Genomic DNA, 144,179 nt, shown 5'->3' with positions numbered 1-144,179 from the left:
CCAACTAGCAAAAATCTTCCCCCCAAATATTTTTGTATGTAATTTTCTGTCCATTACCACAGAAGCCATTATACCTTAAAAAGAAGCTAAAGAAAAGTATTTCACCTTTCCTTTAAAACACGATTTCTTAGCCCTTAGGAAGGAAAACCTTAAATTTGGTGTGGGGGTAGTCTTTCATAACTAAAAACACCACATGTCAGTTGTACCAAATGTCTTATTTAGGAAAGTGGATACTTTGATTTCAAACGATTCTAAAATATTTTATCATTACAAGAAAAGTGTGTTCCCCCCCACCCCCCCCCACCCCCGAGGTGCTGGGGACAATGGTGGGCTGCGAGGTGGAGCTTCCAGATCCAAAGGGTACCACCTTCCTTTGCCCCTTTGGACTACTTTTTCGCGCCCCCTAACAGGATTCCAGCGGGGGTGCCACGCAGCCGCAGGAGGGCGCCCGACCAGCGGAGGGACCCCAGGTGAGGCGCTCCGAGCAGTCAGAGGGTAGGAGCTCTCTCGCTCGCTGGCTCTGCACGCTGTTAGCACAGAACTGGAACCAGAACCATTCGTGTGCCGGCAATTGTCGCCGCCTCCCCCACCGCCCCCCCCAACCCCGACTGCCACTCGCTGGAGGGCCCAGGACCGGTGAGCCAGTCTTGTCACAGCCACTGCAGACCTCCGGGACAGAAAAGTGTACTTTAAAGCTAAAACACTGTTAACAGATCGAACTAATAAAATTATCTATTAGCATATGCTATTGTTTTTCACAAAATCCATTGTTCAATAGGTTAGGTAACATCTTTTTTCCCAACATTTGGTCATTTTAGCTAAGAAGCCACGGGCAAACCACACACCCCGAGTCTCAGGATCATCTTCTGTCAAATCAGGGCTCTAGACGAATTGCCCTCCTCCCTTCCAAGTTTCAAATGTATGTATTTGTTCAGCTCATATAATCCTTTTGAAAAGGAGGTGTTTCAATGCGATGTATTTTCCAGATAAAGCTCCCCCATTTAAGTAGTAAAGCTGTTCTTTAAACATTTAAAATCTTACTCCTAAAACTTATTTTCAGTGTATTTCCCTGGTACTGTAGAAGAAGATGAGGTGTAACTCAACACAGTCTCCTAACCTCGTGGCGTCCCAGCCTTGGCGGCTGACGAGTTACTCACAGAGGCAGCCTGGGTCGCGGCTCCTCGCGCCAATCCACGCAACTTCAGGCCACACTCTGCGTCCCCACACGGGTGATACCACCTGCTCTGTATCTCTGTTGTAAGGCCCAATAGTTACCATAATATACCAAAGTATCTGTAGATGACAAATCACCACACAAATTCAATACTGCTGTGAAGAGCCCAAACTGACTTTTTTCTGGTTACCAAGTCTAGATATTTCTTATAAAACATTTGCTCTTTGTCAAGACGTGCATTTACGGTTCTGATCCTTCTGTTATGTTCTGTTCTCCAGCAGTTATTTTGTCTCCTCCTTCAAATGATGCTTCTAATTGCACCAGGCTTGAGATTCAGTTCGTCTCTCCTAGAACCTAGAATGACCGGTGGATAGGTGAAAACCAAAACCGAAAGATCTCTGCTACTTAAGTAAACGTGGTATCATCATTACTCACTTTAAAAGAAAGGTTCCTGCCTTGGCCAGATCTCCATTGATTGGAGCTCATCAGTACACCAAAAGGTGTGATGCCTGGTCAGGGCTCATTCCTAGGTTGCAGGTTCCATTCCCCAGTTGCAGTGTGTGCAGGAGGCAACCAATGGATGTTTCTCTCTCACATCCATGTTACTGTCTGTCTCTGTCTCTGTCTCTCTCTTGCTCCGTCCCACCCCCCATCCCCCACTCTAAAAATCAGTTATCATATCCTTGGGTGAGGATTAAAAAAATATATAGAGAGTGGTTCCCTAAGTAAGTAATGCATCAGACTCAGTCAGGGAGCATTTTAAGAGTCTAATTCAGCATGTCTGGAGTAGGACCCAGAAAAGCTGTTTCTCAAAAGCTCTCCCATGTAACCTCAACAATCAATAGTTCAGTTCTGGGGACTCACTGCTTTGCCCACCAATTTCTTCTCTAGAATGTTGGCAGCTGCTAGTTTGTTTTTAGTATAAAAATTTTTCCTTGTGTTAATTGCAAGCACAAAGTAGACTGCCCATGACCTAGGCTTAGATCCATGGGGAACTAGTCATTACAATCCTTTGTAATACAATTTTTAAATGACAAGTTAATCTCAGCTAAGACAATGCATGGAGATGCTTTAAGGTGGCTGGTTCCATATCACAGGACAACTGTTTCTGCTTTACTTATAGTTAGTCACTGGTAAAACTGAACACTGTCTCACTATAGTAGCCACTACTAAGTAAAGGATGGCAGAACTCTGCCAAATAACAGAAAAACAGTCAACTAGCTAATCAGTATTATTAAGAAAATGTTTCCAGCAGACATAAATGAAAAGTATTTTACAAAACCACAAAGCTTCCTGTAGAAACCCAAAGACTTACAATCTTCCAAAGTGTACCATAAAGGGGAAAGCTGACCAAAACTACAGTTGTTTAAAAATATGTTCAATGAATGGTGAAAATATAAGTGTCAAATAGGTACAATTTCATTCTTTTGGAGGCTTAATTGGCATAACACCAAATTCACTTTCCATTTACTCTAGCCAAATAGTTGTGAAAAGGACACATGAAGTATTTGGTATAATGTAGTTTTCAACACCATCCCTTCCAAATTTAATACAAAAGCCGCGTTTGGATTTCCTAGAGGTCCCAAGTGTATTTAGGCACTGCGAAACGTTGTCATGTCTTTTGGTTCTCTGCTGGGGACACACCAGTCATCAGCCTCGTGGTTGGTGTTATAATGCTTCCAGGCAGCTTTGTTATACACTGGAAGTCTTTCGATGGATTCTGTTGACAGAGCCTGAAAGAAAAGCAGGACCTAAGTCTGGCATGTTTTTAGAAGCCATTATTTAAGAAAACATACAGTGGCAAAGGTTACTACAAATTAAACAACACTTTACTGGATCAGTATTTTATTAATCATAACATCATCTCCATACATTTTTAAATAGTGTACATACTTGAAACATATTATTGACTAAGTCTATGGCATTGCCTGGTGTGCATGTTGATTGAATGTGTTGCTTGTAGTAATTCTCCAGCCAGCCTGGGAGCCACTGGACTGAAATATTACGCAAGTGTAATACATGCCTCTTATAAAACATGACCCAGAAGAGAAGTTGATTAATTTAAAGTCATGTAAGTATAAAAGCATAAAAAGTTGACGTATGTATCTTAATATATGTAATGCTACAATCATTTAATGAACTCTTAACTATTTATTAGAATAAATACTATTTTTCAGTATAGTCACTGTACTTTTAAAAGTTCAATACAATATTATTATTAATAAAAATAAAACTATGTCTAAGGCACCTTGGCTTTTGCATGAACCATTTCTGGTCTTGGGTTTGATTTTGTGTCTTTTCCTCCTGACATCAAAGGCACCAATTTCAATTACAGGATGTGTTTCTGCATCATGCATATCATGTTTCCAACATATCATTACTATTAATTCTCTATTCTATTTTACTCTCCTGTAAATCATTGGAACTTGAAATAAACTCATTATCTTCTTCAAGTTGGGATATTTAAGTAGAATTTCAACCTTAAGTTATAGGTATTCCCCAAGATGTAGAAAATATTGGACTATAAATTTCATTCTGATAATGCTAAGGAAGGTATTTGATGTTGATGATTTTAATGATTCTGTAAGACTTCCTGTCATCTATTTTTTCCAAAATGGAACTAAAAACCTTTCACCTATATGTTCTCTTTAAATATGCCAGAACTGTCAGCACCACTTGATCTATAGACAGGATCAAAGATGTTACATTTAGTGATAAAAAATATTGCCTTCATGTTGCCCTTTTTAAGTTCTTTACGATTGAGATGGTTAAAAAAAGAAAGAAGAAAAAGAACTATGATCTTGAAAGAATTTAACCTTTTCAGATAAATTTATTTCTCCAATAGAAAGTCTTCAGCATCTCCTGTAAAATGGGTGCCATCTAGTGGCCAGAACAAGAAACTAGCGTCACTAAATAATTAGGTATCAACACTTCAAAGGATTGATGGGGCTCAGTGCTCTCCATCCCTGTAAAGCATACTGATTTCTGCATAAACACATGGGACATCCAAGGCCAGTAGGCTCAGTGCTTCTGCTCCCACCTGGTGAGCTACAGGCTTACCAAGAGTCACCTGTGCTTGTTCCCAAATCTGTTTATGCAATTACACCTGTCATTGTAAATACATAATATAATAGAACTTAAACAAGTGCTGAAAACAAAGGGGAGGATTCTTTGAAAACTAAGATGAATATTATGGAAAAACTATGAAGAAAAGTCACATAAAAATTGATGTGAGATCAGAGTCAGAATACATTTGTAAAGGACTGCATAAAAATAAAAAAGGATTATGCACTTGGTTGTTTCTTTGTTTAAAGAAACAAACAAACAAAAAAAATGCATTTAAGTACAACTTCTGCAAGGAAAATAACTGAAACTTCAATCCGTAGACCCAAAGAAAAGGCCTGGGCAGAGCATCAAAACACTGGTGGATCAATGTTCGTTCGTGTGCTTTACATTAAAATTAAATTTGTAAGACAACACCTTTTATGGTTCCCCACTTTAACCCAACTTTTTTTCTATTAACAACCATACTCCTGATCATTATAGATAAGAACATTTCTTTTCCCAGAGTCAAGGAGATAATTTGTCAAAAAATGAGGTCCTATGTAAAAAAAATACATTTCTATTTTTAATAGCATGAGGTAGAGGACATTTTCATTACAGTTAAATACGGGCATCTTTTCTTCTTACCAAAAGAAGTCTCATTCACTCAAGAAAACTATAGTTACTACCTTAATGTAGATCACTGCATCTGTTCCATAGCCCTCCAGCGAATACAGCTTCAGGTCTCCTTGGAAGTACTGTGCATACAGACGGGAGATGGGCAATCCATAGCCAAAACCAGCCTGTTGTGTGAGAAAAATGAAATTCTATTCAGAAAGCCACAAACTGAAATACTTATCTAATGAAAATAAATGCTATTGAGTACCCCAGGGCTATCAGAGCCTGTATCTTAAGAGACCTGCTAATACCTAAGTATTTCTAGTGATCAAGCTGGGCCCTAGCTGAGTACATTAGACGACTCCCCTCCGGTCAGTTAGAAGTCTTCCTTTTTCTTTCTACTATAAAATGACTTGAGGGGTCTGGAAAAGCACATTTCTTTGCTTCATTGGCCTGCTCTAGAGTATCCCAAAACAGCTTTGGGCAACCTCACAGAAAACATGTTCTATCTTTTAGGAGCAAGAGTAGGAAAAGCCTTTTTGCAGCCTAACAGACATCTTGTGACTTCATACCCCAAATCTCCAACCTGTGTTCTGAACCTCACCCCTGGCTGGTTTGGCTCAGTGGATTGAGCGTCGGCCTGCGAGCTAAGTGTCGCTGGTTCGATCTTCCAGTCAGGGTACATCAGAGAAGGAAAACTCTGACTCCAAAAAACCTCCGCTGCCTTGCGGCATACCTCTTCAGGGGAAAGGCTAAGGGAGTAAACCCCGACAGAAAATCCGGAGCCGGAGTCCCTAAGGCGGTTTGACGTTGTAGTCAACACCGGCAACTCCTGCGGCGCACCTGAAGCCAAGCTGTATTGACTCCGTCTTTCCCTTGGATCCTTCAGCTGCGAAGAGAGGGGGGGTCTGCTGCATGGGCAACAGCAGACCCTCCATATTACCCTGCCCAGGCTCTGTAGCTTCAGCGTCATCGCAAGATGTCGATTCAACACGGGAGGAGACAGATACTACCATGTCACTCCCGAGTCGGACTGCACAGCCATTCTCGGCGGTGCAGATAGACTCTTGAGAAGCTACACCATCGTCTCTCGAGACGGACGGCTGCCGACGACGACGACGTTCTGAACCTGGAGAGATCCATAACAGCTCTCCTTTCTTAATTCTCACAGGTCACTCCCCTGCTTAAAAATCTTCAAAGCACAGCCCCATCCCCCAGCCACTGGCTTGAAATAAAAACCCAAGCTTCTAAAACAAGCTTTCAAGGCCAGATAAGATCAGGTCTCTGCCTTCCACTTTCCAGTCCAGCTGAATGAAAATTCCTGCTCTTAAGTTCTTCAAACATACGCTGTTTTTTACTTCTCTGTCTTTGTTCATCCTGTTCCCAGTGTCTGGAATGACCTTCTTTACCTGAACAAATTCTACCAATCCTTTAATGCAAAGCAAAAAGTAGATAAATGTAAAAACGGTTTTTTATCACCAAATGAGTGTTCAGTGACATTCCGTATAACACTTTAGTTAAGAGTTAATGTGGATTCAGGAATCGGAGTGCTAGCAACAAATCCAGGCTCTGGCTTTACCAATTTCCACCACTTATTTCTTGATTTTTCTAACCAGAGTTTCTGTTCATCCCTCCAACTCGACTATCCATTTTTCCATATCTCTCCTTGCCCTGGGAGCCTGAGCTGAATGGACGATGTCAATGGATTCCAATGCCCTCTGCTTCCAGGGGTTCCAGCCAATGGGGAACCCGTAGGAGTTCAGAGGGAGTCAAGTCAGGGTATTCACTCCCCTTCAGGCTGAGGTTGCTTCCCTTGGGCAGGATGGGCCCCTTGTTACTAAGCAGCTGCTCTGCAACCTTCCCATTTGGTAGGTTCTGCTAACTTCTCCCTTTGATTCTGGGCGGTGGCAGCTCCACTGCTGCTGGCCCTGGGTGCCTGCACTATCCCTGCTCATAGCTCTGTAATTTGTCTCTTTGTAAATCAGCTTTCTTTCATTATCATAATTCGAATGCACTATCTCTTTTTTCTTGGGACCCCGACTGATACATTAATTAGTTCCAGAAATGGACCCAAGGAAACTGCATAAGCAGGTGGCTCAGGGTGCCACAGCCTGATGTGCCTCATCATGGCCTCTCCCTCAACCACACGTGTGGACTCATGGGGCTTCCTCTACAGTAATTCAGAGAAGAAAAACGACCTGGTCCCCAATGGATGTACACAGGATGCCAGCATCAGCCAGAACTGGTCTGCCCTGTCACTACAGCCTCTCTCAGGACAGGAGTAAGTCCACCACGAGGGCAGAACCTGAGGTGCAGCACCTGCATGGACTCACAGGGGACACACCAGCTGGCTGGCTGGTCAGGGGCTTGGAGAAAATGAAATTGGGTAGCAGACGAGGAGGTCTGGAAGACAGAAATGCGGGTGGTCTTTTCTGAGTGGGCTTACAGTGTGAAGATGTTCCACCCACATGCATGCAGCAGAAGGCATCCACATGGAGGAAGCCCTCAGCAGTCAGGCAGACACGACGACCATGCCTGTGGATGGCAGGCAGTCTCTCTCCAGCTGCCCCAGTGTTCCCTTACTGGGTCCACTCACACAGTGGCCATGAAGTCCGGAGGGAGGCTCTGAAAGAGCTCAACAGCAGCCTTCCCCTCAGTGAGGCTCTGTATATGCCCTGGGAAGCCTGGGCCATGTCTAGCCTCCTGTTTTCTTAAAAATTCACATAAATTCTAGCCCTGGCTGGTGTGGCTCAGTGGATTGAGTACCAGCCTGTAAACCAAAAGGTCGTTAGTTCAATTCCCAGTCAGGGTATGTGCCTGAGTTGCAGGCCAGGTCCCCAGCTGGGGGCCTCCGAGAGGCACTCGATTGATTTATCTCCTGTACATTGCTGTTTGTCTCCCTATCTTTTCCCCTCCCTTCCCCTCTCACTAAAAGTAAATAAATAAAACCTTTCTAAAAAATTCACATAAATTCTGCTGCCAAAACAACAAACAGTTACATGGCATTGACTTTGTGCCAGGCATTAGGAAAGGTATTTTTACATAAAGTAAAAGTCATCTCTTACAATAATTCGATTTTTAAAGTTGGAGAAACTGGGGTATTAAAAGGTCTGTAATTTTCCCAAAGCTACACAGCTAAAATGTGGTGAAGTCAGGAATGGAACCAGGCAATCTGGATCGAGTCTGGACTAGTATGCTACGTGCTCTCCACAAAAATTCTACGGTATTTATTTACTACAAAAGCAGTATGTCCCTTCTCTCCCCTTACTTCTAGAGCAAATTTAGAATCTAAAAGATGTTTCTGTTTATTATTTTACCTTGTCTGCCCCTTAGTACATGGATGCCTATCCCAGGGACCACATATCTCCATCTGAGAAACTCATTATTACATTAATCATTTTTAAAGTTTTGTAAGACATGAACCATATTACAGTTGTAGCTACAGAATTTGTGCTGTGTAACAGGTAAAACTGTTACAATGAAGTCAGTCTAGTAACTCCCTAGAGTCTAAAATAGATACATCTTACACTGTGCTCATCATGTTACAACATAACTCCAGTGTATATGCCAGAGAAGATTCCAAACCTGGAAAAACAGTTCTTCCAAAATTACAGGCCAGAGATTTGGCAAAATGCTTCTCTGGGGGATGGAAAACAAGGATGGAGTCAATTCAAAAGCTATCTTACTAAACCTGAAAATAGGTAACTATTAAGAGAAATAAAAAAATATCAGCCAAACAATTATAATTGGAGCCATTTCCAGGTTGGTGATTAAATTGATCAGATCTCTAGTCTTACTTCTGAGTCTGGAATATGAGATATTTCTCTTATAAGTACTTGAGGGAAAAAAATCAACACAGAAGATTAAATCAGTGTTGATCAGATACCAATAAGACTGCTAACTTAGTCTTTTCATTAGAAACAGTAGATCAAAATGCAGTTTAACACTTGCAGAAAACTACTGACATATGATTATCAAGCTTGGCAACAAGACCTCTAAAACAATACTCTTTGTCTTGTGCTATTCAATCAAAAGAAAAAATAACCAAATTCTGTTTAAATTAAGAGGAAATTATTTTTTCCTAATAGCTTACCTTCTGCCGTGTGGTGTACCCTACACAATGGCTTAACTGATTTATTTGGTAACCAATTTGTTGGGTTTTTTAAGGCAATTCACACAAACACACTTCATTATTACTTCATCACATACCAGGGGCGCTGCTCGGGACGTCTCGACACGAGGCCGGGGTGCAGTTGAGTACATGTAGTTGAAGAGTCTGTCAATTTTCCTCAAAGGAACACCACCTCCTCGGTCACATATCTAAGATGAGAAGGATCAGGCACTATGACCAAGTCTCACAAACAGCAAAATACCAGAACATACTTCATGTCATGGTTTTAACTACTGGCTGGAGAGTAAGGCTTTTCAAAATGAATATCACACAATTGAAGTGGCAACTGTAAACGCCTCCCTCACTGCTGGACTTAACTCACGTAACACATAATATATCATAAACTCCATCATGATACAAATCCAATGGGGTGGCTGTGTATTTACTGAAGTTGCGCTTAACACTGCAGTATTACACAGAATGCAGCATCAATTAAGCCTATCTTGGATGTAAGAATAAATGTATTATTCCTTTATGGTGGGCAGTGTGACAGCCAGATGAAAAATGCATAAACCCTCTGACCCAACAGTGTTTATCCTAAAAAAAATCAGAAAAGCATGCAAAGAATATATAACATCCACCACAGTAGTATGGAAAATAGCTAAAACTGGATTACAAACGAAATAGAGGACTATTTGAGTAAACCAATGAACATTCTAAAATAGAATATTACTTAGCCATTAAATATTATCTAGACCTGCATGTACTGGCAAGAGAAATGTTCACAAAATCTTGTCAAATAGAAAAAAAGTTATTATATTCTAATTTTCTAAAAGTTAAATTATAAAAAGTCTGTAATGATATGAAATATTTTGGTCTACAGAATTATGAGTGATTTTCTTCTTTTGGATTTTTAGTTTCTGAATTTTTTTTTCACAATTACTTCTATTATGGCGAACAACAGTATAATTTAAACCTCCAGGGAGGAAAGAGTAGAACCACTTCGCTGTGTTGTAGAATCTCACCCACCAGCCATTTCACAGCACAGAGTCCTAGACAACTTTCTGGTGACTTTATAAAGTGCACAGGTTTTTATATTGTGCTCATGCCATTTCCCAACTCAAATCATATGGTAGACTGGATTTAATAATTTATTTACAGATTATCTTCAGCTTATTTTCCTTCACAGTTAACATGGATTTATTTTCCCAGCTGTTGTATATCTTCAATCCAAATCTACCACAACCATTTTTCTTTGTTACAAAATCTAAATTGATTCTATCTATAATATTATAGCAGTTGTCATATACAAACAAATCTGCTTGTAACATGGGTATATTAGTTATGCATAGATCTAAAAAAAGTACTGAATGCTATGTATTAAAATGTCAATAGGCTAGATGGCTTCAAGTTAAGTTTTTACACACTCTTGAAAAATCTTTACAGTATGTTTATACAGTAAGTCCTCACTTAACATCATCGATGGGTTCTTGAAACTGTGGTACGAGGAAACCAATTTTACTATAGGCTAATTGATATAAACAAGAGATAAGTCCCTAGGGCATCTCATCTAGGTTGTAACTAAACAATGTTAAATAAGTAATGTGATTTTCAAGGACCCGCTGTATATTTCTTACATAATTAAAATCACATAGCTATTTTAACTTATAAAACAAAAATACACTTTGAAATACCATTTGAAGACTTGCCTCATAGATCTACAATTAGATAATTGCAGTATAAAAATATACAAGGACTTTATTAAGAACTTGTCTGTTGCATTATGTTTGAAATTGTTCTTGGCCATGAATTTAAAGCCCTGTGAAGAGATTTATTTTAGTCAGATGAATAAAAAGGCCTGGGTATTTTTAGAGATCCACCAATTTGTTAATTATTCATCCTTTAAATTAATGCTCTGATGTGCATTTGCTGATAACATGGTAAGAAGTATGAGGGTTCCGAGACTTCCAGCCAAGATGGAGGCGTAGACAGACACGCTGCATCTCCCTCCACAACTAAGAAGGAATACAACTACCTCAAAACTAGAAACAACCAGAAGTTCCAGAAAACCAAACTGCATGGAAGCCCAGCAAACAAAGATATAAAGAAGAAATACTCATCCAGACAGGTAGGAGGGGCAGAGCCATGGCAAAGAGGACGCGTTGTGGTGGCGGCAGCAGCAGGGGCAGGTCGGCAGAAAGCGCAGTCACACATTTTAAAAAGTTAGGAAGGTCATCTGGGGAGCGTTCCCAGCTCTTCACCGGACCTCACAGCTCATAGTCACAGTACCAGGGAAAATCAAGCCTCATTGCTTCTGACTGTGCAGACCAGTGGAGGTTGGGGTGGAGGCAGAAACTGCCAGTCTCAGCAGAGTCCGCTTGTTTAAAGGGCCCCCACGGTCCTAGAACAATCGTAGACCCGCCCACTCTGCGAACGACGGCCAGGGCAGCAGCTAGAGGGACGCCAGTCTGGTGTGGAAGTGGGAAAGGTGTCTGGAAAAGGGGCGAGTGCTGGGCAGGCGGCATTGTTCCCTCTCAGACCCCTCCCCCACATACAGCGCCACAACGTGGTGAAACAGGTCGCCCTATACTGACGAATCCCTAAGGCTCCACCCATTACAACATAACGGGAGCGACAGCTCTACCTGAGACTCGAAGGTAAACACAGGAGCCTGTCAGAATGAGTAGACTGAGAAGTATGGCCCAAAAGGGGGAACGGATCAAGGTTCCAGTGGGAGAACTAAGTGACAAGGAGATAGCCAACCTAACAGACGCAGAATTAAAAACACTAGTGATAAAGATACTCACAGGCTTGACAGATATGCTTGAGTATGGCAAATGCATAAGGGAAGAAGTGAAAGCTATACTAAGTGAAACAAAGGAAAATCCACACAAAACCAATGGTGAAGGGAAGGAACCATGGTTCAAATCAATGGTTTGGAACATAAGGAAGAAAAAAACAGTCAACCAGTGCAGAATGAGGAAGCAAGAATTGAAAAAAATGAGGAAAACTTCCCAAATTTTGCGAAGGAGATGGACATACAGGTCCTGGAAGCATGGCGGGTCCCGGGTGAGCTGGACCCAAAGGGGACCACACCAGGACGCATCATGATTGAGATGCCAAAGGTGAAAAATAAAGAGGGAGTCCTGTGGGCAGCAAGAGAGAGGCAGAGAGTTGCCTACAGGGGGGTGCCTATAGGACTATCAGTCGATTTCTCAGAGGATACTTTGCAGGCAGGAAGGGACTGGCAAGCAGTATTCAATGTGATGAAAAGCAACCGACAACCAAGATTACTCTATCCAGCAAAGCTATCATTTGGAATGGAAGGGCAGATGAAGTGCTTCCCAGACCAGGTGAAGCTAAAGGAGTTCATCATCACCAAGCCATTATTATATGAAATGTCAAAGGGACTTACTTAAGAAAAAGATCAAAACTACAAACATTAAAATGACAACAAACTCACAACTATCAACAACTGAATCTAAAAAAATAAAAACAAAATCCAACTAAGCAAACCAGAATAGGAACAGGATCATAGGTATGGGGATCATTTGGAGGGTTACCAGCTGGAAGGGAGGAGGGAGAGAACTGTGGAAATGGTGCAGGGACTAAGAAGCATAATCAGTTGGTACAAAATAGACAGGGGGATGTTAAGAATAATATAGGAAAGGGTGAAGCCAAAGAATTTATATGCACGACCCATGGACATGAACTAAGGGGGGGGGGATTGCTGGAGGGGAGCAAAGGGGAAAAAAATTGGAACTACTATAACAACATAATCAATAAAATATACTTAAAAAAAAAGGATGAGGGTTCCATAAATATTAACTATGTAAATAACAAACTAAAATAGATGTAAAGATAAAAGTAGAACTCAATAAATATTTCCTAGTTTTTCTTAACCTTCTGGCACTCAGCAGTTATAAAACAAGAAGTGACTTCTAGCCATAGCGGAATGTGAGAAAAGCAGGGAGCAGAGTAGAAAGGAGAGAGGTGACTTTGAAAAGTATCTTCTTACTGGAGGTGAAGGGGATAAACTAAGCCATAGGAATATAGTTAAAAACTGATAAAGGTAAATAAAGCCAGCCTCCTTTGTTTTGCAGCCAAAAACACAATAAACTGAAGCCAGTAGCTTTTTTTAAGTGGTCAAAATAGTTTCCAAGAGAGTTTTAAGAGATGATAGTATACCTGAGGATCTGAGTTCTTTGGGGAAAGGGATGGAGGAAATAATGGTGGGGAGAAAAAGACAGAAGTTTGGTCTGTATATATTTAAGACAAGAAGAATGACACTCTGATGACAAATATACTGAGAAAGAGATGTGAAAAATTAAACAAAAAAATATCTAATTTCCGGCCAAGATGGAGGCCTACACTGACACGCTCCATCTCCCTCCACAACTAAGAAGGAATAGAACTACCACAAAACCAGAAATAACCAGAAATTCCAGAAAATAAAGCTACATGGAAGTCCAATGTATGAAGTTATAAAGAAGTGGTGCTCGTCTGGACGGGTAGAAGGGGAGAAGCCAAGGCAGAGAGGTCAAGCTATGCTGGCAGCGGCAGCTGCGGCGCCAGCAGCGGGACAGTGGTAAGCACACACACCTGTATTCAAGAGGAAGCGAGAAGCGCCTGGGGAGTACCCCTAGCTGCAGACCAAACCCATCAGCTCGTGATTCCAACACCAGGGAAGGCAGACCCCCATTGCCTTGGACTGTGAGGGCCAGAGGATGTGGGGATGGAGGAGGAGGCTCCCGGTCTCTCAGAGGAGAGTGAATGGCAGGAATCCATCTTGGACCCCTGCCCCCACACAAAGCGCCACAGTATGGTGAGAAGGGTCCCCCAGTAGTGACAAGTACATGGGGCTCCACCCCTTATAGCATAGGAAATGTGACAGTCCCACCCAGGAAGCAAAGGTAAACACAAAACTGTCAGGATGGCAGGGATCGTGATTCCAATCACGCAGCTGACCAGCCAGCAAATATCTAATCTAACAGCTCAGCAGACAGGAAATCTTTCTGAGGCACAGTGCAGAGCTCTGGTTATAAAAATGCTTACAGAGCTAACAGCAGACCTTAAACAAGACAGGGAAGGAATGAAGGCCAGTCCTGCTGAAGTGAATGAAAACACATACGAAACTAGTGGTGAGAGAAAGAAAACCAGGATCAAATCAACAAATCAGAACATAGGGAAGGAGCAGTCAACCAGTGCAGAAAGAGGAAACAGGAAGTGAGAAAAATGAGGAGAGACTCAGAAATCTATGGGACAGCTATAAGTGGGCCAACATCCGAATCAGGGTTGCCAGAAGGTGAAGAAGAAGAACTAGAAATTGAAAAATGATGTGGAAAAATAATGAAGCAGAACTTCCCTAACTTGGGGAAGGAAACAGACTTACAGGTCCAGGAAGCACAAAGAGTTCCAGGAAAACTGGGCCCAGGGAGAACCACACCAAGACACATTACAATCAAAATGTCAAAAATTAAGGATAGAGAGAGAATCTTAAAAGCAGAAACAGAGAAGAAGAGAATTATGTACAAAGGGTCCCAATAAGACTATCAGCTGATTTCTCAAAAGAAACTCTGCAGGCAAGAAGGGACTGGCAAGAAATATTCAAAGTAATGAAAAGCAAAAACTTATAACTACGATTACACTATCCAGTGAAGCTGTCATTCAGAATAGAAGGGCAGAGAAAGTGCTTCCAGGACAAAGTAAAACTGAAGGAGTTCATCAGATTCAAACCACTGTTATATGAAATGTTAAAGGGACTTGTTTAGGAGAAAAAGGATCAAAACTATGAACATTAAAATGAAAACTGTATCACAACAACCAACAACAGAAGCTAGGGAACCGAAACAAAGGCAAACTAAATAGGAAATGAGAGTGGGAAAATAATTATAGGTATGGGGAACATTTTGGGGGGAGGTCAGCAAGGAGGGGGAAGGGGGAAAGGGAGGAAAATGGTACAGGAATTACGGAGCATAGTAGGAGGGGAACAAAGGGGAAAAGAAATTGGGACAACTGTAACAGCATAATCAATAAAGCATATTTTTTTTTAAATCTCTGATGAAGATAATTTGAAAAAAAATCGACTTATGAGAACATCAGCCTATGCCAAGGAAAAGGCAAGACATACATGACTGAGAGTAGTGTCAACAGCAAGGCTGAGGAAGAGAAGTGTGTCAGTTTTTTCTTTCTTTTTTTATTGTTTTTCTGTTACAGTTGTCCCAATTTTTCCCCCCATTGCTCTCCACTGCCCCGCACACCTCACGCCCCACCCCCACTCCCACAGTCAATCCCCACCCACCCTTGTCAATTATTTTTAAAGTTTTCTATTCAGTGCATGAAATGACCCCTTCTCAACATCATCTAACCAAGAGCTGCCATCCTTAACTTCCTGTTCCCATAACATGGGTTAGTTCATGTGAATTTCAGGTCCAAGGGAAATGAATCACTGCTAACTTGATGACAGCTCTGAAGGCAGGAAATTTACTAACCCTGAACTCTCACCTAGAGCTCCTGAAGTCTCTTACTCAACATCTTTTTAAATGTCAAGTTTATAAAATCACCAACAGTGAATGAAACAAAACGTTTACATTTTAATTTAAAGATATGTGGCTATAACACTTACATTATTTACTGAATATAGACCAAACACAAAATCTGAAAGAGGAGCAAGAGTTCTGAGACAGAACAAAACAATGCTTTCATAGGATTTTCTGCAGAGGGATAAAAGGTGGAAAATGTCAATAATTTGAATAAACTAAAAGAATGGAGGGGAAAAAAAAACCCATACTTGATCCTGAAAGTCTAGGGTAAGTGATGGGCATGAAATCTCTACTGAAGAAAATTAGAGCCAGCATTTAACACATGAAGACATAACAAGAGTAGATGCAGTCATGTAACCTTGGATGTGATGAGGGTGGAGGCAGAGCCCAATATACAGGTACGGCTTTTATAAAGGGCTTCTAGAACAATCTCTTCAAGACCATTATGAACATTTTTAAAAGCTTTATTGAAATATAATTAACACACCATAAATTCACCCATTTAAAGTGTCAACTTAATGGTTTTTAATATATTCACAGATATGTGCAATCATCAACACAGGCAATTTCAGAATATTTTCATTACCTCAAAAAGGAATGCTGACCACTTTACTGACTATATTCTTAAGCAATTATTAGTCTACATCTTGTTCCTTTATATTTGCCTATTCTGGATATTTCATATGAATAAAATATGAGATATGACCTTTTGTGATTGGTTTCTTTCACTTAGCATAATGTTTTCAATGTTGCAGCAACCATGTTGTAGCATGTCTCAATGCTTCATTCTTTTTATGGCCAAAAAATATTCCATTAGATAGATATATATCACATTTAAATGACCCATTCATCAGCTGATGGACATTTGGGCTGTTTCCATTTTTTGGCTATTGTGAACAATGCTGCTACAATGTAGGGTTTTGCTTGAATATCTGTTTTTAACCCTTCAGACTATATGCAAACCTAGAATGCTGGGTCATTATAAATCTTTCTTTATACCAAACAGACAGATTCCCTAAGCAAAGCCTATCTGTCCACCAGCACAGAATGCGTCTCTGCTGCGTGCCTAGGTGATTCGTGTGGTGATGGATGATCACAAGTAGTAATGGAAAGCACCTGCAGACCAGTATGCTAAAGCACACAAACAGGAAGCAGGAAATGCTATAAGAAAGATCATGCTGTATCGTAACTGAAGCTCCAAAGCAGAAGACATATGGAACTTATTTTGAATCAAGTAAACCTTAGTGAGCAAGTAGCTGACACATAACTAACCAAAAAATAGACACACATTAGCATCTGGGCTGGAAAAAAAAGTGATGCATTCACATTACATTTTCAGCAAACAGATGGTACAGCCATATATTTATTTGTGCCTCACTCTTTTAAACGAACAGCCGAGAGAGATAAGCAGAAAAAAAGAAATTCAGAGATAACAATGTAAAACGGCAGAGACAAATTCATTTTTGAAAAAAGGCTACCATTAATATCCTCAGAGTGATAAAAGATAAATCCAAAATGGAATACTATAAGAAAGAATAGTAAAAAAGAAGTTTATAATAAGATAATGAAACTATAAAGTCAATAGAAGGGCTGGGAATTTAAAGTCAAGAAAATCTGATAGTAAAGTAAAAAGTTAAACAGATTTAAAAAAAAAAACTGGAGAAAAAGGATACAAAAAAGAGAGGATCATTTCACAATCCCAACAGCTCCAAATATGACTATTGGAAAGCAAACAGGAGGGTAAAGTATCAAGGAAACAAGCAGCAGAAATTCTAAATTCTAAAGGGTCCAGCCCAATGAGTAAGAAAAGGCCCACAGCAAATCACATCATTATGAAATTTCAGAACACAGCTGAAAAAAAATCTTAAAATCTCCAGCTAAGCAAAACCTCTCAGCTGAAACTAGTCACATACAAAGGTATGGGAACTGAAATAGGAACTATTCCTTCTTCTCAAAAGGAATAGCAGGAATGATGTCAGCAAAAACAGTGGAGAAAGGAGCTCCAAAAAGCCTCTCCTCCATCAAAGCACCAGGAAAAAAGGCAAAAATTGTCAGAATCAACTTCGTTTAGCTCTAGAAATTAACCAAAGTCTTACAGCAATCTTGGCGGCAAGTAGTAAAGAAAAAACAACAGCAAGGTTAGTGGTGTTTTAACTTGCCTTATTCCCACTCCCCATCAATAATATGCAATCAGAATGAAATCAGCAGCCTGGCAGTGATTGCATTTTTCTGACCCAATTCTAAGCTCCCAATGCAAAATGTATTGCATGCACCCACTCCCCATCATCAGAAACACTTGTCAAAAACAATAAGAGGTAATTAATTAATTTGAGGGCCACCTGAGGCAGTATACAACAGTTAAGTCAAACAATAAGCTAACTAAAAAGCTTAAAAAGTTAGGCAATGAGATGTCTATAGGGGCTTAGAAAAGCTTAGAGATGTCCTGAGAATCCAGAAGGTCATATTCATGCCTAGGGCTATGCTCATGTTCAGGAAAAACTTGAGGGATCCTAAGCTTTCACCTCTGACTGAACTTGAAATTCTGTACAAGCAGGACCTAAAGGTTAAGTAGGGTTAACATATTCAAAGTGCTGAAAGAAAAAGACTAACAACCAAGAAGTCGATATAAAGCAAAATTATCCTTCAAAAATGAAGGAAAAATTAAGACATTCTCACATAAACAATAACTGAAAGAGTTCATCATTGGTAGACCTGCCCTATCAAGAAATATTAAAGGGATCCTTCAGCCTGAAATGAAAGAACACTAAACAGTATATTGAATCCACATGAAAAAATAAAGGCCACCAGGAAAAGTAACTATATAATTAAAAATAAAGAATTGTATCTAAGTGTATTTTTGTTTATAAAATTTTTCTCCTATCATATTTAAAGATAATTGCATAGAGCAATAATTATAAATCTGTACAGATGGACACTGTATAAAGATGTATGTTTTTTAAAAGAAATTACTTAATTATTTTTTAGGGGAAGGGAGGGAAAAAGACAGGGAGAGAAACATCTATATGTGTGATAGATACATTAATTGGTTGCCTCTCACATGCCCCCAACTGGGGACCTGGCCCGCATCCCAGGTGTGTGCCCTGACCAGAAATCAAATCAGCGACCTTTTAGTTCCCATGCCAGCACTCAATCAATCCACTGAGTCACACCAGCCAGGGCAAGGTGTATTTTATGACAATAATTACACAAAAGATGGGGAGGGAAAGGGAACGAACCCAAATAAGAACAAGGTATATACACAGGTTGGGCAAAAGTAGGCTTACAGTTGTGATTATACGAAAGTTTATTCTTCTTATTTATTATTGTATTATTTTCCATATGAACAACTATAAACATTTTCCCCCACCTATTACCATTGAAATTAAGTCAGTATTAGTCTGAACTAGATCTGTATAAATAAAGATGTAATTTATAATCCTAGGACAAAACTAAGAAAATAACTCAAAGAAACTATAATGATAGAAACAAGAAGAAAATTAAAATGGTACATTAGAAAATATTATTTTTTAAAAAAGGCACTTGTAATGGAGAAATAAAAAATCAAGAGACATAACATATATACACTACATATGAAAAAATGGCAAGCAAATCTTACACTAACAGTTATTACATTAAATGTAATTCCAATTAAAAAGTGGACATTGACAGGATGGATTCAGAAAACATCATCTAACCATATGCTGTCTACACAAAACACGCTTTAGATTCAAAGACAAAAACAGGTTGAAAATAAAAGCTTGAAAAAAGACACACCACAAAACAGAAACCAAAAGAGAGCTGGGATGGTTATATTAATATCAGACAAAATACATATTAAGACAAAAATTATAATTAAAAACAAAGAAGGACATTTTACAATAATAAAAGGCCAATACACCAAGAAGATACAAAATAACAAAGATATATACATTTAACAATAGAAATCCAAAATACACAAAGCAAAAACTGACAGAATTGAAGGGAGAAATAGACAAAATAACAGTTGGAGATTTCAGTGCTCCACTTTCAATAATGTCTACATTATTGGATTTAAACAAGACTACCAACCAACAAGACCTAAGAGCTATACATAAAACATTCTCTACAACAACAGCAGAACACACATTTTTCTCAACGATACATGGAATATTCTCCAGGATAGACCAAATGCTGGGCCATAAAATGAGTCTCAATAAATGTAAAAGGATTAAAATCATACAAACTATACTTCTGGCTACAATGGAATGAAATTAGAAATCAATAACAGAACAAAATGTGGGAAATTACAGGTATATACAAATAAAACAACCTACTCCTAAATAACCAATGGGTCAGAGAAGAAATCACAAAGGAAATTAGAAAATACTTTCAGATGAATAAAAATGAAAACACAACATAAAAACTTATGGAACACAGAGAAAGTAGTGCCAAAAGGAAAATTTTTAGCTATAAAATGTCTCAAATCAATAACCTAATCTTCCAACCTAAGAAACTAAAAAAAGAACAGACTAACTCCAAAGTAGGCAAAAGAAAAGAAATTGAGATTAGAGTGGAAACTAATGAAATAAAGAATTGAAAACAATGGAGAAAAGTCATCAAAACAAAAAATTGATTTTTTGAGAAGATTAACAAAATTGATAACTTTCAGTTAGATTGACTCCCCCCCACCCAGAAAAGGGAGAAAACTCAAATTAATAAAATCAGGAATAAATTAAGGATATTACTACCACTCTTACAAAAATAAAAAGAATTACAAGGGAATACTATGAACAATTGTAAGCCAACAAATTAGATAACCTACGTGAAACAGACAAATTCTTAAACTACAGAAACTGTCTCACTAAAAAACAGAAAATTTGAATAGACTTACAACAAATGAAGAGACTGAACTAATAATCAAAACTCTTCTCACGACAACTCAGGCTCAGGTGGATTCCACCAAATATTTTTTAAAAAATCAACACCAATCCTTCTCAAACTTCTAAAATACAGAAAAGGAGGAAACACTTCCCAACGTATTCTAGAAGGCTAGTATTACCCTGACAACAAAACCAGACAAAAACATCACAAGAAAACTACAAACCAATAAACATCCCTTATGAATATCAATGCAAAATCCTCCATAAACAACAACAAAAAAACCTCTAAAAAGTAGACATCCCAAGAATGCATGGTTGATTCAACACACAAAAATCAATCAATACACTAAGAGATAGAATAAAGAATAAAAACCACATGATTATCCCAATCTATACAGAAAGGGTCATCTGACATGATCCAAATCCCTTCATGATAAAAACACTCAAAAAACTAGGTATAAAAGTGAAATTTTTCAGCCTAATAAATATTTGTGAAAAAAACCACAGCTAACATCATAATTAATTGTGAAAGACTGAAAACTTTTCCCAAATCAGGACAAAGACAAGTCTGTCTCCTGTCACTACATCTATTCAGCCCTGTACTGGAAGTTCTGGGTATACCAGTTAAGCAAGGGGGAAAAACTCTACACTGGAAAAGAAGAATTAAAATTATTCCTATTTGTAGATAACATGATCTTGTATATAGAAAATCCTAAGGAATCCACAAAAAATTATTAGAACTCATAAAGGAGTTCAGTAAGGTTGCAAAATACAAGAGCAGAACACAAAAATCAGTTATATTTCTATGCACTGGCAATGAACCATCCAAAAATGAAATTAAAAAACAGCCCCCAAAAGATTAACATACTTAAGAAAAAATTTAACAAAAGAAGTGTAAGATTTATACCTGAAAATCACAAAATGTTAAAAGAACTTAAAGAAGACTAAATAAGTGAGAAAAGCCTGGGTCCATGAATTAGAAGCCTTAACTGATTTATACACTGAACACAATCCCTGTCAAAACTAAAGTTAGTGTTTTTTGCATAAACTGAGATGTTAATATTAAAAATTTTATATAAATACATGGAACCCACAATAGCCAAAATGATCTTGAAGTGGAAAAAAAAAAAAAGGTTGGAGGACTCACACCTGCCTATTTCAAAACTTAAAACAGAGCTGTAATAATCAACACAAGCATAAGGAGAGACATCGTCGTCGTCATCGTCGGCAGCCGTCCGTCTCGAGAGACGATGGTGTAGCTTCTTAAGAGTCTATCTGCACCGCCGAGAATGGTTGTGCAGTCCAACTCGGGAGTGACACGGTATCTGTCTCCTCCCGTGTTGAATCGACATCTTGCGATGACGCTGGAGTGTCCTCTCCAGTGAAGCTGAAGCTACAGAGCCTGGGCAGGGTGATATGGAGGGTCTGCTGTTGCCCATGAAGCAGACCCCCCCTCTCTTCGCAGCTGAAGGGTCCAAGGGAAAGACGGAGTCAATACAGCTTGGCTTCAGGTGCGCCGCAGGAGTTGCCGGTGTTGACTACAACGTCAAACCGCCTTAGGGACTCCGGCTCCGGATTTTCTGTCGGGGTTTACTCCCTTAGCCTTTCCCCTGAAGAGGTATGCCGCAAGGCAGCGGAGGTTTTTTGGAGTCAGAGTTTTCCTTCTCTGATGTGCCCTGACTGGAAGATCGAACCAGCGACACTTAGCTCGCAGGCCGACGCTCAATCCACTGAGCCAAACCAGCCAGGGGAAGGAGAGACATATATGTAGACTAATGGAAGAGAACTGAGAAGTCAGAAATAAACCCATACACTTATGAGCAATTGATTTTTGGTAAGAGTGACAAGAAAATTCAATGAAGAAGCCCTGGCTGCTGTGGCTCAGTGGACTGAGCATCGGTCTGATAGCCAAGTGTCGCTGGTTCGATTCCCAGTCAGGGCACATGACTAGGTTGCACGTCAGGTCCCCAGTTGGGGCCCTAGTGAGAGGCAAGCACACAGTGACGATGTTTCTCTCCCTCTCTTTCTCCTTTCCCCTCTCTCTAAAAATAAATAAACAAACAAATAAGTAAGTTACTTTAAAATAAAAAGAAAAAGAAAAAAGAAAAATTCAATGAAGAAAGACCAGTGTTTTCACAAATGATACTGGGACAACTGCATATCTATTTGCGAAAGAAAGAAATTAGTTCCCTACCTCAAACCATTTATAAAAATTAACTAAAAATGGATCAAAGAGCTAAATATAAGAACCTAAATCTATAAAACTCTTAGAAAGAAACACAGGAGTAAATGCTGGTGACACTGGGTTAGGCAATGATTTCTTAGACGTGACACTGAAAGCACGAGCAATACAAGGAAGAGAGAAAAACTGAGATTCCTCAAAACGAAAAACTTTTGTGTTTCAAAGGATACTATCAAGAAAGTGAAAAGCCACAGAAAAAAGAGAACGTTTGTAAATCATATAGCTCATCAGGGACTAGTGTTTACATTAGAAAACATATAGAAAGAGTGAATTCTTATAACTCAACAATAAAGACAAACCATTTAAAAACTGAGTAAAGGATCTTAATTGATATTTCTTTATAGAAGATATACAAATGGACAGGTAGCACATGAAAAAAAGCTAGATATCATTAATCATTAGGGAAATGCAAATCAAAATCACAATGAGATACCATTCACACCCCTTAGAATGGCTATAATCACTGACAGCAACAAGTGTAGGCAAGGATGTGGAAAAACTGGAACCTTCATTCATTGTTGGTGGGAATGTAAAATGATAGTTATTTCGGAAAACAGTTTGGCAGCTCCTCAAAAGTTAAACACAGAGTCACCTAAAAGCAATTCAAGTCCTAGGTATGAAGTAAGAGAATTGAAAACCCATGTTCACACAAAGACTTCTACATGAGTGGCAGTATTCATAATAACCAAAAAATGAAAACAATCCAGATGTCCATCAGCTTCATGAATGGATAAACAAAATGTGCTATATCTACACAATAGAGTATTATTCATCCATAAAAAGAAAATGACGCTTTAGTTAGGAGCGCAGGTAAATTTATTCTCAATTTTGCAGATAACAAATGAAGACAGTGATTAGGTCGTGATTACACAGTGAATAGATGACACAGGACTTAAAACCAGGTCCTCTGATCCCAGTGCCAGGCCCTTTCCATTACATTGTTCATGTAGCCCCGTTTCTTAGAGTGTGATGATGTTTCTCTTTTTAAGTAATCATTTTGAGAAGCCAATTAAATAAAGTAGATAGCAAAGCACTGTTTAAAAATGAAAAATTATGTACTATCTATATAACACTGAAAATACCCAAATATGTTAGTTTTTATGTATCAAAGTGAGTCGTCGTCGGCAGCCGTCCGTCTCGAGAGACGATGGTTAGCTTCTTAAGAGTCTATCTGCACCGCTGAGAATGGCTGTGCAGTCCAACTCGGGAGTGACACGGTATCTGTCTCCTCCCGTGTTGAATCGACATCTTGCGATGACGCTGGAGTGTCCTCTCCAGTGAAGCTGAAGCTACAGAGCCTGGGCAGGGTGATATGGAGGGTCTGCTGTTGCCCATGCAGCAGACCCCACCCCTCTCTTCGCAGCTGAAGGATCCAAGGGAAAGACGGAGTCAATACAGCTTGGCTTCAGGTGCGCCGCAGGAGTTGCCGGTGTTGACTACAACGTCAAACCGCCTTAGGGACTCCGGCTCCGGATTTTCTGTCGGGGTTTACTCCCTTAGCCTTTCCCCTGAAGAGGTATGCCGCAAGGCAGCGGAGGTTTTTTGGAGTCAGAGTTTTCCTTCTCTGATGTGCCCTGACTGGAAGATCGAACCAGCGACACTTAGCTCGCAGGCCGACGCTCAATCCACTGAGCCAAACCAGCCAGGGGAAGGAGAGACATATATGTAGACTAATGGAAGAGAACTGAGAAGTCAGAAATAAACCCATACACTTATGAGCAATTGATTTTTGGTAAGAGTGACAAGAAAATTCAATGAAGAAGCCCTGGCTGCTGTGGCTCAGTGGACTGAGCATCGGTCTGATAGCCAAGTGTCGCTGGTTCGATTCCCAGTCAGGGCACATGACTAGGTTGCACGTCAGGTCCCCAGTTGGGGCCCTAGTGAGAGGCAAGCACACAGTGACGATGTTTCTCTCCCTCTCTTTCTCCTTTCCCCTCTCTCTAAAAATAAATAAACAAACAAATAAGTAAGTTACTTTAAAATAAAAAGAAAAAGAAAAAAGAAAAATTCAATGAAGAAAGACCAGTGTTTTCACAAATGATACTGGGACAACTGCATATCTATTTGCGAAAGAAAGAAATTAGTTCCCTACCTCAAACCATTTATAAAAATTAACTAAAAATGGATCAAAGAGCTAAATATAAGAACCTAAATCTATAAAACTCTTAGAAAGAAACACAGGAGTAAATGCTGGTGACACTGGGTTAGGCAATGATTTCTTAGACGTGACACTGAAAGCACGAGCAATACAAGGAAGAGAGAAAAACTGAGATTCCTCAAAACGAAAAACTTTTGTGTTTCAAAGGATACTATCAAGAAAGTGAAAAGCCACAGAAAAAAGAGAACGTTTGTAAATCATATAGCTCATCAGGGACTAGTGTTTACATTAGAAAACATATAGAAAGAGTGAATTCTTATAACTCAACAATAAAGACAAACCATTTAAAAACTGAGTAAAGGATCTTAATTGATATTTCTTTATAGAAGATATACAAATGGACAGGTAGCACATGAAAAAAAGCTAGATATCATTAATCATTAGGGAAATGCAAATCAAAATCACAATGAGATACCATTCACACCCCTTAGAATGGCTATAATCACTGACAGCAACAAGTGTAGGCAAGGATGTGGAAAAACTGGAACCTTCATTCATTGTTGGTGGGAATGTAAAATGATAGTTATTTCGGAAAACAGTTTGGCAGCTCCTCAAAAGTTAAACACAGAGTCACCTAAAAGCAATTCAAGTCCTAGGTATGAAGTAAGAGAATTGAAAACCCATGTTCACACAAAGACTTCTACATGAGTGGCAGTATTCATAATAACCAAAAAATGAAAACAATCCAGATGTCCATCAGCTTCATGAATGGATAAACAAAATGTGCTATATCTACACAATAGAGTATTATTCATCCATAAAAAGAAAATGACGCTTTAGTTAGGAGCGCAGGTAAATTTATTCTCAATTTTGCAGATAACAAATGAAGACAGTGATTAGGTCGTGATTACACAGTGAATAGATGACACAGGACTTAAAACCAGGTCCTCTGATCCCAGTGCCAGGCCCTTTCCATTACATTGTTCATGTAGCCCCGTTTCTTAGAGTGTGATGATGTTTCTCTTTTTAAGTAATCATTTTGAGAAGCCAATTAAATAAAGTAGATAGCAAAGCACTGTTTAAAAATGAAAAATTATGTACTATCTATATAACACTGAAAATACCCAAATATGTTAGTTTTTATGTATCAAAGTGAGTCGTCGTCGGCAGCCGTCCGTCTCGAGAGACGATGGTTAGCTTCTTAAGAGTCTATCTGCACCGCTGAGAATGGCTGTGCAGTCCAACTCGGGAGTGACACGGTATCTGTCTCCTCCCGTGTTGAATCGACATCTTGCGATGACGCTGGAGTGTCCTCTCCAGTGAAGCTGAAGCTACAGAGCCTGGGCAGGGTGATATGGAGGGTCTGCTGTTGCCCATGCAGCAGACCCCACCCCTCTCTTCGCAGCTGAAGGATCCAAGGGAAAGACGGAGTCAATACAGCTTGGCTTCAGGTGCGCCGCAGGAGTTGCCGGTGTTGACTACAACGTCAAACCGCCTTAGGAACTCCGGCTCCGGATTTTCTGTCGGGGTTTACTCCCTTAGCCTTTCCCCTGAAGAGGTATGCCGCAAGGCAGCGGAGGTTTTTTGGAGTCAGAGTTTTCCTTCTCTGATGTGCCCTGACTGGAAGATCGAACCAGCGACACTTAGCTCGCAGGTCGACGCTCAATCCACTGAGCCAAACCAGCCAGGGTTCAAAGTGAGTACCAATGTGGATATTCATAATCCTGCTAAATCCCTAGGATTTACTTTAACTTGAATCATCTAAATAAGGCACCAGAATAGAAACAGATTCAAGGGATAACTCCATAATCCACCAGATAAATGAAGTAAAGTGCTTATTAGCTATTAGGGGGTAGGATTTCTTTCTCCCAAGAAAAAAAATATATCTTGTAGGAATTATGTGAATGCCTGTACATCAATTAAAAAAAAAGAAGCAGCATTTACCTTCACAGTCAAATCCTCATTACCCAGTGCGACGTGGACTTGAATAGGTGGATAAACACCTTTGTCAGCATGGTATTCCATGGTTGCTCTCATTGCATTCTGAAATACATTAGGTTTACATTAAAAATACAACTTAAAAAAGAGAGAGAAACTAATTATAATTTTCAACTATACAGATTCTACTTGAAATTTAAAAAGTTCAAATGTTTGATGGAAATATGCCAAAGAATCATAATTCTTCTAATCATATTTAAAGAATTGCCTTTTTTAAAAATCATCAGTTTTAGAGGACTTGTGAGATATTTTGATTTAAAGATTCCAACTAAATTCTGCATATTTGCAAAACCAGATGTCTCAACACTTTTAATTAGTTTACATTAAAGCAGAAGATTCTATCCAAATGCTTTTATAATTTAACAGATAACAGACAAACCTTATTTTTGAAAAGTTTCACCTCTTTAAGAACCATTGTCATAAATTGCTTTATGAAAAAATATTTGTTCATATAGTATTAACAGAAATGATCCTATTATGATGTAGAAACGAATTCAATTTACCACTAGTTCGAAACTAAGGATATTGACATTGCAATATTGTTTGATCAATTTCTAAAGGATACAGGGTATATCTTGCCAACATAATCGTAAGCACTAAATGATAACATGACATGTAGCATTGGAGTAGAAGTTGATAAGACTAAAGTAAAAAAGGCAAATGATGGGACTGAATTTGCAAATAAGTATGACCCTGGCACACCAACCAGGACTAGGATCCCTGAGGAGAAGGTTCTATCATCTCTACCAAAGGCCATTTCAGATTAAGTTCCATACGAAAGCCATTATTACTGACATTACATAAAATCTCATCTATAATATGGTAGCATTTCTTTTATTGAGCATCACGGGGAACAAGGTCTTTATGTGACTAAAATTTCAAGGAAAAATTAGTTTTAATCCTTTAAGTGCCAACCATTTATTTAATCACTTAGAAAGATTTTTGGAAGGATTAGATTTTTTTTTTTTTTTTTTTTTTTGCTTGGAACGAAAGAGCATTCTTGAACCCTTGCTATTCTAAGACATTATTTAGTCGGTTTTTCTCTGTTTCAGAATATTTTTCTTTTTCATTATCAGGCTGCAAGCCACCTCCTCTCTTCTGTCTACTGCTGGCTGAAAGTCAGGTAACTAAAGTAAGAGAGAGAGACTACAGGCTTGACTTAAGGTGTCATTTTTAGTCACAGGGACCCATACCACTTATCACCTACTTTCCTGTCTACCAACAAGTGTTACTGGAGAAAAAAGTATTCTCAACATTACTAGCATAAATTTTATTTAGTTTTCAAAATTTTCTATAAAGAGCAAATATAACAGCAAAAGCCCTGTGAGCTAATATAAATGACTTCCTAAAATAAAAAATTTTTAAAAGCATACAACAGTAGGACTGCTTCTTTAGGGGTGGAAGATTAAGAATCACAGAATCATTCTTCTAAATATTTTGTTTTGTAAAAATATAACTTCATTGAGCAGCTTTAATGTGCTGACATTGTATTGGACATTTAGTATGTTATCCCCAATCTTCATAATAACCTGGGTAGTATTACCCTTGTTTTCCAGAAGAGGAAATTGAGCGACTTGGTGGAGGTCACATACAAAATTAAGTGGCAGAACTGGAATTCAAACCCAGATCTTTCTGACTCCCAAGTCTGAGTTTATCACCACACTGAGGTGCCCATCGGTGTTGACAAAAGGCTCATTCTCCGGAATGTGACATGACACTGAACATGAAAGGACATCTTTTAATGAAACCGAGGTAAACCCGGTAGAGTATTTAACATTCAGAACAGATTCCTAACCTCAGGAAAGGACTGATAAAGGTTATGTAATACTATTTTACAAACCTTGAAAAGTTCAAACACCATGTGATAGAGATGGGATGGTACATAAACCACTTGTATTGGCTGTCCTGGTGATTTGGCTACAGAGCAGAAGAAAAAAATATAAAAGTACAGAGAGATGGGCTTAAAGCATTTTAAAGAATATATTGTGTAGTGATGAAAAGAAAACATTTACTGTGGAGAACAGTATCATTTGGGGGAGAAGTGCCACACCAGTTCTTTACTGTACTACTGTTTGAACCCCATGCTCACCTAGATTAGCACCTGACAGTGACAACGTGAGTCCTTCATAACAATTGACCCAACCCATCTTCCCATTCTTCTTGCTGACATTGAGTCTTTTTAAAGGACACTCAACCTTAAGGTCAGAATTTTACTCTCCAAAAAGAGGTGTTACCAATTGGGACAACTGTAATAGCATAATCAATAAAATATAATTAAAAAAAATAAAATAAACACAAAGCTTAAGAAATTTTTTTAAAAAGAAAAAAAGAAGTGTTACAGTCTGTATATTCTATGGTCCAACTCACATAAATACATTCTTTTTTTTTAAGCCATTTTAAAAAAAAATGTTTCACCCAGGTGAAGGTATTCTGTTTTATTTCAGACACTTCCATAGATATAGATCTGAAGAAAAAAATTAAGCTAGCATCAGTTTATCAAGGGATGCTAATTTTATATACAACCATTTAATAGGTGCCCTGGTGGGCAGATAGTATGTACTACAGAACCTTTGGCAAAGCAAAGAAATAAGACTCACCATACCCCAGGATTCTCATGCAGCTAACAAACTGGATTCTCCTCTGAATAAAATACTTCTTAGAAACATGGATGGGACTTCAAGAAACTGCCCACAGTAGTTCAGGTTCCCAAACTATCACTTGTATATTGTGATTCTTATTTACTGAATGGTACAATTATGGACCAAATGCATTAATATAGCTTTAGGAAAACAACAATCAATTCTATTTTTAATTGGGAAGCTTCTTCCACTGCTGTCCAGAATACAACTTAGCCTGCTTAATTTTATTCTTCTTAAAGGGTCATGTTAACTTAGAAAATGTTTTTCTCTCTTTTAAACTACCCTACCTCTAGTAAAAACAGAGACTCATAAATCTCCTTCCAAGGCACCTAAACCTTTTTTTGTCCAAAAGTCATGAAATCAGAAAAAAAGACCATCAGAGACAAACAGATTCTCAAATAAATGAGTATCCTTCTTTCCTCCTTCACACGTCTAGTCTTTTTACTTCCTCAACAATAAAAAATGATTTATAACTCAGGAAGTAAAAATCTTTAAGGGTAAACCTTAAATTATTGAAGTGTATATAAAAGGCAAATGTAATTTTCTTGGCATCATTTTTTCTATTTTTTTTTTTCTAATCAGAAAACCAAAGATAAGCAAAGAATCATCATTACCAATTAATTTTTTTTTAAAAAATGAGGACGAAAAGGCCAAAATGTCTTTCAGAAAGAATCCAACTACATTAACTACACACACACACACACACACACACACACAAATATTAACATGATTGCTCTCCCTCAGCTTTCACGGCCAATGAAGAAATCCTTCTATATTAAAACAAATCTAAATTATTCTTATCATTCCTTCTTAGGTAATCATAACACTGATCATTGAAAAAAGACAACATCAGGCTTACCGTTTAGTTCTTCAAGCTCTAGTTCAGGAGAGTTAATATAATACAAATCACAAAGACGCCTAGCATTTTCATAGCCATCTAGTGTGAATCAAAACAAATAAAAACATTAAGTAAAATTACATCTGTTTTATGCATTAAGATAGCAATAGATTTTTTGACAAATGAAATTGTAAAGCTTTCTACAGAAGAAAATATACATTAATAATCTTGGTTTGGGGAAGGTCTTTTTAAAATGACATGACAAAGCCTATTAGCCATAAAGGGAAAATGACAGATACAATACAAAAAAAAACCCAAAAAACCCATAAACAAAGTAAAGAAAAACAGTAGACTGAAGAAATTATTTACAATACACATAACAAACATTTAGAGTGGGTGAAGGTTTAAGATATAGACACTCCCATTCATTGTTTTGTGCCTTATGGGGGTATCAAAATTTTAAATGCACTTTATTTTTTTAAATTATTTATTTGTCTGTTTTGTTTTGTTTTATTTTATTTATATTTTTATTTTTTATTTTTAGAGAGAGGGGAAAGTAGAAAGAGAGGGAGAGAAACTTCACTGTGTGGTTGCCTCTCACTCGCACCCCCAACTGGGGACCTGACGTACAACCTAGTAATGTGCCCTGACTGGGAATCGAACCAGTGACACTTGGCTTGCAAGCCGTTGCTCAATCCACTGAGCCATAGCAGCCAGGGCTCTAAATGCACTTTAAATATTTATAATTCTAGGATTCTTCCTTTCTAAAATACTAGCAAAAGTCAGTACATATCTAAAGATGTTCACTGCAGTATTGTTGGTAATAGAAATAAACTATATGGGCATCAAAAGGAGAATGGACTAATATAGTCTAATACATCTATACAGCTACTTAAAAACCCAGGGTATAGCTATATGTACTGAACATGGTACAATGTCTGTAAACGTGTAGAAAATATACATAGAGAACCCCATTTTCTAAAAACAACAACGTCAGACCAACAATCATGTAAGTGTGTATGTGGTATAAACAGAAAAAAAGTATGGGAAGGTGCAAACCAAACTATTACAAATTATAGCTCCTAGTATAGAGCATTAGAAAGGGGTGAGGGGGCTTAAAATTTTTGAAGTGAAACAGATACCCTCATAGATCCACTCTGCCTAACAAAGAACTGTATCAAGAAATATTCATCCTGTGCATAAGGCACAATTAACATTGTCAAGTTATTTGCAAACCCAAATATTTACTCCTAACATTTTTATCTCATGATATAGTTGTTTTAATAGCAAGAACTATTACTCAACGATTTTGATTTCTGCATCCTTTCTGAAAGGAGAAATCTAAGCATTTACCTTGAATAACTTCAACTACATTGCAGTTTGGGTTTATGCTTCCAATGTGTTTTCGATGAGATGGGCTTCCTTTGTCTTTCCCACCAAACAATAAAGCTATCAAGAAATAAAATATCAAAGACAAACCAAATAAGCTAAAATATCCAATGCCCTTTTCCAGATTTAAAAACTATTTCTCTAAATGGTACCAAACAACAGAACATTCTTTTAAAATATAAACACAATATTTTACATTCTATAAAAATATCTACTTTGTATAGCAATCTATTTACTTTTCTTAATATGCAAAAAAAAAAGTAAAGTTAAACATTCTTCTTAAAGGGAAGTTTTCTAAATAAATTTAAAATGTACCAACACACTTTATTTAGCTTCTCTTCTTGCCTTTCCAGACACTTACAGTGCTGATTGAGTAACATTCTAATTGAAATTCGACTCATGAAGAAGCGATCCAGAAAGTACTGAACATTCTGGCTGGTGACAGGATCCACCCCGAAGCTCTCCTTGTATTCAATCACACCCTGAGCCATCGTGGGGATAACGTCATTGTGTCGGTTCCTGATCCGTATCACGGCATCTGTAAAGCTAAACAAACCTGTCTCTCAAAACAGACCAATATTTTGACAAGTCCATCGAATACTCAAATGTAACTTTAACCAACTACACTGGGCAAGAAATCCCTAATTCAGCAAAAGGAGCCTCAGTGCACATTTTCCTACACTTATGTAGGTATATTTCAGATCATAAAATAATACTGAATTTGTGAAGGTGTAAGAACTTCCAAAATAAAGCTTTTGAAATTCACTTTCTTGGAAGTCTTAAAAGTAAGGCTGCAACAAATCATAACCCTAAAAATATTCTGGTTTTCTTTAACCCTTATCAACCAAGATCATCTGCGCATTCACTATGAGGATGGTGTTGCTGGGGACGTTCAGCCTAAGAGAAGATAGAGCACTTGCTTCTAGGGAACACATGCTCTATAAGGAATGAAGATGAATGAGCCAATAAAGACTGTCTGCTTCAGAACTATTCCCTTAGGTTCAAAGAGAGAAAGAACCATTTAGAACAGAAAAGTAGGAAAGAATCCTAATTTCATTCATCCTACAAGTTTAAAAATGGGAGAACAAAAGTCAACTGTTGTGTGTAAAGAAAAATTTTCAAATCATCTGGCCTTCTCATTTCTTTCATTTAGGAGGCATTTCTTGCATGGGTAATTTAAAGAACTAAGTAGAAGAGAAAAGGAGTCACAATTATAAAGCAACAAAATCCATTTTGTAACATACCCACCAGAATTGACACTTTCGAAAGAGTGCTTTCCCATTCAACATCATCACCTTGAGTACTATTAACTTATTCCAATGATGCTCTCACTGCACAAAACATTTTTGAAATTCCTAGTTTGAGATTAGCTTCAAAACCAAGCTGTTAATCCAAAATACAAACAATAAAACTCCTCAAAAACGACAAACATCTCGTCATTTCTAGCCACCCCTTTTTAAGTTTATTTCACCTTTCTCTCTTTCTTAAAAAACACAAAACAGTATTTTTCTGCTTGACTGCACTGAATGACTGTCTCCAGAAGGTTGGATAGCATAATCCATACAACATGAAAGTAACGTAATGGTTCCTTTTAAGACTACCTGTGTCCAAATCCTGGTCCTACCACTTGCCAGCTGTATGACTTTATGCTACCTTAAGTTATTTAACCTCTTTGTGCAGATAGCTTTATGTCAATTTCATTGTTCTAAAGATTAAATGACATCATTCACCTAAAATGCACTGCATACGTAGGCACTGAGTAAATCTTGATGTTATTGTTAGACCAAAATCATGTTTAAAAAGTGAAGCGTTGCCATCACCTCTAAAGACAGTGAAAATATATATAAAAAACTGAGGACAACAAAAGAGATGGTCTTCAACTTTTGAGCAACATTCACTGGAGTAAGCAGGTAACTGCCTGAGGGGACTACTTGGGTGTATGAGTTCTGTGATATTTTGGTTATTAAAATGGTCACATTACTCACATTATCTTACAGGCCACAGATCATAAATGAGAGATCCATAGCCATGTTTTTGCTGGCCTTCAGTATTTTTTAACATTTTTAATTAGTTGCCAAATTATTCAAAATGGGAAGGCTTTACCTTAAAAATCTAGACTTGTGGCTTTTCTTTAAACACACAAAAAACTTAGATGCCCTGGGCAGCGTTTTGGTAACTCAATGATTAGCTTCAGCTGGTGGTGGCTGCCTTTAGATGCTTGTACTCTCCGGGCAAAGTGTCTTCACGTTGTACCCAAGTGGCATCAGGGCAACATCTAGACAACTGTTGATCATCACACTTGAACTGTGGCTTTTCTTACACTGGAGTTCAGAGGAACATGAAGTATTTTTTAATTTCCAGCACAATTTACTGATTTATGCTACTTGTCTTGCCTGTGTGGGCTACTTTAGACAAATATACTACCCTGTGTTCTAGAGTAGAGGGAAACTAAAAGTGAATCAATTTCCCTAAAGTGATCCAATAGCGGGTTTAAGCTGAACACATTTATATTTTTGTATGACTCTTAAAGGTACAAAAATTATGTACAGAATAAGGTCAAAATAGTATACTTACTCATAAATGGTTTTAGCATCTTCAGCACTTTTGTCCTTAAAATCAAGAAGCTCCTGAAGACTCTGGATATACCTAAAATACAAATGAATAGGGTAAATTTGTTTTTTTACATTCTGAAAGTTCAATATTGTGAAAATGCTCAAAAGGTATTTTTAACATCTTGTGATTTTTAATTTAGAATAGTGCTATAAATTAAATTATCGTTAAAGTAAAATTTTTTTAAAATCATCACCCAGGGATATGCTTTTATTGATGTTAGAGAAAGAGGGAGGGAGGGAGGGAGAGAGAAACATCGATATAATCGGTTGCCTCCTGTACGTGTCCCAACCACCTAGTATATGACCTGACCAGGAATCGAACCTGCAAGTGTTTGGTATATGAAACAATGCTCTAACCAACTGAGCCACCTGGCCAGGGCAAATTAGGATTTTTATACCCAATCACATTTTAGAAAAGTTCCTGGCACAAACTAGTAGAAAGTGTAAGTTTTCTTGAAAAAGCACAGGTTAAATTTCACTGAAGGATTGTAAACTTTTGTACCTCTTTTATTTTTTAAACTTCTATAGCCTAAAATAACTTTTAAGTTGCTTAAATTTACCACTGCACATTACAGTACAAATAATGATTGTTGTGAGAACTGTGTCTATCACCAATAAGTATGTGGTCATGAGCAAATGGCTTAACTTGTCTTAGTCTCAGTAAAATGTAGAGCCCAGCCTACCCTGGCCTAAGAGTCTAACTTAAATGTCTGCTATAAACCTTAACTTTAGATGTTTATGTCCAATCAAATATTTGTTGAAAGCCTGCAATCTACAGCAAAGAGTTCTTTTAAACAGAAGTGAACAAAAACACAAAAGTCATAAAAATGCAGGTTTTAATTTATCTAACAATTCAAGGCAGCAGATCACCTGTCGAGGAAGAAGGAAAATAAAGAAAGCCAAATTACTTTCTCAAGGTCATGCCACCAAGCACAACGGCAGTGCAGGGTGAGAGCTAAAAACACCTCACTCCCATTCAATGACCTTCAAGTGTAAGGTCTGGCCCTGGTCGGGTGGCTCAGTTAGTTGGAGCATCATCCCATACACCAAAGGTTGTGGGTTCCATGCCCCATCAGGGCACATACCTAGGTTGCAAGTTCAATCCCTGGGGCAGGGCACATGTGGGAGGCAACAAATCAGTGTTTCTATTTCGTCTCTGTCTCTCTGTCTCCCCCACTTCTTCTCTCCCTAAATTTAATAAATATATCCTCAGTGAGGATTAAAAAAAAAAAAAAAAGAATGTAAGGTCAGCAGGCATCTGGGGGCAATGAAAGTATTTTTTAAAATCTGTAAATCCATATGTTGGTTTGGAAAGCTGGTGCTGACAACCAATTTACCTCTCTCCATTCCAAAATCAAGTGATTCTGATATCTACTGTTTTGCTTTAACCATTAACTTTCTCTTCACTAGCAAGAAAAATTGTGTTCTTTATTCAAGGGAGATTTGGAAAAAAAAAAACAAGAATAAGCTTCCAGAGAAAATTCTGTTCTCCCTTATATTCCATCACAGTTTCTAAACAAATATCTCTTTCTTAAACATTTATAATTGTTCCACATTTGGACTATATGGTATTTATCATCATACATAGTTTGCCCTTGAACAATTAGGGAGTTAGGGTGCCACCTCCTGACTCTTGCACCCCAGTCGCAAATCCATGTGTAACTTCTGACTGCCCCAAAACTTATCTACTAATAGCCTACTGTTGACCAGAGCCTTACCAATAACATAGTCAACAAACACACATTTTGTATGTTATATGTATTATATACTGTATTCTTACAATAAAGTAAGCTAGAGAAAAGAAAATTTTTTTAAAGAAAAGAATAAGGAAAATACATTTACTGTATTTATTGAAAAGAATCCACATGCAAGTGGACCCCCACACTTTAAACCCATGTTGTTGAAGGGTCAACAGTATATAGTAGTTATACTTCTTTCACTTATTTAAAATTGATGTTAGATCAGCTTCTTGCACAAACTATAATGCCCACTAAAGGAAAGCAAGGATTTCCATGAATCATAATTGGGAAATATCTTGTAGCTAAATTTTTTCCATTAAGACTAAACTCTATTGTCCTGATACATCCCAATACACTAACGTTGTGAGTTTGATCTCTGGTCAGGGCACACACAAGAATCAAGCAATGAATGCATAAACAAGCAGAACAACAAGTTGATGTCTCTCCCCACCCCTTTCCTCTCTCTCTAAAATCAAGAAATCAATCAATAAAAAAGACTGAACTCTGGCAGACTATTTTGTTTGAAATGTAATATAGTGATTAAGAGAATAACACTATTAAATTAATAACGTTAACAAGAAAGCCTACATTTAAGTAGCCATACGTTACACCTCTTCATACCTCTGCTGTCATTTTTTAGAAGAATCAGTTTCTACAGTATTCTAATAACTTCTAATTGTTTTAAAATGATAAAGATTTAACCTTTTGTGACTTACAAAGATATACTTAAATAAAATAAATTTAGTTTATTAAAAATATGCACCCTTCCATACATTTCACCTTTCTGATTGCAGCATGGTATCGTAGAAACAAAAAAAAATCTGGGTTTGAATCCCAGCTCTGATCTGAGTGGTACTGACTGGCAAAAAACTTAACCTGTTGGAGCCTGTTTCCTCATCAGTAAAATGAGATAATAATGCCTACTGGGAAGGATTGTGGAAAGGATTAAAGGTACTGTTCATAAACCCCTCACTTCAACAAATGATAGATATTATTATTATTATAACAAACATCCCTGCAGACTTAATAACACAAATCTTAAATTTAGTTTCTGCATTTCTGTTCAGTTGATTGTTTTTCTCAAAACCAAGGAGTGGGAGAATCAAGGATTCAGCAGATAAGCCCAGACGCACCCCAAAAAAGGAGGATTGGAATTCTACTATCTTAAAATTCCACTAAAGTGTAACAATGGATTTGCTTTAACCTTGAGTTTAGTACACAGCCCCATTAAAACGTAAACATGGGAATCTTACCAGCTTTGTACCAATTGAACCGATGGCGTCCTGAGAAGATTATCTGGAAGAAGACTTATTTCTTTCATTATATTTGCCAATCTAACAGGCAACTCTTGTCGCAGAAACATAAACGAGGTCTTTTCACAAGCATTCACAGATCCTGAAACCAGACACGGTGGGAACAAGTAGTAAGTAGCAGCCATAAGACAGCAGAATCCAAGAGGCAGTGAGACACACAGGGTGAGTTATTCAGCCAGAACCATCGGAAAAGTAGCATCACCAAAATTACAGGGTAAGTAAAGAAGAGAAGACGAGGATGACATAGCCCAGTCTCTAGGGCACCCTGAATAACTTTCCAATTTTTGACATTCCAATCACTTTCTAGAGCAATGAAGACACTTTCCTCTCTCCATTACTTGCATCCTTACTGTGATCTCCTGTCTTAGAACTAAGGCACTCTGAGCAAGTCTGAGTAACAGGACCTGCAAAGCACACCCTATATAAACTGTTGCTGCCATTTAGAACACGTTTCCTAAGTCTAGGTTTATAAGAAGTGAATACCTGTCTAAGAAACAGAAATTTTGTCATGGGAACTACTATACTGATTATCATAACCAAAGTGTAAATGTAGAGAAGGACTTCAGGCAACAAAAAGCAAAAAAATACAGATGCCTGTTCGGCAACCATCTTCCAGTGTCTCCCCCAGCAAGTCCTATTCAACTGTCAATTCCTGGAAAGCAGCCTGCTCATTTCTCCACTCCTATAACAGGATGCTAAGCAGAATAGTTGTAGAACGTCCTCTGGCAAGCTCCATTTAAAGTTAAACTAAAAAATGCGATTATTTCAGCAATGCATTATAAACTCACTAATTTAATCTTGCCGTTTCAGCAAGAGATAACCTTAGCAAAAATTAGGTTGTCAACAGCAAGAATTACAATATTAAAGGAAAACATTTGAAGGTGAATGGCATACTTGAGAACAAGGCCAAATTCACCCCTTAATCACACTAGAGTTATTTTAAAGTAAAAACAAAAATCGAGGACCTGAGTATAAAAAAAAAATACCCTACCACTGTAAACCACAATTTTAAGATACAGTTGCCAGCCATGATGGTATCTTTCAAGTCCACCAGTGATCTGTTAGTGACCTCACAGCACTCACAATGCAGAAGAGAACTTTTTCTAGTTAAATTTTATGACTTCATTAGAGTATATAAGCTTTCCCTTTTCCCCTCAGCGCCCCCATATAAGAAATCAAAGTTAAAAGCCTAACTTTGCAATTCTTCTGTCATTCGTTACATTCTTTGGGGGGGGGGACAACACCCATCAGAGAAAGAAGGAAGTGGATAGTCGCTTCTACGAGTGTGAAATGTGGTAAACCCCGGTTATTTTATACTCATGCACTTTGCACGTGCTCAAGACTTATTTTGCTTATGATGAAATGAACGTGCTATTGGTGGAAACACTGAAGCCAGTGACAAGGAAAACATTCTATGAAACCCTGGGCCAGTTATAACCTGCTTCTCCTATCGTCAGGCCAATTTGATGCAATCAGCATACAAAACTGGGCATTTCTCATCAGTCTGCAGAAACCGCACACGACTCCGGGAGGTGTCCTCACACTGCCTCTCCCAGGAGCGCGGGTCTCGGGAAGGGGCCTGGCCACCGGGGCGGACCTGCACACGTGCCCTGCGAGGCGGATGGCCGTTCTCCCAGCTGCCCTTCAGGTTTTTCAACAACACCCAGTAAGGAGGCACACGCCCCCAGTTATGCACCTGAGCATCGGGATCAGCCTACAAGGCAAGGAGGAAGCACCTAAGGCGCAGAGGCGGGGGGAAGGGGGCCGGACGTCGAGGAGGATGGGGGCGCAGAGGCAACAGAAGCCGCGCACAAAGGCCCTAGGCCCGGGCCGCACTCACCGAAGTCCAGGAACTGCTTCATGGAGAGCGGCGACGGCGAGAAGCGCGCGTAGAAGTCCACTTGGCCCGGAACGCCACGTTTGGGAGCCGGGCCGGCGCCCGAGTCCGAAGTGAGGCTGCGGCTGGCGCTGCATCGGGCGGAGCACGGCCCCGGGCCCGGGCCGGCCGAGGCGGCTCCGCGCAGCAGCCGCGCCAGCCTCATGCCGAGCTCCGCGGGAGGAGCCGGAGCTCCGCGCGCCAGGTGGCCGCTCTGCTCGGCGGCCGAGCCGTACGTGAGGGACGTGGCGAGCCGCGGGGGCGTGGAATCTGTCAGCGACTGTCACCACCGCGGCTGCCGCCCCCTTCGCCGGAGCCCGCCCCCCAGCGCCGCGGGGCGGGATCCAGGGAGGGACGAAGGGAGGCGGGGAGCGCGCGGGAGCCGCAGCGGAGCGAATGCGCCGCCAGTCTAACGCCGGTCGAGCGCCCGGAAGCTGCTGGGCGCGCGTGGAGGCCAGGCCACGGGGTCGCCTCCCCAGTTCGGGCCCGTCGCAGCCTGCGGCCGAAAGCCTGCGAGCGCCAGGGCCGCTAAGTCGCACTGTTGGTGAGGTGCACCCCGTTCCCACGCCCTTTTGGAACAGATCCCACCTTTCTGCTTCACTGCCTCAGCTAGAAGGCTCAAGGCAGGCCTGCGCTCCTCTTCCAAACACCGTGGTGTCCTGCGTGCGCGTTTCAGAAATTCCTTTGTAATGCAAGCCCCCCGTTTACAGATGAAGAAACTGAAACCCAGAGAGTTTCAAGAAACTCCAGCGGCGTTGGAGTTTCAAGAGACGACCCTTGCCAAGCTGCAGTACATAAACACAAATGGTGAACACTGGGAAGGGTGGCCCTTAATAATATCAGGGACAGCAGTCCCAAGAGGAGATGTTTGGCAGGCAACTGGAAGCATTATCTGCCGGCATTCTTGTCATAGACAGCAATGTATTTAAAGGGTGCCTGCACTCCGACTGCCCATCTCTGTAACTGTCATTCTAGCGTCACAGTTTGGCTGCTCCACCCTTTCCAGATCTCTAAATAGTGAATGTAAGACGAGACAATTTCCCAATATTGATTTTAATTGCATAAACAGAGCTGCAATATAGTCCACAGTGAAAAACACTTCTGTCCCTTCTCTCCACTACTACTTCCCCATGTATTTTCCTCCAGGGCTTTATAGTATCTTTTAGATGCAACGAAATTACTTTTCCACGGGTGTGAAATTTATCAATTTATATTTACATATGTATTTTTTTAACCTGAAAATAAAAATCCAAACTAAGAGGAAACAAGCATTTATTTGAGATACAAAAATATAAATATTCTGGAAGCATCGGGCAGAAATCAAAATAGCGTTCTGATTATGAGATGAAGGCAAGGGGTTTTAATGAGAAGAAGAAGGGGAAGGACATGAATAGAAGGAATTCCTATTGGTACTAGTAAGCTAAGTCATTTTTCAGTTGTATATGGATGTTTACTAATTCTAAAGAATGTCTTTAATTATCAATCCTCGTAGTCAGGAAGCCTGTTCTGTTAGTTTTACAAACAGTTGTTTGGAAAACAGTGCTGCTCTGGCCCAGTTTAAGCGTTGGGGGTGGGGTGGGGCAAAGGGGGAGAATTTGGATGGCTGTAACAGCATAAACAATATAAATAAATAAATGTTATTTTGCCAGGTTCAAACATTCCCACGTTTCAAGAAGTGAGACAAACAATGCATAGTGGTGAGATCTTGAATTGTATAAAAATATATCAATAAATAATGAGATGAGAATCTCTTTTTAGGGTGAATTAGTTCCACAAGTTTAGCTTGAAGAACATTGACCACCTAGAAACAAGGGTGGGTGGTTGGGTGGATAGCGTGGAAGAAGAACTTAACACATTCTCTAAAAGTGGTGCCTCTGATTTTTTCAGGTATCTGTTAATATGGTGGCTGTTAAGACTGATAAAAATATATTAGAAGCAGTATGAACATGAGACCATAAGATGTAGAGAAAGTAATTGAAGGGGGAGGGTTATCTCATTTATATGTTTACTGCCCTACCAACCATACTCTGTCCTTTCCAAGCCTTCATCCATTCTATGAATATTTGTTGAATGCCTACTAATGTACTACTTACTAAGTAATGTTCTACATGGCTGGGAATAAAGCCACATGCAATTCAGATAGGATCCCTTTCAGATATGTCTGCTCTTACAAAACATATACTGTAGGGTCCAACATGGTAGAATTTTATATCTTATCTTCTAATATTGAAAGCCTGCCCTGTGAAAGAATAATTAGGTTCATTCTTAGTGGCTCAGACAGCAGATGGAGGACCTGTGAGTAGAAACTAGGAAGATAGACCTGAATCACATGTGGAAAAACTTTCAATGGTTATAGCCATTGGACTGTGAAATGGGCAACCTTAGAGGAGGTAGGGGTTCTTGTCAATTATCATTAAGAGTCTAGACAACCGCTTTAGAAGGACGGTGCAGAGAGGGTTATGGGGAAGCAACGTAGTGTAATGAAAAGCACCTGGGTTCTGATTTCAAATCCTGGTTCTGTGATGTACTGGCTTTGTGGCCTTGAGTGAGTTCCTTAACCTCTTTGAGCTTCAATCTCCTTACCTAAGAAAGGGAGAATAGTTATCTGTCTCACTGTGTGACTGTGACCTAGATATTATAGCTGTATGTGTTAGCACAATGCCCAGGAACTACTAGAGCTAATCAATAAATAGCATCCACTTATTATTATTACTGTTTTAAAAAATTATTTTCCTGTTAGGATTTTGTCTGAACCACTCATACATATTTGGCCTGAAGCTAACTTTACCAAAGGATTGGGAAGAAAACAATTTGAAATTGAATAGCAGACCTCCTTAAGTTTGTCCCTCAACCATTTTCACAACTCCGTTCTAGCCTTCCTTCCTGTTCCCTTTCTCCTTTCTTATCTTCTTCCTTCCAGACCACTCCCTGAGCCCCAGATTCTTCTCACACCATGATGCACAGTATTATTCAGCTCCCCCAACCTCTGTTTACAACTCTGAGTGACCTTATTTGCCTTCCACCTGAGTGTGTCCAGGTGCTCAGCTAAATATTAACTTGGTAGAAGCACAAAGACCCTGCAGAAGCCTTGAGATGTATTTTAGCAAGGTTATTCTCCTAGAAACCAGTCCAGCTGTTCTAGAGCATATACTTCCTCTTCTCCAAAGTGTATTCACAAGCTTCCATCCAGTATACAGAGAATGAGGAGATGAGATCACATACAAAATGGCATAACTTTTTGCTTCTTGATCAAAGCCTTAGGGCCCAGAAGCTTGAGAGTACATTAGATTTTTTTCAGATATCTTTTAATGTGGTGGTTGTTAAGACTTTTGCAAAAATAGTATCTTACAGGGAGCAGTATGGAAATAAGACCATAGATATGTAGAGAAGTTAATCAAAGGGCAGTATCTCTTTTGGTGCCGAGTAATCTCTTACATAAACATAACTAAAGAGCTAATAGTCAACATTTAACTATGCAGATATAAAGAATAATGATATGACAATAAAAATCTTTATATGTAGCATACTTGGGCCAGAGCCTCCAAATTCACAGGGAATTTATGATTCATGTTGGGCTGAGTTGACTGGCGGGTCAAAAAGCAATGAAAAACAAGCTAGACTGTGTCACCCTGTCTCCATTACCTTCTGGCTTCATGGGGCTCAGAGTGAAACCAAGGGTCCTTATGACTTTGGTTACATTTAGTTTTAAATCCTAGCTCTAGAAATTATATCTCTCTCTTTATATACCCCTCAGAGACCTAGCCTTTACGCAGGATGCTCAGTAACTTCCAAGGCAGCAGCAGACAGTATCCTGGTCCTGACTAATGGTCACCAGGTCTGGACCTCTGGCAGGCTAAATATAACATCTTGACCTAAGTTATGTTTCAGTTCCTGAGCACTAAGCTGGACTGAACCCCCGGCTACTTTCCCCTGAGACCTGACAGAGGGAGGCCAGAAAAGACCTCAGAACTGTCCTCAAGACCTGAAGATGATTCATTACCCTTATTTCACCTCTGACCAATCAGCTCCCAGTACAACCCTGAACCCCTAACCCACCTTGTCATCTTGCCCTATGTAATCTATAACCTACACGCCATTGGGGAGGTCAGGCTTTTGAGCCTTAGCTTCCCGTTCTCTTGGATGGCACCATTCATAATAAAATAACCCATACATGTCCACTGCTATTCTATGTTTAGTGTTTGGCTCTATTAGTGCCAGATGGACAAACTCTTTCTGTTCCATAACTAGAAGACAAGAGGAGAAGAAAGCCATGATATTTATTCCCCTGCCCCTTCTTGCCAGGACATGATTGTGTTCCTCTTAAATGTGGCCACTGCTCCAACCAGTGAGCCCTAGAGGTGGTACCAGTTTCCCTTTGTTGTTAATTGGGGTGCTTCACCATCCCTAGCTGCTTACCTCTGCCCACAACTCTGTAAGTAGTCCCTTCATCCTTCAGTGTCCCCTTTGAGTGTGCTGTTAACTCCTCTCCCAGAATCCTGATACATTAGAAATATAGTTTTCAAAAAAAGTAAAGTCATGACTGTCATGCAGCTATAAAACAAACATGTCATCATCATGTACCTCAATAAAGCTGAAAAAAATAAAATGAATATACCAAAAATTCTATTAACAAGTTAATTAAAGGGAACCAGAACTAATGTTACAACTCGTTCAAAGGAGAAGTAAAAAAAAAACGGATTACAGAAATGACTTTGCAAAGGGCTATAGAACTGGCTTTTCCCTTTAGGAATAAAGAACCCTTCACCAGACAGTATTTGCATGGCTATAGGCAAGAATTATTTGTATTATCAGTTATCTACAATTTACAGTTATAAAGACCTCAGACATGAATCAGAATCAGATACCCTGGAAAGTCATGCTCTAAACAATGCCTTGTTATTGAATGGCAACTGTAACTGAAAAAGAAAAACAATGTATTGTATTCCACTGAAGCAAGACTTTTTCCCTGCCTGTAGGTGCCTTCTTTCTTTAAGGAGTACCTCCATTTCAGTTATTCCTTGTGCAATGTCGGTGGAGGCCATGGTATTCACCAGGATTTGTTTTAGGCAAAACACCATATTTAGCTGGACTAAGTGCTGTACTTTCGTATGCTGCTGGGTTAAGAGACGGATCCCTTGGGAAAGCTCAAGGAACAGCTCTGCAGGAAGTCCCGGGAGGAACTCACTTGGCTGAGCAAAGGGGGAGAGGAGGTGGCGGAAGACCGCAGAGGCTGTTTCACAATGAAACCTTCGGGAAAGCTTACTAAAAAAAGAAAAAGGCTGTTGAGATTGGTTCTTTTAGGCCTCTGTGCAAGCTGGTGAAAAGATGACTTTTGCACTCTTTTGGAGAACCGGAACCAATGGGGACTGCCATTGCACAAGAGGAGCCTGAGGGGTGAGAGTGCTGAGGTGGACTGTGAGGGTGCAAACCCCTCAGAATAGCTAGCGGGGGCAGGAAGGACCCGGACTCAGATGAACTGGAATTAGTGGTTTGAGCCTAGGTCTCTGAGGGTCAAGAAGTCTCCTGCTGATGTCTGAGTTATACATTCCCTCAGCAGGGTTCAAGTTCCCCCTTTTAAATGTTTCTTGGGATGGGGAAGTATAAATTTCTACTTTCACCACCAATTTCCCTTTATTTCTTCCATTTCATTTCTTCTTAGGTTCTTAGCTGCCTTCTCCTGGGGTTCATTGATTCTTTGACTGTCTCTTTAGAAATGCTATTCACTAGGCAGGCATCACTTTAGATTTTGGAGATACAGCAGTGAACAAGATATCTAGGTCTCTGCTTTATGGGACTTCTAGAGGAAGAAACAATAAATAAATATATAGGTTATGTCAGAGACTACTAAGGCTATAAAGATAATATAACAGTGCAGTAGCGTGTGTGTGTGTGTGTGTGTGTGTGTGTGTGTTTGTATGGAAGCTGCTTTACTGGGTCAGCAAAGGTCCCTCAGAGATTAGCACCTTCAGAGGCCCTAAGCAAAAAAGCTGTTAATATGACCCTTCCCACCATAATCCTCAAAAAAAAAAAAAAAAAAATATCTAATCTTGTTGGCCTTCATTTACTCATAATTCAGAATGTAAAAAAATAAATTTAACAGAGTAAATTTCAAGATCTAATTAGCTTTATTAAGTGATTCATGAATCGGGCAACATCCCACCTAGCAACAAGAAGGGTGCTCCAAGCGGTTGTAAATGAAGGTTTTCATAGGACGAGGAGTGTGTGACATTGTTGGGGGAAAGCCCCAAATGTCTAACTCCAGGATGGATTATGATGAACTGACACCTAGCCTTATCCAAAGTCATGAGAACTTTAATAGGAGAAACTTACAGACACAAGAAACGCAGCTGCTCCCACTGGTGGTGAGCTGGAAAAATCCACATCCCCTCCCAGGACAGAGTTAGTCCCTCGCTTTCTCCCTCCTGCCTCCCTCTTTCTTTTTCTTTCCTTCCTTCCTTTCTTCCTTCCTTCCATCCTTCCTCCCTTCCTTCCTTCCCTCCTTCCTTCTTTCATTTACATTTAGAGAGAAGGGAAGTGGGGAGACAAACATCCATATGAGAGAAAAACAATGATCGATTGCCTCTCACACATGCCCCAACCAGGGACCAAACGCTCAGCCCAGGCATTGTGCCCTGACCCAAAATCGAACCAAAGACCTTTCGGTTTCAGTTTGCGGGCTGACGCTCAGGTATCTGAGCCATACCAGTCAGAGCAGGGTTTCTTTTTAAAGGGGCTTAAAAGCAGGGGTTAATAGCAAAACCATTTGGTGGGTAGACCTCCCTAGAGAACAATGAATCACTAAGTTAAAAGAAAAATTAAAAGATAGCATCAAGCAGTTACCACACTATACATTCATTAACCTCCTCCCTGGGGGCATGATATCTGTTCATCTTTGGGCAGCATTCTGGTTTTCAGGATAGTCAGCCAAATGTGAGGTTACAGACAGTAAACAGCCACAGGGAAGAATTCCCCATCTCCTGATGCCTTTGCTGGGGGTGCCATACTGCATTTCTAAAGTGAGTTCCCCTACAAAGGGCTTGTAAATGAAGGTTTTCACAGGAAGAAGAATGTGTGACAGAGAAATTAGCAAAAGAAAGGATTCTAGTCATGCACTGCATAAGGATGTTTCAGTCAAGAGACAGCATATACTGTAGTGGCCCTATAGATTATAATAGAGCTGAAAAATTCCTATTGCCTAATACCTAGTAATGGCACAGAATACATTACCCACATGCTTGTGTGACACTGGTGTAAACAAACCTACTGTGCTTTCAGTCTTATAAAAGTATAACACATGCAATTATAGATAGTGCATAATACCCCATGAAAATAAATTACTATGCTACTGGTTTATGTACTTATTTTACACTTTTTATCATTATTTTAGAGTGCACTCTTCGACTTATGAAAAAGAAGTTTGTTGTAAAATAGCCTGGTGTGTTATGCCTGCAGCAACCTGGTACATCTCATGTTTACAGCATCTCTTGTTGGCAAAATTTTCCTTTGTGCTTGATTTAATCTCATGTTGTTTTGTACAGTAACATGCTGTACAGGTTTTGTAGCCTAAAAGCTATAGGCTATACCACATAGCCTAGATGTGCCATAGGCTATTTTGTCTAGGTTTGTGTAAATACGTTCTGTGTCAGCACAACGATAAAACAGCCTAACAACGCATTTCTCAAAAGCATTTCTCAGAATGTATCTTCCCACCCAAGGGTATGTTTATTGATTTTAGAGAGAAGGGAAGGTGGGGGGAGAGAAACATTAACGTGAAAGAGAAGTATTAAATATTTTACATAGCATAACAGGGAACACAGCCGCCCAGCCTGTAACATCTGGCTTCTCTTTGCCTGTATCCAAACATTTCCACGGAACTCTGCCACATGGCCATGCCTAGGTGAAACAAAAGTGGAAAGAGGGGTTTTATTCTGAGTGGGATATCTGTACAGCTCACACTTGTATTGTCGTGGTAAAAAGAGGAAATGGACATTGGGAGACAGCTCACTGTCTCTAGTGCAAATGGTAACTGGCATTGAGATCACCTGTGGAGAATATGAAGCCAGAGACAAGCCCCCACAGCAACAATATTTAAGGAATGACCAATAACAGAAGCCAAGGGAAGCGTGCTTTCAAAAACGAGGGGGCATTTGATACTGTTAAATATTCTCCAGCAGTCAAGTAAAATGAGACAGGAAAAGAAAGCTCTTGATTTGATAACTAAAAGGTTGTTGGTGGCTTTGGAAGAAGTGATTTCTTGAGTACAGTGATGAGGAAGTAGGGATGATAACTGTAAATAGTCATTGGGAAGGACCAAGGAGCTGAATGGGTTATTTATGGATTTTACAATGGAAAAGTCTGGAGTAGTCTAAATGCTGTAAGTGAGGGATCAATGCAGCAAACTGGATGTAAAGAAGAGGGAGGGGTTAAAGGCCCTTAAAGGCCTGAGGAAGGTCTTTAAGATGGGAGGAGGGACATGTCTCTGATTAGGAGGCATTATCACTGTGTTTAAGAAAAGTGTGGAATTGATGTGGGCAGAGTAGGGCTGAATCAAGGCTCCTCCACCTTTACCTACGTAACCTTTGCTAAGTCAATCACTCTCTCCAATGACTAGGGCTATTTCTCTTATTGAGCACTTTCTGTGGGACAGGCATTCACCAGTGAAGTCATTATTTTTACAGAGTATACTGAGGCTGTGCAGCCTCCTGAAGAGAACAGGGGTGTTAAAGTAAATTATAGACCACAGCCCAAATCTCGGCAGGCAATTGGGAGAAATCCTTACATAATTTGCGTTGTTTAGCAGCAGCCACCATACAGGTGAAGCTAAGGGAAAAGGTGGGAGAAATGCATTAGGTAAACCATCTCAGGAAAGGAAATTCAGAATAACAAATATACAGTATATCTTCTTTTGACAATCCTTCCAGAGAGGCAATGGGGTTAACAGATTTTATTTTATAGTAAGCAGGATTCTTGCAGACTCAAGTACAGAAAACCAATTTCAAACTTCCTTAAATAAAAAGAGGCTATTTTGTCTCATGTCCCTGAAAAGTTCTTCAGGGACAGTGTGGATGCAAAGCATGAGAGTGATGTGCTCTCCTCTTCTTTCTTCTGCCCCATATTTCAGCTCTGCTGTCCTTGGTGTTGGTTTCACAAAGCTGACTCTCTCCTCAAAATGACAGAGACAGGCGGAGTCACAGCACGCTTCAGGAGCCACAGGGGCAAAATCTCAGGAACGAGGACCTCTCTCACTAATCGTTCTAGAAAAGCACCAGGATTAACTCTGATTGGCCAGGCCTGAGCCATGTTTACACTCCTGGAAATGGGAACATGTGAGATGTGCTACACACACACACACACACACAGAACATGTGAGATGTGACGCACAAACATGTGAGATGTGCTACACACACGCACACACACACACACACCAAACTCATGGATTGAGTCAGGAAAGAATCCCCAAGTATACAGCAGATTCTTTCACCCCCAAAAAGGGTTGCTGGTCAGGTAAAAACACACATATTCATGGTCTACTTCCATGTTCTGCAGACTGTTAATATCTTTTCTTATATTGCATATATAGTTACAAATTTCTAAAGGAAGGTTTTTTTCATTTTTGCTAAAATCCATTACTGGGATTTAATGAACACATTCAGTACACAAAATATGACATTTTCTCAAATTTAAAGAATCAGATGATTTTTCACTTTTTCCTCTATTTCCTGATTTTTTTGTTTAAGTCAAGTAATATACTTATATATTTTCATCCTCTCTCAGAGATACAGAAAAAAAAGAAACAAGATTCATTTTTATGTGAATTTTTTGGACATGTATCTTGGACAATCAAGTTGATCTTAAAAGCAGTAAAGTGTTCTGAATTCAGCATTAGCTGGAAGAAGGCAGCTACCTCTTCTCTACCTGTTTTCTCTTTTACTATCCTACATCTTTTAGCATCTTCTCTGAGTAAGTGGCCATACTGGTCAAGATTCAATGCTTAAAGTAAAAATCATTCTAGATATTATTGTCATGAAGGTATTCAGGGGATTGCCTGTATACAAAGTAGATTAAAGTATGTTCTAATTTCTAACAGTCACTGGAAATTGAGGTGAAGAAAAATACTTGTTAGGGGCAATCCAAAGGAATCAAGGGGGAACCACCAGTTCACTCTCGTCTGATAATCAGAAGACACCATGCACACAAAAGAAGTAAGATAATGACAAAAACATAAACATGGAGAGAATGAGTAAAAATGGTAGTGATTTTAGCCCTGGCTGGTGTGGCTCAGCGGATTGAGTGCTGGCCTGCAAACCAAAGGTTCACTGGGTCGATTCCCAGTCAGGACACATGCCTGGGTTGCAGGCCAGGTCCCCGGTTGGGGGCACACGAGAGGCAACCACACATTGATGTTTCTCTCCCTCTCTTTCTCCCTCCCTTCTCCTCTCTCTAAAAATAAATAAATAAAACCTTTTTAAAAAAAATGGTAGTGATTTTAGAATGTGTTCAAACTTGAGCAACCATCAACTTAAAATAGCCTGCTATAAACATAACTTGATATACATGAAGCACATGGTAACCCCAAACCAAAAATCTACAAGAGATATATAAGAAATAAAAAGAAAAGAGTCCAAACACAACACTACAGAAAGTCACCAACATCTAAGAGAAGAGAGCAAGAGAATAAGACAGGCACAGAGAACTACAAAAACAATCAGAAGACAGTCAATGTCAGTAACCACATACCTACCAATAATTACTTTAAATGTAAATGGATTAAATGCTCTAATCAAAAGATGATAAAAATGTGCTACATACATACAATGGAATATTACTCAGCCATAAAAAAGAATGAAATCTTACCATTTGTGACAACATGGATGATCCTAGAGAGTATTATGCTAAGTGAAGTAAGTCAGAGAAAGAAAACTACCATATATATGATTTCACTTTAATGTGGAATCTAAAAAAACAAAATAAATGAACGAACAAAACAAAAACAAACTCAGATACAGAAAACAAACTGATGGTTGCCAGATTGGAAGGGGGTCAGGTGAAAATGGTGAAGGGATCAAGAAGTATAAATTGGCAGTTACGAAACAGTCATAGGGATGTAAGGTACAGCTTAGGCAATATAGTCAATAATATTGTAGTAACTATGTATGGGGTCAGGTGGATCCAAGACTTACTGGGGGGAATTACTTCCTAAGTTATATAGATGTCTAACCACTATGCATAGAGCTGAAACTAATAAAATACTGAATGTCAACTGTAATTGAAAAATAAAAGAAGACACTCAACACTGAAACTTAAGTTTCCACAATCACACTTACTAGCAGAAACACCCACCAGGAGTCCACCTTTCAGATCTCAAATGAATGTATGTATTTCATGGAATCTAATTCACATGTAAAACCCTGGCTTTCCAGGCCTTCTAACTAGAAGGGTGGAACAGAGGTGTAACGGGCCAATGGCTTAGGCCTTTCACTCATTTGTGTTTTCCTGGGAGGGATACCTGGGTTGTTTGTGGTGGGAACAGGCAAAGTAAAACTGAAGAATAGTTGGTGCTTGAGAAATGTCAAATTGCAAACACTTAACTCTTAGAGTAAGCCTGAACCTTTCTCAGTCTTTTTGTTTTGTTACTGATTTAGAGAAGTTGACTATGACCAGACTAACACATCACTGCTTCGGTGAGTCAGCTACTAGAATTGGCATACTGTTCTCCATTCGGTTGAAACAGTACTCACTGCAATGGGATTTTGTTTCCAGCACAGCAGGTACCCTTCTGAAGGCATGGCCCACAACAGTAGCCTAAGACTAATGTCATCTATCCTGTCAAGACATTGAAAGCTATATACTCAAATATAACGAAGACTAAAACATGCCCTGACTGCTCTTTATTATGTCTGCGACTATTAGGGGGTTGGAAGTTGTATAGACCTGAGAGGGTAGTGTCTATTCACTGGAAGCCTAGGTTATAATCTTAAGTATTGTCTATACCATTTTACAGGTGAGGAAATTAAACCACTAGGGGTTAGTAAACTTGCCTAAGGTCACACAAGTTACAAGTGGCAGAGCAGTGACTTGAACAGAGACTGACTCCAAAGATCCTTGCTACCCAACACATAATAATCCATGGACAAGCATCACTGCAGCACCTGGAGCTGTTGGAAACATGGACTCTCAGGCTCTACCCCGACTGCCTGAATCAGAACCTTCATCTAACAAGATCCCCAGGTGTTTCTTAGGCATGTTCAATGGTGAAGAGGAGTGCTCTCAACTACTCTGTTGATTATGACTTCCTCAGTTGGGTAACACCCTACAACACCAGATCCATCAGCAATTCCTAGCATTTTTTTGGGGGGGGGGGATTAACAGACATGTGGGAAAGAGAAATGGGAGTTTTTAAACTCTGTTCTTCCAATGACCAACTTTGGCCTAATACACACAATGCAACTCAAGCACAAGATGGGCTCTGTAAGCATTTCCTCTTCTGCATGGCAGTCAAATGTTTATTTGCTGGGCCTTGAGAAAATGAAAGCAACACATTCTGTCTCTGTAATTTGAGATTCTGTGGATGTTCTAGTAAAAGGAACAGTATATGAGAGGTTTTATTCGATCTCTAACAGGTCTGTCTCTGCTCATTTCAATGGCCCTGGCACAGTTAGTCAGACTGAGAAATGGCTCTAGGACAAGGGCAAAGAGAGGACTGAGGCATTTAAACTTTGGTGACTGCTGTAAACATTGCCCTGGACTCCCTCACTCAGTATAATCAGCCATTATCTCGTTAGCTTTAGCCCCTGGCTGGTTTGGCTCAGTGGATTGAGCGTCGGCCTGCGAGCTAAGTGTCGCTGGTTCGATCTTCCAGTCAGGGCACATCAGAGAAGGAAAACTCTGACTCCAAAAAACCTCCGCTGCCTTGCGGCATACCTCTTCAGGGGAAAGGCTAAGGGAGTAAACCCCGACAGAAAATCCGGAGCCGGAGTCCCTAAGGCGGTTTGACGTTGTAGTCAACACCGGCAACTCCTGCGGCGCACCTGAAGCCAAGCTGTATTGACTCCGTCTTTCCCTTGGACCCTTCAGCTGCGAAGAGAGGGGGGGTCTGCTGCATGGGCAACAGCAGACCCTCCATATCACCCTGCCCAGGCTCTGTAGCTTCAGTGTCATTGCAAGATGTCGATTCAACACGGGAGGAGACAGATACTACCATGTCACTCCCGAGTCGGACTGCACAGCCATTCTCGGCGGTGCAGATAGACTCTTAAGAAGCTACACCATCGTCTCTCGAGACGGACGGCTGCCGACGACGATCTCGTTAGCTTTGCCCTTTGTGGGCACCTGTCCACCCTGCACTGGACCAGTTTTCTGACTCAGATTTGTGTTTTACGGTTCACTTACCTTTCAAGGATTTAAACACGAATTCCCTTTAAAACTTTCCTCCTAGATGGGCCTGTTGGCAACACCTTGACAGACCTGGCTTCAGCCCTTAGTACACCGCACTCACTCCCACATTCTAACAGCAGGGCAGGATGCCTTTCTGAGTCAGCAAAACTTGTTTTTGTAAGATACAAGAAAGAAAATACTTGCTTGCCATTTACCATAACCAGGAAGTCCTAGAAGAATAGATGTCCATTAGGTTCTTTGCAATAGCCACTCCTGAAATTCTCAAGTTCACTTTCTTCATCTCTTGGAACCTCACCTTCCCCTCAGTCTAAGTGGCTGGACCCTATCCCTTCAGTCTCGAGGAACTGCCTTTAATCATTTACTTTACGCTACTCAAGCTGATCAAATAACTCTTCCGCATTCTGTTTTCTCAGCCCTGAGGAGGTGCTTATATGGAACCCAGCCACCTACAGCATTTCACTTCTTCTCCTTTAAAACAAAACAACCTATCAACCCCAGTCTATCTTCTCACATTGCCTTTTCATGAGTTAATGTAGGGATCAGTTTCTCATTAAGATGTTTTCTTTCCTTTAGGGTAGAATGCTCGGTCTTATACATCCTTCCCAGGTTCGGACAGTAACACATTCCCCACCTACACCTGCCCTGCAAGGGCACAACAGAAAGCACGACTGCGCATGACTCAGATGAGGCTGTGCCAAGTGCTGTGCAGCCAACCAAGTATCCATGTTTGCAAATGAATCCAAGGATAGCCCGAGTAACTAACAATCCCACTACCACTGCCAGGCATTCCTGTATGCTTTCCGAGAGGGAGAGACAGAAGTGGAGTCATGGGAGTCATACAAAGCACTGCTATGCCCCACGGCGCAGGCCGTTTATGCCATAGCCCTCGCCAAACCACAGCTACTGGAATCCTCAGTGGTTATGGTGATTACACATTATTATTTAAATTTAATCTGGCTATTTCCATGAGACTGTGGCTCAAAAAGGTTCACAGCCTCTGGCCGTTCATTAAAAAGTACAAATTGCACATTTCTTTGGGCAGTAACACCTGTCTGATCCTCAAAGAATTAAGAAGGCTAAAACAATATATAATACAAACCATAGTGGAAAGCTATTACCTAGTGCACTGGACAGGTAATACATTTTAGACTGGAAATGTATTCAGGATAGATATGGCATCCTATATTGTCTAGGCGCTATATATACATATGCTTTATTTTCATTTATTAAATTGCAATAACCTTGCTAGAGAAGTCTCATAAAAATCACTTCAATCTAAATAAAATCCTTTGGTTAAAAAAAAAAAAATCTGACCAGTCGACTCTGCTAAATCAGTCAGTCCTTGGTGGTCAATAATATAATGATACATGTCACAGGTGGACTGCTCTCACATCCCAGATATGTTCTAAGAAGAAATCAACTTAGCCTATAGAACCTTTATTTGTCATGCCATGGTATCCTTCACAGACATAAGCCTTTGAAGCAGATGAACCAATGCAAACAGATATCTCCCTATTTGTAGTTGTCTTGAATAAACCATCTTTAAGATCATTTTCTTTTGAGTATCAACTGAACAGTAGAGCCAAAGAGGAAAAAAAGAACCCTCAATCTTATTTACATTGCATTTGGGGAAGGGGTGGTACTAATGCCTTTTGCTAATCTGAGATTATATGGGACACTAAGAATAAATAAAAACATCTAAAACTTTAGTTTGCCTGATGCAATAAAAAGAAAAGCAATTCAGATTACTTATAATTTTAGAGTTTGTTTCACATAGATAATGCCATGTTACTAAGCAATGAACATTTTCATAAAAAATTTTATTTCACACTTTTATACAAATATCCACAGGTATCTAATCATGAAATAATTTTACAATGCTAGTTAGTATAAAAATGTATCAAATGCAAACAGACCAGTGACTTGACTTGAGATGACACTTTTCACAATTATAGATTTAAACATCACTACATTCTCATTTCTTTGTGGTCAAACTACCCTTTCACCCCCTCCCCACCTCTTTTTCAAGGACATTCTTTTTTATAACAAAGGTCTATAAACATGTTCAAAATATCAGCTTCTCAGCAACCTACAAAGCCAGTGCATGAGGTTCCAAGTTACCTAAGCAAGAAACTGAGATTTTAGACACTGTTATGACCTGTTCTTGAGAGATTTTTGTAAACAAAATACCATTTGTAAAATAATTTTTGTGATGGAAATTCCAAAGTACAACTAGAATAATGTTTTTAGTATCTTAAGGGTTTAAGATTTCCAAAAAAAATAAAATAAAATAAAATAAAACTCCAAAGCAACAATGGCACATAGCTGTATTTTGTTCTTTTAAAAAAGTGAGACACTGCTTATACTACATCCAAACAAATTAGCACCTGTTTGCTGTTGCTCCCCATATAACTTAACACTTTGAAGCACAGTAATTTTTTTTAAATTTGACTTTCACATCTATTCAATCTCTATTGAGTGTACAGAAAAATGTCTTCCTATGATCCTCCATTTTTAGAATTAAAAAACAACTTAAAGTTCTTGTTAGAATAGTCCTAAAGTAATCTGGGGAATATAGATAGGGGAGGAAACACAGCAAAAAAATAAAACACTGACTCACATTAAGCAATTCCAATAATATTTAAAACTTAAAAGCATGATGTTCTAGTCTGACTTTTGGTATCAGGTATTCAGTAGTCTTCCACTGGATCGCCTTGGATCCGCCATAGGCCTTCCCCATTTCTTTCAAGTCCTGTATATACAGCAGTGACGGAAGGTCAAGAAACAAACCCAATATTTCCAAGAGTTCCTCAAAGTTATAGTGTGAAATTCAGAATTATCACACAGGGCTCTAAACTCAAAAATGTCTGATATCTGTTAAGGATTAAACATCTAACAGTTAATCCTATTTCTTAAGCAAATCTTTGGGGTTTGGAGGGACAGGGTAAGGGTAAGGGTTGTCATGAAGGAAGATGTTTTAATAACTTAATCTTCTCTGGAAATTATAACAACTCTCTGGTACATTTATAAAGAATTATTTTTTTTCTGCAGTAAATACTTTAGGTCATACCATTGACCTCCCATGTTCTAATTCTGAAGGATAAACAGGAGAATCTTTGGCCTGTTAGTCAATAATAAAGCAGTTTGTAAGAAAGAAAAAATAAATACCATATACAAATAAGTATAACTAGCATTCAAGTCTGTCGCACCTGTGTATTTTAGTGAAAAGGGAGAATGAAGCCTGGATGTATTTGGTGTGAACAAGCATTCACACACCTAGGAAATGGGAACAGATGGCAGGATGGCAACATCACCTTCTATTGCACATTTAAGATAGCACTTTAAATTGAAACACAATATCCCTACGGCATTGTCTTGTGATGGGGGGCAGTTAACTTGCAGGTTCTCCAGTCCTGTGGGAAGATGCTTGCCAAGGCAGAGCTGACGGTCACCCCATTGGCACAGTAACTGTGGGTGCCGTCTTCCAGCTACACTCTTGGGAAGATGTCAGATGAGGGCAACTGGGCAGGCCCTTCCCCGGCACAGTGAGCCAGCCACACCGAAAACAAAGGCAACCCGGAAAAAAAGGCAGTGAAAAGAAAAATCCATTCCAACAGTCTTACATTTGGCTGTGCAAAACAGAAGCCTTAGGCTACGTAATAATGTCCACAGCAGTTAAAACTGTAGGTTCGTACTATGTGTAGTCTGTCTGAAATCAACATTCGGGTATCGGGCTTTAAAACCATTTAAATTTCTGAGTTGGGGAGAAAAAAAAGCAGCCTGGGAGAAGGCTCCTCTGACCCCCCTAGGAGTAGCTTTCATTTTCATTCCACCGTGTGATCCACTGTTTTTTTTCCAGGTTATATTTTTCATCTTTGATCTCTCGCTCTTCTTTCGGGATCTTTACAGCTTGGTAACGGGGAATGCTGTCATCGTACCTAGAGCGTTTGAAGAATCCACACTGGAGAAGGAGGGAAGATAAACAGAAGCGAATTGAGTAATCTCAAAGAAAGCAAGTGCACTAAACAGGAATATCTGAACTTTCTGTTCAGCTATGCCTAACTCTGGACTACAGAGGAAAAACATGGTTTTCTTTTAAGAAAGAACTAATAGGCTGAAAGCCAGTGGGGATAAATGGAAAAGAAAACTAGATGTAACGACTAGAAGAGAAGTCCATATTTTCCATCTTGTCTTTACATTTTGAAACAAAATGTAAGCTATCTCCTTACTAAAATTAAAGTTTATGAAACAGTGCTTCCATTTTTTAATAATCACAAAACTACATGTAAAAGACCTGACTTTTAGATTATTCAAACATCATTTTGAGAAACAATTTTTGAAAGGTCATAAACCAAAGATTATGTCATGCCCCTCTCCTGCTAACAAAAGGAAACTCAGGTCACATATATTATACAAATTACAGTTTGAATATGCCAGTGTTCAAATGGGTCGACTTAATCTTCTCTCCTCCGAGGCTCCAGGACACCTCCCTTGGTAGACAGAAGGCAGTATGCACTGCCCGGACTTGCTGTGCTTCCAAATTAAACTGTTTCATTAAAAAATCATGTAGGAACTCTGTCCTGCAATAAAATCATGTGCCATGGAGAACCTGAGGAAAGTATCGCTAGATTGAATTTCAGAGCACTGCCTAATTTCTCTCTTTTTTAAATCAATATATATTTTATTCACTTTTTAATAAAATATTCAATCTGATTCAAAGTAGATTTTTAGTGAGACCATATCTGGGTATTTTAAAAATCAGACTGAAAATTTTAAATGAATAAAATATATGTGCCTTTTAAAAAAAGATGTTTTCAATTAAAAAATGCAGATAGAAGTATGAGGAAGGGACTTAGAATGGTTGATTAATGTGTTTATTATGTGAACTCAACAGAAACAGAACATTTATGTTGAATGAATTTATGTTATAAAAATGTCATGGGGCAAAACAAAATTACATGTATAGTTATCACTGCATCAATAGGAATAATGGACCAAGAAATTTTGTTCTAAGGCCATTTCTACATGGACTCCTTTATTACTTTGTGCAAAAAAAGCCAAAATACTTATCTATTAGAAAATGTGACTCTTGCCCCATTTAAATAAAGAAGGAAATGAAGGGTGACATGGAACACTGGAATGGAAATGCTGGAATTCATCATGACAGTGCCGTGGGAAGGAGTAGTTCTGTCCTCTCAATCCCGCGGAAATGGAAAAAGGAATCATGGCCAATTCCTGTTTCCATGGATTTACAAGCAACAGAAGCAAAACATGAACTTAAAATCAACTGAGACTCAAGGTTGAATCAAATCTCTAGGAATATGAAACAAGGTCAAACTCCATTACAACATATTGAAATAAAAACTGTCCAGAGCACTTTCGTATTAAAATTTTGTATACTGAAGGTCACTTTGGTAATGAATTATCTTCTGAAATTGGCTGTAATGTCCATTATGCCAACAGTCATAGTTTGTTGTAATGGTCTTTGACCTGAGGTAGATATGCAGGAAAAGGAAGGTGCATGCTTTGCCAGCATAAGACAATTTCTAAGCAACAATAAAAGCATTCCGAGCCTTCTCCCATCACATTATAGCAAGGAGAACAAAAAGATGACAGCAAGAAAGCCTTTTCATCGAGAGAAACACCACATTTCCAACATGCAACGGGTTAATCAGGCAGTCAACACAAGCGTCTATCTGTAGGAAATTCCAAAATGGATAAGAAATCGGGAATTATTTCTTATGCATCTTTGAAATTCCAAGTGGGATGCTGCATACTGAATTAACAGCATGTGACAAACGGGGCTACTAAGCCTCCTTTTGTGTCTATGTAGATTGCAGCCTTCTTCATTGCTATGGGGGATGTTTAACAACAGTAACAACACAAAATAAATAACTCACCTGCAACGAATAATTCTTTGTGCATTAAAAAAGAAAACTGGGCTTTCAAGTGAAATAAATAAAATAAATCCAAGCAAGGCAAGCCAGTGTGGACATTTGAAAACATCTGTTAATGGGACACACACAGCCAGCTGTTGCTCTTAAAGTTAGCCACCACAACCATAGCAGGTCCCACAGCTAGCAATTAAAAAACATTGATCAATTACCAATTACAGAAGTAGATCAATACTATGCATCAGAAGTAAGCCTCTCTTTATCAGACGGCTGAGCATGGATCTCAGCCTTGTGATATGTGGCATCATAATGATCTTTCTTATTTCTCTTGAAGAAACCACACTATAAGGAAGCAAGGTATTTAGTCAGTTTTACAGTTTTGTGAAGAGCTAAACAAAGAATATCTCAGATTTTAACTTGTTTCCTCTTCATAGCTTGTTTGCAAAGAGACCACTATAAATCAACCAAAAGTGAACAGCCCCTGTGTTATGATACTTTGGGACAGCAATCAACCCGACTCTGTTACCCTGGTCTCTGGTCAAATATTTATATGGATGACATTAGTCAGCTGATTCTTCTATCTGTAACAGAAATCTTGACGACAAAGATCATCCTAAAAGGGAAAATATATATACATCTGATTATAGCTTTGAGTGGTTTCTTCTTACAGAAAAATATACCCTAAAATAGAAATAAGATGGCTTTCTATAGCTTATTGAGGCAAAAAGTTAAAACAATAAATTCTCTAAGATGTAGTGCACACACACACAAACACACACACACAAACAGAAGATACTGTATTTTTCTGCTTTTCCCAGTAAATTTTAGGGAACAAATGGCATCTAGTTGAGGTCTTTGAATTAGTGGGGTGAATCACAATATTAATTCAAATATACCATCATGAAAGAACGATTATAGTTATTTTCCCAAATTCTGAACCACCATGTAACCCTGAAGGGGTAGGAACCTATGCTCCTCAGGTTAGGTACTCGAAATGAGTATCAAAATATAATTCCACTTTCTACTATAACTTCCTTCATTCAGCAATGGAGAACTTTCTCTATTTACTTTTATTTAGTTCCTAAGGCCATGGAACTGCCCTTTGAAATATAACATGGTCAAATAAATCTCTGTCCTTCCTCCAAATTCTCCTTCCAAGTCTGGCAACTCATGAAGGTAAAAATCCAGATCTGCTTTGTACAATATGGACGCTACCATAATGGATAGTGTAGCCACAGAACATTTCCATGACTACAGAAAGTTTTACTGGGCAGTGTTGCTCTAGACTATTTTTCTTGATATTTGTGACACTCAATTTAGTACACAGCGAACACTCCCAACCAACTTACAGTAACATGTGCGAGTAAATAGGGTAGGAAAAGAAAGAAACCAGGAACCAAAAGCCCTGGTCCTGCCTTCAACTTGGTAACCTTCTTAATATCCGTAGGCATGAGCATCTTTGCAAAATGAAGGTGATTGGACCAGCCTGGAGGCCTTTCTTACCTCGTAACAAAATCCTATGCAGAACCCCAGTATTTAAAGCAGATAAAATCAGAACTCGTCTGGTTGAAGTGGGGATGCTCGCCTTAGCCCCACCTGCTTAGTCTTGGCACGTATGTGAGTATGCAAACCCCAGTTTCAAGTACACTGAACCAGAGTCCTTTCTGGCCCTAAAGCTCTAATGACTTCTTTAGTACATAAAAACAAATTGTTTCAGAAAGAAGGGTGTCTGTAAAGTTATAAAAATGATTTTCATGCAAGGGTTGTAGGTATTTAGAGCTCACTTCTGAGTTAAGAGTACTTGAAAACAAAACAAACAAAACACGAGACAATGAGATCATCTAAATCAACCCACTTATTAAACAGCTAAGGCAAACCAGTATCCCAGGGAGGTGAAATGATTTGCTCAAGTTCATACAGCTTGGATTTCTTAACTCTCAACCCACTGCTATGCCTCACCCTCATTAAAGACTAACAATGAGACCTGGATGGTGTGGCTCACTTGGTTGGAGCATCGTCGCATAAACCAAAAGGCTGTGTGTTCAATTCCCAGTAAGGGCACATGCCTGGGTCCCAACTTTGGTCCTGGTCAGGGCACAAATAAGAAGCAACCTAACAATGCTGCTCTCTCACTTCAATGTTTCTCTCCCTCTCTCTCTCTTCCTCCCTTTCCTTCTCGCTAAAATCAATAAGCATGTACTCAGGTGAAGATTAAAAAAAAGAAAAAAGGACTGCCAACGAGAACTGCTCCAAAAAAAAAGAGACTATCCTTTTTGACCTCTTCCAGAGAGCATAAGAAAGCCATCCTCAAATATCAAACTTTAAATTCAGTTATTGATATCAAAATAATTTTCAGGGCATTCCCTATATTGGTTGGTTTTACTTAACCAGAGAAACCTACTGTCTGAATAAACATCAGAGGTAGGACTGGCTAATGTACCATGAGAGAAGAAATCTTGGCATTAGCAGATATCAAGCTTCCCTCATCCATCTGGAGGACACCAGCAAATTATCTCAGATTGGCAAAAGGAAGTTACTTGGAAAAATAAAGCAAAAAAAGAGATGACTAATATTTGAAAATGAGACTACCTTGAACCCTTGTCCATTATACTCTTGGATCCAAGGGAAAGATAAGGGTAGTTTGATCCTGGAGATTGTTGGCTGAAATTAGTAATTCTTTTTCCAAAACCCTCTGCACCAGTTATGTTTGGAAATCTAGAGTTTTTGGCATTTTAGAAAAGCAATATGCTACATACATAACGCTACAGTAACCAAAACATTAATATTTCTGCAATAAAATTAATGAATAAAGGATAAAGACTCTAAATAGCCTGTCTTCACATCAGGTCAAGTTTTGTTGCCAAAGAAGTCATTACAAACTCTCAGTTTTCAAAATCTCTCTCTCTCTCTCTTTTTTTTTTGTAATTGGTAATTGTTGATAAGGGACTGTGGGCCTCCATTACTGAGAATAAATCCAAAATCTACAGCTCATAGTCTCTGGCAACAAAAAGTTTGCATCCATCTCACACACACTTTTTGGTAGTGTAAACTATTTACTGGTAGAAAGCAGGGGGAGGACATTCCATTTCATCTGCAGAGCCAATTGTAATGAAGAACGTCATACTGAAGCCAAATCTTCTTTGTGTTATATATAGGCTGTGATAACCCCCTTGAGATGGAGTTATTCATTAAATTCATAATTTTACATTCTTAACCTAGCTACAATGATAACAAACCTCAATTGCTGCCATGAATATTTCTTTATAAAAGTTGAAATTAGCAGGGAGACAGAGTCAGATTAGTGTGATACCCAACAATTTGGCTTAGATTTAAAAAATGATTTGATCTTAGATGGAGAAAATGATAAAGTAGTAAAAAAATTTAAAATTGGTATCTGCCAAACATGCTAAATTATATGTGAAAAACACCAAAATTTATACATTTAAGAAACTTCTTAGACCATATAAATAATATATCATTAAATACAAGGTGTTAAGTAGATATGCAGGTGTTCACTGTAAAATTCTCAAATTTGTTGTCTATTGGAAAACGTTCATAATAAAATGTTGGGAAGAAGGAATAAATGAAAAATGTATATATACTATCAGTGTTAATTCGCATTTAAAAAAACATGAAATAAAGTTTATAATCACAAAATTCAAATGCCAGATATAACTTACCTTCCATAATAAAAGCACTAGCAGAGCAAGCATCAAAACTCCAGCAAGAATAGCCACTAGAATGATCCACCAAGGGACTCCTGAATGCTGAGCGACGGTTTTTGAGGGAAACACAGTCACACGAACCTATGGACCATACAAGAAAGCAACATGATTATAAAACAGGAAGACAGTCACCATCAGGAATGTGTAGTGATAATTATGCTTCCAGACACACTTTAGACAATGCAGCCTGTGGAAGGAGGAGATGCCTTTTTGATGCAAGATCCTCTCCCTTAATGATGGAGTATTGCTTCAAGAGGCATTCCTTGGAGATCTTTCCCCAGAACCTGGGAAGTGCTGGATCATGTTTTTGACAAAGTGGTTATTTCTTTGCCAACTTAATCTCTTAAGAAGTTTTGTTATCAACAAAAGTAGGTAAAATTGTATAATGAATCAACATCAAGTTACAACAGTTATTAATACAGAGCCAAACTTATTTCATCTACATAACCTGGTATCTTTGAGAATGATCACTTAAAATATTTTTTTTTTACTTATTGATTTTAGAGTGAGAATAGAAGAGAGGGAGGGAGCAAAGTAGTGAGGGAGGGAGGGAAAGAGAGAGGGAAACATAAATTTGCTGTTCCATTTATTTATGCGTTCACTGGTTGATTCTTATATGTGCCCTGACCAGGATGGAACCCACCACCTTGGAATACTGGCACAGTACTCTAACCAGTGGAGCTATCCAGCCAGGGCTGCTCACACTTTTTTAAAATTAGTTTTCAGCGATGAAAATAACAAGGCCAGTTTCTGCACAGTTGTCGTACATTCCTCACTCAGATTTGAAAGATGCTGTGAAATGTAAAAACAGTGGTGGAGGGGCATGACCAATACCATTCTAACTTTTCCATTCGATAGCAAACTGAGAATGCTCATGAACAAAAAGTGTCCTGAAACGGCTTTGTGCCACCTTGTACAACAATGTGTATGGACAGTTTAGACCCTGGATTCATTCTCAGGCAGCTCAGAGTAGCTGATGAGAAGTGAACATCTAAACATTTCATAATTGGCAAACACAAATCACATAGAAACAGCATTCATTTGCAAATCTAAAAAGTTGTTTATGGAAATTCACAACAACTCAGTTAACATGGGTTTAGAATTCAAGTGCATTTCTGTGATGCCAGGAGATTTTTCCAAAGAGCATAAAAGACCTGGTGACTGCTATGAATATGATTCTGTAAACTATACTGATGAGAGCTCTATCACTTTGTAGTTTCTGCTATTTCTGAGACTATAAAGAGTGAACAAAACTGAGAGAGAGCATTTAACTTCTGAGAAGTATTTTAGTCAAGTTTTCTATGTTAGTACTGAACATGGGATGCTGCCTGAAGCTGTCTCTATGCCTACACTGTGCTCCAATACTTCTAAACTATGTCTTAAAAGAAAATCTCTTCATTAAGGTACTTCCCTTTCAACTTACACTAGGAAACATCTATCAACCCCATTTGACTCAGAAAATACTTAAAAAGCAAGAGAACTGCTTTTCTTTAAATATTGAGTAGGAAGGAATTCACATTCAGATTTTCAGCCAACTACACTGACTATAAGGGGCAGGCGTAAACACCTTTACCAGCCACCAGGTTTCCTGTTTTGCTCTTTGTGAGGTTTCTCCCTACCTCCCAGCCCAGAAGGGGCCTCGTGCTCACTTCCTCTGCCTCCCTTCCTACACAGGTGTCCCGGCTGAAAGGCAAAAACAACCCTTTCTTAAGATTACTGGTTTTGATGAGACCAGTGAAGAAATAATATAGGTGATGTGACTGGTAAACTGACTACTCTAAAATGCATCTAGCATAAGGAAGGTACACAGCATGTCCTTTGGGGCAAGGTGACAACTTGCAAGGGCCACCCTCATTTGTAAGAATAAGTTCTGATAAAACTGGACATGGAGAGTGGAAACTGGTCCATGACAAGAAGCATCAACCTTATTATAACCACACTGTACACCAAAGCTTTTAAAATGGCTGATAATAGGGGGAAATCACTCCCACAAAATTCTACAATCCGCCAGCTTCCTGGCTGAATGAGGTAACTTGATTTTGCAGTCTAGGGTGGCAGCGTAGGTAGGTGGGCATCCAGCTGAGAGCAGTAAGCCCCGGGTCTGGCTACCATTCTAACCAGAACTGGGAGCCTCATAGAAATCCCAAAACAATGTACTGGGCAAAGCCTGAGAGGACCAAAGGCAGGGTTTGGGCTCCCCATTCAAAGGGCCGACGTGCTCTGCAAACTGAGTCTGTGTGCAAGGCCACGCTGGGACCAGGAAGGTGAGAGGCCCGTGAGCAAGATTTTGTTTACTTCTATTATCAATTGAAGGGTTTGTTTATTTTTCCATCCTCACCTGAGGACATTTTTTCATTGCTTTTAGAGATACAGGGAGAGAGGAAGGAGAGAGAGAGAGAAACATCAACCAGCTGCCTCCCATACACACCAGACCAGGGACCCTACACACCCAGACTGGGGACCGAACCTGCAACTTAGGTATGCACCCTGACCAGGAACCAAACCCACAATCTTTCAGTGACAGAACAATGCTCCAACCAACCAAGCCACACCAGCCAGTGCGGGTTTTTGGTTTTGTTTTATGATGACTGTTATTCTCCTGCTGGGATTAGGAATAAGGAAACACTAGCCTCAGAACTGGGTAAGGGGAGACCAATTCCGAACTGCAATCCCCAGAGCTCCGGGGAGCCTTTTCTCACTTGCCACAGCAACTATTACTGATAGACAGTAAGGTGAGTAGAGCTTACTTCAACTTCAAAAACAATGTTTTTCGGTTTCATTAAAACCTAGGCATTTCCATAGGGATGACTGAGCATGTGATCCTCATCCATCAAGTGCCCGTGAGCGGAAAGGGGCTTCAGCTCTGCTGATGCATTAAATCCCATCACCAGTGAGCAGTGTTTGGAACACGTGAGCTGGCCCACTGCCAGACGCTCTCCTACATCACTCTGTAAGGGAATACCCTCCACTGCTGCCAAGTATCAGTATAAGAAATCACCTGCTGAAGGGATTTTCATGTTTATTATAAAACTATGAAAGACACATTCCCCTTAGTGAATGTTCCTCATATCAGAAACCCATCTTATCAAAGGACCCATCTGAAGTTCTTCTCTGAATTTAGAGCCAAAAAAAAGAAAATCTCAGTCCCCTGAAAAAGGATGTACCTCTTTTTCTACCTACTATATTTCCTTTTATCTTTGGCAGCTTAGATGCTCTCTTCCTACTTCCTTAGGAATGAAGTGGGGAATATAAGTACAACCAAAAAACAACCTCTTCCCCTTCCTTGGCTTCATTCACCTTCTCCTAGACCATGGAATTCTTAATGAGGCAGGATAGTAAGAAGCTAGAAAAATTCCATGGCCAGTGGGATGAGTAAACAAAGACAGAAGCTGAGTAAGCTGGGCGAGCCATTTACAGCCAGATACAGACTGTCACCAGGGAAGAAAGCCCAGAGTACCCAGCAATGGGCAAAACTGGTGCCAGATCTCGCCCCCATGGTGGCCTTTCCTCTGCTGGCTATGGCTGGCCAAGCAGTTTAGATGCCCCTGACCTTTCCTCCCTAGAGATAACATCTAGGCCTCAATTGTATTTCAGCTCCAGGTCCACAAACACAGCAAAACCAGGCAGGTGATACTGCCAGGACCAGCTGTGATGACTGATGAACCCCTGCTCTGGCGCCAACCACCCAGTGGAGACCACATCCCTGAAAGGACACACCTAGAAAAGCCAATACATATTCTATTGAGATCCTCCCCTGAGACCTCCCCTAAACTCTCAGTCTTTAAAATCCTCAAGAGGAAGGACCCAGCCTGCTCTCGCTCCTGGGAGCACACCAGTACCTTTCCCCTCCCCACTTCTTCCTCCACAAGCATGCATCTCCTGCACCCTAAGGGGACCCCACAAGGCTTGCAGTCAGGGGGCAGTGGGCAGTGGCAGCTCTTCCCAGGCTAGCTCCCTGAACCTGTCCCCCCAAGGCCCTTTTCTCTGACTCTCCAGTGAGCTGACAACAGCTCCCCCTTGGCTCATTCCCCGCCCCCTCCCCCCCCGCCACGTTTCTAGAGCGCCAAAGCACTGCAGCTGGCCACACGCGGCACAAGCCGCAGCATAAAGCAGTGACAGTACCGTCACTGGGGGTCCTCCATGAACTGCTACGGCATCAGGGATGGTCTAAGACATGGGATTCTATAGAGGTGGGAGGTGCACCTGTTACTTCATTGAGCCAACGGCTCTCAAACTGCCGTGTGCACGGCAGAATCAGATGACCCCAGATTCACTTCTTTTTTCAATGATTCTATTAAAATACAGCATGGGGTGTCAGTCCCTTCAGATGTTATCTGATTTCTCCTTAATAGGAGTAACAGTGCCGTGAAAAAAGCGTCAAAGCAGCTCATCCTCGAGCCGTGGGCATGGGATAGGGGAAAGAGTGATTTACTGCCTATGAAGATTGGGGAACGTCTCACCTGAGTGCCCGCATGCGGCAGCTTGATATTCTCGGTGGCAGCAGTCACATCAATGGAAGCCCGCACGAGAATGTCCAAGTAGTTCATTTTAGAATATTCCTGTTTGGAGACAAAGTTAGCGAATGAATTAGGGAAGTAAGAAATGTCCTAGGAGGTAGCAAACGACCTCCCGGGAACAGCCTCACAGCGGCCGCACCTCTAGAAACGTGCTGTTCCACAACCTCGAGCGCAGAACGACGGAGGCCTTGCTGTCCAGCCCTCGCAGCGGGCACCTTATGTTCACACAGTTCACGTTGACGCTGCAGTTCTGGAGAGGAAAGGAAGAGCAGTGGTTCAGATGCAAGGCGCTGGGAAGACCTTCCTCCCATCCTCCGTCAAAGAGTCGCAACTCTTAAAAACACTCACAAGGGTCTGGTATTTTCTTTCAGCAAATAAAGAAAATTTTCTACTATCGTCAATCTGTTTTTCAGGGATTTCCCGTTTCTTTCTTGAGTTGTGCGACTCCTGAAAAGAAATATATCCTAAATCATTTCACTGAACATAATTCTGCCAACAGTGGGGGATCGTAATAGTGGGAAATTATTACCTACCCCACCATTCTTTTGTCATTGTTTCTGTAAATGCTGACTAATATGTGGCCTACAGATAAAGAGCATGTTTGTGTAAGAATCCTAGGAACTAACTTCAAAAGATAGAGACTCCAACCTTCAGGCTTGTCAGCCCTGGGAGGTTCGCTGACCTTCAACTGTGGAGCCAGAACGACTACACCAGGATGAGGCACACCAGACCATCACTGTCCTTATAGGAATGGACCGTGCTCGTCTGCATGTAGAGAACTTTTCCACCCTGTCCCTTGGCCTCTTTGTTCTGTCCCCCTCTCCCTTATAAACACCTTTGCCTATACTGAGAGGTGGAGATAGGCTTTGAGACAAGAGTCCCCATCGTCCAGGTGGCTGGCATCTGAGTAAACCTCTTCCCTTCACATCCACACCTGCCTCTTGAGTATTGGCTTTCGAAGTGGCAGGCAGCCAGACCTGTGCTCAGTTACAGTTCTTCATGATTGTACAAACCCTTTGAGGACACCCTCCCAAATTCACATAATCCACAATTTTGCCCTTCTCCTGTCACCAAAGGCATAGAAATAATTTAAGTGTGGCTCTAACTGGCATGGCTTAGTTGGTTGGGCATCATCCCATAAAAGCAAAAGGTCACCAGGTTCGACTCCTGATCAAGGCACATGCCTGGGTTGCAGGGTCAGTCTCCAGCAATGTTTCTCTCCCACATTGATATTTTTCTCCCTCTCTCCTCCCTTCCCTCCCTCTAAAAATAAATAAAATATTTAAAAAATAATTTAAGTGTAAAATTTGCAAGTGTTATTACCTCACTTTAAGTTTATTAAGGTAATGTATTCCCACTCTGACCTTAGAACCCAGGGAGAGAAAGAGGCTTTCTTCGTTCTGCCTCCCCACCAAACTGTGAGCGCCCTAAGACAGTGATCAAATCTCATTCCTGTATCCCCAGCACCAGTTCAGTACCTGCATATGGTAAAAAGTCAGCACATCTTAAATGAGTAAGTGATGCTGAAGAACAGGGAAAAAAGCAAAAATAACTAGCGTGTGACTTACTCAAACTAGAATACTCAAAACTAAGCCTGGTAAGAAGTTTTACAATTGTATTTTCCTTTTTAAGGGTTAGGAATAACGGACCATCTTGGTTTTCAAAGTCCACGAGTAGAGGATCATTCTCTAAGCCACCAACTATGAACATTGATCATACCCAGTCACCTTAGAATTTGAGATAGAAGAAATAGACATTCAATAACAAATCAAAGCTTCGTCACTGGAGTATCAATGATAAACCAGTTACGTAACTGTGGAGCAGTAGGAAGGGGTTAGGCTTGAAGTAGAGCTGAGCCTGAATGCTGAATCTGCCTCTTAACTGCTAAGTGACTCAGAAAGTTCAATTCTTTCCGAATTTCAATTTCCTCATCTATGAAATGATGAAGAAAAATATCTCACAGGGCTATCAAGAGAATGAAATGAGAAAATGCAAACAAAATGCTTAGCAGCGTGCCCAAGACACAATTAAGGACTCAATAAATATTTACTCTTTAAAAGCAGGAATGAAAGGCTTTCAAGGTCACTTGCTAAGGTGCCAATATTTGGGGGAATGAGTTTGGTTCTACGGGGAGTTAACACTGGCTGGCCCATACCCCAGGAGCCTGTCCCAGTCAGTCTTATATGTCATACTGGCTCATAAAACTTCAGAAAGTGTCACTGGCTTCCACACGCAGTAAATGACCTTGACTCAGGAGCCATAATGGTCTCCCATCAACAGAAAGCCTCAGCCTGACTTGGTTACACAACTATAGAAGAGAAATTGTGATACCAAAGAGAAGGTTGGCATGCCAGCAAATCAGTTTCCCAAGGAAGGGTTATCCCGAGATAAATACACCAACACACCTTTAGGTTCAGAAGGTTTACTTCACTTTGCGGCTCACAAGCTATCTTATCCAATCCTTTGGAGTCTACTTTCATCAAATAAAGCAACCATTTGCCATTGCTTATTTCTTTCGGCCATTGGATATTCAAGGTTGCTGTGCCGAGGTTTTTAAGAGGCTTGCCCAAGTTAATAACCTGTTAGAAAAATAATACGCGTTATCTCAGTGTAATTATTGAGACACAGAATTAAGCAGCAGCTCCTACTGCCAAGAGCAGAAAGCCAAAACACCTGGCATACTCCTACAATAAAAGCAAAGGTTCTAAAATTGGACTATAAATAGGGTATTCAAAACAGAGATTTGTGCTTAAAATATTCTTATCAATAAAAATAGAAAAGAAAAGGTCAGAGAAACAAAGGTTCATTCAATCCAGGAACTGCCACATGCAACAGCATCTGCGGTACACCTACACCCTGGCCTCAGCGTGCCCAGGGGAAAGTCACCCATGTCGGTAACCACCCCACCAGGCACACGACAAACGGGCGCGGTGGCAGCGCACCAACGGCCAGCTTCTGGGAAACCCCACCTACCACAAAAAAATGGAGCTGCCTCTGTCCTTACTGCCCTGGGGAGGTTTGGGATAACAGCTGAGAGACTGGGGAAACCACAATGGCGGCCAGGAATGTACGAGGCGCGCTGGTTCAGTGCAACTTCTGCAGCTGAAGCCAGCAGAGGCCGAGCCCTGCTCGTCCGTGCGGAGGGCTGCTCCGGGAGCCACAGACCTCTCCCAGCCACGCCTGCAGAGGCGGTGGGGCCGCCCCCTCTGCTCATCGACGGTCCCTGTGCTTTCAGAAACGTGATTCTAGCCACACAGACCCGAACCCACGTGAGATACGGGCCAGCTCCATGGCGTGCATTGATGTTCATTCACTCAACAGGGCTCAGAGTCGCTGTGCTTGCCGACTCTGAAATGATTCAGAACAACCCTCAGTCCTCCTTGCTGGTGTATACCAAGTCCACACTTAGCAGCACAAAACGGGGTTTGGGAAAGGTGAGTGGGCAATAAGCACTAAGAGAGCTGGCCTTAAAATGGAGGAAGAAATAAATCATAACACATTTAAAGCCAGAAATAAATTGCTTTGAGACTTTCCTGTGTTTTACAGACAGACACTGAGGGGGAGAAGGGGACTTGAGCATCCCTTTGTTTCTATATCACAAACACAGTAAAGCACTCTAATAAGAAAAGACCAAACTGAACTGGATTCTGAACAAAGTTTTATGTTGAGTGACAGCTGCTGTTCTCTATTCTGGAGGAGAAACCCTTTACTGAAAGCCAGTATGTTGATTAAAAACTGGCAAGCTCACTTTTAACAGAGCATTTCTCAGTCTTATTTATTAATAATATTTATTAAAATGATACATCCGAGACCATATTTATTATGTGTTACCTTCCGGTATCTATAATAAAAGGACCAACTGCAACAACTTACCCTGAACTCATACTCTATTAAACTCCCCACTTCATCCTCAGATTTCATAGCTTGCTCACCAACAACTGTACCTCCAAAATACACCTGGGAAGGTTTAGCAACTCTGTTAAATTAAAAAATACCAGTTTTAGTGAGGATTGTAAATGGTTCTTTCAAACACTGATTTGCTATGCTAAACACAAACACTTACCCAGAGACCGATAAAAGCAGTTCAATAACCACTTTTGCTGAAGCTGTAATTGAAGCCAAATTATCTTGATTGCTTGTTCTGAAAATGAAAAGGAAACAATAGGGTTTTATTTTAACAGTCAGTTTTCTCATTACAATTACACTTCTTTTATGAGTTAGATCAGGGCCAACTCATTGACTGGCTGTGTTTTCATGAAATAATTCTAAATGGAAAGGTTGAAGTAACTCTTACGTTTCCAACTTCAGATTAATATCCAGATCTGTGGTGTCAAAGGTGAGCTCAGTTGTACTTAAAATCAAATAAAAAGTAACCTAAAAAATAAAAATAGCCATTAACACAGGCCTAGCCCATCGACATTATAATGGCATTTAAAATTGTAAAATTCAATATGGGAAGGCATCACCTACACTGGAATTTCTTTTAAAAGGATTTCCAAGGTCACAGTCGGCTTGTGAGCCATTCTGGTTGGCAACACAACTCAACTGCTTCTCCTGTAACAAAAAAACACGGTAGATCACAATACACCCCCTCGCCATAGTGCTGGTTTTTCCCTTCCACCTGGTCCAGAACGATGCTTACAGGGAAAGCCTTCAGCTCTCTGTATGCAGAATAAGTCAAAGTGTCTGGGAAAGTTGCAATGAGTTTAGCTTCGTGAGCATCATCCCCGTCTTTCGTGGGATTCCTTGGGTCAGAAGGGCTGTTTGTCACTGTTATTTCTAAGGCGATGTCCTTCTGATCTTTTAGAACTAGCTCTGGAATACCTTTTTGACTATTAAAGAAAAGAAAAGAAAAGAAAATTGACCAAGTCCTCAATACATTTTCAGTAAACCCTTTTATAACAAAATCCACGGCAAAGCAAGAGTCATATTTGCTAGTGCCACAGAGCATTGCTTACATTGGTAAATAAGAAAATTTGTCTTGACTTCCTTCTCGGGTACAAAACTTATATTCCAGTTCAAGGTTGCTGTTGCATACATTGTCATCTCCACAGCCCTCTTTTAAGAAGTGCACCTATAGGAAAACAAAACTATGGTCAGTTCTGCCATTTAGGACTCACAAAGGTATCTAAATAGGTGATTGGCTGTCTCTACACAGTTCATTTCTCTATGTGACGATTACCATAGCACAAGTCAAGCTTCAAACATATTTGGCATGCATATAATGTTCACTTTGTCCAACGAAACTGTGTGTTAAGACGCTTTGACCAGGACAATGAAGAACTGCGTGCAGTAAAGGGTGTGAGTCCTGCAGCCACACGGGTCTAGGTTTCAAACCTGGCTCTGCCACTCACTCGCTGTGTGGCTTCGAGAGCAGTCATAGGCACCACCCTACCACATAGGGCTACTATAATACTGATCGTGATGCTACTTAACATGGTTATGTATAACTCATTTAATCCTCACAATGGACCGATAAGCAAGTCCAATTACGTGCTCCACTGTACAGATGAGGAAACAGAGTTTAAGGTCAGGAAAGAAAATGGCACAGTGCTAATCGGTGCTCAATAATCACACTGATAAATAATTAGGAAAACTCTCTCCTTGTTTGTTACATTTAACACAATGACAGCTAGAAATATACACAAGATATATTAATGTGATAATCAATAACATCAAAGGATATAAAAATGTACAAAAGTATAAGGAACTATACTTGGCGATAATAAAGATTGACAATGTGTAGATTTAGGCATCAGCTCCTAAGCCTAATGCAGTGAGTAGTCACTTCTGAAAGGTTTCCTCAGGGGACCACCAGGACCAGGAGCCTCAGAGCAGACACTGTAGCATGAACTGGATTTTTGACAGCAAGCGCATAACGCCAAATAAAGATGCCATAGCTCCGCAGCCCAATACTGCATCTCAAAAAGCTTAAACCATAGCAGACTCCACCTCACAGATACATGGCAACCCATATAATATAAATTTTTCTTCCTAAGATTACAGGCTACACTTAGCACTAAATGACTATTTCACTGCTACTAATTTTTTGACTTCCTGATTTTTTGCTATTCCTTGATTTTAATGTTCAGACTAACGACTGCTTGTTTTCTACATCTTAATGTTCTCAATGATAAAATACAATGAATTTTTCCTTCTACATACATCTATAGGAGAAACCTGATGTGAGAATACGAAGTTCTGCCAATTATGGTCTCCAACAGTTGCAGTAGCCAAAAAAAAAAAAAAAAAAAAAAAACTTAAGAAAAAATACTCTCTGGCTGCAAACTATATTCTATATGCAGCTATATTCATTGCTAACTGGAGAAACAATCTTCTAACTTTGCATATATTTTTTTTTAATTTTATTTAGTCCAAAGGAATGATCTTTAAAGCAAATCACTAGTTCTAGTGCCTTTAAGAACATTTGATTTAGCATACTAACATGGCAAAAGCTTTGGCAAAACAAAAGTCAGAAGGACTTACGTCTGTTTGAACAGTCTTGGGTTCATTTGAGTTCAGAATTGGAAGAACCTCTGGAAGAGAATTCACTCGCCTCCGGGTGCTGGGCTCTTGGATCTCGACTGAAGCAGTTATGGGGATGGGACGCAGTTTATCTTTGATAGTTTCCTGGAAAGTATGCAATATAGGTAAGCATGGTATAAATGCTATTGGGGAACTAACTCCGAAACAGTGCTTTATTTTGTACTAAATAATGGGTTGTTCATATAAATTTCAAAAATCTATATATGCCACCACAAAACCCAACCTCTGTCCCCTTAAAAAAACGGGTCTGACTTGTCTGCATGCCTCACCTGTAGCAAGAGGATCTTATCCATGCACACCTTCTGCTTCTGCCTGTTCAGAGTTATTTCTTCAGTAAGCTTGGGCTCAGAACCCTGGTTTTGAAACTGAACTCTTGGTGACAGCCCAGATTTTCTTCTTTCCTTTTCAGCCTCAAGTGTGGCCACAATGGCTAGATAAAACGGACAGAAATCATACGATCTTAAAGTGCATTCAGCCGTAAGTATGCTGAGCTCCTTTTTAAAATATTTTAATTCCTTTCAGAAGAACACTTTTCCCCACTGTCATTGTTTCTCTTCCTATTTCACGATAATGGCACATGTTGATTGACTTACAGTGTTTCAGATCAAGCTGTCTTTTCCTACCCATTGCTGTTAACGTTTTAAAGTTAAATGTTCAATGGGCCACTAGGGGGAGCTCACGAATAAGTCAAAAACCTCCGAGCATTGTCTTAAGAATCAGTTTCTGGCTGAATCTCAGCCCCTCAGAGAACTAAAGATAACAGGAGAGTACCCAACACTCCAACCCTGGCTGGTTTGGCTCAGTGGATTGAGCGTCGGCCTGCGAGCTAAGTGTCGCTGGTTCGATCTTCCAGTCAGGGCACATCAGAGAAGGAAAACTCTGACTCCAAAAAACCTCCGCTGCCTTGCGGCATACCTCTTCAGGGGAAAGGCTAAGGGAGTAAACCCCGACAGAAAATCCGGAGCCGGAGTCCCTAAGGCGGTTTGACATTGTAGTCAACACCGGCAACTCCTGCGGCGCACCTGAAGCCAAGCTGTATTGACTCTGTCTTTCCCTTGGACCCTTCAGCTGCGAAGAGAGGGGGGGGTCTGCTGCATGGGCAACAGCAGACCCTCCATATCACCCTTCCCAGGCTCTGTAGCTTCAGCTTCACTGGAGAGGACACTCCAGCGTCATCACAAGATGTCGATTCAACACGGGAGGAGACAGATACCGTGTCACTCCCGAGTTGGACTGCACAGCCATTCTCGGCGGTGCAGATAGACTCTTAAGAAGCTACACCATCGTCTCTCCAGACTGACGATGACCCAACACTCCCTAAGGGCCTAAACTGACTCTCCCAACAATAGGCCCCTGCTTAAATGACCTAGAGCTTTGATATTAAAGAAAAAAAAAGGGGGGGGGTTAAGAAGTACAAATTGCCAGCTATAAAAACATTCCTGGGGCCCTGGCTGGGTGGTTCAGTTGGTTGGAGCGTCTTCCACCAAAAGGCTAAAGGCTCAATTCCAGCAGGAGACTACCAATCCCCATTGATGTCTCTCCCTCCTTCCTTCCTACCCCTGAAGTCAAGTAGGAATGCATAACCTCAGGCTCCAGCCAGACCCACTAAACTAGAATCTGCATTTATTTATTTATTTTTAGAGAGAGGGGAAAGGAGAAAGAGAGGGAGAGAAACATCACTGTGTGGTTGCCTCTCACTCACGCCCCCAACTGGGGACCTGACGTGCAACCTAGCCATGTGCCCTGACTGGGAATCGAACCAACGACACTTGGCTCGCAGGCCAACGCTCAATCCACTGAGCCACAGCAGCCAGGGTTAGAATCTGCATTTTAATAGGTGGTTCTCAAATACACTTAAGTTTAATAAGCCCTGATAAAGGACAGTTGTCTAAAAAAAGGAATAACATGTATTAGAGATAGCAAAGTCCTTTCCACATGAAAAAAAAATAATTAAAAGGTAAAACATATCCCTTTTAGTGGTGAGAGGGCCTGTGTGTCAGCCAACAGAGCTTCCCACAAGCAAAGTTTCCAACCTCCACAGCTCTAGAAGACACATCCTGCTCTTGACTACCTAGACAGGTGGAGCTTAGAGGCAAGCCAGGCTCTGGATGATCGAAATCTCCATCCTTGACTTCAGAATGTACTCTCTGCCAGTTCTCTGGATATAGCTGCTGTTTCTCTATGGGAGAGTACTGTAATTACTCACATTCATTAATCATTCACTAACCATCAGAATGAGAAGAAACCAAACAGTGTACAGTGCCAGGGAAGGCAGCCTCAGGAAAAAATATCTGCTCCAGAAAAGGCAGAAAATTCAATCAACAACCAACATTCTATTATTCTCAGTAGAGTTTGGAGGAGGCCTTTTGAGAGCATCTATTTTAATCCCCTCTTCCTGCAGATGAGGAAACGGAGGTCCACAGAGGTAGGTCACTGGCGCAGAGCCTGACAGTGAGGGGGCAGAGGCAGCACCAGCATCTAAGTCTCTGTCACAAACCCAAAAGACGAGGGCTTTATTTTAAAGCTACGCACGTAGGTGTCCAGGTTCCCTCGTGCCTCTAGACCTCCGTGTGAGACCCTCTCTTCCCCTGCCAGATGGATCCCTCTTTCCCACCTACCCGACTGCCCAGTGAACCCTACTCCTTCAGACCTCAACACGGACAACACTTCCTCTGGGAAGCCTTTCCCAGCCCCTCCCTGGGGAGCTGGCAGTCTCCCACACCTCGCCCACAGCACCGTAACTGCCTGACTGCCCTCCCTGGGCAAAGCGGTGGGCAGAGACCACCGCTGCACTGTCCAGCAACAGCACAGCACCTGATAAAAAAAAATACCATCTGTAGGACAAACGAATGGAAGCAGGAGTAACTGACCCCACATCAACATACGCTCCAATGCACGTCTCCCCACACAGATACGCACTGGGACATTCTGCTGCTGCTGAAACAGTACCGCTTCCAATGTGTAGGACCAAAATTTAGCAACACTGACACTTTCAACAGTAATTTCCACATCCACTAAAGAATTTTTAAATGTCACGGCTGCCAAATGGGATGCACCTCCATTTCAGGCCTCTGCAGCCTTGACATCATCCATTTATCAGTGACCTGCTAACTTCACAATGAAGCAGGCGAAGACTCGCAGGCTGAGTGCCCCTCACAGCAAAAGTAGGGGAGGCTGCGGGTGCATTAAAACCGTTTATCTACCCAAAACACTCTAACCTTCCCTAACCCTCCAGACAGTTCACATCATCTTAAAATCCTCGCAGGCCACTCTGGCCGACCTTTTGAGGGCCAAGCCAAGTAGAATACTCATTAAGGCTCAATTATAAATATTTCTCTGTACTGAACACTACATCCAAGGACTGGCGAGTTAAGACAGCCTGGTCAAACAATAAGCTCACGTTCTCAGACACAGCGAACAGACTGTAGGTTTTTAACTTACACAGCTTTGTGGAAGTTCTGTTTTATTTGATTTAGAATTTCCTAGTACTGTGGAAATACAGGCAATGAAAACAGGTTTTCTCTAAATGTCTACAGAGAAAGAAGTTCTATCCATAACAGACCATCAATGAACACTTGGTTAATGAAGTAGTTATATAATATAAAATTAATATTGATTTGGGGGGAGACGAGGAATGCTCTGGTGAGTTTTCACATCTGTTGTCAAACTGAGAGTGTGGTTTGAGAAAATGACAGACTAGTAGAATACAAATGTTTTCCCACGTCCTCTCCTTGCCGACCCAAAGAATCACCATTTCTGCTGGTCTCTCCCATCCACTTCCAAACACAATGGCAGAGGGCCTTTGATCCCAGCAGGCAAGAGTAAGACCCTGCTTTAGGGTAAAAATAATATAAATGATCCTGAGAGGATGATAGATAGCGAGAAGTCCTTGAAGACATTTTCTTGTCATTAGAAGCCACACGAAGAATTGTTTTTTGCTACTCAATAAAATGCCAGCTGCATCACAAACCAAAGTAAAAGGCCACAGGCCGCCTGTGCAGAGTCCCAGCCCACTGACGCCAGTGTGCCACAGGCCCGGGCGCAGATCCCGCGGAGGTGAGATGGCAGGACATCGCCCAGCAGAGCGGGCGATGACGAAACCACCTGACAGCTTAAAATCTAGAGATGAAGGCTAAGCGGGTTACAACAGTGTGAACTGGGTGAACGCAGACTTATTGCCAAATACTGGGAGAGTAAAAGGGACAATGGTTTAATAAAGAAAACAGGGCAATACTTTAGATAACAAAGAGAAATCGTATGGGAACTCATCACCTCGAGATGGAGTAAAAACAGAAAAACATGAAAAGAACAGAACTCCCTGTCCTTCTGGAAGCTTCCCTTGGTGGCATGCTACATCACAAAATACAGCAGCTAGGACACTGGCCAGACCCAGGAGGGAAACCACCCTTCTCTCTGTACTTCCTTCGTGGGAAAACATTCTCATTAACTCTCCACAGTGCCATCTTCACTCTGGAGCTGAAGCAGGTGGCTGACACCTGCAGAGGTATGGCTGCAACCAACACACACCAGAGAAGGCTAGCTGATTGATAGTCGCTCTTTAAGTTAGAGTACGGTTAGCCCTGTCAAAATTTGGAGCAAAAATCCTGTTTGAATTATCAAGAAAGGAGCAGATGAGACCTTAGAAATGAGATAATGTGGCGAAAGCAGTTAAGTCATTCGATCTCCATACAATGTTACATAGCAACGTACACACTGTGGATCACTGATAGCTCCCAACAGGTTGCCCAGGGCCAGTCACAAGCAGCATCTCACAAAGGCCTACACCAGAGTCTTTGCAGATCTACCTAACACATAGAAACAAATACAAAGCAGCAGCCAAAATGGGAAGACAAAGAAAGGAGCAGACCTCTAATGAAAACAAAAGAATTATCTAGAAGAAGAACTAGATGAAATGAAGGCAAGCAATTTATCAGGTAGAGAGTTCAGAGTAATGATTATAAGGATACTCAATAGCATGAAAAAAGACATAGAAACCATAAAAACAATGACCTGTCAGAAATAAAGAATGCAATAACAAATAAATAAAACACTGGAAGGAATAAACAGTAGCTTAGATGAAGCAGAGGGTCAAATTAGTGATTTGGAAGACAAAGTAGAAAATAACACCCAGGCAGAGCAGCAAAAAGAAAATAGAATTTTAAAAAGTGAGAAGAGCTTAAGAAACCCTTGGGACAACATGAAGCGTAACATCCACATCAGAGGAACACCAGAAGGAGAAGAGAGTGAGCAAGGGATCGAGAACCTATTTGAAGAAATAATGACCAAAAACTTCCCTAATCTGGTGAAAGAAAAAGACACACAAGTCCAATAAGCTCAGAGTCCCAAACAAGTTGGACCCGAACAGGCCTATACACAGGCAAGGCTTAAAGACAAGAAGAGAATCCTAAAAGCCGCAAGAGAAAAGCAGGTAGTTACCTACAAGGGAGCACCAATTAGACTGTCATGTGATTTCTCAACAGAAACATTTCAAGCCAGAAAGTAGTGGCGTGAAATATTCAAGGTAATGAAAAGCAAGGACCTACAACCAAGGTTGCTTTACCCAGCAAGGCTATCCTTTAAAATTGAAGGAGAAGTAAGGAGCTTCCCAGGCAAATGTTAAGGGACTTGCCCTGTGCTGTAGGGTCTGTCATCATCAAAGCTGGAACCAGGAGCAAAGCCCATGTCTCTGAATTTTCGAGGCCAGGCTTGGGGACACAACCTGGGTGTTCTGGGCCACAAAGCCCCCTTCAGGAGCAAAGAGCATAAACTGGCAATTACTGTGCAGTCCTCGGCTCCTGCAGTCACTCTTCCACAACCACCACCCACCACTTCACAACCACAAAACCAATTTTCCACACTGCCGTTCAAAGACAGAAATGGAGGAAACAGTTGTGGGAGCAAATGAGTACTTTTTCAAGACATTCTGTACTAAACCATCTGCTCTGGAAAATTCAAATGGGGACCAAATGGAGAGTTTTCCCCTCATATGCTTCCCCCTCCTGATTAAAGGAAAGACAACAGATATACTTGATTCCTTAAAAAGGAATTTATGGACCCATTTTGGTCATTGCAGTCTTTATTTTTCTGTTCTTTATGCAGAATGGTCAACCTGGCAGAGAGAAAATATATAATTTTTAAATATACTAGATACTTACCTATTGAAGGATTGTAACCTGTGGGTTTGGCAGTATATTCAAAGCAGGCCTTAACGTTGAGGCTGTATAAAATTAAACATATATTTCTTAGAAGATGCATTCTTGCAGTAGGAAAAAACCCAGCATCATGTTTCCTAGCACTCAAATCCTCCCACTGCTCATCGATGAGTGAATTGTGATCTATTCACTTGACAGATTCCTCTTCCCTTTGCCCACATCTCAACCTTCCCTGTGGCTCCTCAGGGCTACAGGGTCACCATCGTTATACAGACATGTGAGGCTGAGGGGGACCAGTGGACACAGCAGGAAGGCTCACCAGAAGCTACTGGAACCCTTGCAGGTCCCTTTCTGGCGGAGATCAATCCTGTTAGGTGTTACTGTGATGGTTTTCTGAATATTGATCACAGGCCGGGATCTGAAGACAAAGGAGTAGGAAACAAGTCAGCCTTCTGCTACATTGCATGTAAAATGAATTCACACACAGATGGCATCCTCAGCTGCCTGATGCACCTCAAACAGCGCAGGGAAAAAACTGTCCCACAGCTAACTGGCTTCCCCTGTTACTAACTGTTAAAATAGTATTAAAACCCGATTATGCAATATTTATTTAAAACTTTAAATGATATTTAAAATTATAAAGTATTCTAAGTTTTAATAGAATTTTTTAAATTGAAAGTGTAATATGTGCAATATGTAAACGTTCCAGGGTTTGGCCCTGACCGGTGTAGCTTGGTGGGTTGGGCGTCATCCCAGGCTGTGGGTTCCGTCCCAGGTCGGGACATGTGCAATGGCGCGCAAGAGGCAACCAATCGATGTTTCTTTCTCACATCAATGTTTTTCTCCTTCTCTTTCTCCCTCCCTACTCCTCTCTCTAAAATAGAAAAATAAATTTTTCAAAGTTCCAGAGTTTTCAAGCAAATAGTGCCTCCATCCCTACCCAAACTCTTAAGTAGCTTTGTAAATCCTTCCAGACGCATGTGTTGGTTAAAAATACTGTCTAAAAATAAATATAAAAATATATCTGTAATTCTTTAATGGCAAATTTCATGCTTATTGCTGATTTCCCCACTTATTAGTATCTTAGGTGTCCTCTTATCTATGCACATAAATGTAGTTCCTGGTTTTCCACAGTCAGTGGTGCTGCACTGTGCTGCTCTAACACCATGTATTTAAACAGTCCCTAATCGGTAGACATTCATTTTGTTTTCAGGCTTTTAGCTCTGACAAACCTCCTGGTACAAGCATTTAAGCACACATTTGAATTTATCTGTAGGATAAATTCCTAGCAACAGAATTTGAGTCAAAGATATATATATTTTAATTATGAGTAATCTTGCCAAATTACCCTTCAAAAAGGTTATACCAACATACACCTAACACCTGGGATTCTCACTATCAGGGTTTCTACATGCACCTGAATTTTAGTAACACAGGCAGCCCTGAACTCACAGGTCTCCCTCTCACAAACACTTGCCTTCCTTCTCCTCCCCAGAATCACCTATCCCACCCCCTCGCGTCCTTGCCCTCCTGCTGCCAGAACAGACTATGATCTTTCTACCCCACAATACCTCTGAACGCTTCCCATCTCTGCTCTGCCTAACCCCAACCTCGCCAACATTCAGGATGCTGGAATCCCACACCTTTAGTCCTTCTCACCCTATAAAAACATCTTCTCTCTCTCTTCCATATTCTCCCCCAGCCCCAGAGCCAAAGAGGTCACCTCTGGCCTATGACCTGACCTCTGCCACAGGCACAGACGCAAAGTGTACGGAAGGGAACGTGGGGTACCTCTCGCCTCTGTCCCTCTCCAGCCAGAACTCAGGGCGGGTTCTATGGTTTCATTACCACACGGATTCAGTAAGACTGACTTTAGTGGGCTTGTGGTAAACCCAGCCACGCTGGAGAAGTCTTTTGATAGGAAAGTGCATCCCAATTTCAAGTAACTAAATTGACCTTCTGGAAGCAACCTATCAGTAGGCTAGAGAGGGCGAGAGGTCCCTCACGGGGAATCTGAGAGCCAATCAAAGGCCAATGCTGCCCGAGGTCTGTGTCTTCATTTCCCTTTACCTTAAATGTTTACCTTTCTATTGTTATTTTACATTTAGGCAGCTGCTAGTTTCTAAGATATTAACTAGATACACTCACAGTTTTGAAAGCATATTTAAAAGGTAAAAATTCACAGATTTTTAAAAACCAGTTATTGCAGATGCTGAAGTGTTTTAAATACCATAGTATTAAGGCTTTAGTGTGGCAAAAATTTCAAAAGGAAATATTTTAACACACAACATCCACACACAATTCCCAGTATGCATTATATATGAATCATGAAAATTTTGTCTTTTAACACATAAAGCAAATCTTACTGGCTCAGCTGTCTTGGGTTGAACTGGCATCTGTTTATTAACTACCCCTAAGTTCTAATATGATTCCATGGGAAAACGCCCAGGGACTGAGGGTGGGAGGACTGAGGTGCTACGCCCCGCAGGATCCAACCTTAAAAGCTCAAGCAACTCCTGGGCCTCCATTGCTACGTTTGCAAAATAAAGGGTTTGGTTTTTCTTTTGTTATCAAAGGATTTTGATATTTACTTTCACACTGTCAATGAGGAAGAAAGGAACAAGCTTACAAGGGTTCATAGTCGACCAATTTATGAGGCTAGGAAAGGAAGGATATTAAAATATCAATTACACAGAGAAGGAAATATTTAACTAGCTAAAGATAGGTTATCTGCTAGAAAAGACTTGATTATCAAATCTTGGTACAGGAAGTCAAGTCTTCTTGATACCCGAGGGCTAAACTTCAAACTAGAAATTCAAATTGCTTTTTGATATAAACTTTGTTGAAATAGTTCAATGTTATATACTCTTTTACCTTTTAAAAATGTTGATTATTTAAAGGTTAGTACTTAGATGAACAGAAAGAAATGGGTATAAAGGTAGTGTTAGAGACCCATCAGGTAAAAGACAAGGTAAGTGCTTTAACCTAAGGAGGCACACACTCCCCACTGTGACAGCTCAGAAGGTCAAGGTGTCCAGGACTGACATATATTACACCGTGAACACAAACTGCTACTGATAGAACTCTTTTTTCCCAAGACCTTTCTTTTCCCAATCACATATGCATGTTCATTTAGTTACCCATTGTGACCTAACTTTTTCTCAGTTACTTCAAAATTAGCAAGATTTTCCCAAATAAGTTTTTATTACATTGTTATATGACTTGTAATAGAAAAACTTTCAAAATCATAGAAGCTTTTGACTTTCGAAGTATAGGCATTACAAATTTCAATTCAAAGGTCAAAATTTCAGTGTAACCAAATTACTGAACATGCTTATTAACACACCTGAAAATAGTCACTGAGTCTGAGAGGGAGCCAACAGCAACATCAGGGTAGGAATTTCTATCAAGGTCCATGTTGCCAGCAATTGAATATCCAAAGAACCGAGAATTACCCTCAAGAACCTGAAAGAGAGAGGTCATCAGCATGGACAATGGGCCACCGAGATGAGCCTCTGACCCACACTTTGAAAAAGACACAGAAGTTTCTTTTGAACTGAAGTTTAAGAGTTCACTTATAAGTAAATTATATTCAATTATAAAGAAATCATAAATAAGTATACATATGATGCAATACTTCGTACATCTCATAAGTGACCTGATTTACATTGCATCTCAAAAAATAAAAGAGCCCATTTCTCATGAGCTTATTTACTATATTATATTAAGTCAATCAGGGTATTTCAAACCAAGCCTGTCTAACTGCCCTATCCTCCAGAAAACTAAAATAACCTCTTTCATTTGCCCAGTTTCATCTCTATTTAGTATGCTACTAAAGGAAATATATCACATTTCCATCTATGTATACAGTGTAGAATAGTCTTTTCCTTTGGATTACTTTGATTTCTAATTTATCAAAGATATTTTATAATTAAAACAAGTAAGTCATTGCATTTATATCTATTTCCAAGCTCTCTTCAAATAATACATTTTTTAAAACATAAAATTCATACTATTGTAGATCTGTAAAATAAAACATGATTAGTGAGTGGAAAATTCACTTAAGCCTGAATACTCTATTACAAGGCAAAAAGCTGAGACCCGCCCTAGCCCCCCTACCTCCCATTGTAGAAATCCAAGTTATTTGGTTACCTGTGTTGGTTTGGTATTTATTCCATTCGCAGATCCATGATAGATAAAAACTTTTCCATTATCATCATAGGGAGCTCCAACTGCAATATCTGTCGATAACATCACATTTTAAGAAACATTACATTTTTAAAACATTTGAGTACAATGTTTTAAAAGTAAGATGCCATAAGTACTCATCAATCAAATCGTCTATCTATAAGTTAAATCGTAAGCATTTCACAATCTATTATTCTACCTGGGTAGCCATCTTGATTAACATCGCCAATATTTTTGACAGCAATGCCAAACATAGAATCTTTGGTTCCATTAAGACGAACTGGCTTGACGTTTTTCCATCTGCCTTGCTGGTTAATGTAGACATATACTGCACCTCCAACTTCCCCATCTCTGTCAAAATACTGAGGGGCTCCAATAACGATGTCTTGCCACCTAAAAACATAAGCAAGGGAAGAACTGTGAACCATCACCTGAAAGAGCAAGCTTGGGAGGAGAATACCACCAGCCCAGGCACTAAGGACATGAAGAGATATGATAGAAGGGGCCTCAAATCTGGGATTTCTATCCCGTCAATTAAAATATATTTTTAAACCAAAGAAAAATTATGGAGTGTAAGAACTTGAATCCAGTTCCCCAAGTTAGATCTATAGTGTAGAGAAACTCGCAATAAAGATTCCACTCCCTGCAACCTTCCCCTCTAGACCCAAACCGGCTCCGCCGGCCATGGACCTATGTATTGAGTTCGTCACCAATCCCTACTTTTCAACAGGACATTCTGGATGTTTCAACAGCCCCTTAAGAAATCAGAACAGAACCATGCACATGTCATTTTTTTAGTTAATTTCCCCCCATTGTTACAGACCCATTCCCAAGACACAGGTGAACCCTAGACACTGAAAAGCTGTAATCTTACACCCCAGGGAGGATCATGATGGTCTACTGCCAAAATATAAGTGATGAAGACATGACAGGATAGTAAAAATCTGGCAGCAAAAATACTTTGAATCAACTAACCTGAAAGGATGGCTCTTCTCAAGACCTACAGAAGCCAAAGAAGCAATGATTCCTTCACAAACGTGAAACAGCCTCAGAGGCTCTTACCCGTCTTTGTTAAGGTCCACCACTGCCACATCATAGCCAAATGAAGAAGCCAGACCTTCCCCCTCAAATATGTGCTCGGGCACAAGATGTGCAGACTTCAATTCTCTTTTTAGCAAAACCACAGCTCCACTGTGATTGGCTCTTGGAGCGCCAGACACAAAAGTGATGTCATCTTTAGAAACAATCCCTTTCCCTGAGTCCAAAGAAAAGCCTAGAAAAACAAAATACAGTTCACATCAACTCTGATTGTTAGGAGATATGGAACATGGGTAACTGCATCGCTAACTTTTCCTTCTGCTTCCCATCCCACTCCTTCTGGCCCTCCCCAGCAGCTATCACAAGTATGACGTGAAAGAGTCACAGAGCAAAGTTGAGAGGGGACACAGGCCCAAAGGAGGAGGCTATTTCACTGCTTTCTATGGAAATATATTAAGACAAAGAAAAAGACCCTATGCTATTTAGTATCTGTTTAACTTGGATCATGATGCATTCATTCACTGTTAAGAAACAGTTCAAATCTTATTTTAATACTAGAACTACTGTAACAGGAGATCAAACTAGATACTGAATTATCATAGTAAATATAAACAGAGATACAACCTGAAGTAGCATAACTGAGTGTGTGCTATATGGTTCTGCTATCATAAAAGCTTAGTAACACCCACACTCATCAATCTCCTTGGTAATCAGGCAAGCACAAACGCTAACATAATCGATATACCACAGAGAGCATTTCATTATTTTGAACCAACTTAGTTCAGACACAAACATGCAAATGAAACCATGATTGATAAGATACAGTATTTGAGAACCTATATAAACAGTAGAGGTGAGCAAGCTGTCATCTCTATCAATTATGTATTTGTTAGGAGGGGGCAAAAACACTAGAACACCTACCTCATCATAAAGCACCAAGTAGGATGTCAGGTTACAAATACAAGATTTAATTGGGAGCAAATATAAATGCCCATATCAAGACCATTCAAATTAAACAAATATTTCTCTACAAAGGCGAGGCAGATGCAGTGGAGTATTTCAACATAAGCCCACCCTTTTTTATTGGGTTTTATTTATGAAAAGTTTCACCACTACTGTTGCAGTTCTCAAAATGTGAAGTGATTCAAAAAATAGGATGAGCCCCAAGTTTAGAACAGGGCAATATAATCGAATCCAGCTCTGAAAACCATCTGGCAGCAGAGCCTCCACTCCACATGCTTTTTATGTGTGCTTCACTTGAAATGAAATGGAAAATAAAAAGATTTATGCTCTGTATGGATCAAAAAAAATTTTTTAATGACCATGACCAAGACAATTTATTTGTCATCTCAGAGGTCACAAACCTAGGTAGCTATTCATCATCACATCAGGGGACGTGTCGGGCTGCTCCCTGGGAGGCCGTGTTTTATAAACAAACTGATCAGGATTTGTATAGGAAACGCTGGTCAAAAACAGCAGGCCTGTTCACATGCAAGGGACAGAAGAGATGGAAGAAAAAGCAATTACGCTTGGTAAGAGGCACTATGGCGGCCACCATCCTCGCTGGATGATGAGGCCGCTGCCGCCTCCAGCCAGACACTCTCGTTGCCAGCTTCCAAAACCTCAAGCAGAACATTTCATCCCCAAAGCCCACTGAGTTTGTGAAATGACAGATGCACGGATGGCACGGTCAACTGAAATGTAATGAAACAAACTTGACTTCTCTTTTTCCAGGTATCCACTTCTGAGGAAATCCGTTCTTAAAGCAGCAAAAGTATTTCATGTCCAAATGTTCTAATAGCAGCTAAGTTTATAAAATCCATGGGCCTCTACCATAAAGACCAAAGTGTTGTTTCTTTTCTTTTCTTTTTTTTTTTAAGATTTTATTTATTTATTTTTAGAAAGAGAGGAAGGGAGGGAGAAAAAGAGGGAGAGAAACATCGATCAGTTGCCTCTTGCATGCGGCCCAAATAGGGACGTAACTCGTAACTCAGGCATGTGCCCTGACCGGGAATTGAAATGGAGACCTTTTCGCTTTGAGGGACGATGCCTAGTGAACTGAGCCACGCTGGTCAGGGTAAAGTGTTGGTCTCTGGCCTAGAGCCATGAAAATTAAATATTTCTCTACCATAAAGTTATCCCCAAACAATGCATTTGAAGAGAGGTCTGTTCAAGTATATTCAAATAAAATATTGGTATCTGGATAATATTTTCCTTGAAAAACCATATTTAATAATTGAGGCTGAAAACTACTTGATCCTGCATCCCCCTCATGATGTCCTACAAAGCCATTCACACACCCAGCAAGAGGAACAACAATACTTATTTTACAAGATTGTTGGAAAGATCAAATGAGACCTGCACAGCATTAAGTAGGTGCTTGACAAACATAAGTTTCCTCTTCCTCTTCTAGGCCCTCACTCCAAGTTTGTAGTATCAGGGGATGGGGGGGAGTGTCTGAAAAGTTTTTTTAATTAACAGTACTGTTCATACATACCCATAAAATTAGAACATTCTTAAAAATTTATTTTTCAATCACAGTTGACATTTAGATCAATTTTTAAGAATATGTGTAACACAGTATTCAGAATTATATCTGTACATACTGTTTTTTCCTTTTTCCTTTTTATTTATTGTTCCAGTAATATCTTTAGTATATGGGTACTTTACTTTAAAAAAAGAGGAAAAAAAAAGGTTACTATTTGGGTTTAGGAGATTTTTTTACATTTCTTTCCAAGAAATGCACAGTAATTATTCTTTATGTCACCTCATACCAAGAATTAAAGCTTTTAAAAGCCTTTGTGTAATTACCATAATGCACATGAATAATTTAGGACACCCATTAGTAATGCAAACAAGCCTAAGGAGTTAAGGAATGGGCACTTAGACAGAGCCTGGGTGTCCTCAAAGCTGCTGCAGCAGGCCTGCCAGCCTTGCTGCAAAGCCCTCGTGCCAACCCGCCAGGGGCCCAGTGACATGAGGGCCCCAATGCAGAGCAGGGCCGACCCCTGGAGAAAGGCGATCACAGAGGAAGGCCACTTAAAAGTAACTTCATAAATGTAGCTCTTTGGAGTATCTCTAGAAAGAGGCACTGTAGGGAGAAGCAAGCTAGCTCAGCTTGCTAACATCCATGTTTCTTCACGGCTGCATGCACAGCCTGCTTCAGGCTACAGAGGCAGACATTCACTCAGGAAATAGGCTTCCACACAGAGGACAGACGATTTTAGGAGACAGGAGGTTTCCTCCGCACTTGAGGGAGCCAAGGTCAGAAGGGAGGGATCCCAAGCATCAGTCAGAATGCCTCAGAATCACCAAGGCCTCAATCAAATTCCAGTAAACACAGCCACAGGCCCCTGGATCCGCCTGACCCACGCTCACTCAGCCTAGCAGTCCACGGTCTCGTGAGGGCGGTGTGCCCAGAGGCGTCTGAGGAGGTGGGCAGGCCACCCGCTCGGATTCCTACCTAAATAACTGTTGGCAGGAACAGGAACCAGACTCTCATCATGGTCAGTCTCTCCACCAACTTCAAAAGGCCCATCTTCAAAGATGTTCATGTCAAAAAAAGTGTTATTCTTTTGCTCTACACGAACAATCCCTGAAGGAATGAAATGGTAAAAAAAAAAAAAAAAAAAATGAAGATGAAACAAAATAAAACAGGTGGTTCTTACTAAAACATTGCTCGTGTTATCGCGAAGGACAGCAAGAAAAGAGTGGGAGAAGAAAAGGCAGGTAAAAGAGATGACTTTTGAGTTTATTAAAGTTAAAAAATCATGTTCATGTAAATTTTTCTATCAAAGAAAGTTGTTCTAGCAATAAAAAAAATACCACGCATTTTCATAAATTACCTTTACCATGCCATGGAAATGGAATGTTTACTTACTAAATCTACAGAAAACGATATTTCTGAAATTGTATGAACCTGGTGATACGTTACATTTTCTATATTCCAAAATCAATTAACCTTCTTTCCTGCAGTGTAAAAATAAATGAATATTTTGATCGATTCTTCACTTTAACCAAGATTTCATCTTTTAAAATTTTTCATTACAAAGATTTTATATACTAAGCCCACTGTGCAACTTTTTAAAAATGTTAACCTTTTAAGTCAGGGTTTATAAAGCAGATAAGATATGTTTCCTATTAATTAAAACATACCTAATTGGTGGGTATTTTTATTGTTTTGTTTTACTATGCATGGCATCTATTCTTGCTAAAATAAAACTATTTCTAAATTCAAGTATTTCACAAATACCATTAAGCAAAAGATTTGACTACAGGTGGGAAGACCTCAGGCTGCTTACCCCCAAAAGTCACTATGGATGACACACTCAGAGGAAGGTTTTCTCAAGGAGCGTATCTAACAGGAATTTAAAAACATGGAAGGGGGGGGCGGTAGGAGGGAGAGTAAAGGAACTAGTATAAATGACCCATGGACATGTACAATGGGGTGGCGATTGACTGTGGGGGAAGGGGTGGGCTGGGGGGGAGCAATGGGGGAAAAAGTGGGACAATTGTAATAGAAAAACAATAAATAAATCAAAACTTCTTTTTAAAAACATGGAAATTTTTTAATGGAAAAGGAAATTTTTTCCTAAGTGTTTTCTGACTCATGGAAATGTTATCACATAAGATTTATTTTAATAAACTTCTCCAAAAAAGTCTGACTTCCCAATCAGGTATATTTTTCTTCATTTTGCATTCTAGACAGGTTAATTGTTCTTTGTAAAATAGCGGTTTTCTACCCCTCGCTGATCAGAGAAGTTAAGCTTTTATTACAGGAGCTGACCAGGTTCATCTAGTCAAAAACTACAGGCCATTCTCCACCCACCTTCCCAATGTCTCCTTTTATTGCATCACGATAATCAAACAACACCATTAAACAACTTTTCTGCAAGTTATCTGAAACAATCATCTCAAAATTCCCTAACTTTTCATTTACTCTTCTAACTCCATTAGCAAAACACAGCCTTTTTAGATGGTATATAATGAAAGAAATGTCTACATTAATATACTGTTATTTGTACCTGACAGACAGTACTCAATCCTTATCAGTTTTCAGATCACTACCTTAAAATGAAGATTTTCACATTTATGTCCCAGGCAAATATAAAATGGCAAAACTAATAATGTTAATTATTATACTCTTACAGAAAAAAAGTTAACTACTTATTCTAATGGAAATTGCTGGTAGAGGGAAAAATTCCCAAAGTGTACACCATTATTTGTTTGTAAAAGTCATATAATTTAAGAGATTTTAATATCCTATCCTACTTCTGTAATATACAAGTACCTTATAATACATTTTGTTTTACCTTAAAATGTACCAAATCACTGTGCATGTAATAGAAATTATATAGTCATTTTGATCTCTATTTTTATAAATACACATGTCATACCTTTCCAGTTATAAGTGCCCGGGGCTCCAAATACAACGTAATGAAAGTCTTTAGTAAAAGTAGCTGCTACACCTTGCTGGCAAGAACCAAACTTTTCATGGCCTCTCAGTCGGCCATCACAAAAACTCCAGTCCCCTCCATCCATCTCATCTTCGATCCTGAGATTCTGACTCAGGACATAACACCGTCCAAAGATGTCTCGGGATTCCTGCTTTGTATTAACGTGTTGTCTTTTTTCATATCGATGAGCACATGTCTGCAAACAGACGGAATAAAGTAGCCCACTCATGTCTACAAACCCGACGTTTTTTATTACAAATGGATATAACTGTCAATGACAAAGAGGATGTTAAATGTGCCCTACTCCTGGGAGTGGACCCAAAACCAGCAAATCTTCCCCAAAGTGTCACTAAGACTATTATTTAGCCTACAGAAACTATAGGACTTCTGTCTTATTTTCACCCAGAAAATAAGGCTCCAATCAAAATACACCACAGGCAATTTATTTATAAATTTACCTGTCACATAAACAATGGAAATGTGTTATTTCATGTTCTTAATTTAACTGGATCAGTAACTATAAGAATTGCACATCAGTATGTTGTGAAAATAACACATTCCAGGAGAGAAATCATGGGCATATTTTCATAGGAATCAGGCAGACATAGCTAAAATGGACATTTTCTTTTTATGTACACTATTTCCTTATAACCCTAAATCCTAATTTATACTCTAGGCTCTGAGATCAAGTTTATTCTATTCAATATGAGGCAGAGAGAACGACCCTGCTGGGAGAGATGAAACAGTCTCTCTAGCTTTATAGGGCGTTCAAGGCTATCCTCCATGTAACAGACTGAAAATACAACACCCAGGGCAATTTCCTATAATATAGCTTTTAAAAGGCAATATTCGATGCTCGTTACAATTCTTATTTTTCTCAAAATTCTACAGACATTTGTTACAGCAACCAGATTTTGAAGGAGACGCAAAGATCATCATAATCCGGCCTGGCATGCACTTCCAAGGCCATCCAGCATAAGCCCCCTCAACACCCTCTCATTTTCACTACCACTTCTATCTGAAGAAGCTCAGAATAAATAATGCGAGTTTAAAATGATCTGATCTTATTTTCCATGACCATTCCCTTAGTTTTCTACACCTCATCTATAAAAGCTACATAATCCCTGGGCCCATGTTTAGCTTTGTTTTGCTCTTTTTGTTTTAAGACCATCTAGAGTTTGAGATATTCAATAGAGGTTTTTTAATAAGTTCTTTGAATTGGAATGTTTTAAAGAAAAGCACTGTTGTGTTCACTGCTAGCAGCTCAGCACTCAAGACACTGTGGATGAACATGCTTCTCTACACTTACCACAACTTTGCCCCCTGGACCTTGGCTCTGGACGGTGACCCCCATCCACTGATCTTCCTTGCTTTCCGATAAAGGGTCAGCTGTGGAAAGCAGCACAGGTCACATATACGTAGTTAGGACTTACAAGGGACTGAAACGGGCAATGAACCAACAGTTGAACAAAAATACAAGAAATGGTTTCTATATAGCCTCGACTCCAAGTCTAATTACTTATTAAATTCAGCTACTCATTCCAGAAAACTTTTCATCTTAAGAAAATGGATAGGTCATTGTTGGTAGCAATCATTTACAAAATTCTTTACATAAAATACATAGCTCTACCAGGTGACCCTTCACCCTCTCTGACACCCAGAGTCCTGAGTAAAGAGAGGTATTTGAAAATTTGAGACTAAGGGAGACCCTCCACATATGCCCCTTAAAGCAACAATGTCAAAATCCAGCTTCCAAACTCCACCTACCACCCAAACTAACAAAAAGCTGTCACTTCTCTATGTACTCCCAAATTTGTTACAATAGCATGAACTATTTTTTCTTTACTGGAGTTGTGAAGACAAGACTTCAGATTCATTTTCTTTCTTTCTATCAATGCCAAAAAAGAAAGAGAATGTATTTCTTTTCACCCTCCCCTAAACCCCAAAGAAAAACCACAAATACCACCATGTGCTCATTTCAGTGTGAACTTGAACCTACTGTATGACTTTATACCCAAAATGTCTGCCCTTCCTCAATGAGAAACACAGCAGGAACAATTTTCAATCTTGAATCATTAAAAAGCTATGAAAACTAAACAACTTCAAGTAGACAGAAGGGAAATATAAAAATTTTAAATAAGGAGTAATTATGTCTAGATTACCCATGGGTTTTTCTTGAGAAGTCAGTGCCATTTATAAGTTTCCCACAATTAACATGTATTATTTTCTAATTAGTAAAAAACAATAATAACAAAAAAGGCATTTCTAAAAGATGAAAAAGCAAGACAACATAAAAACAAAACGTGAATCTGCAAATATACTTAGAACAAGTACGTATGTCAAATTAGGTTTGGATGGAGCTTCTTAGTACCCTAATTGTTCTGCCCAACATAGTCCTCACAGAACAAGCCTCTGAGACAGTCGGGCAAAATTTATCCATCTGGGTCAGCTCTCATTTCTGAGAGATCTGAAATTTAAAATCAGTTTTCTCCCAAACAGTTTAACAGCAAGTGAGAGCTTTCAGCTGCTATGTGCAAGATTTGCACATTCAATTTCCTTTCCTGCTCTGAATTCAGTTTTCAACAGTCTCCTGCAGAACTTCAACACGTCACTAGGTGGCAGCATCAATACACCATATCAGTTTAGGAACCAGCGTTAGGAAGGGCAGCGACACAGTGCATCCAAACGCGATTTAGGAAGTAGTAAATGTTTTCAGGGCAGACAAAAACCAGTTAAGGCTGATGCCATTAAAAGAGGCCCTCTCTCCAAGAATGAATGCTTGTACCCCCTGTCCTCACGGAAAGGGCAAGTGGCACAGACAGAGTTGGCCAAGTGAACACCAAGGGAGTGCAGAAGAACACACCATCGTTATCAAACTCAATCCGTGTGCACGGGTCCCGGGAAGTGATGTCGCAGCTGTACAAGCCTCCTGTTCTGTTGGCCCTCTGTAGTGGAAGGGCAACTGCCCGAGGCGCCCCCACAAGCAACCTGTGGACAAAACAGAGAATTTGGATATGTGAATTTAATACAATTTACCATTTCAGTTCATCAGAACCAAGAGATATTGAGGTTATCCTTTGTCAAAGAGTCCACTAATTCTCTGCCAGCCTAGGCAGCAAAGGTAGTTTGCTCCTGTGACTGCAACACACACACACACACACACACACACACACACACACCAGCTACTATACAAGTCAAGCACAGGAGAGGGGTTGCTGAAACGAGGCAAAAAATATGCCCATCTCTCCTAATACCAGCCGTTCTCTCCCGAGTATGACTCTGGTGTTTTAAAAGACACTTTTCATAGAACATGACCCCTACCCCTAAGCCAAGGACATCATCATATGAAACTCAAACAGGCAAAACCAACAGTCCCACTTTGGAAGGTCATGTTAAACTTATTAAGCGATAATATGTCAATTTCTAATACTGTCTCTTCTTGAGATATTTTTCAAAGGTAATTTTGATTCTATTGTATATTTCAGCTTCTATATTGTTTTAAATTAATTAAGTAAAGAGGTCATTAGACCGATGTGGCTCTAATGTCATGGTGGCCTGCGTGAGAAAAAAAATATCTAAGCTTGTAAATATCTCAAGGTTACAAAATCAAACCTTAAGGACAACCAATCACAAACAGCCAACAAGACTTTAAACTCTAGGTGATCAAATAATTTCCTTTCTTTCCTTCCTTGCTTTGTCTCTGTAAGTCTTCCCACCAGCTCCTGTTGGTGGAGCACTCTTAACCACTTCCAGTTTGGCAATTTAAATCAATGTTTGCTCAAATAAACTCATAAAAAACTTTAATATGCCTCAGTTTTTCTTTTAACAAGACTGATTTAGAACCTAACCTTTGCCCAAGATAGAACCTGATGATTTTTCCTCTTTCGCAGCCTTGGCCTCTTTCCCCATCAACTCTTACTTCTCAGCACTCTGACCTCAGGCAAACTCCCCCACTACCATCAAATCAGTTTTGCCCAAAGGATTCAGGGAGTGTCCTGGGAGTGCCACTTAGGCACTAGGCATCATAATATTCCTTCTTTCCTCCCACCCCATGTTATCTCCTGTAAGAGGGGCCCCTAACCCAAACACACAATCCATGAAATCTCTGTTTCACAGCCAGGAGGGATCTTTGAAGACCCACTACCTTGCTACGGAGATCCTCTGCTAATGCTCTTTACTCGCCATCAGTTTTACAATCTTTGGGATCTGGCTGACCAGTGGAACAACCAGGAAAAGAAACAGAGAGACAGAACACACCTGACTGGACAGAGAGCAATGGGGCTGGAGCTTGGGAAAAGAGCTAAGAAAACCAGTAGGAACAAACAACAAACTGCCCCCAAGAGGAAATAGCCACTCCTGCCTTTAAAAAATCTAAAAAACCTCAGCTGCAGAAGAACAAAACAAAACAAAACAGCTCACAAACCAAGCAGTCCCTACCACCTCTGTCTCTGCTGGGATCCCAAAGAAGATTTTAATGTATTTTTTTAAACCAATGCCATGCAGTGGTGGGAGCAACAACAGGAAAATCCACTTGGAAAACAGGGAGGGAACCAGACACTGCCCAGGGAGAGCCCGTGACGCAAGGCCTCACAGACTGAGTGAGGTCTGGCTCATGCGGGACCCGTGTTCCTATCATCATCCCTCCTCTCAGATTCTCGCTGGTGGCACAATCTTATCTCCACATTTGAAGGGACAAAACAAATCACACCAAGGTACAGAACTGGAACTGAGACTGAGCAGGACCAAGGCAGGGTCCTTGGTGCCTGGAACTTCTTGGCAAAGACAAGGCCAAGGGCCACAGGGGTCTCCACTGGGCTGCCTCATACCTATCCCATAAATGTCCATGATCTCATGAGCTCCGACAAACCGCTGAGGGGTGAACTGGCCTCCACTGTGAGCCAACAAGTTCAGTTACCTGGCAGATATGGGCTGGAAGCCTGTCCCAGGTTCTGGGTGGTAGAAGCAAGGTGCGGGGGTCAGAATCACAGAGTCACAGGGCATGAGCACCAGAGACAGTGTCTGGCCTCTAACTCTACAGATGGGAAAACAGAGACCTAGGGACAGAGGGTAATTACTGGGCCCTGAGATCTCACAACTAATTGGTAGCCAGGACAAAAACTGCTTTGGAACAATGTTTGCTCCACTCTTTTCAAATGCTTCCTAGGAAATAAAAGCTCAAGATTTTAAGGCATGTACAACCCAGCTGAAAGAGCAAAACCTGCACAGATGAAACACTGAAATAAGAACTGCCCTGTCGGTAAGACTAAATTCAGAAAGGTTGAGGGAAGGCAGAGTCAAAGGCATGATTGCAGCTGGGTGGGGTAGAGATCTGGGAAAAGATTTCCTGTTAAGGTAACCAGCTCCAACCGGAAGATTGTAAAGAGCAGCCCAGACAGAGTTCCAAGGTTATTACTGTGTGTCTTCCCTGACCACCTCCTCACCTCCTGCCCACACCCAAGGAGGCTGGCAAGCTACCTAGGGCAGGGACGGGGCTTGTTGTTTACTGTGCTCTCTCTTTCTTTCTCTTATTCATTCCACAAGCACTCAAGAGCCTCCTCAGATGAATAAAGGCTTGCCCTCTCCCCTTCCCCACCAAAGGGTCCCTTGGGGAGCCAGATCCCAAGGGACAGGTAGAGGAAAGGCGACAGCAGGCCAGAGGGGGGCGCCAAAGCCGGCCTTCGTGGAAGGGTATCACCTGAAGTGACAGTGGAGCTGGAGGGGGCCAGGCGAAAAGCATGGCACGTGCAGAGGCTGAGAGGAAAGGAGTTGGAGGAATAGGAAGGGTGGGAATCGGTGAGCTGCAACAAGACTGGGCTGCGGGTGGACGGCCGGTCCGGGAGCAGGTCAGAGATACGAGCGCACGGAGCCTCACGCTTCCGCTGCCCGCTGTGCCCGGCAGGGGCAGGTGCTTCCGTGTATCATGTTTTTAAAATCTGCAGAAATTGTTCCATTTACAGAGCAGCGTTTCCCCCAGCCCCTGGTCTCCTGGCTGCATCCTAGGGTTTCTCCCTCCCTGGCACCTCCATCTCCCACTCGGTCCCCTTCCCCCGGTGGCTACGGCAGGCCTTCCACATGCGTGACAAACAGGAGGCACTTAATTCATTTCGCTGGCTGCTTCTAAGGGCTGTGGGAACAAAATTTCGCATGTGCCAAAAATGCCAAGCACTTGCAGTTCAAGAAGTGCACCCGCTTTACTTGCGGCTACTGCGGATGAGCGCAGACCACGCAGCAGCGCGGAAGCAGCAGGAAGGCAAGGGTGCTGCTGCCTCCCTTGGGCTCTGCCTGCACCTGTTCCGGGCACCATCCTTCCGTCCAGGTCCCCAGACAGCTGGCACAGTGAGCCCACCCTGGAATCTGTCCCACACAAGGATGGAGGAAGGCAGGGTTGCTCTGTGGCCTCAGGCCTCAGGCAGCCCAAGAAGGAAAAGCAGACGCAGATGGGGGGAGGGGTGTCCCTGGGACCACACGCACAGGAAAATCAGGAAAACATGATGGGGGGGGGGGGGTTAGGTCAGATAAAAATCGGAGTCATGGAAAAGGTAGGGAAGCAGCTCGATGGGAGAACACAGTCACCCCAACCAAACTCAGCAACTGGCAGCTTCCTTAATCCTCAAGGTAAAGCTGCCCTCTCCGGTTCAGGAAATAAGCAAACTCTTAATTCTGCTTAGAACCAGCCTTAATCACAGGAGGGCACAACCCATTGGCTGAGGCTATGTCTGGCAGGACAAATCAAAAATAGAGCTGTGTCCAGTCAGTGAGACCGGCCCTGGTGCAACCCATCTACTTCCCAATCTAAGCCCTTCGGACCGGGCGCTGCTCTGAGCCACTGGGAACACAGCCAGCTCCTGAGCTAGCAGGGGGTACAGCTCCAGGAGGGAGAGTCTGCATCCAGCGGATCCTTCAGGCCAGGCCTAAACTAAGTTCCTGCTCAAATCCCAGCTTTCTTGCCTTTGCCCTCAGGGGTCTTCCACGCTGGATTCCGTGCGCGGCAGGCACTCTTTTGGCGCCGCCCGGACACCCGCAGCAGCTCCGGGGGCCCAGCAGCTGCTGCCAGGGGTGTTCAGCTCATTTTCTCTTAAGCAGCAGCGATAGCAGAGGCTCTTATCAGTGACCCGCCCAGCATGTACAAGGAATTCAGAACTATAGTAACCACTCACATGCAGAGTGACAGGGACTGAGGAACAGAAATCATGGTCTCCAAAGGGAAGTGGGAGAAATCATCAGCACAGAGTCTTAGAAGCTCATTTCTATATCTGCATCAAAGAAGGGTAAGAATCTGGGTTTGAACTAAGATTGTTTTAGTCACCAAAAGGAAGAGGAAAAAATTACTTCCCAAATTGCTTTCTACGCGGGCAGTGGATAATCACCTCCACAGTTTTAAAACCATACTCACATAAAAAACTGCATGGGGATTCTAACATATTGAAAACCCACATTTAGAATATAAGACAAAACTGATGAGGAATAAAATCTGAAACAGTAAAATACAATGTAAAAGGCTAACTACAAACTACACAAGTGAGACAGTAACTAAGAATATTATATAAAGTCAGGTCTTGGAGTCTAAATCAGAATTCTTGCCACAAAGATTCAGGACCCACTATTATGCTATTAACCAAAAGGTTATTTCAAACTTCTTCAAATAAACCACACTCTTGTTTCATATAGTCAAGTGCTCACCCAATTAATATACTTTTACATAACTGCTTCAATCAAAAGTCTTAAACACTGGGGCATTTTTCAAACTCTGAGGACAATAGCAGCTCTGCTTCATTGTTTTTGGCAATAATTCATTTCCTCAAGGATTGAAGACTCTGCCTCCAGCCATGCAACTTTGTCTCAGGAAATGTGAAATATTGCATCATTAGAACAAGGACACTATTATTGCTTAATTTAAAACACAGCCTTCTTAGTTTGTCCAAATTAAGCTTTAAAAAATTAGAAGATTGCATTACCATTTCAACTGTCACCTCTACTTTTAACCCACCTTCAAACTCAGTTTTTAATTTTTATTAAAGAAATACAAATCAAAAAGAAAGAACTTACAATGGAAAGCCACAGACTCCAAACTATCCCTCCAGATATTATGTTTATACACTTATTTCTTGATTTATCAGCTGTTAAGCAATAATTGTTGATTTGACCCCATAAAATGAAAAGAACTTAAACTACTTGCTACTTTGCTTGTGTTTAATAACTGTTACCTTATTTCTTCTATTTGCTACCCTTTCAGATTTAAATAATGCATTTTAACCTCTAGTTTCCCTTCAACTTCCAGTATAACCTCTGCATTCCCAGTCTGTGAGACACTGTCGGCACTATGGTTTTTCGTCCCAAATTTTCCTCTCAGTTTCTCCAAGACCAACAGCCCATTATCTCTACTTTTACTTTATTGTCAGACCCATTACCACTTGTAGTTTGTCTTTTAACCACAATTTGGTCATCTGTTCTTTTATGTAACCAGGTACATACTATTCAGTGCTGAGCCAAACTGCATTGAAATGATCCTCTTTCTATCTGAGACCAGTATCAGAAGCCCTTGACCTGCAAGGAAACTGCACCTAGCATCAAGGTCAGACTTCTTACATGCTATCCACCGCTTGGAATGCTACACATTTGAACCATGACTTTTGCCTTTCTTGGCATTTCTCATCGCCCTTCCTTCACCTTACATTGTTTACTCTAGCCTCGCTCTTTTCTAAGCTCCCAATCATACCTGTATTGAATCAGTATTTCTTCTTTGCTCAGGCTTTCTTCCCAGAACCCTTGGACCTCCTGCTACGGCAGAGACTGTCCTCCAGGCCTGTCGTTCAGGGCCACCCAGGATGTTCCTCCTGCCCTCCTGGGTTGACCTGCTTTGACCTGGAATCCCATGTTTTCCTCTGATTTGAATTATTTTCTTAGGTATCACTGTAAGGAACACTATGTGAAAGGTAAACTGAATCCCTGCATTATTCCACTCTCAGCAGCTTGATAGTTTGGGTGTAGAACACCAGGTTGAAAAACATTTTCTTCAAGATTTTGAAGTTACTGCTCTAATTTATTCTAGTATCCAGCACTGTAATACAAATTCTGATGTAAGTCTAATTTTCATTTCTTTGAGGGCGACTTTCAGGCTTTCTACTCTACCCCAGGTGCTCTGAGCAGCGTGACAGAGTGCACGTGAATGAGCCTTTGTTCCCTTCCTGTGCACCATGTGGCCCCTTTCAATATATAGACTTGCTACGGTAATTGCCAGGAAGCTCTTACCACGCATTGATCAGTTCCCTCGTTCCCTTCCCTTTGGACCTCCTGGATTAATCTATCTTCTCTCTCATTTTCCTTCCCTCTCTGTGGTTCTGAGATATTTCAACTTTATTTTCCAGTATTTGAAATTATATTTTTAACATAAATTCAATAAAATTTTAAATTTCAGCACTTATAACCTCCAAAACAAAAGCTTCTTGTTTTTATTATACCTTTTACATGTTCCCTATTATTATTTTGTGAATTTAATATGTTCTCAAAATTGAGTATTTTACCTGGAAGCCCCTCCCTCCCCCACACACTCAGATCTCATTCTGTTCCTGGATTATCTGTTTCTTTCAGGTTTCTGTTGGTTACTTCAGTCACCCCTTTTATGCCGCTAGCTCTCATCCCATGCCTGATGATCCTTGGTTGTCCTGTTTGGCTGTCGTATAAAAAGGCCCACTTCGGCTCCATCTCACCCTGAGCAGGAATTCTGAGAGGGAGTCTGGGGCGGGGCCTGCTGACACAGTTTTCACTTTGGGCTCCGGAGCTGTTGTCAGAATGCAATCACTCAAATGCTAGAGGAGGAAGGCTTTGATCTTGGGGCACCAGCAGTCGCTCCAGAAGCCCTGGCCTTTTTTTGAAAAGTGTCCTCACTGCCACCCTTACCTACTTCTACAATAATCCATTGGTTTTTATTTTTAATTGAGTTAGAATAGGTTTAAGCTTTGTAAAACATGCACACGTCAACATTTCCATCCCTCTTCCCTGCCAAAAAAAAGTGTTATATGGGTTTTTGTTTTGCTTTTGGTCAGAGTACTACATGCCAGCAGCCTACACTCCGAGCAGAGGGGGTGGGTGATGGTGTCATGTGGCGACCGTGGTCCTGCACACAGACCCTCAGTTCCAGATCTATGCTTCCCTCGCAGTCCTTGCCTCCCTGACCATCCCCAGGGCGGTCACCCGGCATGCTACCCACCTCCCACCTCAGCCTCCACCTGATTGTGGCTCCTTCCTTTATTAAGGTCACAAACCAGATCCCATCTGCTTTCTGCCTTTAAGTATCCACTCAGCCATTACGGAGCCCTGAGGAGCCTGGAGGGAAGTACACCTAGGCTGCTACCCAGAACCACAAGTCAAAGTCCAATCAGTTCTAGGAGAATTCAGATTTTCACTGCAGCCTAGTTCCCCTGCAGTTTGAAGGTGAATGTCTTTCTCCCAACTGTTACCACTTCTCTTTCTATCTAATCACTACCATCCATCATATACCAGGGGCAGGCCTACACATAAGACTCCTCACATGGAAAAAAAAAATGTTTAAGGTGCTTTTGTTTTTGCCAGTTTGTATATTTAAGTTTTTATGATGTAGATGAAATAGTTCATTGAAAACATTTGATCATTTACATAAAAATTTAAAATATCCTGACCAATGTGGCTCAGCTGGTTGGGCATCATCCTGCAAAGCGAAAGGTTCCCAGTGCAATTCCTGGTCAGGGCGTGTGCCTGGGTTGCAAGGTTCAGTCCCCAGTGGGGCGTGCACGTTTCCCTCCCACATCCATGTTTCTCTCCCCCTTTCTCTCCATCTTCCCCCTCTCTAAAAATAAATAATATCTTTTAAAAATGTAAAAATAACATTATATTAAACATTCATTTAAAAGTTTTCTTCATATTTCATGAAGTAATTTTATTCAAACTTCGTATGTTTCTTTGACATTACTTCTTAAAAGCAATGTCTGAAGCCAGTTTTCCTCCAGAGCACCTCCAGGACATTTTAGTTTATAACAATATCCAAGACTTACAATTTAGATATCAAATCCTGAAGAATTATTACTAAATGGAGGCAGAAATTTAGCTCTCTTCTTTAAATCAATTTATTTTAGTTAAAAAAAAATTTATTTTAGTTACATTATTTTAGAGGCCCTGGCGGAATAGTTCAGTTGGTTAGAGCATCATCCCGAGACGCCAAGGTTGCAGTTTCAGTCTCTGGTCACAGCACATAAGCAACCAATGAATACCTAAAAAAGTGGAACAAAATACTTGATATATGTATATCTCTCTCTCCCTGCTCCTCTCCCTCCCATCTTCCCTTTCTTCTCTCTCTTTATTTTTATTTATTTGCTTAGTTTTTGTTTTTATATTTTAGATTCAGTTGTTGATAGTTTTGAGTTTCTTCTCTCTCTTTAAAATCAATACAATAAAATACTTTAAAACTAAATTTAACCTCTACCCACATCCACACACAACTACAACTGATTAAGGCCCAAATTTTACACTAATGTGTTTATAACAAACGGAGCTTTGCTGTTCAAAATAAAGTAATCAAGAGGACAGCTGTCATGGAAGAATTATTTTATAAAGGTTCATATATAAGGTAGAATAATTTGGGGTGAAAATAAATTTTGCCTTATATTCAAGTGTATAAAGAAAACAGCTCTTTGAGAAAGAACCGCCACCCCCCCCCCCCCCCCGCCCCCAAGTCAGAGAATGCTGTGCTTTAGACAGACATCTTAGACAAGGCCCCTGGGTCACCCAGTTCACACAAAGGCCGTTTTGGTCATCAGACTATCCACAAAGCACCAAGTGGTTCAAGCTTCCAGCCCTAGCTCCGCTGACCATACATCCAAACTCTCCCCCAGGACAGTCCCGGTTCACACCTGCTGTCCTGGGCCCCCTTTCATCCTCAGAAAATGCCCATTTGGAAGACCAGTTCTGAAATCACCCAGGCCTCAGATACAAAGCCAGCAGTGGAACTTGACTGACCCCGCAGCTTGAATTTAAGCAGGCTCTGCTTGCAATCCCAGCTGTGTGGCTGGATTTGGCCACGGCTTCACGGGCACCGACTGGTGAGTCGTTTTGGCCTGGGAGGTCCTGTGATCAATCTCCACGTGATCAGGCTACCTGAGGGCAGCTTGTCTGGCCACCAAAGCCCCCCTAGTTTTATGAGAGCCCCCTTTCCCCCAACCAGGTGCCGCTCCAGTTGTCCACAGACAGAAGCAACAACCCTCCTCTGGCTGGAGAGGGAAGTGCCTGCTTCCCAAGGGACAGTGGTCAGCACAGAATGCCCACAGCCTTCCACCATCCCCTGACCACCAGCGGCAGCCCTGGTAGCCCAGCTGGATTACTGAGGAATTTGCCCTTCCCTCCTCTCTCTGGTTAGGGGTCCTCTTCCCGCCTTCCTGCTCCACCTGGGGAAGAGGAGGCATGAAAGCTGGTTTGTGCTTTTATCCAAACCTTGACCTCTGCCTGTGAGAAATTCCTCCCAGGGGAGAGGGACTGCTTCTCTCCCCTCTGGAACTAGAAAATGAGCCCGTCATCAGATTAACACCCATGTTAGGCTTTATACCCCATCATCCCCTGCAAAATATCAAGTTATGAAGTTACTCTTTTCCTTATTTTGGTGACTGGTCATTCAGAGATTGAAAGAATGCACCTGAGAACTCTGCACTCACAAATATTTATACCCAACAGTACCAAGCTGTGCATAGCAAATATCACTGTATCCCTTTGGGCAGATCTGCTACCCACAGAGCCCTGTTGGTTCCCAGTTTCATGGAGGAGCTCAGCTTGATCTCATTTGAGCCCCTAATTTTAGGGAAACAAGGGTGATGGTTCATAAAGGACCCGCCCAGGTCAGAGTCAATTACACAGCCTGCATTTATGACCGTAATAACCGAACAATTAACCACCTTCAAAGAAGAACTAGAAGAACTAGATGGACAAGGAAATTGACTGCATCCCACCTCTCGGCGACTGGAGCTCTAAAACCCTATTCCGCTATTGTCTGAGAGACGTCCCCAGAACGTAAATTCCTCCAGTCTCGGCAGTAAGGCTAAGCACCAGGGACTCCTTTCCGTTGCAGCCCTAGGGCGGTGCTCCTCATGCAGCCCAGTATTCCTTTTCACAAGGAAGGTGGCAAACCTGCGTAGTCAGCAAGCTATCACACTTTATAATTACAAAGTCCTTCACATATACTATTATTCAGATGTGTCTCAGCAACTTACGAGACAAAGAACCAAGGCTCAGACATTACCTGACAAGGGTAGGACTTCAAGCGCAATCCCCCTTCCACTGCAACGGAGAGCCACTGCCGCGCCATCCGCCCACACCCGAGCCCACCCCCACACGTTGCTCCAACTCCCCTCCCACCCAAGGCCTTCTGAGCACACGAAGGCCTGGGTGCCTTTGCTCACTGCATTTCCTGCCCCCACCCACAAAATCTCTTCTCATCAACAATTTCCAAACTCCAGCTCCAGGCTTTACCTATGAATTTGCCTTCAAGACCCTGCGCTCAACTTTCCCTTTTTCCAAAGTCAACTTGCCTGGACAAGGATCTCTCCCAACTCCACTTAACTGGGCTATAAACTCCTCGAGGGCAGGAAATTGGTCCTGTTTTTTTTGTAATCTCAAGGATGTTTGGCCAAGAAAATCCAAAACCCTATTTAACTATACGAACTGGCAGATCCAGTTGGGCAACTATGAACTACAATTCACAGTGGAACAAATATGTTCACCTCTTAGCCTTGAGTTTTCACATTTACACAGAAATTTGATTTAGAAGGCTGAGGCTCCCTTTTCTCCATGAACTTGAACTAAAATCTCACTTTCAAAAGACTAGATTTCTAACAACATTCCAAGAAATCACATAATAAAAAATATATACCCTACCTGCAAATTAAGGTGAACAACCTATCATTGTTAGCAATGCACTGGCAGCGATCACCCCCGGTGCTTTTAGGCACTCTGCTATGGGTTTAAGAAGTAGACACTATTACCACCAACATTTCACAAATGTGGATGCAGGTTCGGTGAGGACAAGAAATGTGCCCAAGGTCACACAGGTGGTAAGTGATGAAATAGCTATGCCCTGCACTCGCAGATCTTGTTCTAAACCACAATACCAACAATCTCTTCTCTACATGACTGGACAAAAACATCACTAAATCGCTTTGATCTACCCATCTTTTTTAAAAAGAGTATTTTATAAGAATGTGGTTGGTTATAAACTAGCTCTACGATGAAGTGCTTTGCAATCCATGCCACAGGGACCCAAAGAATTCCTGTTGCCTTCATCTGTATCAAAAACCAGTAAATTCAGTCCCGGCCTTTCTAAAATTTCACAATAAAATTGTCTTCCCATGTCCTTGGAGAAACATGCTAGGATTAAATCCTGTGTCCAGTGACTCAACCTCCTGTGATGTTGGGGCCTGAGGGTTCTCATTCTTACCCGACTTGGTACACTGTACTACAGGTGTGTCTCTGACTGACAAGGGAATTCATGCAATAAAGGAACACCCAAGCCCTGGCTGCTGTGGCTCAGTGGGTTCAGCATCGGCCTGCGAGCCAAGTGTTGCTGGTTCAATCCCCAGTCAGGGCACATGACTAGGTTGCGCGTCAGGTCCCCAGTTGGGGGTACAAGTGAGAGGCAACCACACAGTGATGTTTCTCTCCCTCTCTGTCTCCTCTCCCCTCTCTTTAAAAACAAACAAACAAACACAAATAAATAAATAAATAAAGGAACACCCAAAGCAGAACATGTTTTATTATCTACCACATTCAATTCCTCCAGTTCAGAAATCTCTACCATCTACCAGGAAAAAAAACAAACAAACAGATGTGAAGTCATGGCATCGATTTCAGCCATTTAAATAGAAGACCAGCAAGGGAGGTATTAGATCAGCAAAATGGAGAAGGAAATGGGGAAGGAATTCTGGCATCAATTCTTGGTGTGACCTTGATTCAACACTTGCTTCCAATTTCCCAACAATAAGGATTTAAATAATCTCAAGGAACAAATACCAATAGCACCCAACAAGGTAAAATTACAAGAGACACTGGCCTACATTTAAAATGGCCAAAACTGCTCTTCAATTCCACACAAATTTATAAGTATAGGTATAAATATATAACCAGCTCATTTTAAGAATAAAATTATTAGCTGAAAAAGGCTGACCAAGCAACTCATTCCAGTAAGACATCATTCAGCTGTAATAAAAATACATTTATCTACTGCAATAAGAAAAGGAAAAATGGAGTTTTTAAGCAACCCTGTTCTTTCAGTTTTATAAAGCAGCTGCCAGACCTTGTCAAATGTGGCATCTGGTCACATCCTGTGCTTCTGAATTATCAGATACCTGGCTTTCCCAGTGTCAAATTACATTTGTCCTCCTAGTGAACTGTCCTTTCAAGGGACCAAGTCTAAGAGTTATATGAACTGGACCATGAGCCCACACTTCCATCCTTGATCTTCACACAGTACTTGACACAGCAAATACTTAGGAGATCTCTATTTTACAATCTACCACCACATTTAACATTTTTAAATTCAAGTATGTTGTTATAAAGCACACTCTTATATGCTAAGTACACCAAGCATCAATTTTAGTGCTCTTTTAAAAAACGACATTTTTAAAAGCTGGTATTAAATAACATTTAATAAAGTCACTTGAATTTCCATCATTTTTTAGAAGAATATTTTTTTTAATCAGCAAGAAAAACGGTATATTTAAAAAGTATATACCTGGTAAGTCACCACATCCGTTCTATTATTCCAATAACTTAAGAAACCCAAATCTTTCAATGTTTTCAACAGGAAATGAATATGATCACATGGTTTATTTTCCAAACAAGATAATTGAAACAACAGGCTCCATAGCCGTGCCAGAGACTGCTGGCTGCTGCCCAACATCGGTTCTCTGCTTTTGCCACAAGGAAAGAGTTTTTGCTGGACACGAGGCCCCATGAATCAAAATGCCAGCCTCCCTGTCCAGCTGGACCTGCCACAGAACTCGATCCAGATGAATGAGACACGTGACAAAATGTCACTTGGCTGCTTCCAGGAATCTTCTTTAAAAGATGGTACACATGAGCCTTTGACTATTCTTCTCTCTCCCTTCCGTCATCCTGCCTAGAATGTAGATGCCACCATCGTGGTTACAGGTGGAGGCTACACAGGTACAGCAACACGGAGGAGGAGTTATGGGTCCTGACCCCTCAGACCAGCCACCCTGACTTTCATAGAACAGGAAAACAAAAACTATGAGATCTTTCATGTTAAAAAAAAAAAAGGATTTAGAAATAAGATACAAAAAATAATACAATTTAAAAAGTGTACCTATATAAATATTCACCGAAGTCAAGTTACATTGCTAAACATTTACATTATTTACCATTCCACTCCTACATTTAAAGATAACCATTTAACAATAGTCAGCAGCCAGTATGGCCTAGGAAGCAATTAATCACTACAGACGGTGACGTAGCATCGGACTACACCCCAGAGGCCTCTGTGGTATTAGGACATTTCCCCTTTAGCTGCTGGATGGTGGAGGGAACTATGGGAAGAGGGGAATGTCCTACTGGAAGAGTGGCCAGGGCAGTGCTGAGGGACACTCAGGGAGACTGGGGAAAAGCTATTTACCAATCAGAAGCAATTCAACAGTTTAACAACTAGCACTGCTTCACTGGTCCATATCTGCTGAACATCAGTCCTACCTGGGCCTGTCTTTATCAGGATAATACGGTACATGTTTGTAGTAGGCACTGTCTCCAGATAGCACACGTCTTCTTACCTGCCCCGTAACAGACTCGCAAGCCAAAACCATAATCAAATACTGAGAGAGTTACAAGAAGACTCAGTGGGTTCAAGTGCCAGCTGTCCTACCTATTAGCTGGGTGTCATTTGTACGGGCTATCTGTGAAATGGTTCTATTTATATTTTCTCACAGGGTGTTGGCAAGGATCAAATGAAATCCTGTCCAACAACCTTGTCAACGTTAATGTGGTGATGAAGCACCATTTGCTGTTATTAGTATTTGGTTAACACATATGTCAACAAGCCATTCTAATTTTAAGTACTTTTTAACAAGTATAGGTACTGGTGAGGCACAAATGCTGAAGCCGTCAGAATGCGACAGCTTGGATGTAAAACTGTCAACTCCAGTTGTTGAAAAGATTCCAGCAACCCCATTGGTACAGTGACATCAGATGGTAGGACAGAGTTTGTGACAGGAAGTCGTGAGGAGCAGCCAGCCTCTCCTCCTGAACCCACCAGGATCATTAAAACAGCACTAGGAAGCAACGGCCCCGGGAATCGGCCCTCTACTTAAAGTGAGAAGAGCGAGGGATAAAGTCCTCACTACAGCACTGCTGTAACAGCAAAGGGTGAGAAGCTGCCTGCATATCCACACTCATTAAATACATCACGACTCATCCTCACAACTGAACACGATGCACACATTCAAAATACTAAAGAAGCTCTTTATTTACAACAGCAAACAAGAACTAAAACATGCCAAGAGAAAAAAAAAAGCAAGGTGCAGAGGAATACATATGGCATGCTACCATACATGTGAAAAAAATGGATGTGTATAGGCACCTGTGAGGAGTCACAGCAAACTGGTAAAACCACGGCTGACTCCAGAAAGAACAGGGGGACTAGAGACCAGGGGTGGGAGGGTGATTTTCATTCCACATCTTTTTGTTACATGTATACCGTGCGACTATTACCAGATCAAAAAAAGCATCGTTTTTTAAAAAATGATGTCAGTCAGTGGACAATGGGTCATTGAAAGCCTCGCAGAGAAAATGACAGGGATCATCATGGAGGTTCAAATCAGTGCCCAGAAGTCATGAAGCAAACCTACCTCATCATTGCCTAAGACAAGCTCACACACGCTATCTTTATGTAGGCAGTCGCAGGCAGGCAAAAGTCAAAGACTGATTTTTACAGCCCATTCAAGAGGTATGTCGACACGTCAACAAAGCAGTGGATGAACCCAGACGTTCTGTGCAATGTCCTGGCCATCTGGGCGTTACAATAGAGTGCCAATGGAGGGTAGAGGTTGAAAACTACTGAGGAAAGGAAACCCAAGCTGAAAAGGTGGACCAGCTTTCCATCGTGGTCAAGCAAGGCACAGAATAAAATGAAATGATATTAAAGAGAACAACTCTCAATTTCACTACAGAAAGTCCAGGGCGCTGACAGCATGCAGGGAAACAACTCCGTGATGGAAAACCGGCGATACAAAATGCTCCCCCTCCTACCTTCCTTCAGAAGGGAATGAACCTGTGCAGTTCAGAGGCATCTCAAGATGCAGAGCTAAAGCACAGTAAGTACTGCTTATAAACAGCTGCAGGGTTCAAATGCCTTCGCCTTGGATGGTGTCGATGCTGCCCAAACCTCCTGCAGCAGCCACCTGCTGCAGGAGGGAGCGGGAGTGAGTCACGGCCTGAGTCAGGCACTCGACCTCACCTTTCATCTAATCTAAAACATGAGTGCTGCGGAGGGAATCAGGAACAGAGCAGGTGGCGATCTACGTGGGAACACACAACTGCTTTAGGACTTGTGGTCAAAGGCAAACTCAGGCCTGTTCCACTTTGAGAAACTCAAAGATGGCAACTCTCTCTGATAAGAAAAGATTTTTAGACAAGTTTGGTGGGATTTAAATGGATCTACTTAAGCTTCTGGTGACATTTATAAAAATGGACCCTTGCCTGGGGATGGGCAGTAGAGGTAGAGGACAGAGGTTCAAGTGAGAAACCAGAAAGACCTCTGGACATGAGGGGACGGGGCTGTAGGGGCAGCTCTGTCAGAAGTCGGCTGTGTGACCCAGAACAAAGCCTAGGCCACCGATTCATGACTTATAAAGTGAGGGGAATGGGTTACCTGTCTTGATCATTTCCTCGGTTCTTTCCTAACTTCTTTAGGTGGTTTAAAAGAAACCCACAAAAGCATTATTGGCTAATAACACTAGAATAGTCCCATCACTTGGTACTGACGAAAACACCTACAGCTTGAGCACAGGGCTTCGATTTCTTTTACAGCACATTTTTGTTTTCTCTTTGAGGAAATGATGTGTGTTAGGCTCCACGTTAAAGCTCTGGGCAAAATATCCAATAGATAAATCAGCCCCAGCTCCGGCCTTCATAAGGCCCACAATTCAGAACCGTCAGGAAGCTTTCATTCGGACAGCTCCCAAATAGCTTATTAGAAATTTCAAAATGAAAGCTTCAGTAAGAATGAAGAGAGTATTAAGCCAAACTCAACAGGACCTGAACAGTATAGTCATTAGAAAATTGAAGAGGCAAGGAAGAAAAAGCTGCTCCTAGGTAACAGATTAACGAGGTTCTAAAGGAAGCTGGCGGGGGGCAGGGACTGTAGTGTGGAAGAGGAAAGTATTTGCAAGACAAGCTAAAGATGGCCTGACCACCAGGGACAGCTGTTAGTCCAATCTGATGTTCCCTGAACAAACACACTTCCTTTCGAACTTCGACCTGTAAATGTCATATCAAACCTCAGCCTCAACCTGAACTCAGTGTGCCACTGAAATTGCTCTGTTTTACTTTAAAGCTGCTGAGAGTTAGGTGGGAGGAGTAGCAAGACATCAGAAACAAACAAATATGGCCAGGCCTTTTATTTGTTGCAGTTTTCTCTGGTTTCCTTCAATTAGCCTAGGGTAAAACTGGTTTTGTTACATGTCTTTTTCCCACAGTTCCAAGAGTCTCTCCGTAATGTTAAGTGAGGACTTACAGTGTCCTGGTTTGTCAAGAGATGTGCATGAGGAGCCCTGGAGAGACACAGAGGGAGCCAGGTACACAGGAACAGCCCTTTAATAAACTGGAAAACACATACTAAGCTGTGAGATGGAACTATTTTTTATTGATTGGTTTTAGAGAGGGGGTGGGGGGAGGGGGCTGGGAGAATGAGAGAGAGAGAGGGAGGGAGAGGGAGAGGGAGAAAAACACTAATCTATTGTTCCACTTATTTATGCATTCTTTGGTTGATTCTTGTAGGTGCCCCAACCTGGGACCCAACCCGCAATCTTGGTGTATCGGGACGATGCTCTAACCAACTGAGCTACTTGGCCAGGACTCCATGAGATGGAATTTTAAATTTCTACCATGAAAATCTGTAAAACTTTTAATTATGTTGCCACTAATCTATTTTAGACTATGATATCAGATTATATGAAATGGCACAATTATTCATTTAGGGGCCTCATAACATGGGGTCACATGAAAGTATTGATTTCTGGGCACTTCAGAACAAGTTTAAGAAGTACCAGGGTATTCAAAGCCATGCGAATATATTTAACACTACTGAACCATACACTTAGAAATAGATAAGACAATAAAAGTTTTGTTATGTGTATTTTACCACAATGGGAGAAGGAGGAAGAGAACCCCCAGCCCCACCGGGGTATAGAGGATCATTCTAAAGAAACTGTCATACCACTTCCTGCTCTCTTAAAGAGTCTTCACTGCATTTGAAGAATTAGATCAACTCAATGAGTTCAACAAATACTTGCTGGTGCCCATTTCTGTCTATTAGATTCAAACCAGAAATGGAGAAATTGTCACCCCTGCTCTTAAGAAGTTCTGCACTGTTCTCCACTAGAGAGATTAGCCGCCTCCCATTCCCCCCAGACAAAATACAGTGTCCTGGGTAAATCTGTTCCACCGTGGTCATGAAACCTCTGCTGGACAGAGTAGTTTCCAACCGAGCTGGGGCATTGGAGGCAGCTCAGCCTCATCTGGCAGAGATACTATCCGTCCAGCAGATGCTTTGATACTACCTTTCATGTGCAGGGGGCTTGGCCAGGTCAAGAGGGCAAACAGATGCCATCTTATGTGCAAACACCACACATCAGCAGCGGCTAACTAATGCTGACCTGGAGAATTCTGAGACGTGGCTGAAAAAAGTGCAATGGTCATTGACGTGCCCCCAATCAGCAGGGGGGAAACGGCAGCAGTGGCTGTGTATCTGCCATCGCTGTACTAGGCCAGTATGTGGTAAGGCATTTGAAAATGGAAGATACTGGTCTATTATAAGCAAGATTATACAGCATGGGTTTAATTCCAAGAACAGGCTACTTCACCAAAAGGTAGACGTGAGTGGCACAGCACAGGGTGGGCTAGGTTTCAGGGCCCACGCTGGCACGACCTAGCTGTCACTTGACTTTTCTGGGTTTCAGTTGTCCCTCCGCAGAGAAAAGGTTGGGTCGGTCAGTGCTTCTCCACTATTTTCACAAAAGCACGGAGGAAGCAGAATGCGCACGGGGCACAGCCCGAAGCAACCACCATGCTTGAGATGTCTTTAAAGCCTCCCGTTTCATATTAAAAATTCATGCGTTTCATTCTGCACTATAATTAAATAACTTTAAAAAAATAACTCGCCACCATGCCACCTCCAGAAGATGTTCACTATTTCATTTGTGGCACACCCCAGGGCAACAGATGCTAAAGTCCTGATTATTCATCCACTTGCATAATTTCAGACAGTCTGTTCCCTTTCAGATTCACAGTTCCCTCAGGCTCCCTCTTCAGCCTGTACTATACTTATTGTGAAAGGAGATTGAAACAGGCAGTGCTTCAGAACCCACGCGTCATTTTTATTGAGTACATGAAGTGAGACATTGGATATTCTGACAAGGATCACAAACCCAGCTGACCAAGCCAGTGGGAGCAGGAAACAAGGCCCTGGGGCCCTCGCCCTGTTCCCAGTTCACTTCCACCCTACACAGCACATGCCCACCTGTCCACGCCCTGGTGTCCCCCTGGACTGGAGGACACACAGACACTGTGCCACCTAAGACAGTATCAGATGCTGGAACTGCAGACACGCCCACATGGGAAATGTTCGCTCAACACCTAAAATGAGTCTTGTAGGAATTTAAAATAAAAAGTTGGGGTTCTCCATAGCACAAACACAACATAAGGAACTGGAAATTCTTGGAGGGTTTTGATGTGTTTCCATTTTCTCTTCCTTCTTTCAGGTCCCATATTTCCCCTTCCTCTCTTCAAGACAATGGTACAGTTTCCATCCACCTGTGAACTGTCCCAGCTCTGGTTGTAGCCCCACCCATGGGGAAACCTCTCCTTTCACTGACCCCCAAAGGGCTGCTGTCCCCAGGCTGTGAAGACAAGATAGCTATAAAAAAACTTCCCCGTGTAAGGGAATTATATTCATATTTTATGTTAAGGCACCCACAACAGTAAAGGCTGGTGTGCACTGGATGTGCCAGGTACTATGCTAAATGCTTTATACTCATACTCACCACATTTAATCTACACAACCCTATGGGGTTGGTGCTGTTAATATCCGCATTTTATTGATGAGGACAAGTAACTTGCACAAGGTCAAATCCACAGAAAGTGAGGAGGCTGGGATGCAATTCCCACATCCCTCTAATTCTAGAATGGAGTTTTTACTCCTACAAGGCAAACTTCTACATAAGTATCGAGTAGCTCAGAAACAATGATTTGTTGTTATTATTCACTGAGAGATGAGAAGCAACCAGAAAAAACCTCCCAGTCTCCCACCTGCCTGCATCTGTGGCCCGCTGTGATGTGGGAACCAACCCCCCCCCAACTGGTGCATCCCTCTCACCTGCTCACAGACATCACACCAGCTCCCCGCTCTCTGGCACCCACTTTTCCTTCCCTACTGAGTCAGCACCAACCAACCAGCTCTCTATAATGTTCTCCCACCTTAAAAAAAAAATGATGAGACTTCCTTTCAAACCCATTTCCCCCTTAACGCTCGTTCTCCTCTCCACAGCAAAACCCAGAGTTCCTATTCTTTGTCTCCAATTCCCCTTCCTTTCTCTCACCCAGCCACTCCACACAGGCCCTGCTCCCCGTCCCCCTCTGCCAGTGCTCAGTAAGTCCCCACCAGCCTCCACAGTGCTATGGCAGGGATCAGCTCTCTGTGTCATGACACAACTGACGGATCACTCCTACAACGCTTCCAGGACAGCACATCTAGTTCTCCTACCTTACCGGCCCTTCCCCTCCACATCTGAGGCTGGGTCCCCTCATCTCCCTCACCTATGCGTGGGAGCGCCCCACAACTCAGTCCTCCCTCCCGTGGCATCTCATCCATTGCTCAGTCCTTCACTCCAGACACAACCTAGAAGCGGATGAATGACGCCAGTATTTGTATCTCCAATCCAAATCTTTTCACCTGAACTTCAGACTCTAATTCAACTGCCTACTTGACAATTTTACTTGGATGTCTAGACATCTCAAACCCAAAATATCTAAAAATCAAACTCTTGATCTTACTACCCCAGTCGGTATCTTTTCCTCTTATGGTGCTCCCTCAACCCTAATCTCACAACTTCATCCTTCCAGCTACTTAAGTCAAAAACACTGCAGACATTCTTTTCTGCTGTCTCACTCAATGTCTAGTCCACAGGAAACCCTGTTGACTGTACCTGCAAAATATGTCCAGGATCCAACTGCTTCTCACTGTCTTCACTGCTACCGCTTGGTCCAAACCACCATCATCTCTTATCTACCATCACCAAAGCCTCCTTATCAATGTCACTACACCTACCCTGGCCCTTGTACAGTCTACAGTATTCCCTCACTTATCTCAGGTATTACGTTCTAGACACCCCCGCGAAGTAGGAACCTTACATTTATTCTACACTCTTAAACTTACGTAACTTTAACAACACACGTATTCAGTACCGCAAAATCCCGCGATACAGTGAAAAATCCGCGATAATTAAATATAATATTTTTTTAAATCCCGCAATACAGTGAGGCCGCAATAAGTGAACCGTGATATAGAGAGGGACTACTGTATTCTCAATAATCTAGCAGCTAGAGAAGTCCATTTAAAATCTAAGTCAGAACATGCTACACTCTTCTCAGAACACTCCAGTGGCTTCCTATCTTTTATTCAAGAGTAAGAGCCAAAGTCTCTCAATTACTCTAAGGCCCTAGACAATTTGCCTCCCAGGAGACTATTGGCTTCCTTTACGTTCCCGAACATGCCAACATGGTTCTGCTGCAGGGCCTTTGCACTTGTTATTTTTTGCTGCCAGGAATGACCCCTCCCCCCCAATAATGATACAACTCGCACTTTCACCTTCTCAGTGAAGTCTTCCCTGACAGATTTACTGTCAATCACTTCCCACCCCAGCTCCACTCCCTATTCCCTTTCTCCACTTTGTTTTCCTCTGTATCACTTATTACCATCTAACACAATACCCTATCTAGTCTGTCTCACCACCAGAACTTAAGCAGAGATTTTATCTATTTTGTTTGCTGCTATATCTCCAGCACTAGAACAGTGCCTAATACATAGTAAATAATCAACAAATACATGTTGAACTAAGAACTTCTATAGGGAAACCCCAAAAAGTTAGTTTCTCTAGCAGGTGCCAGAGAACATTCTTGTTTCTCATGTTCAAGTAAGAATAAAAACCCCTATTTCCTTTAGGCTGAAATATAAAATACGTGTTCATACATATACATACACAGAAATAAAATGAGATACGGAAAACCAATTTCTTATTCTCATAATGAAAAATCTTCTCAGATGGCTTCTGGCTGATGATGTAGCTAAGTTTGGGGCATCACTGTCGCTCAACACTCACCTCCAGGGATATCCCTCAGTGAGGGTCCCCACATTCTCATACCCTTTCTCAGTTAATCTCTGTAACTGGCTCGGGCACTTTCTAAATATAATACAAGGCTTAGAAAGGAATTTTCTTTCTAAACTGGATGACCTAATATGGTACCTGAAATGGCTTTTTACCATATCCTGAGCATTAAAAAAACACGTCTCCAGTTGGCTCCCCAAATCCTTCCTTGAGCTTCAAAGCATTTAATTCAGCAGGCCTCCCCTTCCGTTTTCCCTAGGTCCACTGTCCTTGAGCCTCTTAGAAGGCCCAATGGTGTCCAGATCCACCTCTGTTTGCACTTGGGAGTTCATACGAGACCTTAAAGCCGGCTCAGTTTTTCCTGAGTGTTGTCCTAAGTTAGCACGTCAGCCCAGTCTCACTAGCAGCCAGGAGGCCTCGGTGGCAAACGTCATTTTCCTAGAATCATGTCTCTGCACATCTACCTGATCCCATCTGAGCCTCTTCCAGCTTCTTATTTGAAAACACTTCAGTTTACTTGTGTCACAGCAAAGCTGGATTGCTTAAGCCATAATCAATACATTCATCCCCGCTATTTTAAGTATATTTTCCTATATATCTTCAATCTCTCCAGAGCCTTATAGATTTCTAAACATTTCCATTTCACAACTTCCAAACACCTTTGTTCTCAAAGAACAAAGAGAACTACCCTGCTGTTGGGGGATGGGGGGTGGGGGTCGGGGCAGGTCAGGCCATCAGCTGAGAAGAGGTATCAGTGGGAAAGGGACCCAGGCAGGACTTCTAACTCTCCTCAGCAAGAAGAACAAAACTTCAAACTCCCAGTGCTGCCAAATGGGCTGCTCACACTGGGGGACAACTATTCCACACCGCTGGCTGTGACACGCTTTGATAAAGATCATGTCATGTTTCTTTGCCGGGTCCACAGAAGACTATGGCCACTTGCGCAATGGCTGCATATCCTGAAGATCAGGACTCTGATTCTGCCAGTCAACTGGTCTACCGGCTCAGAAGACTTGTGCTTCAGCGTCATCCTACCCTCTGGGTCTGAAATGTTTATTATCATTTGTACCACACACACACACACACACACTTCAAATAGCCTCAGTACAAATGAACGTCCTTTTCAAAATAAGAAACTGTAATGACACTGGTATTAACCCCCAAGCAAGCGCAGACCTTGGGGAAGCAGGCACTACCCTGTGCTTTGTTTATTCATCCTAACACTAACCAAGGTGCCCCTTTCAAATTATTCCAAAGTTTATTTTCATTTCTATATGCCCAGACTTAGAAAGCCTATTTCTCTAAAAGGTTTTTCTTATACTGTATCTGAAATGGCGTTCCAAAAAAAGTAACCTTTGGATTGTATGACATGCAAAATGGCTCTAGCCAGCTGGCAAATAAACAGACGTCCATAGCTTCACGTCACTTGTATCTGCCTTCTACAGTTGCTTCGGTGGCTCTGTCCCCATTCCCCCTAATTCAAAACAGTCTTCTTTACCACATAATTGGTTTAGATACTTTTTTTTCTAAAGTCTTTTTGCCGATTTGGGAATAGATGAAGTGATAGCAGTATTCAACGCTGCAATCCGGGGGTGTGCGCAGGGGGTAGGGTCTGCTGCTATACTTTGGCCTGAGAAAATGTCACTCTGCAAGCATGCTCACCTTGGAATAGGTAAACTGAGTTAGAGTTGTCTTGCCTTGTTCATCGAAACAGAAAAGAATGAGAGCAGCAGGTTACACGGCCATCACTCACAGGGACCAACACCGGTGAAGAGCTCACCTGCCGCCCCCGTTCAGACCTAGCAAACAATTTGCCTTTTAATTTAAATTTCTAGAGATCATGGTCTGCAAGTCTAAGTGCCAGTTTAACAAACAAAAGTCTGCAAAAGGCTGGAAATCTGCACACACCACCAGGAAGCATGGACAACGTGGATTTACAACCACTTCACCTCTCACAGCCTTAGTTTCCACATTTATTTAACAAACACAAAGTGCCTACCCTGGGCCAGGACTAGTCTAAGGTACAATTATTCTCACTTAACAGCTGAGGAAAGAGAGGCCCAGAGAAGTTAGGTATTAACACATAAAAAATATACAGGAATTATGATTTATAATAAATGGTCTTTATGTCTGTGATAGGACTGTTAAAAACTTTTGGAATTTCCAAAGCAATGAGAGTGATAAAAATCGTCTCTTGTTATGTGAATGAGCTACTTTAGGAAAGCATCTAAGAACATGGGCTGGTTGCCAGGAAAACCAAGCACTTCATTAGAGGGTCAGAACGTTCAGTCCCACGCCCCTGACCTTCTGGAAGGGGAGAAGGGCTAGAGGTTGAATTCAAACACCAATAGCCAATGACTGAATCAATTATGCCTATGCAAAGAAGCCTCCATAAAAACCCAAAAGGGTGGAGTTTGGAGGACTTCCCGGTTGGTAAGCACACGGAGATTTGGGGAGAGCAGTGTGGTCAGAGAGAACACAGAAGCTCCGTCTTGAGTTTATATCACTAAACTGGTAATCTAGTAAGTAAAATGTGTCTCTGAGTTCTATGAGCCACTCTAGCAAATTAACTGAACCCAAGCGGAGGGTAGAGGGGTGTAACCTCCAATCTATAGCTGGGGAACATTCATTTAGCTCAAATCTAGAAAGCTTTAAGACCAGGTTCTTGGATCACAACTATGGACACTGATCACATCTAGTGCAATAGATCTACACTGCTCCTAAAATTATATTTTTTGCCCTGATGACCAGCCAAGTTTGACTGGCTGGCCCTGCTCCTGGTGCCCATCACTGCAGGGCTCAAGCTTGACCACCTTCTCCAAATGCTGCAAGAACCGTGGTTCCAAAAGATCGACCTTCTACAGCTCTCACAGAGGAGTCAGCAGCTTCCCCACCATCTCGCCTAAAGAGTTAACACATATGTATCCAAGATGCCTTCACTGTCCTTAACTAAAGCTTCGGTCATCAATTCCCAAGTGCCCTCACATGTGTACCCTCATCTGACCCCCCCACCCTTGTCAACTGCTTTCAGGATCTATTCTATAGACATGCTTTTCTACCTAGTCTCATTGTAACAACCAACAAATCCTGAGTACCCACTGCAAGGCACATCAGCATGTATTTCTGGGGTTAATTTCTGAAGTCCACTATTAAGGCAAAAGTCAAGTGTATTTAACAATCACTCATGAACATCCCTTCCCTGGGACCTGGGCCCTTGAAAATTCAAAAGCCAAGAATTAACATCTTGGGTGTCTCTCTGTGTTAGGCTACAGCTTCCCTTGCCCTGGGGCCAGCAGAGACCAAGTGCTACTTTGAGCAGGTAGGGTAAAGGGCTAAACAAAGGGATTTCTTTCTCTCTCTACCCTGAGCTGGAAGAGCTGATTTCACAAGTTAAATTGAGTGTATGATATGACTCCATAGTATTTACAAGGCATATGCTAGATGCTATCAGGCAAAGAAAGATACATAAGACCCCTGCCCTCTCATAACCTATATAAATAGTTAAGAGAGACTGAATAATCTCCAAAAATGGTAGATAACAGTTAAACAGAAAACCATCAGAAATGTCAGACACATGATACTCATTGCTACAGATATTCGAAGAAAGAAGAAATTGAGAGTAGGTTGGGCTAAAAACATTTTCAAGGAGAAATTTAAACTGGTTCTTGAGATATGGTTATGTTTTTTAACATGGGCTGACTTGGAACCAATTTGTGTAAAACTGACCTGCCATCTAAGCATACAATAGTATTTTCTATGTCTCCACTGTCCCCCTTAAAAATGCCAAGTAATTCACAAGCTACTGATCCACCCTAGTATATTGAGCCAAGGTCCTAAGGGTGCCATATGCCATAGTTCCAGTACTGTTTGGTTGCAAAAACTTAAATCAGTATTATTATTATGCTAAAATAGAGATTTATGCAGCTAAAAACAGAGTAATGGCTTCTTTACAATAATGGAGACTATTATTTGAGCATGTAACCTGATTTTCCCCAATAAATTAGTCATACCATGTGAGTACTCTGACCCTTTTTCTCAACCCTAAGTCATTACTTAAATTATTTGTGCAAAAATTAAACTTTTTTATTTCTGGTTCCTCGCAGAAGCTAGGATGCTCAGTGTCCCTGCCATTTCGGCTCCCTCCCCACTCTCGGCTTCTAGGTGACGGAGCCCAGTCCCTGATGATGGCCCTGAGCCACACAGCACTCCGAATGAATTAAAGGAAGCAAGTACTTAGGTGTGCATCCTGATGACAACTCTGATCCCAGGCTAGCTACAGTCACTACTCAATGGGCTTTTATGGAAGCGGGGGTGGGCGTGGGGTGACAGGCAAAGAAGGAGGGATGCAGAAGCTGATTCAAGGCCAGTTGAAGTAAGGGCCAAGAGGAAGAAAGCCCAAGCACAGATATTTAAATAGATAGCCTTGACCTATATGAGAAGCAGTTTAATAAATCAACATAACATAGTGTATTTCCAAAACTCAGATGCTGGCCAATTTCCCTAGGTCTGAAGGTCATTTCTGAATTGTCCTTTTAGAAATGGCATGAATATGAGTCTGAAATATCAAGTTCAAATCCAGATTCTGTTAAGATTTTGCTGTGACTCTTTAGACATTTAACTTTCAGCTTCAGCTTCTTCATCTACAAAGACAGCCCATTGGACTAGATGGTCCTTGTTCAGTAAACATGATTTTTAAAGTGGGAGCATCACAACTCTTGAGAGAAAGAACAAAAACCAGAGTCAGAAGAAACACTGTGGGCCGGGAGAGCCTCTGAAAGATAGTGGTGATCAGAAAGTAACCACCTCCCCCTCATTGGGATAAATTCAGAATTATTCTACTAGAATAACACCTATAGTTCTCCTGTTCTAGGTTCTGCCCTACGGTCACACATAAATCTCTCTCTTCCCAGAAGGGCTAAGAGTGATGATTCACAGGACGGGTATACCCACACATGTCATCCCATACTTCCTACCTGGGGGTGGTAGGGGTGGTGTGTGACTCAACCTTAACTACCAAGAGAAATGAAACAACCCAAGTAGTTCACACCCTGACCTCAGAACTCAGCCACCCATCTCAATCTTTTGGAATCTCAAATTTCTTTAATACGCACTCCAAAAACCTGAGTGAAGATTTACTGTCTCTAGTTCAGCGTTATAGTCCTGAAAGTTTTAGGAACACATAATACATTTTAAGGCTCTCTGATTCACTATTATTCTATTATAAAAATTTTAACTAGAGTTTAAGATGTTATTAAATACTTAAATAGCATTGTAGAAAATTTAACCCAGAAACATCTATGGTGGTTTCTAGAATAGTGCATTCATCAGATATTCCCACACAACTCTGATATTTTACTTCTCTTATCTCAAAGTCTCTTGTTCACTAAATTTTCTTTTATTATTAATCTAATTAAGGTAGATTAAAGTTAAATTGCTTTGCAAATAGGTTTCATAAATATGACTAATACTTTAAAACATCAATTACTCAAACTACAATAACCTTTGGCTTGACTCTTTGGCAGCCTTAGTATCACAGAATGTGTAACATCTGTACAGTAGCTGGCACACAGTAGGAATTTAATTACTGCTTCGAAGTTTATCACTATTGACAGCTACCATTTAATCGGCAAGTCCCAGGTCAATCAGGAATTAAACACTTTACATGTTATCTCTTAATCACCACAACAACACGATTAAGCAACAATATCTCCATTTTACAGATAAAGAAACTTAGGCTCAAAGTAAAGCGAAGGCTCCTAAACAGCTGAAAACGAATTTGAGCTCAAGGTCTCCCACCAGAAATACTCCCACTGAGCTTGTCCAGAGAGTGCAGAGTTTAGGTACCTGGACCAGTGGGGTCTAGACCTCATTAGCTGTTACTTACAGCCACATCCTTTACTGACAAAGATGACAAGGGATGTATGGCCTGTGTATGCTGGTTATCCAGGTAGGACAATGCTGCTCCTGAACCTGGAATACTTTGCCAAGGGAAGGGGGATAGGGAGTGGCATTTGACATAAACCACAGCCCCCTTGAGTGTGGTTACTGCCATACTCGAAGCTCTAGGGCAAGATCCAGTACCCTTAGAGTGGGCCTCTCTCCATCTGAGGGTCTAATCACTCCCTCTGCCAAGCCCCAAGAACAGCATTTCTAGGAGGCATTACACCCCAAACACAGGCTTATTCTTACCCTTTGGAGGACATGCAGAAACTCTAATAGCAGAGAAGTCCACCAGTGGTAACGAGTTTTAGCAAGCATGCTGCCAACCTTAGTGACAATGGAAAATCCTGGCTAAAACCACATTTTGCACATCTCCATCCCAAGGATATGTTCTTGCCCCAGTACTTCCCCTTTACAATGTTTGCTTGAACAAGTATTTCAAGGAAGGCACCAGCTCCAGTAGGCATCTGGTGCAGAGAGAGAATGCCAAGGAGAGAGTGTATTCCCTCTGCTGGCACACTCATTTCTGCACTAACAAGTTCAAATTCTCCACATGGGTAAATGCACAGCTAGGCACTCCAAAGTATTCAAAGACACTAACGGTCATCCATTAAGTGAGCTAACAGGAACCACCTTTCAATTCAGATTTACAGATTAACAATTCTTTTCAAAGCAGTGTACAAGCAGCTGGCAAGCCAGCAAGCCACCCACCAGAGGCCTCCCCACCCCCAACTAATTCCTCTGCTTAACTAGCAGGTGTTATTTTTTCTTAAATCTAAGATTTGGGGACCCACAATTTTCACCTATTTCAAAGTTTTTAATTGCTGAAATCAAGGGGTTTCCTCCAGCTCTAGAATTCCATTCACCTCTCATAAACACAAAGTCCTCTCTTGACTGGCTGTACTTTGCTTTCTCTGCTCTGTCGGTCCTGGAAGGACCTCAATTCAACTAAAGGCCTGGGGGGAGGGGGGCGTAGGACTCTAGTGAGTTTATTTTTCGGTAGCACAGATCAGGAATGCAGCCCCACTGTGATTAAGTCGACTAAGCTCCCCCAAGCCCCTCTTCAGCCTAAACAATTTGATCATGTGGGAAGGACACACTAAGAAAGAAAGAAGCTAAGAGTGTGGGTCTCCACTTTCTCCTGGGAGGAGCCCTGCTACGCTCTAGGGGGAGGGGGAGGCTGTCACTTCCAAACCTGGTTTGCAAACCATCAGCCCAGATCGGACATGTTGCTTTCACACCCTAGGCTGGGCCTGCCCAATGCAGGGGCCCAGAGGGTCGCGGGTGTCACCGGGCGCTTACAGCCCTGGGCTGGGGGCGGGGGGGGGGGGCACACCATTCAGAGGGGTTTGTTTTCTCTGCTGATCCAGTCCTGAGAGCAGGTGCTTAGTCCCATCTTTTTTTAAAGTATCTTGCACAGGAGCGCCCGCCCTGCGGGGAAAGCCTCGAAGGACACGATGCAAAGTGACTTTCCAACTTCTGCTGGGAGCGTGATTCTGCGGGGTGACGGAGTGTTCCTTGAGTTTGGAAAAGGCCTGGCTCTTCCTGGAGCACCACTCCCAGTAACCCCACCGCAGAAATACAGCGACCCCACCGCCCACGTCACCCCGCCCCAAACACACACGTGAAGCTCAGAGAAGCGTGCCACCTGCCGGGTTCCCAGCAAACACGCCCGGAGGGAAGGAACGCCGGAAAGTACTTTGTTTAAAAAAAAAAATAATGAAAGAGAAGTAAACTCTCCCAGGGCGGCCAGTCCCGCCTGGCACCGAGGCGGCGGTCCGCAGGGGTCGCCCTCAGGTTCGCCCCCTGCCCGAGCTGAAAGTGGGGATGGCGCCGCGCCAGGCGGGGCCGGGGCCGAGCGCGCGGGCAGGCGGGGTCCCGGACGAGCAGCCGAGGGGCAGGGCCGGCCGGCGGGAACTGGAGGGCCGGCGCCCGGGTGGGGGTGGGAAGAGTGGGGGAACTCACAGCCGCTTGTCCTCGGGCTGCAGCTGCCAGTGCATGGCCAGCGAGAAGCCGAAGAGGCTCCCGGGGTCCCCAGTTTTCCGGATCACATTGTCCTCGCGGGTGTCCAAGTTGAAGGCAGCGCCGAGCTGGGGCACGAGCCCCGCGGACAGGTAGAGCAGCCACAGTTGCCCCGCGGCCGCCATGGGAGGGCCGGCGCACGGGAAGGGAGCGACGAGCTGCGAGTTGCGGCGGCCGCCTTTCTCTACGGGCCGGGTTCGAGGCTGCAGCTACCGCGGCTACCTTCGTCTCCTTTGGCCACTGCGTCCGGCCCCACCCCCCGGGACGAAGACAAGTCGCGCTCTCTGCCTGGCCTCTCCACACCGCGGGCAGCTCCCCACTGCTGAATGAGCCCGTTGTTCTCTGGAGACTCGCAGGCGTTTTATCAAGTGACGAGAACGCCGGCCCCGCCCCTCCCACCCCTCTGGCCCCTCCTAGCGCGCCAGCCGCGGCCTGCAGCCCGCACCTTCCCCGCGGGCCTGGCTGCGGTACCTCGGGGTGCTGCCCTCCCCGGTCCACCCCGGGCCGCTACCACAGCCCCTAACCTGGGCGGGAAGTAGCGGCGCGAGAGGCACGCAGGCGAGCTCTGGGACGCGCTGTGCCATCCTGGGGGTCCTCCTGGAAATAAGCACGTGAATTGTGGTTGCCCTTCGGCGCAGAGCCAGAAAGGCGTTTACTACCTGTTAGTAAAGGAAAGTGTTGGGGAGGCGCCTGCCTTAGTCGCCTTAAGCAGCGTGTTTTTGCAGACCCAGGGCCAAGTGCAAATGCAGACTTCATTCATTCCACAAGTGTTTATAGAGCGCTTACAATGCATGCTGCCAGATGCTTGGGGAACAGAGCTGCATAAATTATTCTAGGCCCTCAAAAATGATAATAGCACAAACATCGATAGTGCTATGCAACCTACAGCTCACAGCTATTATCTCATTGACGCCTCCTAACATTCCTATGAGATGGGTATTTTCTTTTTGCAGATGAGAAAACTGAACCCCAACCTTAGCCCAGAGTACCCAGGGATCTGTGCCCAGGTGAAAAGGAGAGCTTGTGGGAGAAGTCACACTGGTGTCAGCAACTTAAAACTTGGTTTCCAAGTGCTCTGAAGCTGAGAAGCCCCTCAACAGTAAAGGATAAGTTGTTTAAAGTGGTACCCGCGAAGCTCAGGGGCCCTTCTTCCCTACCCCCAAATCCTCAGGATTAGTTGGAGGGACTTCCCCGCCCAGAGGCAGTTTTGAACTCTGTGTGGGTGGCCTAAAGGCCTCCGGAACTTGGGGTGAGGCCTCCACTGAGGTGTTGACCCCTGGGGCAACTTTATCCTGCAGTGGTTCTTAACTAGGGAAAAGAAAAATTCAAGGTTACTGTGAATTTGGATGACAAAAAATTTACACTTTTATTTTCACTACCTTCTAACTGACATTTAGCATTTTCTTTCTTTATGATTGTAGGATATCCCACAGTGACCGTTGGATAAATATCTATCTATGACTCAGTCTCCAGTAGAACCCACAGGTTTTCTGCATCACATCACAGTGGTTGCAAATAAATTATAGCAGTTGTTAGATAGACCCTCAGCTAGATCTTGTCATTTGTCAATTAAAAAATGTGTATTGCTACAGTCAATTTTTAACATTGTGTTAACTGTGTATAAATAAAATTGGTGTTCATGTCTTTTCTGTATGAAAAACCTTCTTCTGAAAATGGGTCTGTGGTCTTCAGCAGCGTGCCAAAGGGGCTCCATGGGATTTTAAAAAAAAAGATTAAGAAGTGCTAAGTTGAAGGCTCCTGGTATCCCTGCATTTGAAATAGAAGCAGAGAACATCCCAAGGAGGAGCTGGAGCTCTGTGTGTGCACGTGGGCGTGGGGGTAGGATGACCCTTCACCTCAACAGGTATTTGTACCAAGGGAGCAGCCTGTGCTACAGAGAAAAGCCACCTGACCATCATCAATGGTCCAAAGGTGGTAATAGCTGCCAGAGTGAGTCCCTCAGCATAATCAGGGTAACTTCTCTCCCAATCCATAACTCCAGTCAAATATAACCAAAAGTGGAGTGCAGCAGGTTCAAATTCAGAAGACAATCTCGGAGGTCACTCTGTTTTAACAAGTGTATGATAAGCTTGATAAGGTTGAGAAACTGTTGAAGACTATACACAGTAAACTAGGAAATATCTGCAATATGATTTTTCATGCAAGTTGGTTGCAAGTTAACCTTTCCTCTTAACTTTAAACACATACTAGTTGAGAGAGACAGGTCCTAGCTGTTATAAAGCACAATGAACCTCGCAGCAGGCTGGTACTGGGGGGTGGGGGTGTCACGAATATAAATGTAATGGTTGCTGAAGTACTTCTGAGCTGGTTGATAAAAGCCTTGCCCTCAGCTCCTCAAATTCAACTACACCTGCCTCCCCCCCCCCCACTTCCCTAGGACACAACTTCCCCACAATCCAGCAACTAAAGGGCTAAGCCCTTAAGCGCTGGTACTGCAAGGGTTTCTTCTGATTGGGTGTCCTCATGTCACACCAACTACCAAGAGTAATTCTAAGCACCATTCATAACTTCTTCCCAAGATGTTGAGTAGATGATACTTGAATAGCAATTATCTACTTGATCCCAAATTTTGATTATGCTCAGATTGAAATCTTAAATAATGTTAAATATAAATATAGCAATTAAATATATAGTGCTACTGAATTGAACGATGCTGCATAGGAGAAGGGAGGAATAAAAAAAAAAAAAAAAACGAGGGTGAGAGACTTGCTCTGGAGTGTGCCATCACAGAGGAAAGACATCCACACTGCTACCTTCTACCCATCTCCTGCCCTGGGTGCCAAAAAATACTTGGAAGTTGAGTGTAACTCAAGGACTCAATAATAATCTCATTGAAGATTGTCAGCTCTTCCTGACTGATTAACTGTAACCGTCACATTTTGTGAGTCAATTGTCATTTCCGTGGTACAGTCAGGTCTTCATAAGCGAGAGGTCTTACAAAAGGGAAATCCTTCAGGATCTGCTAGGACCACATCAGTTTCTGGGGCCATGAGAATGAAAGAATCAAGAAGCCTAAAAAGCAGGAATTAAAGACCTGTGGAGAGAAGTACATAGTTTAAATTAAAAAAAAAAAAAAAATTCTGGGACAAGAAGACGCTTGTCTGCAACCAAAGGGAGAGAGATAGCTTGATGATAAAGGTGAGCTGACTGTATAGGGCATGGTGTCTGTGTGCGCACATGCACACGTATATAAAAAATGACCGCATCATGTTCCCAAGAAGGCTGATCAGAAAACAAACAAAAAGGAATACTTAAGAACACGATTATCACATCATAGAAGAGACTTTTACAAACTGGAAAATGTAAACAAAAGGCAGTGAAAGCTGTCGGTAAAGGTATTTGCTCAGATGATAGCTTTTGAAGTTTTACATTTTATCAATACCCTTTTCAAAAGAAAATTATTTCTATACCCACATTTGGTAGGAGAGATTTCAAATAATTTTAAACTCGTTGAGAAGTCTGAGGAACTCATGTCATGCTTGATATAATTTTCATTTCTGGAACCTATTTGAATTATTTTGTTATCAGATTCAATGTTGTATTGACTCCATCATCAACCAACAGCAGAGAATATCATATCTGCTTCTTTTAGACAACACAGAACCTATTGGAACATCTCTTTATTCTCCTTCTGTGGTTGTGCTTACCAACCATTTTACATATTCCCTGGAGCCCTTGAATGAAAGGTCATGTATCAGAATGGTCAGCTGTGGTCTTTGGACCAGTGCTGCAAATCTTGCCTCTGAGGATAGATAGCATCAACCCCCTACAGAGCTGACTTGCCTTAGGATGCATAAAGTTAATGTGATCTGATGCACTTTGAATGTTGTGTTAGAACCAGGACTTCCACCTGTGTGCAGGCTTTCAAAATTTGACTTTTTCGAGTGATACATTGACCTCAGTATACCTATATATCCTGTGAACTGGATATATAAACTGTTTCAAACACGGATTCTACTATTCAGTGGCAGATTTGTTTGTTTGTTTACAAAAAAGAAAAAGAGAGTTTCTCTATACTGCTTTTTTGTCTTAATATTCAGGGGTTTTCCCCTCCACAATGAATCTTAATGCTTTTGTTTTTACATTTTGTTTGCTCTAAATCACTGCACATCTCTTATGGCAAACCTGCCTTTGGTTGGAATCAGGAAAATTCTAAGTGCCAGCGCAACCTTATTTTAACACCCAGATCTATTTTATTTAATTTCCAGTTTTCTTGAGATATAATTGATATATAACATTTTAGAAGTTTAAGGTATACAATATAATGATTTGATATTTGCATAATAGCCAAATGATCACCACAATAAGTTTAGTTAATGTCCATCACCTCACATAGTACAATTTTTTTTTCCCTGTGGTGAGAACTTTTAAGATTTACTCTCCTAGCAATTTTCAAATACACAATATAGTATTGTTAACCATCGGCACCATGTTGTGCATTCCATTCCCCAGGACTTACTCACCTTATTAACTGGAAGTTTGAACCTTTGTGCCCTCTTTACCCCTTTTCTCACCACCACCACCACCCCCGCCCCCCCATCCCCCCAGTAACCACCAATCTGCTTTCTGTTACTATGGGCGATTTTTTCCTAGATTTCACTTATAAGTGAGGTCATACAGTATTTGTCTTTGTCTGTCTGACTTATTTCATGTAGCTTAATATCCTCAAGGTTTATCCAAGTGTCACAAATGACAAGATTTCCTTCTTTTTTATGGCTGATAATATTACATTGTATTGGGTTAGTCAAAAAGTAAGATGGCTCTAGTAGTGCTTAGCTGTCTTTAACTTCATTTGAAACAACTTTGTTAGATTGCACTGTGGTGGCTGTCATACCAGCATGCATTAAAAAGAAAAAAAAAAAAAACAGCAAAATTGGTGAATTTTTGTGTAGCCATTTAACACTGAAGATAGAAGAAAATAAGCAACATTTTCAGCATATTATGTTTTATTATTTCAAGCAAGGTAAAAATGCAGCTGAATCACAAAAAAAGATTTGTGCAGTGTATGGCCAAGGTGCTGTGACATCAAATGTGTTAAAAGTGGTTTATTAAGTTTTGTGCTGGAGATTTCTCTCTGGACAATGCTCCACAATTGGGTAGACCAGTTGAAGTTGATAGGGCTAAATCAAGACATTAATTGAGAACAATCAACATTCTACCATGTGGGAGATAGCTGACATACTCAAAATATCCAAATCAATAAAATTATTGTTGTCCTGGCTGCTGTGCTCAGTGGATTGAGCATCGGCCTGCGAGCCAAGTGTGGCTGGTTCGATTCCCAGTCAGGGTACATGACTAGGTTGCACGGCAGGTCTCCATCTGGGGGCGCGAGTGAAAGGCAACCACACAGTGATGTTTCTCCCTCTCTCTTTCTCCTTCCCTATCTCTCTAAAAATAAATAAACAAACAAACAAATAAATAATTTGAAAATAAAAAATAAAAATAAATAAAAACTGTATAAAGTTATTGTTGAAAATAAAAAAATGTGTCTTATTTTGCAGAAAAACATCATACGGACTTTTTGGCCAACCCGGTACCCCTAGCACATTACCTTTATCCACTCATCCACCAGTGGACACGTAGATTGTTCACCCATATTTTCCAGTTCACTTACAATGAGGTCATTAAAAATATTGTAGAGTAGTTCACATTGCCATCTTAGGTGAGATTTTTGTTTTCAAGTTGTTTTGAGGGAATTTTTCTAAGCCAGGAAGCTGCACTTTGCCAGCAAGCCAGAAATAAACTCAAATTTTAAATGAATCAAGTTAAATTTAAAATTGAGCTCCCAAGGCTGAGGTGAAAATCTCTCTTGGAATTTGGTTTTCCATCCCGCCACCATAAGAAACACACACGAAAGTATGTACATCCCATGCCACACACAATGCAGTCTTGAAAGGCCAAACTTGGAGATGTTTTTAGAATTAATTTCTTTAATTTAACAAAAAATTGTATTTGCTGTCTGTAAAAAAGTCTTCAGTGAAAAAAGAAAAAAAAAAGACAAGCTGATTTCTGAGTTAAAACTTAAACCAGTGATGTTTGGAGCCTATCAATTCAGGTCAAAGAAAACTCTCAGGGAGACAGTAGCCTCACCCACTTCCCATCTGAGTGCCTGAAGCAAGTTCCTCTACTTCTCTAGGACTCAGTTTTCTAATCTGTAAGATGGTCAGAATTCTTACTTCACCAAGTTGTTACAAGGATTAAATGAGATTATATATGTGATGTATCACAATGTCTGTTATTAAATATGTGCTGAATACAATGATAGCTATGAAAATGAAAATATACTAGAAAATGAAATAAGAGAGGACTTCAGATAATGGGCATTAAACACAGGGAGACAGAATAAGCACATGAAGTCACCTGTACCTCACCTTCACTTCTTGTAAATAGGGCAAACCATTCCTTTTCATTATAATGTGGCAAAAAAATTTCCTATTATGTCATAGTTTCTCAGTGCCTGAGGTTTGGGTGGAAGCAAGTTTGTGCTTCACACTGGCTCTGGAGCACTTCCATCTCTTGCCAGTGTCTGGAGAAGTAAGAACGGGTCACAAATTCAGCATCCCAAGTTTGGAAGAGAGAAACAGTTCAGAGGATTAGCCAGGTAGGAGACCTGGTGGGCAGAAGAGGTGAAAGCTGAAGGACATTCCCAAACACATCCTTACCTTCCCCATGTCACAGTCTGTTCAGCCATGGGCAAAGTTAGTGCTAAGGACTATCCAAAATCATGGTCAGCTTAAAAATCATTATTATTTTGTTTGAATCTTTATCTTATTGAATACATCTTACAGCTAATATTTAAAAAATCCTCTCCAAAGGATGTGTTTTCTTGATTTTAGAGAGAGACGAAGGGAGAGAAAGAGAAATATCAATGTGAGAGAGAAACATCAATTGATTGCCTCCTATATGCCCTGACCTGGGATCGAATCCACAACCTTTTTGGTGAATAGGAGCTTCAACCAACTGAGCCCCCCACCAGGGCATCTTACAGCTAATTTTAAAGCAGCTTATACTACTTACACTGGCATAGTAGTTAGGAGAAATGTTATTTGATACTGTAATCAGACCCTGAACTTCAAAATTTCTTCAAAATTTTTGAATCTAGAAAGTAAGGCATTTGCACATAAATAACTAAATACTCACTGTATTTAACAAGTTGCTTCTACTGGTACATGAAAAAGACATTTGAGGGCAATGCAAAAATTCTGCTCTGTGTACATTCACTATGTAGAACAAACAATGAAGGGAAAAAAAGAATGCAGAAATTTGGAAACCTAATAGCTGAGAATGTTCCTATAACAATGGCTTTTGCTGTCCAGATCACATGCTCAAAAAACTGAGGGGCCAAATGATTTTGCATTATGTAATATATTTCTGGACATTCCCTGGTAAAAAAGGAGGAAAAATGGGCTCGCTAATACTTAAACCACATTTCATTTTCCAAACCTTTAGGAAGTCCAGTGCAACTCCCCAAGAAAAATCCATTGTCCTATTGTATATCTGGAGATGTCGAAGCAGGAACTTGTCGTAGAGAGGATGTCAGCGTATCACTGACCAAATTAAGACTCAGGATTTCCCGACTTCTGATTTTATAAACAAGGCCACACCTTCATACTTTTCTTCAGCCTTGGCTGACAGTCCACGGAGACCAATTTCCCACCCCACAAACAAAGAAATGTAGCAGTTCGCAAAGTGTGATCTTGACCGGAAGGTGTTCCCTGGCAGGAAAAAAACACCAGTAACATTTTATTATTTAGGTTGAAGTGTCCACACTTCTTGTTCTTCCAGCTTCCAGAAGGGCAGAAAGCTTACAAAGGCAGCCAGAGGCACTGGTGCCCTACCTCACCCAACCAGCCAGGATGAATTTTTCCAGCCTTAGACCCTCCTAGGAAAGAGTCTCCACCCCACTGCTCCAGAAAGAGTTTACTTTCCCGAAGTAGCCAACCCACCCCTGGTTGCTGTTGGTTACAAGAAACGGTTGGGTAAATGCCACACTGGTTGAAAAGGAGGTAAGAGAGTATCAGAGACAGTCAGCTCTTTGATTTTGAAGGGCTATTAGAATTTCCGAATTTACACTCTGTAAATAACCAAAATACACCTACTTCTCTGAGACTTTCTTTACATACTTACTGACTGACTAGTCAGGGGGCGATGCCTTTAGTGGTTATAAACGGTTTCAATTTTTATTTTTAAAAATAATTCAAATTCAGGAAAAATAATTATGTGTTTTTAAAATATATTCCAAAGGTGAAATATTTTCAAATGCTTTTTAAAAGGATATGTGTGTGTGTGTGTGTGTGTGTGTGTAGCATACATATATTACGTATACTGCAGCCATCAGCCACTCAGGACAATATTCAGAGGAGAGTAGCATTAAGCAGACATTCTAGCCCTCTGCCCAGGCACTCCCTTCTCAGATGGTCAAACTTGGCATACACCTTTCTACTACTTCATATTGAGTGATACTGCAGTTTATCTGCTTACATGACTATCTGCTACCAAACTCTTAGGTCCTTCAAAGTAGGGACCACACTCAATTCATCTCTGTACCCCTCATACCCATCACTAGACTTGAGCCATGGAAGCTACTAACAAATGACTGTGTTGCCTAATGGCTTTCACCAATCACCACTTTTCGGCCAGTAGACTTCTTTGAAGTTGGAGGTTTGGTTTTTTTCCAAGAAAGTGTATCACCCTTGTATTACATGCTTAAAATGGAGCATACCCAACGATGCACTCTATCCAAAGGGTACATCCTCCCTATTTGCAGATCCCTCTAGAGATCAGTAATTCTCATGGAAATGGAAAACCCTGCATCAAGTCAGCCAGTTAACACAGAACCATTTTGAACTCAAGGTCTTTGATGCTATAATCCTGCCAACAATTCAAAGACAGTTAGGAAACGATGAAAGTGTACTGTATAATCTGGGGCAGAAATTCTTAGCACAGGATTTTGGGGAGGTTGGAGGGAGGGTGGAGAGAAGGCAGATGGATTGGAGAGAGGGACATGACAGCTGCATATCCAGAAGTCCTTTGAACAAAGAAGGCAGCAAGCAGCCTCCTAGGAGAGCTAAATTCCCTAAATTGGAAAATAGATTTGTTTCACTCTGGTCTTATGTCACAACATGCTCACAACGCTACCACCTTCGGTGTGTCTCATCCTGTAGTCACCAAACAGAGAGAAGACACAGTGACATGAAGTAGGAAGGGTTCATGTGAAAGACTTCCCTTATATTCCATGCCCCCTCCACTACCGAATCCACCCAACAGCATAGAACTGGGCCATTGTGCTCTCGTCCCATTCCAACTGCACATGCCTGTATGGGAGGAAGCTCAGTGCCCGCTAGGCCTCCTTGGGGAAAGGTTTCTGGGAGAAAGCATGTACTGAGTACCACAGCAGACACCACTGAGGCTTATGAGCTTAGAGCAATGTTACAGAAGTGACTTTATTGCAATAAAAATTAAAATAGGCTTCTGTTTGCACCTGCAAGGATGATATGATGTAGTTCAAAGCCACAACTATAGTTTCAGAAAATTCTGAGACATAGGTACTATGTGAAGGAATACTGTATAGTTATAGCAATAAGATGACAGACCATGAAGTAAATAATTGGAAAAGGCATCCAATGTGTGAGTCTCAGAGTTTAATGCTTTTAGATTATATTGTTATATACACATCAATTTCCTCTGTGATTTATTGAGGATTGATAGTAAAATTATCATCCAGGAGTTACCATTTGAAACCCGTGCAATTACTCTCAGTCATATATATTCCACTTTTTACATAAAGATTTTGTATATTTATTTTTAGAGAGAGGGGAAGAAAAGGAGAAAGAGGACGAGAAGCATCAATGTGCCAGAGAAACATCGATCAGGTGCCTCTCAAATGCCTCCAGCTGGGGGCCTGGCCTGCAGCCCACGCATGTGCCCTGACTGGGAATCAAACCAATGACTGACTGTTCCATTTGTGGAACAATGCCCAGCCCACTGAGCCACACCAGTCAGGGCTCAATCATATATTCGATTTAATGGATCTTCCAATTCTTACTAAATATTAAGAACTCAGTGCACACATAAGGGTTTCTTGAGAGTTTTCTTCTTCCATTTTCCCCCATTATTGGGCAAGGGATTTGAGAAATGTCTTGATTTATAATACTGATTTTTCTCTAAGGTCACAAGAAACGGTTTGAGTTGAACTCAAGATAGCCACTTTTTTTTTTTTTTTTTTTGAACATTCCTCTCACTGAGAGGTGGGGGTCTTTCCCTTACCCTTGAATCTGAACTGGCCTTGGTGACTTTCTTGACTGTAACAATTAGCAGACATGACATTCTTGGGCTTTCCAGGCTAAAGCCTAAGGAGCCTTACAGCTCATTCCTGGTACTCCTGGCACACTTATTCTTGGACTCTGTGCCTTTATGTAAGAAGTTCAGCTTCCATGATGGAGCATCCATGAGATCATATGGAGAGGGAGAGATCTGGCTGATCCCAGCCTTCCAGCCAACCACACCGAAGTGCTGGGTATGGCACTGAAGCTATCTCAGACCCTACAAACCTACCCAGCCACCAGCTGGATACTACCAAGTAATCCTGACTGACACTATGTAGAACAAAAGAATTGCGCAGCCAAAGCCTGCCTGATTTCAGACCCACAGAATTGTGAGATATTAATAAAGTAGTTGGTAGTGGTTTGTGATGAAGCAATAGCTAACCAAAGCAGATGTGACAGGAAGTTCCCATCTGGGACTGCTCTGATGGTGGGCACCAACTTCCATTCGGCTGGCGCATGCTCTGCCTTCTTTCTCAGTGGGACCAAGTCCACAGTGCTAGGCTGTGGTTGGCAAAGCTACTGAGTCATGCTCTTACAGAAATGAGACTGGTTAGAGTTGCTTAAAGGTGACTAGAAAGAGTTTTGTGGATGATGATTTCATGACTCCATGACTAATTTCCAATCACTCAATAATAGGTCTAAAACATGTGCAAATAGGGTAGGCTTTGTACAATTTCTCCCAGACACTAGCATGGGGGGTAGGGGAAGAACAAAAAGCAGCTCTGTCTGGCATTGTGTGGTTGCTGATAGTGTCCACTGATTCACATGGTACTCCCTGAGCCATTTCACCTTTAAGAGTCTTTTATAGTCTATAGCTGCCATTAGCGTCACTTACCCATTAACACAACTAATTTTTTAAATGGCACTACAGAGCCTCTGGTAAGCAGGAGGGCAAATCCCAAAGTGTCAGTCCAACACTGAGCACAAAAATCCCAGCCTAAGGGAGGCTTTCTAAATACTTAGAGATTCCCCCACCAAAGTCTCTCAGCCACGCTCTTCATTAAAGGCTTTGTGTTGTTGGTTTTTTTTTTTCCTTTCCAGATCTAGTTTCATTTTGTGAAAAGGTTCATTGCCTTATGTGCCATGAGCAGACAAGCTTATTGAATGAACTGTAAATCTAATCAGTTTGGCCCAGGGGTTTCATGGGAGCCACCTAAACAATGGCGAGAGTTGTGTTAAGCTTCAGTGACTCCAACTGATTCTCAGTTTGGTTCATTTGTGCAGAACAGTTGGAGATACAAAGCCAAGCCCATTAATTTCCAGAGAGCGGTTCTAACAGAGGAAAGAGCTGTCAATACCCAGGAGGTTTTCAACCCAAGCTTTAATGACAGAATTTTATTTATGACATAAGGTATGTTATATAACTCTCAAAGGAGTTACTCAATCTTCTTCCATTTCCTCGATATTCTGTATCTCTAAGGAGATTCTGGCAATTCTTGTTGAAATTGGAATCCTGTGGAGAAATGAGCAGAGAACGTCTCCAAGTTCCTCTGGCCCTTCATAATAGTGATCAAAGTGTGCTGCTGAACCCACACCCATGAGGGGTGTGTGTGTGTGTGTGTGTGTGTGTGTGTCTGTGTGTTTTAAATGTAGTTGTACCCCAGGTTACCTCTGAAAAAATGGACTTAATTAGTTTCAGCAACTAATTCAGTTCTATTCCTCATTTATATACTTTTACAGCAATATATCCATCTTTAATATGAATTACATTTGAAAGATTATAAAGCTTATGTAGTTACAGTGCTGAAGTCACACCAGTTTTCAGCCTCCTAAGCTGCATATGCTTAGTTTCCAGATGGAAAAATGAATCTTCACCACAGCTCCATTAGGAACGCCAACTTCCCGTCACTCCCTAGCACTGGGCCATGCAGTTATAATACTGTGCTCATTTAAGGCATTTTCTGGTCCTCTGAGCCTTGTATTTACATACTCGCTGAAACTGCAAGTGGAATTGAATAGAGATGATGATATTTGCCTTATTCCAATTTTTCTGTGAGAAGGAGAAAAGCACTTATGCTTGAAATAAGCAGATGCGAGAACACTTGTCACTAATCAAAATGTTTACCACTAGGTTCACTGTTTAAAGGCAGTGAATCTAACATGTATACTTAGCAAGGTAAGTGTATTTAGTGTGATGGAACCTTGGACTTTTGCAGCTTAGTTCAAGATAACTGCTTGCAACACCACATTTCTTCGTCTGTTAGGCTTTTCACAGGTCACAAACTTGGCTTCAGGAGTGACTCTTGTGTCTACTTTAGTATAGACCCTCACACTAATATTGTCAATATTGTCACAGCTTCAAGTCACTATACCCACAGGTAATAGGGGGTAAAGGTAAAGAACAGCATCACTGCAAAATATAAAGATTTAGTTTTGTAAAATAGTTCATATTAAATTTAAAAAACTTTAATTGAAATAAATTAATTTCTAATAGTCTGGAAGGCCAAAAACATTATGCAGTTAGTCTCAGCATGATCCCAGGCACTTGAAAATATTTGTAACAGGAAATTCATGAAATAATATATTGATATATAAAAATGACAGAAAATTACCAATGTGATTCTGTAAATGTAATGTCTGTCCATGAGTCCGATGAGAAGGAAGAAATAGAAAGAGTAAGGAGAAAAAGAGAAGAAACAAGAAAATATGGAAGTGCTTAAGTTAGCATTCACCTTTCAGATGATGTCCAAAGGTCACTATGAGCTCTCTTATTTTGTACTATATAGTATGCAATAGGGTGGTTAACATCAGATTACATCCTGGTTTAGAAGAGGTTCATATCGAGTATGATAAATACTGGTCATGAGTTCAGATACTTCCTGCGCAGTCTTCCTCCCCCACTCTCCACAAGAGCTCCTTGAGAACAGCTTAAACACCTGATGGAGTCAGGCCAAGCTGGTTCATCTGCTCATTTCAGGACCCTACCCAAAAGGGGCCCCCAGCAGAGTGGGAATACCTGGGCCACAAGAATATTAAGTTATGGTTTCACCCTGCACAGCTCATGCTGTGCCCCTGGGGTTCCAGTCTAATTTGAAGAAAAATGGGTGATACGAACCTTATTTCTAAGGATCAAATTGTGCTGATGAAGGGAGGAGACTTGTCTCCATGTTGGAGCACAAAGGACTAAATTCTAATCTAAAATCCATACTTATTTTATGAGAAAACTTAAGCATACCACTTTTATCAATTTTCCTATTTTCATTCCTATAAAGCAGGTTAGGTTGGCTTTTCTCTGACTAATATATCCTATTACATATGACATACAACAAACATAGACATATTTGAATGAGTTGCTGTGTTTAAAGTTGGGTTTTTTTTTAAGGAATGACAAAGGAACTGTATGATACTTACTATGCAAAATTCTTGGCTTATGGACCACTTTAGAGTTCATAAAGTTTTCGTGCGAAAAGAGACAATAGAGATCACATGGAACTCAATCTTTTCAAGTACGTAGAGTTGAGGAAACTGAGGCCCATAAAGAATTAGGGGCAGAATCAGGATCAGATTATGAGTCTCCCTAATCTCACAAAGCATCTCCCCAGCAGACCAGATCAGCATGGAGGTAGCATGTCCTTTTTTGCAGCAACCACCAAACATTAAAATTCACAGGGCTCTGTGGTAGAACACAACCATGTAGTTATATTTGCCCGGGAATCCTAAAGTTATAGAGCAAACACTTGACAGAGGCTGAGGTGATTCCATGACTGTCCTAGTATCATATTCCACTGAGGCTAGATCCTGTCTGCTCTAGTAAGACATAATTGTCACTGGTCACTGCCACCCAGGTGCCCTTGAGGGCTTGCAATCTTCCTGGTTTCATACAATTTCTTTTTTTATTTATTGTTTTATTTACTTATTTTTTACTGTATTTTTTCCATTACTATTTAGTCCCCTCCTTGCTATAATCAACACACTGTTGTCTGTATCTATGGGTCCTTTTTCCTTTTTGCTCAATCCCTCCACACCCCAATCTTCCCCCGCCACCTTAGCTGTCATCCTGTTCTCCATCTATGAGTCTGTCCCCATTTTCCTTGTTAGTTCAATTTGTTCAATAAATTCCACATATGAGTGAAATCATATGGTATTTGTCTTTCTTTGGCTTATTTCACTTAGCATAATATTCTTCAGGTCCATCCATACTGTCACAAAAGGTAAATTTTTCTTCCTTTTTACAGCCAAGCAATATTCCAAGTGTAAATGTCCCATAGTTGTTTTATCCACTCACCTACTGTTGAACGCTGGGGCTGCTTCTATATCATAGCAATTGTAAATAACTCTGCAATGAACATAGGGTTACTTATGTTTTCCCAAATTAGGGTTTTGGGTTCCTTCAGATATATTCTCAGAAGTGGGATTGCTGGGTCAATAGAATGGAGAGCCCAGAAATAAACCCACACCTTTATAGTCAATTAATATTCAACAGAGGAAACAAGAACATACAATAGGCTAAAGGTCATTTATTCAATAAATGGTGTAGAGAAAATTGGACAGATATGTGCAGAAAAATGAAACTAGACCACCTTATTACACTAGACACAAGAATAAATTCACAATGGATTAAAGACTTAAACATTAGACCCAAAACCATAAAAATCCTAGAAGAAAACATAGGCAGCAAAAATCTCAGACATTGCTCATAGCAATATTTTATTGGATATAGCTCTCCATGCAAGGGAAATAAAAGAAAAAATAAACAAATGGGACTACATCAAACTAAAATGGTTTTTCACAGCAAAGGAAAACATCAACAAAATAAAAAGGCAACCAACAGAATGGGAGAACATATTTATCAATACATCTGATAAGGAGTTAATATCCAAAATTTATAAAGAACTTACAAAACTCAAGACCAAAAAAACAAGCAACCCAATTAAAAAACAGGCAAAGGACCTGAATAGACACTTCTCCAAAGATGATATACAGATGGCCAGTAGACATGAAAAGACGCTCAGCATCAGAGAAATGCAAATTAAAACCTCAATGAGATATCATCTCACACCTGTTAGAATGGCTATCATCAATAAATCAACAAACAACAAGTGCTGGCGAGGAAGTGGAGAAAAGGGAACCCTCGTGCACTGTTGGCGGGCATGCAGATTCGTGCAGCCACTATGGAAAGCAGCATGGAGATATCTGAAAAAAATTAAAAATGGATCATAACACTTCTGTTCTAGGATTTTGGATGAGAAGAAACTAAGAGAACGTATACCTCCCGCTCATAGGGAGAAGAAGCTCCACCCTGGATTTTTTCGGTCTGTCTCCATGAGCTCCTCCTAAAATCAGTGAATTCAAATCAACTTGTTCTAATGACTTACATCACACTGGCTCCTGGCATGAGTGTGAATACAGTTTCATTTTTCATAAGTAAATTAAATTATTCTAAATAAAAACAATACTTTTAAATATTTAAAAATATGAGTCACATGGTCATTATTGAACAAAGAAACTTAGACGATAGAAGTGTATAAAACAGAAAGTGATATTTTCCACCCATCCAATACCACTCCCCTGAGATAATCATTGTTAACAGTTTGGTTTACATCCTCTCTTATATGCATGTCGGAACACATTTATAAATATTTGACTTTTGAACCTTGACTAATGTTATGAAACTCTTTATTGAAGATCATAGTTCAAACTCCCTCTTAATAATCTATTAAGCCCACTTTGGGGATCCTAAAACCAAACAAAATAATATGAGTACAGAAGAGGCCAACCTGGCTTGCTGTGACTTAGTTCTGGAAGGTGATCCCAAACATGCAAATAAGCTAAATCTGGTAATTTATTTAAAAAAATTTTTTTTATCCTCATCTAAGGGCATTTTTTTTATTGCCTTTAGAGAGAGAGAAAGGGAGAGAGGAAAAGAGAGAGAGAAGCATCGATCGTACGTGCCCGAAACAGGGAGCGGACCGCAACCCAGGTACCTGCAATTGGGAATCGAATCACAGCCTCTCAGTTACACAACAACACTCCAACCCACTGAGCCACACCAGCCAGGGCTCAAATCTGGTAACTTAAAAATAGAACTCCAGGTCTTACTAGAGTTAATAAGAACTGGGAGCTGAAATTATTTTCCAGTGCTATTCTGCTGAGTTGCAGAAAGTTTTCAAGCCTAGGAAAGGTCTATTTAATACTAAATAGTATCTAATTAGGAATCTACTTGGCACAGTCTCCTTGGTGTTCTACATTTTCTCGTGATTTCTTTCACCAGAGTACCTATGGCTAAGGTGATGTTCCCCAGATATTAGGGAAGGTGGTTATAGCTTGGCCTGATTTGAAGACACATTCTCTCCAGTTTCACTATGACTAAGGCAAGTGCACGCCCAAATACCTGGGGGTTGTGCCTGCACTTGCCACAGTTGAGGCAATGCAATGCCAGGTGCTTGTTTATCTGAAGGGCTCCAAAGCTGCTGAGCACCTGGCAGCTGCTCAGAAGAAGGGACACCTGTACTTGGGAAATAACAGTAGCTCCCCATGGAAAGCATTCACCTTTCGTGGGTCTATAATTAGAAGTGGATAACACCTTGCAAGCTGACTGCTGGCTCTCATGATCTCAGAAAAGTTATTAGCCTTCATCTGGTCCCTTGTAGCTGAATAGGACCCACAGAGGGAGAGGGACAGGGAGTGTGTATTTAGTGCACGTGTTTGGTGAGACTCTGCACATTGTGGTCTGAGATACAACGAGTCCTGTTTAGCCAGAAGAACAAAAAAGGGAAAGTCTAAATGATTGTCAGAGCAAACCAAAGGCTGTGCAACTCATGAGATTACCCCTCACTTTTCCTCTCAATCTGACTTAACTTTGACCTCTAATCTAAACTTCACCACAACTTTCTCTGTGCCCCTGGAGTGCTGTTTGCTGCCTCAGTTTCTTCATCTGCACAATGGGCTTAGCAGTGCATATCTCCAAAGAAGGATCGATTGGTTCACGCCTGAGATGGGTGTTGAAAATATAGATCAATGGTCACAAAATCTCGTTTACAACAATTGCAAAAGATTTCCCGGTTTCTTTTGTAGTTCTGGAATTCAAACACATACACACAAACACACACAAGCACCACTTGAAATAAGCTAGAGCAATGTTTCTTAAACTGAGATTGACAAGTTCTGAAAGAATTTTTAAATCTGTGGTTTCCATTTGGATTATGAGCTAAGAAAAGAAACGTTAAGAGGGTTCTGGGCCATTGGATGATGACCTTGCAATCAAATGTGATCTTGAGTTTAGCATCTGTATTTGTGTTTCCAAGAGACTAGTGCGGAACCTTCAGTGTTGCATACAACACTCTATACACCTTGTACACAAGGCAACGTAGTAAATGGATAAAAACGAAATGTAAAAACTAACAATAACAATGGTGACAACAAATAATGGACCATCATATTCAATATCAAAAGAATTAAATCAACTAATAAAATATAAACAACTAAACACATATTCCTATCGTTAAATCCAACATCAGCAATTTAGTTTACATAAATATATCTGTTGCTCATTTGAATGTTACTAATTTTATTATTATGGATGTTTAATTGATAAATATATGTTGGTATTATGCTTTCTAAGGGTTATAAACCTAAGAAGTATACACCTAGTTTTGTGTGTGTGTATTTTTAAGTAATGCTACTTTAAAAAATAATAATTTAAGTCATTACTTCAGATAACGAGAATTCTTTTCCATAAAAACAATCTATAAATGCATATAGCTTGAAAAACACGAAACTAAGGCATTAGCTGGGGTTTGGTTTATGAAACAGAAAACCTCCTGATGTCAGCTGTCACAAAGGAACTCTGTCACTGACTTTCAAGCAGAGACTTAAAGTTGGTGGATCTTCCCAATATTATTCAGTTTTCTTTTTCAGTGCACATCTATCTATTCATATATTTACTTATTCATTTATCAACCATCGAATACCTACTACTTCCAGGCACTGTGAAGGAATTAAAATGAAGACTCTAATAGTATTCTCACCCTCAGGGTTCATAGCATAGTTGATAAACTGAAGAAATGCACTGTAGAAATGTATTTACCTGAGAGGTGAGAAGTCTCTTTGGGGAGAAAAACCTGAGCTACGGATGTTCACCTCTGAGCTTGGCTGCCCAATTGGAAGACTGACCAAATATTTCATTCCTGTCCTATTTAGCTGTTGTTGTGATAGTGCCATTTTTTTAATTAAAAAATTTTATAGTGCATTTTTAAACCTGGGAAAATCCTACATCATTATTCTACTTTTTCGGGATTTTCCTAGGTACTCTTACATGAATTTTTTTTTTCAAATGATCATTAGAACATTTCTGTCACATTTTTCTTAAAAATCCCAATGGCATTTTCATTATAGAATGTGTTAAAAATTAAAGCTTAATTTGAGGGGACTGACTTACTAATAATATTGTGTCTTTACTGTAGAAATATAGAATATGTTTCTCCATGTATTCAAATCCTCTTACACATCTCAAAAAGAAAGTTGGGGTGGTGTTTTTTTTTACATTTAGTTCTAGTATTTCTATTTCTCTGTATTTTATGTTTTGTGTGTGTATGTCTTATTGTGAATGGGGTCTTTATTTTTAGTATATGTTCCACTCATTGTTTGCATACAGGGACAGTATTGATCTGCATAATAATTTTGTAAGTGATCCCCCTAAATGAGTACTTCTGAAAATTGAGTTCTTCCAAGTCTTTTCACCTGAATGCCCCAAATAGCAGATGCCATTTTAATTTTTACAAAATTTCTTTAAATCTCTTATTTTGCCAATATTTGCATTTGATTCCTAAATATGGTATTTGTCATACCATAAATAAATTTGAAGATAGAATTTTATTAAGAAAACTGATTCTCTGGGATGATGTATAATACATATTTCCCAGTATTTTCACTCCAATTTGACAACACAGTGTTTCAGTTGCTTCCCTTGGTCTAGACAGTCTTCTAATAGACAGTCTTGTAATTTTTTAATGATTATTTTATCTCCTTTTAAATATGTATCTCATACAATATTTTGTTGTAAAACAGCAATATAACAGGTTTTAACCTTTACACTACACTTTATTTACTCCGATGCCTTACATTAACTTTTAATTTAGTGGTAACACTGAATAATAACACTGTTTCATATTTCCAAACAGTGACAAGTCACAGCAAAAATCTGGTTGCTAATCTGTGTGCTTGTGCCATGCGAAACTCTAGTTTCTGAGCAGAATTTTGGCATTTTTGTTCTTCTTGCTCACTGCTTGGGCCCAAGGAAATGAGTTGGATGAGTGCCCTTCTTTTTTATTCAAAGATGCCATAGATTAATTTTAAAGACTTCCTTTCATCTACATAACAGAATGGGTTCAGATAGCCTTTTAAGCTATTATCTGCAGTTTGGAACTTTGCGCTGGAAGGTCGCAGCAGTTATACAAAAGGGGTCTGTTAGAAACACTGAACAATGAGAGTTTGACATTTTTCTCCCTCTGCCTCCAGGAAAGAACCAAAGCAACTATTTTATTGCATTTATGTATTTCATAAAAGAATGTGGGGTTATATTTATATGCCAGTAAGCTTCATGGAAATGACAAAACGGTGCAGCTTGTTTAAGGGGACACTCATTAATACCTCAGTCCCATTGAGTTGGCTGAGGAAAGTGGCAGCAAATTATCCTGTGTGTTCTAGGCACTCAAACTGTGTACTTGGTTAAACGTAAGAGAAATAAGCAATGTCTAACCTAGGATGAGATTCAGCCTTATTTTGTATGGAAGGGCAGCAAGGGAGGGGGAGAAGAGGAAATAGTGTGCAACACATTCAAAATTTTAGCTGAAGCGAGGCTACGTATACAAATATTTTAAACAGAAATTAAACACAAATTTTTTTTTTTTGCCCTTCCATATAAGTGCTTCTTGGTTACATTAGGTTTTTATTTTTCTTTTCTGTTTCCTCTCTTGACTTCATTGATTTTGTGTGCGCCTGCATGTGTGCACATTCTTTGAATATAAATCGCTTTAATTAAGAGCCACCAGAGGCAGAGAGCTTGCCCTGGCTCGGGAAGCCCAGCTCTCAGCTTAACAAGGTGAAGTTCTGGCACAAAGGGTTTCATGTCCTGGTTGTCCTTCCAATGGAGCTCTGATTTTCCCGGACAATCTCTTCTTTGAACCCAACATGAAAACACATTAGAGCTCTTTTTGGAACAAAGAAATATACATAGGAAATAAAGACATTGTTTTAGCAAGTCCTCACCATCTACTCTGACGTAAACTGGCTAGGAAAGAAAGTGTGTCTTTCCGAGAGGAAAGTCAATCGCGTCTGTTTTCACCATACTTACTCCTGCTAAACTTGATATTATAAAACTTGGTATTATAAAAAAAAGTAGAAGCAAGAGTTTCCATTTTCTCTTTCTGGGAGTTTTGCACCAATGTCCCCACATTTATCCTGCACAGGTTGTGAAGTCCCCTGCCATGTAGTAGGTGTGAATCACTGACTGGGTAACTGGGGCCTGGTCTGATCTCCTTTATTTGGACTGTTTCTGACACATTATTAATCATATTTATTTAAGCTGAGGGTGCCTCATTCTGGAATGAGGAGGAGCTGTTGCTGTCTGAACCTGGGCTGCTCAGAACACAGAAGAGGGCACCAATCCCATCTTGCAGTCTGTCTTTCCAGATGTGACTTCCACCATATCAGGCCCCTAAGGTAACCTGGCTGAGAAAGTTCAGGGTGCACTTGCTTAGGGTGTTCTGTGTACCCCATGTCCTCTGACACAGATGGTGTGTTTGTGCTGACCCTCAGGCTCGTCAATGCACATGGCCAAGAGACCAACGTCTTCCTTCCTCTTTCATAGCTCACTCGTTGTCCCAAACAATCCCTCTTTACCCATAAACTCAATCACAGGTTTGCAATGACAAGGGCCTTACTGCATCCCATTGCTGTGAGATGTCTTTCCAGTACTTTCTTTCAGTGCTTCTCTAGCTTCTTTTTCCTTCTGGATTCTCTACTTGAAATCCAGTTCATGTTCCCCACCTACCCTGATTTCTGGACAGAAACTCCAGCCCCATTACCAGTCTGAGGTTTTAGAATCCCAGCTCAGTCAAAGGCTTGGGCCCCCTCTGCAAGGTGCCTAATAAAGACACACACACACACACACACACTGCCAAGGACACAAATAAGACTGTGATATGCACAGAATGCTTTGATCATGCTCATTGACTCTCAGGGCTTATTCTCATTCTAATATCAGAAGCAACAGAAGTCTGTCCTGGCCAGGTAGCTCAGTCAGTTAGA

The 144,179-nt window shown here is 41.0% G+C and overlaps 2 protein-coding genes across 2 annotated transcripts; both read right to left on the bottom strand.

Annotated features, from left to right (window-relative positions):
- Positions 1 to 1,928: 1,928 nt before the first annotated feature.
- Positions 1,929 to 39,305, bottom strand: PDK1 (pyruvate dehydrogenase kinase 1). Its single transcript, XM_090280767.1, has 11 exons — positions 39,055 to 39,305; positions 37,155 to 37,296; positions 34,125 to 34,196; positions 31,912 to 32,096; positions 31,515 to 31,610; positions 30,183 to 30,260; positions 28,525 to 28,601; positions 26,631 to 26,729; positions 9,044 to 9,154; positions 4,906 to 5,019; positions 1,929 to 2,907 (listed from the first exon to the last, which is right to left on the bottom strand). Exons 1-11 carry the CDS (start codon positions 39,254 to 39,256, stop codon positions 2,767 to 2,769), a joined length of 1,317 nt encoding a protein of 438 aa, XP_090136893.1. The 5' UTR covers positions 39,257 to 39,305; the 3' UTR covers positions 1,929 to 2,766.
- Positions 39,306 to 55,584: 16,279 nt separating this feature from the next.
- ITGA6 (integrin subunit alpha 6) lies at positions 55,585 to 122,937 on the bottom strand. The gene is made up of 25 exons (XM_090280762.1): positions 122,530 to 122,937; positions 92,865 to 92,989; positions 91,311 to 91,390; positions 89,942 to 90,197; positions 88,009 to 88,140; positions 84,570 to 84,780; positions 83,707 to 83,900; positions 83,472 to 83,560; positions 82,666 to 82,784; positions 79,639 to 79,737; positions 79,323 to 79,384; positions 73,437 to 73,597; positions 73,108 to 73,251; positions 71,580 to 71,695; positions 71,264 to 71,453; positions 71,092 to 71,175; positions 70,916 to 70,995; positions 70,685 to 70,762; positions 70,495 to 70,597; positions 69,027 to 69,200; positions 66,970 to 67,068; positions 66,761 to 66,871; positions 66,565 to 66,663; positions 62,060 to 62,185; positions 55,585 to 56,446 (listed from the first exon to the last, which is right to left on the bottom strand). Exons 1-25 carry the CDS (start codon positions 122,709 to 122,711, stop codon positions 56,291 to 56,293), a joined length of 3,270 nt encoding a protein of 1,089 aa, XP_090136888.1. The 5' UTR covers positions 122,712 to 122,937; the 3' UTR covers positions 55,585 to 56,290.
- Between the last annotated feature and the right edge of the window lie 21,242 nt (positions 122,938 to 144,179).

Source organism: Furipterus horrens, unplaced genomic scaffold, assembly GCF_987537825.1.
Source record: "Furipterus horrens unplaced genomic scaffold, mFurHor1.1.pri manual_scaffold_1, whole genome shotgun sequence".
Classification (NCBI taxonomy): Eukaryota; Metazoa; Chordata; class Mammalia; order Chiroptera; family Furipteridae; genus Furipterus; species Furipterus horrens.
This window is presented reverse-complemented; position numbering and strand designations above follow the sequence as displayed.

Excerpts from the sequence above, each read along its gene's own strand:
- PDK1 (XM_090280767.1), bottom strand. The coding sequence starts at position 39,256 with ATGAGGCTGGCGCGGCTGCTGCGCGGAGCCGCCTCGGCCGGCCCGGGC. Across the intron at positions 37,297-39,054 it reads GAAGCAGTTCCTGGACTTCG|GATCTGTGAATGCTTGTGAA; the intron begins GTGAGTGCGGCC and ends GTCTGGTTTCAG. Across the intron at positions 31,611-31,911 it reads AATGTTACTCAATCAGCACT|CTTTATTGTTTGGTGGGAAA; the intron begins GTAAGTGTCTGG and ends ATTTCTTGATAG.
- ITGA6 (XM_090280762.1), bottom strand. The coding sequence starts at position 122,711 with ATGGCGGCCGCGGGGCAACTGTGGCTGCTCTACCTGTCCGCGGGGCTC. Across the intron at positions 79,738-82,665 it reads GACTCAGTGACTATTTTCAG|ATCCCGGCCTGTGATCAATA; the intron begins GTGTGTTAATAA and ends CTTTGTCTTCAG. Across the intron at positions 73,252-73,436 it reads ATAAGATCCTCTTGCTACAG|GAAACTATCAAAGATAAACT; the intron begins GTGAGGCATGCA and ends CATACTTTCCAG.